Below are 138423 nucleotides of genomic sequence, written 5' to 3'. Positions count from 1 at the left end.
CTAAACAAAAATTGCAACTTTTGGAAAGTTATAAACATAAAGAATGGCATATTTTCCATCATTATTGTTTACCATATGCGTTGATTAGTGATTCATGCATTTTTTTCTGGAGGAAATAGCAAGATTTCATTGAGTTTCATCAGTAGATCGCAAAGCCATAAATTCTTAACGTTTTCTTAGTAATTTGATGTGGAGGCTTCGAAAAGTTAAATTCGGAGTTGAAAGTTAATATCCAAGAAAAATTGATTAAATGACCAGTCTGTGAATGTAATGTACAATTAGTAAAGATTAGACTCTTGCTTTCTGTCAAATTGCACATACCAAAACTTTTGGCCTTTCATTTGGGTTTCAGTCTGAAGCGGAGAAGGTGTGATGGTGGCAAATATAACTTTTTGGAAAGGCTTCTTGGAGTTGTACGTTTACTATCAAAGGTAGTACATTTGTTTGTGATTTGTTGCTCACAGTTGTTTCTTTAAATTGTTATTCTATCTTCAGTTTTCTACGCGCCTCAGTTGAGCGTATGTTGCGAGGCATGCCATAAACTATGATCTTACATTTGTGCTTTTAAAAAATTTCCCATTCTTTTGATGTCCAAATTAGTCCAAGTCATTGTCCATCAAAATCTTTGGACCTTAGAGGATTAAACTTGTGTTGATTTCAGTCTCTTCCATTGTTCTTGTGTTATCTTCATGTAGCAGCAAATAATTAACAGATCACTGCTGCCTTCTTTCTTTACCATCCTCTTTCATCTACTTCTCTGGTATCGTTGTCCACGAGAGAAATATAATTAGCTGGAATCTTCGTTCTTTCCCAAGGAAGTGTATCTGCTCTTCCACTTTACACCACAGCCCGTGGGAGAGCTAGAGTAAAGATGTGGTTATTTTCAATTTCTTATGGGGCTTTTAAGCAATTAGTTTCCTTTTGGTCTATTTACATCCAACAAGTACCAATTTTCGATGTAAGCGGTTGGGAAGATTCTTCCGGATCCACTTCTCGATGTAAGCGGTTGGGAAAACTCCGTCAACCTTGGTAAATTACCAACCTTTTAATTTTTTTTTTCTAGTTGGAGATCGACAGATTCTTTCTTTTCCGTTCTTCCTATCATCGTCTCCTCCTATATAGAATTTCTCATCTATTTTCTTCATCATTTCCTTCTGCTAGAGACACGTCTTTTGCAGTGAAAAAGCAGTCTTTTTTACACATATTAATGATGTTTATTTTTGAGTAAATTTAAGTCATGACCTACGTTTTCTGCATTTTTTGTACTTTTGGTTTCTTGAGGATCTTAGGTTTTCTTGCTTCAATTTCTATGGGTTCTGTGAATAATATATTGGTGTTCTGCTTTAATATTGTGGGTGGGGAGGGAGGGTCTCAGCTTTTGTTATTTATGTGATTTTATTGTAGAATTTTGTTTCTGCCAAGTTTAGGATTGATCTCAAGTTGGCTATGGAGGTTTTCTTCCTTTCTTTCATGGAGTCTAATGTAAATTCGAAATTTCAAAATTTTCCTTTTAACTGGTCTAATTTTCTAATTACTATGGGATTTGACACATAAAATCAAGGCGGTGTTAGATTTGTTCATCTGTGTTTTTCTTTGGTATTAATGTGAGAAATTCGTTTCTGAAAGTGTAAATTTTAATTTCTTGAGTTAATTTATTTTGTGGAGTTTGAGGAGGAAAAAATGTTTTTGAAAAGGCATGCTTATCTTAGTTGAATTTGTTGACTCCCTATTGTGCTGAATTGTGATTGTTTTGATTCAAATTGTAGATGATGGTGGCCAATTGTCATGCTTCTTTAATTACTAAACATGGCTTTGTTCTTATATGGAGCAGCAACTGTAGGCTGATATTGGTGAGACTGAAGCTGATAAGGTTGATGAGGCTGCCCTCATTGGCAATGAAAAGCATGAATCTAAGTGTATAACAAGTTACTTTTAGAATATGTTTCTGTTTTATCTGGTGTTTCTTTATGGTGTCCAAGGCGGCATCATCTCTGCCTTAGAAGTTGCCGAATTAGTATTTTCTCTGAAATGTATTTTTCCCATGCTTTCCTTCAAAACAAAGGTGACCAAAGGAAAAACATAACATCTTTCCATTACATGTTTGTCATATACTTTGGTTTCTCTTTTTTTCCTTTCTTTTTGGATTTACCCTTGTCCTTTGCTTCTCGTGTTTTATCCTTGTGTTTTGATCATATGTGACTTCTTTGCACATTTTTCTACAAGTTTTTTTGCTGCAATGGCGCTTGAATTGACTTGGTTGGTGAAAGTTTTTGTGTTACATGTATTTTATGTCCCTATGATTTTGTTCTATCCATATATGATATTTCTTTGTCTGTTTTCTTGACTTGATTGCTAGTTTTGTTTTTCAGTAATATTCATCTTCATTCCAATGGGAGCTCACTGCTCTAAATTAGGCTTTTGCTGGTAGCCTTCTAACCTCAGATCCAACGTCCCTTATTCCTCTGATCTTGGTAATTCTTAAAACTCTGTTAAATGTATAAAAATGCAATATTTATTCCCTTTTTCTGATTTTTTTCTTCTGGGGTTTTAGATAAATGTGGAGAAAATCAGAGGATGAAACTGCCAGCATTTAAAGAATGCAGTTTAGATGAGCTGAAGGTGGCACCTTCAAGATTCTCAGTTGAAAACATTGTATCAGAACATGGAGATAAAGCTCGCAATGTTGTCTACAAAGGGCAGCTTGAAGATGATGCCTCTTGGATTGCTGTCAAACATTTCAATAAGTTTGCTTGGCCAGATTCTCGGCAATTCCTGGTTGTTATTACTTATTTTAAGCAAGTCCCCAGCTATAGTCTTCACAAATGTGATATTATCTTATTTATGTACGCCATAGTACTTAGTTAACCATGAGTATGGTGGATGTTATTCAGATTTAAGATTTGTTGTATGCAATTTGTAGGTTGATAAGTGAGGAAACTTATTGCAGGCTGATGTGATTTGAGACATTGATTGTACGGTTGTTATGCCATATGAATTGAAACATTGATTATACGGCTGTTGTACCTTTGTTTCCAGTCAAATGGGATGAAGTATTTTGTTTCTACCAATAACATAAAGTCGCTTTCATTTTTTTTCTTACTCACTTTGGGTTTTACTATTTTGCATTTTCCTGCGTACAGCCTTATTAACTCTCCTCCTTCACTTTTCTTTTTTTTTTTTTTCTAATCTTGAAAATGACCTGAGAGCATGAAAAGTAAAATCTAAGCTCTAATGATGCTTATAAGTAGCTACATCATTAGGAAATTATTGGACCTTATAATTAAATCATAATGCAATATAACCTTGAAATAGCAAGTGCAGATGACAACTTAGACGAAGTCTTATAATATTTTGGTTCTTTAATGAGAGTAACACTTACTATTTTTGACATGGTTACATACTTAGCTGAAAGTTTACTTTAATTTTGGTTTAATATTTTATTTTGGTTTATTTGTAACTAAATTCCATCAAACAACAAACAAATTTCATTAATGATCCATTTTGAATTAGTACAAATTATTTTATTAAATTGGGCATCCCCATCCTTTTTCCCACCATCCGTGGCACGGTTTATGCCTCCTAGTTCTCTTAACAATCATGACAGAAGCCAGTCAAGCCACCATTCAACCTGGCATAGTAGGCCTAAACAGCATAAAATCCATTTGCTCATCTAGGCCTGTCAACGGGCCGGGTCCGGGTCTGGGTCATAATTAATAAATTCGGACCTAGACCCGTTATACTATATTAGTTCCGAATTTGACCCAAATACCCGACGAGTCTTCTAGTCTATCACCCGGAATTGCACCCGATGGGTCCCGAATCCAGGTCGGGCCTACCAGGAAAAAAAGGCCCGTCAAAACCTTTTTTGCTACAACAGGCCGAGGCTGATTAAATGCTACTCTACCAGTGCACTCACCTCACCCTATCATTCCCCATACTTCTTAACTTCATCCACACATTTCTCAATTCTATCGCTTTCAGGTAAAATTACACACAAACGCTCTCCTTTAGCTTTTGCAAAACATTTGCTAAGCTTTGAAGGGACCCACAGGACATGTTAGTTTGTCATCCAGCAATCAAGAAATGGTTTTTCTAGGCTTGGAAATTTGACTTTCAAATGCAAGGAACAAATTTTCTCCTGGCTTTCAACACAATTGAGCTGTTTCGGATCCAGGCTCTTATTTACAGTGATGAAGAGAACTGCTGTTTCTTTGCTCACTTGCATCTTTGCTTTAGGCAAGTTTCTTTGACTCCCCAAGATTTCAATTCTTCCCTTCTTGAATTAATCAATTAATTTTTCATCAAACTTTTGCTTTCCGGGCAAAAGTTTGATCTTATGAATCTAACATGGAGCCCTGCTTTCCTTTGAATAAATGGCTTACTTCGTCGAGAAAGAGAGAGATTGAGGGATTTTGTCTTGGAAGCTTACCTATTTGACGGCGGACTGGCGGAGGCAGAGCAAAAGAGAAAAGAGAGTGATAGGGAATAAGGGATGTGCGGCGGCGGGGTATTAGGGTTGGAAAAATTTGAGAATGAAAGTAGTAGTAATGTAGTATTGATACGGTAGGTTGGTATATATATTTTTAATTATTAATTAATTAAAACGGGTACGGATCGAATACGGGTCGAAATGGTATATCCCGTATCCGACCCGCTTTTTTGTTAGATAAAATGGGTCCGGATCCGGGTCCGAGTCGCGGATCTATATACCTACCCGTACTCGAAAAATATTGACGGGTCCAGTCTGGGTCCGGGTCCAAACCCGGACCGTTGACAACCCTATGCTCATCCACCCTTTTCATCTCCATATCACTACGATTCTTTTTTTTTTTTTTGGTTCTGTGTGTGTGTATGTGGGCATGCAATGCAGGTACAGGTGTGTGATTGCCTTTTCTTGTACGGTTAATAATTCCAATTGTAGAGATGATCGTCGTTGTGATTGCCCAAGTTCTTGCAAGTATCTAGTTCCTTGATGTGATTTTGGTCCTTTAGACAACATGAAAAGAATAGCAGAAAACTATTCCAAATGATTCGGTTCCTACAACTCGTTTAGTCATGTAACTGATTGTCTGTTAAAGAAACATCAAAAGAAAACAACTATAGCTTTCCTTGAATAGCGGAAAGTATCGGTTACAATTGGTTAAAAATTCAAAATCCACCATGATCCAAGAAAAGTATCCAATGAACTAAAAACAAGAAAAAATTCAACAGAAAGTTTAAGGCTGCGTTTGAATTCCCTATTTTTGAAGGTGTTTTTCAAATATTTCACTGTAGCAGTTTTTGAAATACTATTATTGTTGTTTGGATTGTTGTTTTTGAAAAACTCTTTGTTTTTTAAAAACACATGCGTTTGGATTGAACAGTATTTGAAAAACACATACACAATAAATCTGTGTACGGTCCAATTATGCAATTGGCCAATAACTTTAGGTCATTGCAAATATGGATAGCTTAAATAAGTGAATTTTCAAAAGTAACCCTTCGAAATAGCACACTAATGACCGTAACCCCTGTTAACAATGTGCAGAACTTAAGTTGAAAACGGCTTTTTGGTACAATATCATTCATAAACACATAAACTGATTTGATGAACTGAATATACGAGGGTAACGAAAAGTACGAGTCAGCAAATGCAAGATAAAGGTTCAAATCCGTGGTCGACATAATATAATAACTGTTCCCAAATTCAAAATGATATGAAAATTACAACGTTTGATCGAAGAAAAATAATAAACTTGTGCCTTGTTCGACCTATCGGTCCAAGGCCTTACAATGTTAGCTAGTTATGCGTATTTCAATACATGTGAGCTGCTATTACCCGCCGATCTTCGTTCTAGTTATCTATGCCCTGCTGCGAAATATCGATGGGTTGGACCAGCTGCACTTGACCCCTGCTATTTGTGCATCTGCAAAGGCTCCGAGGGCAGTTTCTTCGATGAAGTACTCATCATTTGGCACATAATCGGGCATAAAATTGTGCAAAGTACAACATGCAAGTACAATATTATTTTGAGTTGCTATTAGGTAGTTTTGCATTGGACCTTTGAGTATTGAAAAACCCTTCTTAAGAGCTCCAAATGTTCACTCAATAATATTTCTAACCGATGCATGCCGCCTGTTGAACAGAGTTTTAACTGCCCGCTCATTATGCGTGCCCTGTGCACCCCTAAACGGTGCCATAAACTCTAACATATTAGTGTAAGTAGCATCTATTACATAATATTTCCCTATCGATGATGTCATAGAATAGATGTCAAGGTATTGATTATAGATAGGGAAACACCTATACAGTTTTTCAAGTAAATTTGAAAATATTTGCTAATGCCATAACTACTAAGCAATTTCTTATCGAGCATCTTGAAAAATAACAAGTTGAGTACATACTTTGAGGTGGCATTGAAAAACCCGAATTCGGATCTAGCAAGGTGTTTTGGAGAATTCGGGTATCATGGGCACTGCCCTTCCAATCGACCCGAACATAGACAAATCGCAAATCATGATCGCAGGCAGCAAGCTTATTATGGGATAAGTTGCCATGCCAATTTCTGAACCTCTTTCTTATCTCTGCTCTGCACCAAGCGGAGACGTGGGTCCTATTTAAGGCTCCTACACAATTCTATAGGAGTTCGATGTTTTTAAAATCATTCTAAAGCGCATAAAAAACCAGAAAAGTAGGAGTCTATTTCATTGTTACATACTCGAAACCACGGCATGAACAATGTATTGTTCAAAATCTTGAGGTGAGTGTTATCCAAGTTTCTTGGCCTAATGAGATCACAATCGAGTCGAACCAAGGCTCGTAAGACATGATGAACATGTCGATCAATCGTCTCCGTTGAATGATGGAACCACTCGGCTAGAACCCAGTGCCGCTCATCATGGCTCAAACACATTAGTGTTAAAGCAATGGATTTATAAACCCCCACCCTATGAGAAGGATATGCATGCCAGTAACCACGCTGAACCAATAAATTGTACAACAACAGGAACTAGGGAACATCCAAGCGCATGTTTTCAATAATTCTGTCTCGATGTCCGTTTATCAACTCAACTATATAATCCCTTCCCGAGAGTGCACTATCTCAGACTCTTCTTTTTTCTTGGAACCCGATTAATATACGAGTCAAAGAACATGAGACCTAGTAGTACGACCGTCATAAGGATGTTGTCGAGATCAATATCATCCGTCTCGTCATCCAGGTGTCCGCCCTGAATGTGTCCATGGTTATTCATCCCGCAACTACCACTTTGAAGTTTGCAAATGCCCAAGCGATACCCTGCACATTGAGGATCCAATAGGTTAAAAATAGCTATCAAAACCACTCCGCATAAAATGAAAATTACCAGGGATAGTTAACAAACTTGCCCCTAAATAACAAGTTGAGCTGAAGAACAAGTTGAAATTATAACCAATAGCGAAGGTCCTAACTGGTATACATAACAAGTTCATGGGTTTCAAAACGCATATATATACGTATTTTGCTACTTAAATCCGTCTATCTATGATAGGTATGCAACAAATGGCTATTAAGTTGTAGATACACGATAATTTACATAGTAAACTGAAGAAATAAGAATCGGTGAACTTAGGTGCACAGCAAAAGTACTAAAAAAGCCAAGATATTGCCGCCTGTTTGTCAATACTACTACGTTTACGCAACTCCTGAAAAAATAAGCATGGGAGTAATAAATTAAAAGCCCAAGGACCAAGTTCAAGCAGCCTTTTTACACACAATGAAATTATTAAATATCAGAAAAAAAGAAGAGCTTCCGCGGTACAGTGGAACAATCACTGGCAAAATTTCCAAACTCATACTACATGTCTTGAGAAGGCAACAGTAAAATTTTAACCCGTGAGACACAAACACTCTCAAGCAGGCTGCCTCAACCGCAACTTGTGATACTATGAGCATCTATACGGGGGGCAGGAACCCTTGATGTCTCACAAATGCAAGATGGTCAGCATCAGCCAAGCAAGTGAACCAAATGAGACACTCTGCAGGGTTCCGGAGGAGATCGGCCATCTTCAGGTGCACATTTATATCCAGGTGAAGAGCACAGAGGTCGGTCAAGGCAGCTTTTAGCTCCTCATCATCATCTAATGGAGGCTTTTTACTCTTCAAAGGTGAAGAGACTGAACCACTCATGCTACTGCTCTTTTTACAACTCAAATGTGTCTCAATGTTGTCTAGAACTCGGACGTACTGCTGGAATTGGGGAAAGGATGGCTAGAAGAATGAATTAGTCGACATGTCACTCGATTTGGGCTTTCCTTTGCCCTTCTTCACTTTCTCTTTCCCTTTCCGAGTCACCGGCACGGCAACTTCTTTGTCTGATGAATCGACGTCCACAATCCCTTTTTTCCTAGAACGTATAGAAGCATTTTCCATTTCCAACTCGTCGGTCGAATTGGGGGTGATACTTCAAATCCAGCGCTAAAATCCCCAGTAGCCCCCTGATTCACGAAAGCTTTTTCAAATAAATGGAAGACAAGGCATGAGCAGTCGTAAAATTTACCGTACCCCTTTTTCACCTACACAAGACCAAAACAGTTTTTACAATTAATGGAAGGTTGTAACATAAACTAATGAACAAAAGGCATAGTATCAACACAACCAAATATGTAGGCGATTTACAACCATTTCAAAGGGACAAATGAAAATGTGCAACGGCAGGAGGCAATGAATTGATTTTGAAAATAAAAAAAGTAAAAAAAAAAAGACAAGCAGACCTGAAGTAGATGCCTCCATTGGTCATCGTCCATCATGAAGGTGTAATTGGTTGAATCCCAACCCATACCAGTGTCACGCTTCTTGAACGAAATGTAAAGGCTAGTTAGGTTCCAAAGGGCATAGTATTTCAATCGAACAGTGCTATGGGGAAATGAACTATCGAACGTCTCATTGAACATCCTAGTAATTTCGGGGATGACACGATTCCCGATGTTATGAGATGATATTTTTCCATTCCTATGCATATTGACAAGATGCTGTGCAAAAGCAATTTCCTGTTCCGGCGTGAAAGTGTTACGTTTCAAGTACTTCGCTGGTGGTCGAGTCATCTTTGTTTTCTTTAGGATGAAGAAACCAAAAAAAATGCTTAGGCTGATTTCACATTCATCTATATTATAAACTAAGGCAATCATGGGACACATTTTCAAGTTGAAAACAGCCTAGTCACTTATAATTCATCTTGAAGTAGTTAGTGATACAAAGACGCAAATCGTTTTCTCCCTGAGCCAACTTCGAAGAACAATTGGTAAATCCTTTATTCCTTTGCAAAGCTGTGAAATAACAGTTCAAAATATGACTCCTAAAGTTCTTCCAATCAAAATTTGAAAGAATTAATCCAAACTCAAATTACTTCTTACCCTTCCAAGCACGTTGCGTCACATGGGGTATGTAACTCCTAAAAATATGTACAAATGACCACACAATAGCTGCTATTAGCAGGCCAAACTGATAAAATGGTAATAGATAAGCGCTATTTTTCTGTCCCAAACTCAAAAAACTGCTCAGCCAAGACACATTGCCAAACTTTGTGATACATGGGGAAACCAGTTCCTCTCAAATTAATGTAAAAAATAAGCACTAAAAGACACCCAAAATGCTAACAGTATCATGGTTCAAAATTGTGTTGGTGCGCTGTAGAAAAATGAGGAAAGGGGCACCAAAAAATTGGACCAAATATGAACATGAAGCTAAAGGCAGTTCAAACAAGTACGATTGTTTGTCCTATCAAATTGTTAAAGGCAGGAATTATAAACATGAGGGAAAGATTCACTAATAGAGGGCAAACCATGCCACTATTTTAAAACAAGTATCGAAGCATCTCGGACTCATGCCATTTATTTAAGCACATTTCCACTCATGTTCAATTCGGACAGCAGACCTGCAGTGCATTTGCACCTTCAGCCATGCTGTTCGAATTGCAAAGCCCCAAATGCAATCAGGACTAGTTAAAAATCGTAGAAACACAGCAACAACCGAGACACAGAATGAATTTACACTCTAAATTGCAGGGAGTCACTCTCACAAACAATTAGCAGTAACATAGCTTGGCTAAATAGTTTTCAACTACATGTTTTCTTTCATTGAAAACGATAATCCAAGGATAATGCATGAGTAAATTTCCAGGAAGCAAGCTACAGAAAATAAAAGTTCACAAGAACACCTCAATAAAATTGAGAGCCGATAAGGATGTTTGGCTCTCATAACAACAAGTCACCAAATTCCTAGACAAAATCAGTGAATTTCCGCCATCCAATAAACACAACATTTCATTCTGTGATGGGAAAAAAACAATCATGTGCATGCAGATCAAGCAAATGCAAGCACATTACAGTGGCAGCAATTATCGATACTTGTAGTTAGGCAGGAATCTACAATTCGGGCAAACACTTTTTTCTTCGTTCAGGTGCACAATAGTAACTAAAGTCTGAAAGCCAGACTCTCTTGCAACCACCAAGTGCATATTCAGAAGCAGAAGAAAAATGTGCAAATGCTGCTGTTCATAGCCAATTTGGGCACATAAATTCTAGCTGTGTGCAAATGAAATACAATTCCTTATTTACCAACTTCGTCCCAATTTCACTGTGTATAGTTCTAGTACCAGGGCCAACTGCATTCAAATATTTGATTGTAAACTATTTTATCCATGGGAAACTGTAGCCCTAATTTGTAATGTGAGCCCCCAAATAATTGAAAAGACTAACCTCGTCTAGATCGACTGAAAAAAATGCGGCGATTTGGTGGCTCAGCTCAGCAAGTAACCGCGACTAGTGAATGGAACTTGGAAACTGATGGAGCAGGGGAGAGCCTGTGGACTGTGCCTCCTCTTCTCCTGGAAGACTGATGCAGCTGATAATTATCTCCTTAGGTATGTTTTCCTTTGCTGCAGCCGCATCAAATTTTTGGGGAAGATACTTCAGACAATTTACCCCGTGATGTCAATTTCTGTGGCGGAACCAAGATGAACTGAAGTTGGTGGTCGGCGACAGAGGAATTTTCGAGGGGTTTTTTGCTGCTTAACTGCGAGATGCGTTCTTAGCTCGACTGTTAGAAGAGAAAAGACAGCAGTTGTATGATCAGGACAACTGTTGTACAAAAAACTTGTTTTACTCAAAGTTGAGTAAAACGTTGCTGTTTATCTATAGTGAAGACTGTAGCATTTCAAAAGCATGACGTTGACTATCATTTGTATTTTGACTACAAAAACAACATTTAGCAAAAACAGTGGATCCAAACATAGCATATAAATTTAACAGTGGATCCAAACACAGTATATAAAGTTATGTGAAGACCTCTTAAGAGAACTCTTATATATTTTTTCAATCTAAATTTGTATTAGGTGCAACAACACCTAAAATACATAAGGCTGAAAATCAAGGGCAAATTACACTTTACCCCCTGTCATTTAGTGTTTTTGTATATAACCCCCTAATAATTTCAAAAACTATGCATAACTTCCTTATGATTTGAATGAAAGTGTTAAAATGACAGAATTTGCAATCCATGGCGGAGTAATCTAAAAAATAAAAAATACCCCTATGTAAAATTGAAAATTATTTATTAGGGATAATTTCAAAAACCTCCCCTGAGGTTTCTAACTATTGCAGGAAGCTCCCTTCTAGTTTAAAAAATTACACTTACCTCCTCTATGATTAGTATTTCAGTAACAATATAGACCCAATATGCTAACTTTCCTTTCAAAAATCATAAAAATACCCCTTTATTACTTAGAAGGGGGAAAAACAAACTAATAAATTTATTTCATATTGCAACTATTATAAATGACATAATCATCACTTTAAAGAACTCAGTAAACTCTCTCTTTTTAATTCTCATATTCTTACAATTTTGGCAGCCTACTATTGCTATCCCAAAACTTCCCATGCAAATTCACTGTGACAATTAAAGTCTGTATTCAACCTAATATTTAGCCTCATTTTTTTTTTTGCCTAAATTCAATAATCGCATTGACCAATGTCACTATTCAACCTTGTTGTTACTAAAATAATGTAACCTACCAAGAAAATCAATATGAAGCAACCAAAAGCAATACTAGAGACTACATCCCATATCTCTAGGCAAATTTGATTATAGTTTTTATATCTCAAAATTTTTTTTACACAATTGGTATAATATCGTAACTTTTTTTAATCTACATTCCATTTTTAGCTATCATTTTTATTTTCTTGTATGTACTCTATATCACCGCCATCTTTTTCACCTTCATTTAATTTGACAACAAATATGATCCAACAACTTGTCATTTTGTAATTTTAATTCAATAATGCTTATAAAAAAAAGAGAATGTGTGTCTATTTACAAAAAAAGAAATGTAGGAAAAAGAAGGTAAGAGAAAGAGTTGAAAAGATAGAACAAGAGTTTAGTTTGTATGTCATCAATTGTTTTAGAATAAAAGACTAGTTGTAATTGTAGAGTATTTTTGTTTGTAGGAATTATTTATAAGTGAAGGATATTATAGTCATTTTACTACATAAAGGGAGGTTAGTGTAATTATTCAAACGTGAAGGGAGGTGAGTGAAATTGTCAGAAATCTCAGGGGAGGATTCTAAAATTATCCCTATTTATTAATCACATGGAGTTATGTATATATTTTGAAAATCATAAGGAGGTTATATGATAAAATATTAAATCATAAGGAAGTTATATAGCAAAATATAAAATCATACGGGGTTAGTGTATCATGTATATTATATTTATATATTTTGATCACTTTATTCATTTTTATTTCAAACAAGGGTAATTTCAACATTTTCATAAATTCCGTTATGAATAATCATTTCCGTCATTTCAACATTTTAATCCAAATTATAAGGGGGTTATATATAGTTTTGGGCAAAAAATCACGGTGGTACTCAAACTTTCAACTTTACGCACTTTTAGTTCTCTAACTAATAAGTGCGTAAATATAGTCCTCCAATTAAAAAAATTGTGTATCCCTAATTCATCCATCCAATGTGGTTATTAAGATGGACGAGAAAGATATCACGGATTACTTACATGATATTTGTTGGGGATAATCTCGTCAGTATGGTACAAAAAACAAGAAAGCCCCTCGAAAGCTTCAAACGTCGGACTCATTTTCAACTTCTTCTTCAAATACTTCTTGAAGTCACGAGATTTGCAGCAGGGAAAAAGATCAGTCAGGTTTGAAGTCTACCCAGAGAAATGATGGAATGAAAAATTAGGAGAAGGGGCATCTATTTTGACCCCCAATTAGTATACGGTATGTGCGCTTAAAGTGTACAAAATTCTGCAAAAATTGTCAACAATTTATGAATATATGTGTTACAATGATTGCTAATGACATAAAAAGTTTCATTTTGGTTGTGGGGTTCAATGTGAGGGTGTTTTGTCTGAAATGTGGGAGGAAAGTGATCCCATATATGGGTTTTTTTTTATAGCACTCACTGTCTAAAAATAAGCACCAGTGGTCCTAAAGCATATTAATAACATTACTGGGCCATCGTTATTTTGTCTTGTTGACCTAGCCTTATTATTTAATTTCTATTGTTGATTATTTTAGTATATTTTATTTTAATTATGTCTGTTGACCTAGGTTTGGGATTAAGATTTTTATACGAAATTAATGAGTTAATTAATTAGTTACCAAATTAATGATTACTCGCAATTGTTAATATAGATGCAGGATCTGAATGGTTTACTATAAGAATACATCATGGGGGAAAGATTCTTTGGGAAAGTTACATAAGTTATGTTGATGGTGATGTGAACCATGTAGACTTATGTGATTGTGAACAGATGTGAATTTATGAACTGAATGAAATGATAGAGGAACTAGGTCATGTTGAGAAAAACCATAATGTATTACTGTCTTGAACTAACCAAAGATCTTAACATTGGGTTAAGAGAATTGTATACAGATGTTGATGTAAATAAATTTTGTACCTGGGCTTATGAATATAAAGTGATGGAGGTTTACTGTAACCACTTAACAATTGAAAAAATTGATCAAGTTTTAATGGAGTCTGGTGGGGGTAATTCAGTAAAGCAGAAGAAATGTGGTATGGTAATTGAAGAACTAGATGATAAAGGAGGGTAGTTGCAGAACCTTGTCTTGAAGTGGTATGTAGTGGAGTAGGGCCATTACAGTCAACTTGGCAAACTGTTGAAAATGGCACAAGTACTTCAGTACAACTATTAAGGGAGAATGAGGCAATACTTAAAAATGCAAGGAATGAACAAGGCACTACACATAAGGGGCCTGCAAAGACAAGGAAAGATATTGATGGTGAAGTTTCATCTAAATCAGATGCTGAAATAGAGAGGTTTCCTTGGGATGTTGATTATTGTGGAGATGAACAGTTTCTTTATAACCTTATTAGAAAAGGAGACCAGAAGCAAGTGACTACAAGAGGCGAACAGCAGCATGATACACCTGAGTCCTCTTGGCAGGCTAGAAACAAGAATTAGCAGTCTAAAAAATGAACAAGGCACTACACATGAGGGGCCTGCAAAGACAAGGAAAGATATTGATGGTGAAGTTTCATCCAAATCAGATGCTGAAATAGAGAGGTTTCCTTGGGATGTTGATTATTGTGGAGATGAACAGTTTCTTTATAACCTTATTAGAAAAGGAGACCAGAAGCAAGTGAATACAAGAGGCGAACAGCAGCATGATACACCTGAGTCCTCTTGGCAGGCTAGAAACAAGAATTAGCAGTCTAAAAATCAATTAGGAGCTGACCAATGTTTAGTAGATAATGAAAACAACAACCAACAACCACAACAGCCCTCACTTCAGTAGAAAACCAACAACCACAACAGCCAAAATTAAGGAAGAAACAAGTGAGGAGAAGAAGAGAGAAACCTGTAGATGAAGTTTCACATCCTGAGGGGCAGACAAATGCATTGAATGAAAACTATGTAGCTGATCACTTAAGCAGTGATTACGGATCATCAGATGAAGATGGGGGCCAGTTTGAAGGGAAATACAAGAGATTTGTATAGGATAAATTCATGATAGACCCCAAATTTGAATTGGAGATGAAATTTGAGTCAAGGCAACAATTCAAGACAGCAGTGACCGAATATGGTATCAAAAAAGGTAAACCAGTCTGGACATGCAAAAATGATACCAAAAGGGTGAGAGCTGTTTGTAGAATCCCATGTCCTTGGTTTGTCTTTGTATCAATTGAGAAGGCACTTGGTACATCAGATTTGGTGGTAAAGACAATGCATGATGTGCATGAAAATTGCAATCATGGTTGGAAAAATAAAAATATTACTTCCACGTGGCTATCCAATAGGTATATGGAGAGAATCAGGGCTAACACAAAGATGTCTGTTAGGAAGTTTAGGCAAACTGTTCATGAGAACTATGACACTAAGATTTCTAAATGGATGGCTAGAAAAGCAAGAGCCAAAGACTATACAGCTTATTAAGGGGTCTGCAGAGGCACAATACAAGAAAATTTGGGAATATTGCAGTGAAATAAAGAAGACACGTTGAGGGAAGTACTATAGAGGTCATGTTTACTCCATTCAAACAACCTATAGGTAATCCAAGATTCATGCGACTATACTGTTGTCTTGGACCACTTAAGCAAGGCTTTAAAGATGGTTATAGGCCTATTATAAACTTGGATGCCATCTGAAAGGGACTTATCCAGTACAATTATTTACTGCCCTTGGAGTGGACCCTAACAATAGCTATTGGCCAATTGCATGGACAGTTGTGGAGAAAGAAGCCACAGAACAATGAACATGATTTCTAAAGTTGTTGAGTGTGGATTTGAAAATAGAAAACCAATACCACTAAACTTTTATCTTTGATCAACAAAAGGTTATGCACTATAATTTATTGTAGATGTCATTGTAATCTAGTTTTTGTCATCAAGACAAATGTTTATTTTTCTTTTTATATTATAGGGATTGGATAGAGCATTACCTGAGGTGCTCTCAAACTATGAGCACCAATATTGTGTGCAGTATTTATATAGAAATTTTAAGAAAAAACATCCAAGAGAGGCGTTGAAAGAGAGATTTTGGAATATTGCATGCTGTACTACACTTGAGCACTTCAATGAGACAATGGCAGATCTAGAAACGTATGACAAGGAAGCACACAGCTGGTGAAAAAGGCACCTCATCCTCAACATTAGTGCAAGGCATTTTTTTCAATTCACATCAAATGTGATATGCTGGTCAATAACCTTTGTCAATATTTCAATGCTCATATCCTTGAAGCCAGGGATCAGCCTATAATTTCACTGTTGGAGGCTATCAGAGAATATATTATGAATAGGATTCAACAAAGAAAGGCAGTCATAGAGAAATGTCAAAGTCCTATTAGACCACTACCCATCAAAATTGTTGATGAAAGGGTCAAGCATTCAACCCATTGGAATCCTATTTGGAATTCTGCTGTTGGTTATCAAGTAAAAGGTCCAAGAGATCACCAATACACTGTAGACCTAAAAAAAAGGCAGTGCACGTGCAAATTGTAGATCGTAAGTGGAATTCCTTACTGTCATGCAATAACAGTAATTCATAGGAATAATGGAAACCCTTATAACGAACGTGAAGGTTACTACAGTAAATATTTATTTCTGAAGATATATTGTAATGTATTTCAACCAAAGTAATGAAATTCTATGGCCCACATCCACCATGCCTCTATTGGATCCACGACTCACAGTTACTCAATCTGGGAGGCCAAGAAAGGCTCGGAGAAGAGACATCATAGAAGCAAAAAATCATGACAGAAAATTGAGAAGAAAAATTGTTATACATTATAGAAAGTGTGAGAAAGCAGGTCACAATACAGCTACATGCAAAGAAGGGTCTAACCAATATAATCAAGTAGAACATGGTACTGATGATGGTGTACATATTCCACAGGGTACATTGCCTCTTAAAAGTCCAAAGTCCTTTGTGAGGCAGGCTGTAAGTGTTAAGAAATTGTGGTACACATGCAAACGAAGATTAAAATCCTACTTTTTTAAATTTGCTGCCTTTGACAGGTTAGAAAGGACCAGCAAAGGAAGAAAAGGAAGACTGTGCAGCAGCAATCTCCTCAAGTCCACGAGACCAATGAGCATCAACAGTCTCCATTTGAATCTGTACATCAATATGAGCATCAGAATGAGAACCAGCAACACCAAGTGGATCAATAAGACCACCAATCTTCATTCCAGCATGTTGATCTTCAAGAACAGTAGGCCTCTACTAGCACTTCCTCAACACAGCAACTAGCTTCTAAGAGGCAGAAGTGAAAAAGTTCTTCAAACAACCTTTAACAGATGCTGATAAAAAGATTTATCAATTTGAATTATGAATATTTGGGCAAGCAACCTCCCTTCGCTGTTGAGAATTGGAGGAGAAAATGGAATGGCAGGGGCAGAGGAAGAGCTGGTAGAGGAAGGAGAACTGGAGGTAAAAGAGGATAAAATGCAGCTTAAAAATCCAACAATGCCCACTAAATTAGTCTTTTTTTGCTATACTCAACAATACTTTATTGAATGATGGGTAGATCTCTTTTGACTGGGAAACATCGTTTGTAATTGTAAATAGACAGCTTTTGACCAAGTAATTGCTTTTTTGTCCAACAGCTTAGCATTTTGTGTAAGTGGATTAGTTTTTTGTCTGCTAAACGTTAAATGATCAAACTTGACTGTTGGATCCCTTTTGACTGTTATGTTGGCTTTTATCCACTTGTAAATGAATGAATATAACAGGGCATTTTATTAGTTATATATGTTTCTGTTAGTTTTAGTATTCATTAAATTGTTCCTATTCTAGTGTCTTCTTCATGTGACTGCCAGCCTGCCATAACAATTTCAAAACTATACTAGTTCAGATCAAACTTCATTCCACTACTTCCATTCTTCCAAAAGTATAGAGTACAATTCAACTTTATATTCGTTAGCCTAGCTAACACTAAAAAAGACCAACACAATATGGCAGGATTGCAACACAATTTTTACATGAACACAATAAATCAGATTACTCCATCATCATCTTGATGGATACAATTTTCACATGAACATATTTTTCATAGAGCTCCTTCAATTTGCAGCATTTCAGAAGTCCATCTTTCATCTTGATGCCAAACCACCATTAATAAGATTAAAACCCAAGAGAGTACCAGTAGCCTTACAAGCCACTTCCTAATATGCTTTTGCCTCGCCAATTCGTGTTCCATGTCCTTCACTTTCACCATCAACTTTGCAGCTTTTGACTCCAATTTGCTCAACAAATTTTGCAATTCATTCCTTTGTTGCTCAGTTGCATTCACCCTTCTTAGAAGACCGGGTATCACCTCAATTGAACGACGACACATTTCCCCGTCGATCCAATCCCAAAACTCGCAACCCCCATCTGTGCATACTGCATACCTCCTGCCAGGATTCCGAGATGTCCACGAAGTCACCATCTTTGTTGATTTACCGCAAAGGCACACATGGAGAGTCGGAGTGTTCAATCTCCTCATTTTCGGCTCAATTGAGAGCCTCTCAATCTACTGCTACCAATCCTACAAGCTTCAGATGTCGATTGGAGTGAAGAAGAAGAAGAAAGAGATTTAAGGTAAGTCCATCTGTTGTTCTGATGAGATTGCCCTCAATAAATATTATGTAAGTAGTCCGTGATATGTTTTCCATCCATTTTAACAGCCAGATTAGACGGATGGACTAGGAATACACAATTTTTTTAATTGGGGGACTACATTTACGCACTTATTAGTTGGAAGACTAAAAGTGAGCAAAGTTGAAAGTTTGAGGACCACCATGGATTTTTGCCATATAATTTTTGAAATCATAGAGAGTTTATATATAAAAACGTTAAATCATAAAGGGATAAAGTGTAATTCGCCCGAAAATCAATTACCCACCCTTTTTGGCTCCCCATTTTAGCCTCCAATTGTAGTTGACATAATGTGACCAGTGACTGCACCGTTTCCTTCAACAACAGCTGCAGGCATTTCCTACAATGTAATACAAGCAAAGCAATCAATCAGCGAAAATAAAAAGGCATGCAGACCATCTTGCATCAACATCAGTAATCTAACTTGTTGCCATGGCCAAAGCAGGACAACTTAAAGAACAGAGGAATGCTTAGGCAATGTTAATCCAGTAAATCCAAAAGGCAGAGAAAACAAGAAAGCTATCTCTGATATAACATAAAAAAAGCTTTGAAGAAAGCATCACACGCCAAGAAAGCTTGTAGCTGAAACAATAGACCGCTCATCATTGAAGGAGAATCAACCCTTGCTAACTACATGAAGCAAAGCCACTTTGAGTAGATTGAGCCACAGTTTACCTCGAGACCAAGGAAGGCAGATACTGCTAGTCATAAAGATCTAGAAAGGTATCTAACTTGGAACTACCTAAGCACGGAAACCTCAAAAAATGCCTAATCTTACACACCAAAAAAAAAAAAGAAAAGTGCAAAAACCTGTTTTGGGGGGGGGGGGGGGGGGGTGGTTGATCCCACAAAATTTAAAAGATTCAACAGTATATTTTTCTGAGATCCCTTCAACAGACATTCTTTTCATTATCTCATTTCTGGAGTTGCAATGGGCTTCAGAAATAATCTGTGAGGGAAGACATTCAATTCAAATTTGATGATTGAGCTGAAATATGCGAACTTTGTGCACATTATTTTTTTTTCAGGTTAGTTTTGAAATTACATGTACTCCTGTTTTTCTCCATGGCGAACTTCAAAGAATTTACTACTCTAATAATTTAGTCGCCTATTTACGTTCTTGAATTTTATGAAGGGACGAGTGAATAACTGAGTGTTTAAAGTCTTGCTCGTAGAGTATGGTAATTATTTATATAGATCACGAGTTCCATATAGGACCCAGGATTTTTTTTTTTTTGGTCAAATTGGAATTTCATTCACTTTTTTTTTTTGGGTTTTTCCTTTTGAATTTTCCGTAGGCTTGCTATAAATAGATTTAGCTTACATTTCAAAGTAGGTCTGAAAGACAAATTGAGCTATCCAATACTCAAATCGAGTTCAGATTCATAAGAGTTTGTTACGACTTGGATTATTAACTAAATTGGAACAGCATTTTAAGTTCAATAACTTTCAAATTCGATAAAAAAAATTATTCTAGTTTGATTCGACAAATAAACAAGTCAAATCTAAACAAAATTTCAAATTTATTGAAATGATCAAATAAATTTTAATATTAGAGTGTTTAGTTTGATTAGACTCGTTTATATTCATTTAGATTAGTGGTGTTCCAAGTTCCAGCGTGTGAAGTGTCACCGGACAGTGCCCATCGACTATTGTATGAACTATGAAGTAGGGAGTCGAAAATTGGTTGGCCACAAACTTTAGGTGGACTTGCCAAGTTACGCCTTGGCTGGAGTTTCAACAATGGCTAAAATTCTATTTATACATCATATATTTGAATTTTTTTTTTTTTTAAAAAAAAAAGAGAGAAAGAGAGAACAATCGATGCATTATGTTTAAGTTAGAAGCCAACTCCTAAAGCAAAAGAATTTTTTGATCTTTCCTAATTTTGTTCAACTCGTGTCAAACATCTACTCTTCCCAGAGCCAAATCTAATGTTTTTCCCTTTTACAATTCCTGCGACTATATTTTAATTCATAATCATTAATTCTTTGGACACTTGTACTTATTTTAAGTTTTGTCATTTAGAATTTTTTGGTGATTACTAATTTGTCAATTATTCTCATTCTAATTTGTATCTTAGAATTTCAATGTTAATTTGCAGAGCCCCAATGTTAACTGATGAAATCAAATTGTGAAATATTTTAAGTTATAAGACAACAAAATAAGAATGCCTCCAAAAACAATTCTTTTTTCAAGCAAAAATGGTCCTCTGGTGGAGAAGATGACATGCTTCTTTTGTTATTAAAAACATTTATTTGTTAACTATCGTCTATTGAACTTTCATTTTAAGTAAGTGTGCTTTATTTGTTTAAGTTTTTTTTTTTTTTTTGATTATCTATTTGCCCCCAAGTCAATATCCTGCGTCTTCATCAGCTCATTTCCAATTTCCAATTTCCAAACAGCATTTCCTCTAATATTTTGAGCTGCTTGCGGGAATTGAACTTAGAGCTATTGTGGGTGTCCTTCGAAAAAGAGCTACTATGGGTTTACTTGATGTGAAGTTAGACTTAGAAGTAGAGGAACTGTCGTGGGAGGAAAGCAACAGAAGGATAGAAAAACTTAAAAAAAGATCAACTTCTGATATTGAGCCTGTTTCCGGTTTAAAGACTAGTCCTTCAACTTCAAATTCAGGACAAAGAATTCATCCTGGAATTGATATTGAAGATCATGAAACAAATATCCAAATGGACCTTGCTCTGTATAAGGCTGCAAAGCAACCACTTGATCGGCACTTTCTTGATGTCCTTGAACGAGTTGCAAATGAGAAAGGGCTATTGCTCTCTGCTGTCTTTGATCAGGTAAGCCCCATAGGAAGTACGTATCTTCATGTTGCTGCCGGCTTTAACAACGCGGCAACAGCAAGGTTAATAGCCTATCACTGTCCACCATTAATCACCAAAAAGAATTTTAATGGTGACACTCCACTACATCTTGCTGCAAGAGCTGGATATATATCGACATTGGCAGCACTATTAGATCTTTGGAAAGATACTGTGGATTTACCCTCTGCTGAAGGAGGGGATGAGCGACAAACAGAGCAGGAAAATTTACTGAGACTCGGGAATGAGAAGGGTAATACAGCTTTACACGAGGCCTTACTGAATTCTCATGATCAGATTGCTCGTAATTTCATTAAAGCAGATCCAGAAGTAGCATTTTATCTAAACAATGATCAGGAGTCTCCCGTGTACCTAGCAGCCAAGGCTGGTTCTGAGGAATGTGTCTCCTTCATATTGTCTTTCCCAGAGGCGCTTGGCAAAATGATTGAGCTGGTGAAAGTGGGCAAATCACCAGTTCATGCAGCAATCAGTAGCTGGAATGAGGGTACTCTTCATCTTCTCTGTCTCTTTGGGTAGAACTATAATCATCTTGCTAGAGTATAATGTCTTAGTTAATGATCTTCTTTTTTCTTTCTTTTGCTTATATTTCTTTTCTTCTGCCTCTTGTTGAGTCTTTTAATTAGCTGCTCGTTATCTTCTGCTTTCTGCTTCAGCTCCTTTTGATTTGCCTGCGCTTGTCAAAAAGAACCAGGACAATGACGTTGAATTAGGCTATGATTTTATAATTTCACTTTCTGTACTAACTTTGTTAAAAATGCCAGATGTTCTGGAGCTTATGTTACAAAAAGCACCAGAATTTATTCATCTCATGGACGAAGAAGGGAGATCTCCAGTCCACTATGCTGCGTCAAGGGGTTATCTCGAAGCGGTTCATCTCATTCTGGATAAATTTCCTCATAGCGCTAATGGAAGGGATAGAAATGGCTTGTTACCAATTCACTGGGCATCAATCAAGGGCCATGTCGGTATTATAAAAGAGATGCTTCTGCATTCCCCCGATCCTGGAGAGTTGCTTGATCAAAATGGTTGTAGTATCCTTCATTTTGCAGCCAAGGGCGGAAAACATAAAGTAGTTAGCTACATGCTAAAGCATCCAGCATATGAGGGGCTTATCAATATGAAGGATAAACAGGGAAACACACCATTGCATTTGGCAGCCATGGATTGGCACCCCAAGGCAGTCATTGCCCTAACATGGGACTCCAGGGTGAATGTAACAGTAGTGAATAATCGGGGCATGACAGCTCTTGACGCTGCTGAGTATTGCATGGACAATGTACCCTCATCTCAACAGGTATGGACTTGATAGATTAAACCATACAAAGATGTTGATGTCTTTTAAGTTATCAAAACATGACTTTTTTCCTTCTGCATTGACCGAGGTAATCTGGTCCTATATAAATTAAACTTCCAGGAAACATTAACTTAGAGGTTTTCCCTTCTTCAGTCAAAAAAGTTTCTACTTGAAGCAATATTCGTTCAGTCCACAAGAATTATCCGAAGTTAGATATCTCAAAATGTATCAGGTTGATTGTTTCCACACACACACACAGGCCCCCTTCCCCCAAAAAAAAAAAAAAAAGCGAAAGAAAGATTTAAGAACACTTGCGTGCAAGTAGTTATTAAACAAAATTTCCTGATATTTCATTTTCGTCTTTCAGCGATTAACTTGGGTAGCACTAATAGCTGGAGGGGTACCCCGAACTCGGCCTAAGAAGCTCCTGAACGTTGACGGGCAAACTGCGGTGCCAATGAAGCATACAAAACCACAAAATTACAAAGACGCAGTTAACACCCTATTACTGGTGTCGATCCTTGTTGCCACCGTAACTTTTGCTGCAGGTTTCACCGTGCCTGGTGGCTATAAAAATTCTGATCCGTATCAGGGCATGGCGACAATGCTAGGAGAAAAGAAGTTTCACGTGTTCATTTTCTGCGACACGATAGCCATGTTCGGCTCTATCATTGTTGCTGTTTCCCTCATTTGGGCACAATTAGGTGATCTCAATCTCGCGCTTGTTGCCCTCCATTTGGCCTTTCCTTTACTAGGCGTAGCTCTTGCTATGATGTCCTTGGCATTCATGGCCGGAATATCTGTTGTCGTGAGCAAACTCAGGTGGCTTGACAATGCCATTTTGATCATGGGATCGATTTTTCTTGTGATTCTGGTAGTTCTCTTCTCTCTACTTTGCTTTCCTATCGGATCAAAGTACCGCCTCTTACGCATCATATTTTACTGCCCATTGCTCCTGCTCATATGGGTTACTAATGCTGATCCTGGAACTTAGGAAAGCTAAGATGCAAGGAATTGAATCCTCTGATTATGACATTCATGAGCTACTTGTTTCTTTCTCTTGATAATGTTTGTTAACTCCTGGAGTTAGGATTTGGAGACACTATTATTATGCTGTCATAACATAGCAGTCTTATGCCTTATTGGCCTGAATGTGCAAGTCTTCGCATTGATAGTTAATTATGCTTTTGTTGTTGATCTTTTGAGTGATACAACATATTTGATTGACTGGTGAGGTAAGGTACCATGCTTTTCTACTGTTTCTAATTTTCTGTAAAGATAATTGGAAGCGCAATGCCATGTTTATTTGGCCTGAAAATGGTCAAACAAAAGATAAATTGCGAATTTGAAGATTGAGAAACGGAGGAAAATAATTACTGTGTTTACATAGAAGATTATTTCAGAAAATTTTCTAGCACTTTTTAAGATGTGATGTATATGAGATAAATGAGTGGTTAAAAAAATAAATAGGTGATTGGTAAAGAATGTTTATGATGCAACAAAAGAAAAATGTCTTTTTACAATTAATGGACTATTCAGACAAATCCAATATTTCAGCACTCTGTGATAGAAGCGAATAGAGGATGCAAGACGTTTAGGGGAGTAGAAAGTGTCACTTTCCTTACAATTGGTAGAAGTTGGTAGGAGAGAAATAAATAGTAGAAAATTTTTAGGTACTTGTACTTTAAATGCTCTTTTTATTTTTTGGGAAGGTCTGTGTAGTTTATTAATGGGTTGATTTTACTTTGCACCCTATAACTATATCTAAATTTTTATTTTGATCTCTAAACTTTAAAATGAAACATTTAGTTTCTTAAGTATAAATTTTCTCCTACTCAAGTAAAATCTATTCCACTTTAATCTTTAAAGTATAAATCTTTTATATTTTAATCCTTAAATTGAGTAAAGTTGGATATATTTTTTTGAGTGAAACAAATTTTATATTTTAAGAGTTAAAGTGTCTCATTTTAAAAATTTAGACATTCAAGTGACAATTTGATATTAGTTGAAGGGTACAAAGTGAAATTAAACCTTCATTAATCAATTTTTTTTTTTTTGAATTTGCTTTTATTTCACTTCTAATAGAATGAAGAAGTAGTAAAAAAGTGTAAAAACAAGAAAATCAGAATGTTTTCTCTTTAACTTAACGAAGCAAACAGAGGAGCTTAATAAACGTCATACTTGATGCAACACAAATTTCTTTCTTCTCACTTTCTATGCAACGAAGATAAAATGATCTAGCAATTCTTGTTAAGGTATATTATTCGATCCCAGTAACTAGACGTTTCAAAATGGGTGACTTGAACGGATTTGAGTTGGGTAAAATGGGTAATGGGTATAAGTGAGTCAACCAATTCATATCTATTTAATTAGATGGGTATAAATGGGTAAGTCAAAAAATAAATTGGGTAACCCAATTACTCATTTATAACCCATTTATTTTAACTTTTTGTAAACTCACTTAAATTCATTTTTGCAAACTAAATTATCAATTTATACCACCCTTTGCACCCATTATTAGTTTTAAATATTTATTTATAGTACTCAATGAGTCTAATTACAAATTTTTTTTCATCTGTACTCTATGTTGCAAAATTACATACTATTTAATAATTAAACAATAAAAATATAAAAATTTGAACTAAGTACTATAAAAGTTAACATAAAAATTTAATTCATAAATTTTGAACCTCTAACATTTTGTCATGTGTAAATTTAAAATTTCATTTTGAAAATGTAGGAAAATAGTCTAAAACTTGTCATAAATTGGTAATAGTGAAAATGAGCAAATTAATAAACTAAGAGAAGTTAAAATGATAAGATAAAACTAACAAATAATAATAATAATGAAACAAAAGTAGTTAACATCATAACAAAATGAAAAATCTGTAAAAGAAAATGGATGGGGGAAGAGATGAGATTTGGGGGAAGACAATTCTAAATGGGCTAATTGGGTTTGATGGGTTACCCAACAATATCCATTTATTAAATAGGTATTATTAGGTAATCCATTTATACCTATATACAAAAATTTAAGATACACATACCTATCTATTCATGGGCGGGTATGGGTAAATTTAATTAAATGGATTTGTTTGACACCTATACCAACCAGGCAGAAAAGCTATGATTATGTACCAGAAATCTTTAGGCCTTGCCAAAAAAAATTAAAAAAAGATCTAAAATGCAAGCCCTGTATGTTGTGCAACTTATTGAGTACAGTCATGCAATTAAGGATGTTGTTTCCTCTCACCATTTTAACGGTAATCTTTCTTCTCCCCAAAATCTAGGATTGCAGTAATTCCAGAACTACGCGTATTATTCTTCTTTATTGGAAGAGAAAAAAAGGTACTCCCGTAATGAATTTCTTACCTAATAATTGGCATTTCATGGAACTTACTCTACATAAAGTCAACTGAAAGCAAAAATGGAAGGGCTCGAGAATTGTTTGGACATTGGAAGATAAGTTATGTTTTGAAATTGGGACCGGATAACGACTCAGCAGATGTTAGGGGTGAGATGTCAATGAGTCCAATTGGTTAGTTGGGATAGAATCGATGACGTCATAATTAACATATAAATATCTCTTAATTATACATAAAATAAAACAAATAGAACAAACATGTACTTATTTTAATTTTTCTCCATATGTCCTATATGCTAAGGTGTCAAATTTGCAGTAACTAATTTGTAATAATCAACTCATATGTTCGGCTAACTTAACGTCTGTATATCTAAAATGCATATTAATGAGTCTCTAATTCTATAAGATGATGAATCTAGAATGAAAATTAATAATCATTGTAAACATACAAAAATTAAGGCTACAAATGAAAGTAATAAAAGAAGTTTAGGTGCGTAGTTATGATTGTCCCAAACATTGAGGGATCAAAGTACAATATGAGAGAAGTTTTAAGCTTAAAAGGGGATTCCTTATCAATTCTTCTTCTCCGCCGTGACGCTTTCCAGCTTCTTGTATCTGCGTCACAAAGTTTCCACGCTCCAGTTCGTCTGCTTGTGTTCTGGTCTTTCTTTTTTTTCAAAAAGAAAAGAAAGAAATTGTCTTCCAATTCAGGTGTCCATTGTTGCTTTCTTAGCAAACAAAATTCATGGAAACTTCTCATTCTTTGCTTTCCCTTTGTTTCTTTGCTTCGTTGATGTTTCCTTATTTCAGATGATGTTCTAGATCTTTAGATCTGCAAATTTTTCTTCCTCCTCCAAGTTTTCATTTAGGTGGAGATGAAGCAACTTCCCTATCATTGATTTGTCTACAAGAAAAAAATTTCTTTTTTTTTTTTTTTGGCTTGGACAAAAATTGCAGAAGCTTGAGAAGTCAAGATTCAGGTTTCCAGAACCCATTTTCTCAGTTTAACCCCGAATGAACTCGATTTTTTATTGGGTTTCTGCCAATCGATTTTTTATAGCAATTCGGACCGGACACTTGTCTTGTTCTCAGTTCAAGTGGTCGAATAGGCCAGTGCGGTCCGAGTTTAAAAACATAGAAGATAAAGATAAGTAAAACAAAATGGTTCGGTTAAAAATAGGATTTTAAAACTAAAGTTTGTCTAACAGTTTTTTATGGAACTCGATTACATAGATTAATGCAGGTGTTAGTTTTTCTATAAATCGAAATCAAATACGGAAAATATTTAGGTCCCGTTTGGATTGCATTTCCCGTCATTTTTCATGAAAAAATTACTGTAGCGATTTGATGTATGTGAGGAAAAAAGGTAATGGAGAAATGTGTTCACCGAAAATGACGAAATTTTTATCCGGAAAACAGCAATCCAAGCAAGGCCTTAAATTTTAAGAGGGACAAGAAATTGGGACTTGAGAATAACTTTGATGGATCTTTTAGTCTCTTTCAAAACTTGAACTTCTTGTCCACTTCGAAGTCAAGTCATTGATTATTAACTAAAACTTGATTAATGCATGCTAACACTGTCTTGACATCAGATTAATCAAATGAATGGCGGCTGATTCTTTCTTTTGTTCTTGCCACCACAAAATTTTGCTACCTTTCTATCTTGGTTGAGGATCAAAAACTACTTAACAAGTTTCATTTTTTCCTCCTCCTATTTTCTTGTCTATATAAATTTGATTTGAGCGCCACCAAGTGATACGGCCACAAGAAGGCGTTTGACTGCATGGTTTTCTTTTCTATTCACATTTAAGAAGCCGTGTCAAGAACAATTACATGGGTTGTCTCTTTCCTTGATAACTTAATGATTTTATCAGTGATCAGTAGGTGCTTTTTGTCTTAGTTAAATGACAAATATTTGTTTGAATCAAAGGCCTCCACTTCCAAATTTTGGTCTAATACTTGCTAAGAAATTGAGGAGACTTCAACACGGTTTTTTTAATGATACAAATGACTACAAGATGACAATATATAGGAAAGCAACAGCTCACCTGACATTGGTAATCTAGAAAGCGTTCTTAGAACGTTAATTAACACTGGTTTATTTAAAGAATTAAGTCTGGAAATAAAAAGGACTAAAAAGAATGATCAACTAGGGGTGTCAATTAGGTTTTATAAGGTGAGTTTTGGCAAGTTCAATTCGACTCATAAATTATATGGGTTTTCGGATTTTGGGTTTTTGAGTTTCAGGCTCAAATTAAAAAACTCAAACTCAACTCACACTATTATATGAATTTCGAGATCAAAACGAGTTCGATCTCTGTCTAATCCAATTAAAATTTAGGTTCAACGAATTTTTTTCCGATTGAACAAGTCGAGTTCAAGTTAGCCCGGTCCTATTGATAGTCTCATGATCAACCACACAAATATAGAAGGAAAAAACAAAATTAAGACATGTTAGTCATGTTGTCAAGGGATGAGTGCACTCCTAATCCCTTTTTTTTTGTTTTAATTAAAGGGTTCAATTCTCCTACCAGGAAACAGTAACGTTGTACCACCTTTTGTGATGTGATATATGTAAAATAAAAAGATAGTTGAAAATATAAAAAAAAAACGTTTGAAAAACGAATTCATAATGCAAGGGAGAATTTTTTTGCAAATAAGATGATATCCAAACAAAAGTACAATTAAAAGGAATTTGATTTTCTAAAGTGATTTAGGTGAATAGTAGTACACTTCAACTCAGGGAGTTTCGCGTATCCTGACCGTGGCATGCTTAGTTAAAATGCTAAGAATGTTGCCAACATTTATGACACTTTGTATATTCAAATGGGCTTATTGTCTTGTGGTTAATCGTCAATTTCGTCTGCATATTGGTGCTTAAAGAAATGATTATGGTTAAAATAAGATTTCAGAGCTCTTTTTTGTTTCCTGATGATTGTCCATTGGAAAGGATTCAAAGAACCGCGAGATTCTTACGTTAATAGTCCCCCCCCCCTGCCCCCAATACCACCCGCAAAAAAGTAAGAGGAATGAGACAGAAATATGTGTCAGCTGTTATGAATTGACCAAACGGTCTATTTTTGCCGAGTTAGATGCTGCATGAGAGTGAATAGAGTATTATGAAGTGAGAATTTGTGAACTGGCACGTAACCTGGAAACTACTCCCCAATTGTGTGGAAGAATTCCTGTAATGGCGTATTCATATCCTCTGGATTATAAATTAACGACCAAGGACTGTTTTGGCACTAGCTACAAGTGGAAATTTTCCAAAAAAATCATTTTCACATGTCTGATCTAATGTTTTCAAATTTGTTGGAGGATGATCAAGAGGAGTATGGAGCTGTAGAGACAATGGATCCTCAGCTTTACAAAGCTACTATAGGAGGGGATCTTCTTGAATTTGTAAGAGAAATGGAAAGGTTGTCTAATGATAGGCATCAGTGCTATCTTCCAGCTTCTTGTGTCCAACTAGGCCCTCAGAAGAACACGATTCTTCACCTAGCGACAAGCTATGGACATCATGAGATTGTCAAACTTGTCTGCAAGGACTTACCTCACTTGCTGGCAGAAAAAGATGCAAGAGGTGATACTGCCCTTCATCTTGCTGCCAGAGCTGGTGATACAAATCTGATCCTGTTGTTGACGGATTCAGATTATGCCGTTTTGGCCCTTTTGGGTGCAACGAATGAGGAAGACAACACTCCCCTGCATGAGGCATTGATTCATCGTCATGAAAATGTAGCCAGAACTTTGATTGATAAAAATCGAAATATGAATTATTCTGTCAACCATGAAGGGAAATCTTTAATGTATCTGGCCGCAGAAGCAGGATATGTTGCCATCATTAGTCTCCTAATGGATAACCCTGTTGGAAATTACGCACTTGACGGAAAGCATAAAAACAAATCACCTGTTCATGCTGCAATTCTTGGAAGGAACATTGGTAATTCATAGTTTATCCTTCCCAGTATTAACTGTCTACATCTTTGCTGTATGTTTGCTCTGTCGTGTTCTTTTGATGATATATCTCCGTCATAATATTATTGAGTTGCTATATATGTTATGCTCTTCAATCAATCATACCAGCAATTCTCTGATGATAAAACACATTAAGAGGGACTTGTTTGTGCACAGTGAATGTATATTAGAAGATATCTGTAGCCAAAGAAAGTAGTTCGGCAGAATTGAGAATGATGACACTGATGAAGCGCAAAACAGCATAGACCAGTTGCAGCCAATATATACAACAAATCTGAGTTCGTCAATCCTTCTTTGTACTTAGTCTCTGTATATATGGCTTCATTTCTTAAATTTTGCCAAATTAGGAGCTCTGTCATGCAAGATGAAGGAAAGCTTGGATGTTGATGGTTCATGAATGATATCTATTTGATTTAGTCTTAAGTAAGCAGTTAAGTGATTTTTATACACTAAAATCGTTTGTTTTCAGTACATGTTCTTGCGGTTCAACCAAAGATAGCATCCTGATGCATTTAATTTTTGTCTTGCCAAAATTCCACAGGGACAACCTTTTTTTTTCAAATGAGTAGTGGTTTTGAAAGCAGGGCGTGTTTTATGATCTTCAAGCATCATAACTGCTTAAAAAGGAAATTTTAAAGATGAGCTTTCGGTTCACTTGAATGTGATCCTTATAACATTGACACTTTTTTTGACTTCTTAGATGTCCTGAAACTGTTCTGGAGAAAAGATCGGTCATCCTTTTACAAAAGGTGTGAAAAGGGAGGAAATCCTCTTCACTGTGCTGCATACATTGGTTTTACTGATGGGATCAGCTTCTTACTGAAAAAATCATATATTCTTGCTTATTTGAGGGATAGACAAGGTCTTCTCCCCATTCATATGGCAGCGAGTCAAGGTCATGTTGATATTATTCAATTAATGGTCCAAGACCGGCCAGATTCAAGGGAACAGCTCACTTTACAGGGCCAAAATATCCTCCACATTGCTGCAAAAAGTGGAAAATGCAGAGCACTTGAGCGTATGCTCAAAATGCCAGAAGTAGAGAAACTTATAAATGAAAAAGATGCAGATGGAAACACCCCTTTACATGTGGCTACAATATATGGTCATCCCAAGGTAGTGAGCAGTCTGACATGGGACGAGCGTGTTATCCTTCAGCTGGAAAACAAAGATGGCCTAACTGCACTTGACATTGCTGAGGAACAAATGAAACCATACATGGCCTCATTTCAGAAGGTATGTGCATCACTAGCCAAACTAAAAAGAGTCAACCAATTGCTCAACTTGAATATGATCTTGAATCTGACTACGCATATCAAATTTCAATTACTGATTGTGATGCAGCGTTTGACATGGATGGCCTTGAGAGTTGTGGGCGCTCCAAAAGCTCCCCATTCTAAGTCTGTAACAGATGTCAATCTTATGCTCGAAGAACAGCCAACAACAGAGAATTACAGAGATAAGGTTAATGTGATTCTGTTGGTAGCTACACTTGTGGCAACTGTGACCTTCTCTGCCGGTTTTGCAATGCCAGGCGGTTACAAAAATTCTGATCCAAACCAAGGCATTGCCAACATGCTAGAAAAAGTCAAGTTTCAGGAGTTTGTTATATGTGATTCTTTAGCAATGTACAGCTCCATTGCTGTGGCTGTTATGCTCCTCTGGGCACAGTTGGGAGATCAGAAGTCCATGCACGTGGCCTTAAAGTTAGCATTGCCACTGCTGGGGATAGCACTTGCTATGATGTCAATAGCATTCATGGCAGGAGTTTACCTGGTGGTCAGCAAACTCAATTGGCTTGCCCATTTTGTGTTGTTCATGGGCTCGAACTTTGTCATAGTGCTGGTACTGCTCTTCCTTCCACTCTGCTTTTTAGGTTCTTCGAACTATCATAGGTTTCGATTCCTCTCCTATTGTCCATTCTGCTTGATGCTGTATGCACTGGGAAGCTATGCAGAGAATGAAGCTGCAGAATAGATGCAGTTCTTGTGGTTCTGTAATCTGTTCACAGCCTCCGTTGAGGTCCTGTGAATTCTCAGTTAGTGGACAGGTGTTGAGGCCAATTATGTGTTGGTCGACTAGTGTATTTGGTTCAGTGGTTTGGCTCTAAGAGGATTCCACTGAGAAAAGTCGCCAAATCTGTAAGATAAATAATGGGATGTCTGCCATGTATTGGTTACAAGAAATAGTTACAAGCAGAACATCAATTATCTGTCATTCTGTAAGAAGTGTATAATTGTGGTAATTTTGTCTTCTATATGCATTTTGGTTTAGCTATTTGGATGCCTTAGACTATATTAAAACTTCTCAAAGGTTCAAACAGTCAATCTTGATCATTATTCCTCCGTTTGGATTAGCTGTTTTTTAGGTTGTTTTTCAAAAACAGCACTGTAGCATTTCGTTTTTGAAATACAAGTCTGTTTGAATTAGTTGTTTTTGGGGTTGTTTTTTAAAAACTATATGAAAAACTTTTACTGTAGATGTTATTGGATTATTTTTAGAGGTATTTTTAAAACATATTTTTGGGTATTTTTATAATTAATAATTTTTATATCTTTATATTTATATACATTTATGCATTTATAATACATTTATAAATATTTATAAATAAATATATTTATATATTTATATAAAAATATATAAATGCATTATAAATGTATTATATTATATATAATACATAACATTAATATATTTATAAATGTATAAGTGTATATTATTATAAATTATAAATGAATATTATATACACATATAAATTAATATATTGTAAATATATATTAATATTATGTATAAATATATTAATATAATTAATATAAATGTATAAATGTATTAATATTATGTATAAATGTAAAATTAATATTATGTATATTAATATAAATATATAAATGTATAATATATATAATATATAATATATATAATATTATATATATTTTATATAATATATAATATTTATAAAAATATATAAAAATATTTTTAAATAAAATAAAATATTTATAATATGTATAAATAAATATATAAATATTTAATATATATAATATATATAAATATAAATTATAAATATTATAATATTATAAATATGGTGTTTATATAATATTTCAATTTGTAATATTTATTGTATATTTCATTATATAAATATTTATATAATTTATAATTTATAAATATATAATATATAATATATAATTTTCAATTTGTATAATATACATAATATTGTATATATATAATATAATATATTATACATAATATACATTTATACATTATTACATATTATATATATTATATATTATACATAACATTATTATACACAATAATGTACATAATAATATTATACATTAATAATGTATATATTATAATATTCTGTACATAATATATTATGTATAAATATTTATACATTTATGTATACAATATTACATATTATGTATATTATATTATATTATATTATGTATAATATTAATGTATATAAATATTTATATAATATATAATATATAAATATATAATTTTCAATTTGTGTATTTCAATTTGTATTAATATAATATATATAACATACATAATTGAAATATACAAATTGAAATATACATATGGAGTTGTTTTTGATATAATGTTTGGATATGGTGTTTTTGGAGTTGTTTTGGAAATACACATTTACTGTAGCATTTGGAATATGAAAAACAGTTTTTCAAAAACAGAGGTAAAAACAAGGGATCCAAACGGATTATATCACTATACTAATTCCTTAAACAGGATGCTACCGACAGCAAGTTTAACCCTGGTACCATACAAGGCGTCGCTTCTGCGCTAAATTGGACTTGTTTATGGGACCTGGTGATTGCTCCTCGCTTATGGCTAGTTTGGGAGTTCTCAGTGCAGGATACGGAAGAAAAGAAGAAAAAGTTCAAGGGAAGAGAAAGGATGGGAACACTCTTCTAATTGCCTTGCTTGGGAGTAGTGAGCAGCGGAAAAGAAAGGGTGAAAAAATGATGAATTAATCTCCTGTAAACTATCAGTGTATACACTTTCACCATTAGATGCATGACATATAATTCGAATTATCGTGCATCCAACGTGATAGTGTATACACTATTAGTGTATGTGTATGTAAGATTTACTCAAAAAAGATTAGTAATGTATATTTTAGGGTGCGTTTGATAAAATTGAAATCTGAAATCTAAAGTCTGAATCCATTAAGTTATTGAATTGTTCAATATGAAATTTAATACATTTGAGTGTATATCACATTCAGTGATAAATGAATAGTTTATCATTTATTTCTGGGAGCAAGTTCTACCTAGAAAATTTAGTGCCGCTTAATTAATTCAAATGTTCAATTTTTTATTATCAAATGCGTCTGAACATATTAAGATCTGAATTTATTAAGTTTAAGTGCTAATTTTGGGTTATCAAACAAAGTCTTAGTTACAGATTTACCTTTAGACTTAAATTGTTTATGTTTGTTTTGATGGGCAAATATGATAATTCATAATATCTCTACTATAATAAAGCACGAGTAGGGTTTTGGTTTGGTATAAACTTTTGCTGTTATATTTTGTTTATGATGTGATCAAATAATTTTTCACAATCACCACTAAGATGATAATAACCGCTACATCTTTTGTAAATCCACAGTTAATTTGGATGATAACTGCTAACAATTGCTTAAACCATTTTCTACTCATCATAACACTCATAATAAACTACTCATCAAAGCTACCCTCTAATGAACTCAAAATGATTTCAATAAATATAATAAAAAAATTTGACAAATATTTTTCTTATTAATTGCACACGTATTAGTGCGTGCCGTGCACTCTAGTCTAAATTTCTTATGAAGTAATTTATCCTTCCATATCTCACCATTTCTTTTCTTGATTCTCCACTTTAGACTACCCCAAAAAAAAAAGAAAAAAAAAAGTAAGCAAATTCCCATCATTTTCTCTTCTTTCCTCCCACTTTCCTCCCATCCAAACTCACTTGGCAATTTAACACAGTTCATCCGAAACGTTGGATTGGCCAAATGGGTAATAACTGACCATGGAACATTCTCTTTATTGCTATAATTGGCAAATGGGGCAACAAAACATATTTTTAAATCCCAAGCTTATACTCCACCAATTAAAATGAAAAAAGATTTGGTTATTACTCTTGTAAAATTTTGTTCAAGTTGATATATTTTGAGGAACGAGTACTTACTCAATCTCGTCAGTAAAAATTGGTCAAAAATATTTTTAAATTGAGGAGAAATTTATGATTTTTCCATTTCTTTAGATGGAAAGAAATAATGGCTACATTGGCTCACGGAATTACTATGAACTTTCAATATTCAATTAGCTATATAGGGAAATAAATTAAATACGAAACTAGCACTCTAGGAACCAAGCTATATCCGAAAACCATAAGAGTGTAATCCAGATCTCAACAACTTTTATGTTACCAAACTATATCGAATTTATAGTTTTACACCGAATTACTATGAACTTTCAATATTCAATTGCAGTAAGCAATTTGCACTTTGTCCCCTAAAATTGCCCCTTAAATTAATAGTTAAAGGTAACGATTCAGTGAAAAGATATAAGTATCCTTAAATTAGCAATTATAGTCTATCCTATCAAACATGATTTTAGTTGCACTTTGCCCCTTGAAGATTTTTTAAAACTTATTTTACCTCCTAATATTATTACCCTCAATATTTTACTATTCTCATTTTTCTTTTTTCCTTTTATTTCTTTTCTCTCTATTCTTTTTTTAAGTGTTTTCCCTTATTTTCCCTATTTTCTCTAGCTACTACTTAGCAATATATTATTATTAATAAAATAATCAATGAATCACGTCCTTTACTTTTTATACGTGTGTCTAAAATAATTAATTTCTAAATTGAATTTGCTTGGTAACACAAGCAATGTATATTTGATTAAATAATATTTAGTTATTTTTGTTAATTTCACCATTATTAATATGACTAACTTTGGTATCAATTCAAAATACTTAGATGTAGATCGAAAACTTAGGGCTTTTAGTTAATTAATTATGAATAGCGATATAATAGCTCAGAAATGACACGAGGACATGACAATACATAAGGAAAAATAAGAGAGAGAAAAGAAATAAAAGAGAGAAAAAACACAAACAAAAATAATTAAAATAGCAGTTGTGAATTGCATATGAATTCTTTAGCAATCTAGCTCTGTTTGATAACCCAATTCAGCACTTAAACTTAATGGATTCAGATCTTAACATATTCAGACCGTTTAATAACCAAAAATTGAACATCTGAATTAATTAAGTGGCACTAAATTTCCCAAGTAAAAATTTGCTGCCAAAATTAGGTGATAGCTATTCACTTATTACTGAATATGCTATGCATTCAAATATATTAGATTTAATATTTAACGATTCAATAACTTAATGGATTCATATTTCATATTTCAGACTTCAATTTTCAAACTTCAATTTTATCAAACGCACCTTAAGTGCTACTAGAGTCGTTGTTATGGCAATAAACTTCAAATCACCCTTCTCTTTTTGTGGTTAAGAATAAGGACAATTTCTGAAACTTAGGTGATATTTAACTATTAAACATGATTTTGATGATGTGAACACGTGCCTAAAATTAGGGGCAAAGTCCAAATCACTCCAAACGTTAATGAAGTTTAAAGTTATTAACCCATGGAAAAATTGATGATGTTAACAACCAATCGGAATTGACCGAAAAAATGTGTTCGCAAATGGTGGCTGACTTCTATGGTGTGCTCAATAATTTCCATGGACAAATTTTCTGCCAGATCATCTCCGGGCCAAGCTGTTGAAAAGTATTTGCACAAATAGTCGTCTGCTGAAAGCTCAAGTATTAGGTTGTGGTCATGGATGAATCTCATCCACATTGACTCAACACCAAAAAAAAGAAAAAGAAAAAAAAAGAGATAGATTAACAGTAAAATTTCATTTACCCTTGACGACTCGAATCTACAATCGGTGAGTCACAGATCAAACGCTTTAACAAATAAGTCGCATTTCACTATTCTTACTTGAAAAAGAAAAAAATGATTGACTTGTCACATATTGATCTCAACTTATATGCATGTAGTAGTAGATAAATTATTCATTGAAAATTTCTATCTTCATCTGTTATAAATTATAATGAAATGGTATTTCACACTAGTTCATCACAGGTTGATTAGATTTGTTTCATTAGTTGATTAGGATTAGATATTTAGATTTAATGTAATCAATCCAGGGTTTGTATCCATCTCAATGTGGTAAAGGAGTACGTAAAGTATGCCCATACACCTCTCATGCAATTGGGACTTTGTGAAAAACGCTCCATTATTTACGCTTAATGCTGAACGCGTCATATTTGACTGATACCCACTTAGTTAATCATTATGTCTGATTATAATCTCTGAAAAGGAAGAACAAGAAGGGATCCAGGGCTGGAACGGTTGCTCTGGCAACCGTTCCGGAAGGTGTAATACCATTTGCACACGGTGTAACATCATCTGTATAAGGTGTAACAATAGAACAACAGCGAGTAACACTAAAACAACATTTTTGTGGGTCCCACACGGCGTGAAAATCGAGTTTACAAGGAGTGATCTGAGCCGCACAAATTATTTTGATCTAATCATGGCCGTAAACCTTCCGGAACGGTTGTATCTGACAACCGTTCCAACCCCTTCTCCAACAAGAAGACGGTGAAAGGAAGAACAAGAAAAGTGTGATACAATAATTATTAATGTATATATATATATATATATATATATTAACTAAGATAGAATTTAGATATGTCAACGAGTACTTGTTCGACACTCGTTACGAAAACCTTTAAATAAAGAATACTCCAAATAGAGTTGAGGGTGTAGTAGCTACCAGGGACTTCTCGATGAATTTGCCTTGAATGTAACCAGAGATATTTCATGATGACCATGATGCAGCACATGTTAATTTAATGCATCACAACCTTGAAATTTCTCGAGTTATTATTTATTTTAACTTGACCTTCAAGTTTATATGCCACGTGGATTTCCTTCCCAGAGAAAGATATTAGTGCAAAAATAATTAGTTGTTGAATTGTTTGAATATATCTTTGGAAAAAAAAGGAAAAGATGCCCTCTAACAACATAAAATGCCAATCTTAGTTACATGTAGAGTTGCAAAACTTTAGTGATGTCATATCATATTATTCTTGTCGTTCCCATTAATAGTTAATGCAATACTAAAAAGAAGAATTCTTGATCAAGAGAATAAGCCAAAGCAAATTAGGAAAGATTTTTTAAAAGAATACACAAGAGTAGAACTATTGATCCCTCTTAACCTCTTATTATTCACTAATTTTCCAAATTCGATATTGAAACATTCTATTTTCTTGCTCCACTTTTCACTCGTGTTCTTCATCATATTCTAAATTATGAAACTAACCTCTTTGTTATTTTGTACTAATTTGATTAACCGATATAGTAACAAGGATTAAAAGGTATTAAAACACTTTAGCACACATATAAGATTGAACACTTAGATAAAGGATATCATCAGTGGAGTTGAATCTACTTAGTAATTAAAAAACCTGAGGGGCCAACTTGGCATGAAACAAAATCCTAAGGGGGGGCAAAGTAAAAATGACCAATAAACGAGGGGAGGCCCGTGAACTTAATTAAAACAAAGATGAAGTATTTAAGGCATTTCCGTTTGCTTTTTGGCTGAATAAGAACGTTCATCATTTTTGAAAGGTGGGTAACTATTTTTCAGAAACATATCCATCACTTTAAAAGTTACCACCTAGAAGGATTGTTCCTTCTTAACTAATGAATTGACACATATACATGTATATAAAATCTCCATAGGCCCACATTGGTTTCTTGTTACAGCAATAAGAAATCACTTATTCAAGGAAATATTATTGACATCTATACAATATATAAAGGGAAATTTCACAGTATGATATAAAAACACATTATTACTTTATAAAATTCCAATGATGTAAACACATAGTATCACTTTATAAAATTCCAATGAGTGGATAATTATTTGAATCAAAAGATAGTTATCTATTCAGTTATTTGCATATATATTGTGTATCCAACCGTGATAGTGTATACACTGTCAGTGTATATAAGATTTACTCAAATATGATTAATATTTTATACCCTGATAGTGTATACATTTTCACCATTGAATGCATGACACATAATTCAATTTTCAATTTGAAACCAAAATTTTGCATATATATCGTGCATCCAACCGTGATAGTATATACACTGTCAGTGTATATAAGATTTACTCTTAAAAATAACTAATAATATTCAAGAAGCCACGTATGCAAAGAAGCAAAATAACTAATTTTCACATATTTGATATCATGTGTAATTAATTGAATTTTGAATCTCCCAAAATTCAACTGTGTTATATATAGCTGAAAATTGAACCAATGGTTGCCAGCTGGTCCAGATTTTTTGGTGGATTGGCTTTGGTCAATTCCATGAACTGGCAACTTGGCTAAAATAGATTGGCCAATGCTTTACGTATGCATACTTATTAATTAAATTATTTAAATGTGGACAAATAAAGATTAGTAAAAATAATTTTTTTTTTTAAAAAAGAACAAGTAATTATTAGCAAATAACAATTAATTCTCCTTTTCCGTATTTTCTCCTATTTTTTTCCTCATTCGTCCCAGCAAATTCTGCGTCAGGTTTGAGTGTTTTTTTTAATTTCCAAATTCTAACACTGGCCCAATTGTTCTAACGTCAATCGCTCCAGCCTCCAAGCTTCCGAGATTCCATTCTTGAAAATTGATGACTGAGAAAGGTCAAGGTCATAAGATGGAGTAAATTTTACCATTTCAACGGTACTAAACTAGACGTGTCTTCTATTTTTTCTTTCCTCCTCCTTAGCTTATATGACAGAAAGGAGACAGAGAATGGTCCACTGGCCCGAGTCATCTCTTTTCTAACAAGCACTAGATTCAGATCTGGATCCAATTTTACCGAGATCATCTGTCCTTGCACCCTTGCTCATGTGGGTTTTGCTCCTTTTGCACTGAGGAGTTGTGTACAATTCCTACAAGGAGCAAGAAACCCGCCCCTGTAAAAATCTCGGATTGGTATTAGATTTTCTCGTGTTGTTCGGTTTCCATTGGATCTAAAAAATGGGATCCCATGAAGGTAACATTATCAATGGGAATGGAGTTTTTGGAAGGGATATGGAAATATCGGTGCTGCCTTTGGGCACTAAGAATAAGTACAAAAGAATGGATTCTCAATTGACTGATGGTGGTGATGATGATTTACATCATCAGGCGGAATTGGAGAATAGGAGAAAGACTACAAGGAAGTTTGTTTTTGCTTGTGCCGTTTTTGCATCTCTCAACAATGTCCTCCTTGGATATGGCAAGATTTCTGTTTTTTCCCGTTCATGTGTTTACTTTGTTCAATGATATGCCTTAGTGGTTTGTCAATCTTGTTTGTTTATCATTTTTTGATTGATAACCATTGAATCTGTACTTTGCATTCTGAACACTGTTTTGTGGGCCCTTTTGAGATGATATCGGAAAACAGATGGCTACCTTGGAGGCAGTGGAGGATAACTGAATCTAAACTGGGAAATGTAGATAGTTTATTGATGTCATTAGGAATTTGAACTTCTTGGTCTGGTGGACTTGTCGAGGTCTCTGCTGTTTGCTGTTAATAAAATTATTGTTTAGTTAAAGAAATCACAGAACTAGAATGACAACTTGAATTATTAAAAATGTATACGCGGACTGAGCAGAACGCATAAAAGAAACGCCAATTGTTAGCTTGAGGTGATTTCTACGTTTAAAAGATGAGCTAATCTAAGTATATGATACATAGAAGAATTTAATATACCAGATGAACCTACATCAAGTTGAAATTTATATATACACTGAAGCTCTGAAGCAGCAAAAGTAACTTGCTAGTTTAAGACGTAGTTTTGAGCAAGTATTACAATAAAAAAATGCTGTTACCAAAGGCATTGAAGAAAAATTAGAGGAAATTTCTTTAAATTGTCAAATCCTGTGGATCGTGTACTCCTTTTTCTGTATAAAGTATAAAGTAAAGCCTTTCACTCCTCTTGTTGTCTCATAGTTTTATGAACACTAAATTCACGTGCATGGTAATCTCATATTGATGTAGTCTTGCGTCAATTGAAAAATTTAATGTGGCAAAGTTAGACTTTTACATGTGATGTTCTTATAGATGGAATGCACTGCACCACTCTTTCATAGGCTTGAGTTTTGGCTTGTACGTAGACAGATGGATATGATGCCCCCGGGAATGCAGTTCTCTAGTGAGTTTGGACTTATGTCCCTTTTCCCTGCATATATGATTATATTTAAGCTGGATAATGTTAATACATGTAACCTGAACATTAGCTCCTGGAATTTATAACAATGCTCTTAGATGATGGCTTGCTGAGTATCATTTAAGTTGGAGCTGGAACTCGTTCTGTAACGCAGCTAAATGTCTCTTTTTCCTAATTCAGTAAAAAAGCATATTGCTTTTGGAAAGAAAACGTGGGGTAGTTTTCCACTTGTTATTTGCTTTTGGAAAGAAAACTTGGGGGGAGTTTTCCATATTTTGGGGTCACGTTACCAACAAATTGAAAAGGGTGAGTAGCTTAGGTCTCCCTTGTAATGATTAGTTGACATTGACATACTGAGTAGAGAAAAGAAAGGAAAAGGAAAATTAGAAGAGTAAAACGGAAACAGGAAAAGAAAAGCATGAACTTCTGAAACTGGTTCATCCTTTGTTCAACATATGTTTCATGTGATGTTAATGGGCGTCGCTCTTTAGTCCTATTGAACATGTGCCTCAGGTGTTGGTTAATAAACCCCCTCCCCAGGAAAAAAAAAATTTCTATGAAATTGGTTGGTGCAGTGAATTGAAATTTGCTTTTCCGTTATGCAGATGTAGGTGTAATGAGTGGGGCAATCTTGTTCATTCACCAAGATTTGAATATATCAGAGGTCCAGGAAGAAATTCTGGTTGGTATTCTGAGCATTATTTCAATCTTTGGTAGTTTAGCTGGTGGAAGAATATCAGATGCCATTGGCAGAAAGTGGTCTATGGGTTTGGCTGCTTTCATCTTCCAAGCAGGAGCAGGAATAATGGCTGTAGCCCCCTCATTTGAGATACTAATGATAGGAAGAATATTGGCTGGAATTGGAATTGGCTTTGGAGTCATGATTGCACCTGTCTATATTGCAGAGATATCACCTACTGTTGCTAGAGGCTCACTCACCTCCTTTCCAGAAATTTTCATTAATATCGGAATCCTTTTTGGTTATGTCTCTAATTATGCATTTTCCGGGCTTTCAGCACACATAAATTGGAGGATAATGCTGGCTGTGGGAATTTTTCCCTCAGTTTTGATAGCATTTGCTCTTTTCGTAATCCCCGAGTCGCCAAGGTGGTTAGTTGTGCAGAACCGAGTCGAAGAAGCTAAGTCGGTTCTGGCCAAAACAAATGATAATGATGCAGAGGTGGAGCTGAGGCTAGCAGAAATTCAATTAGCTGCTGGAAATGATGCACAAAAGTACGAAGACAAGCCTGTCTGGCGTGAATTTTTAAGTCCTTCTCCTGCACTGCGCAAGATGTTGATCACTGCATTTGGAATCCAGTGTTACCAACAGATTACTGGTATTGATGCAACTGTTTATTATAGTCCTGAGATCTTTAAAGCTGCTGGTATTGAGGGTGAGTCGAAGCTTCTTGTTGCTACTGTAGCTGTGGGTGTTACAAAGACGGTATTTATACTTGTAGCGATTTTTTTAATTGACAAAGCCGGAAGGAGGCCTCTCTTGTTGGCAAGCACAGTGGGGATGACTACATGTTTATTCACAGTGGCATTCAGCCTTTCTTTACTAGGACATGGATCTGTGGGGATCGCTTTGGCAGTACTGTCAGTTTGTGGAAATGTAGCGTTCTTTTCTGTGGGGATGGGTCCAATTTGCTGGGTGTTGACATCTGAAATATTCCCTTTAAGGTTTCGTGCTCAAGCATCGGCCCTTGGATCGGTGGGTAATAGGGTGTGCAGTGGTCTGGTAGCCATGTCCTTCCTCTCTGTTTCTCGTGCAATTACCGTTGCTGGCACCTTTTTTCTCTTTGGTGCAATTTCAGCAACTGCTATTGTCTTTGTTTACATGATTGTTCCAGAAACGAAAGGCAAATCTCTTGAGGAAATCGAGCAAATGTTTGAGACTGGATGTCAGTCTCAAGACAGTGAAGTGCAACTTGGAGATGTTGAACGTCTAGTGCAGAAACAGTGACTTTGGATGCATTCTTGCTTGAGCCTGTCCAGAAAGATTGTATGGCTAATTTATAGCTCCAAGTCTGTGAATCTTGGGATTTGTCATTTGTTCCTTGCAATCAGGATTCATGGAGAAAAGTCTTTGTGGGGCATCAACGCTTCTGCAGTCCACTGCGAGGTCCCTCTTGAGTAGTAATAGATAAAGATTAGTCACACGAGATTATACTATGTTGTTGTAGCTATAGGCTTGTACACGATGAGAGTAGGTACAAACAAGATGGAAAATCTACCATTCTTTGGTGCTTCCACCAATTTATGCTTCACATGAATGCTATCACTTGTACATGTTACTGATGTTCTGATTTGTCACATCACAAGATAAATAGACCATTTTCTGGTCATATCCTATAACGGCAATTGGTGACTTGGGATATTCGTCTCAAGATGTCAATTAACACCTTGAAGGACAGAGCTTGAGAGGGATATCTTGAAACCTCAGTTATGTCTAGAATCAAGTGATGTCTGGCTTCCTTTGTGAGCTTATGCAAATAGAAATCGTGCATTATTTAACTCCAGTCAATTTGTGACAATAAAAAGAATTTCTAGTCTTTCCCGGGGATAACATGATCTCTCCCCTCGCCCCTCCAAGCCACGAGCAAAAGAAAACAAAAAGTAAATACAATCTGGTCAATTAGGCATGAAACACGAGCCAATAAATTATTGACAGATTTGATATTAACACTCAAGACGAGAGTAAACTTTCAACCTCAAACCAAAATGGAAATGATCCGGCATAACCATGTGAATGTTAGGGGTCTGAAACTTCATGTTGCAGAGACTGGAACAGGTCTAACTCGAAGCTTCATTTATTTCAACTCTATGTTCTGATCATCAAGAATTTTTCTTTTTCCCTAATATTTTGTGTTCTCAAACAGGTCCTGCTGTGGTTTTCTTACATGGGTTTCCAGAAATTTGGTATTCATGGAGGCATCAGATGATAGCAGTGGCTAACGCTGGATTTCGAGCAATAGCACCTGATTTCAGAGGTTATGGACTTTCTGAAGTGCCTGCAGAGCCAGAAAAGGCAACATTCAGGGACCTTGTGGACGACACTCTCGCAATTCTTGATTCTTTTGAGCTCCAGAAGGTACAAAGTATTAAAATTCAACTCTAATTTGGCAATAATAAAGATCAATGCTACCTGATCTATCATTTGTCAGCTCAAATAATGCCGTGAACTAAAAAATTTTCTGTTTTAAAAGGTTTTTCTTGTGGGAAAGGATTTTGGAGCCCGAGTAGTTCACCATTTTGCACTCCTTCACCAAGACAGGGTTGCAGCACTTGTGACAGTGGGTGTGCCATTCATGACTACCGGTCCAGAATCTTCTCTGGATTTCCTGCCGAAGGGATTCTATATGTTGAGATGGAGGGCACGTTCATTCCTGTTCATCTTTCGATTAATTTATGATTTTTTTAATAAAGCCTTTTCTTTTTTTGTTCACCATCATTGCTGCACTCTGTTCTTATGGCTACAGTCCCTTCTCAGGAACCAGGGAGGGCTGAACAAGATTTTGGCAGGTTTGATATCAAGACAGTGGTGAAGAACATATATATTCTCTTCTCAGGAAGTGAGTTACAAGTAGCTAGAGAAGACCAGGAGATAATGGACTTGGTTGATCCTTCTACACCACTACCCCCTTGGTTTAGTGAAGAAGATCTTACTAACTATGCAAACCTATACGAGAAATCTGGTTTCCAAACTGCATTGCAGGTCCCATACAGGTAAAAGGAAATTCCTAAACTGCTGAGATATATTCAAATTTTGATGACTTTATTGACGATTTGTGCAGAACTTGGTTAGAAGGGGATGGAGTTGAAAATCCCAGGATCAGTGTCCCCGCCCTGCTGATAATGGGAGAAAAGGACTATGCCTTGAAGTTTGCAAGTCTAGGAGAATACATAAGTAGTGGAAAGGTCAAAGAATATGTTCCTGAGCTGGAGATAACTTTCTTGCCAGAGGGAACCCACTTTGTTCAAGAGCAATTTCCTGACAAGGTGAACCAGCTTCTGCTGACCTTCCTGAATAAGCATAAATGAACAAGGATAACACTGTTGTACTGATGTAGCGCTTGAACAATCTTTGGAGTACATCTTGCATTCTTCTCTGCAGAATTTCTAATTGTAATGCAACATAAGATGATGTTTCAAGCGATTATCTTTGTTCCTTTGTTGGAAAATGATTGAACTGAAAAGATATGTGGAGAATAATGGTTGAGATTTATGTTCCAGAATTTACAGTTTAGTAAATGTAATTTACCATTCTAGAGCTCTAGTGAATTTCTTTTCCTTGAATTTTTCTTTCCTTGTGCATAGCAGCAAGCCTTTATGTTCATTAAACAAAGCAAGTTTAATTTTGGTCTACCATCTCTGCCACCAGCCAATTAAGAGGAAAAAGTTTCTAGGCCAATAACTAGAATTGCCCTTCCACCAAAGGAAACTAGACTTACCTCCTCCTACAAGTTTAGTGTCCCTCACCTACCAAGATGACTCGTGATATCAAGTTCCTTATCTATGGAAACCCGCTTAAAGATGAATCTGCTACATTCTAAATCATAAATGAATAACATGAGAGAGTCATTTTTGGCTGTAGATACATGTCTCCCATATGCCAACTGAGATTGTTCTAACATATCAAACTTATTCAAGGCGCGAAAACTAGGCATTAAAAGTCTATCATCCTTAGAAATTTACTTAAAGTCTATCATCCTTAGAAATTTACTTGGCTTACATGTCAATGTCCCATCGTGCATTTTAATCAAGTAGAATAACAGAAAATCTAGAAATCAGTAGCACCAGCACAATACAATATGCAATAATGCAAAATTTTCAGTGCACACTCAATTAAATTGTCAAAAGAAATATTCTAGACTGTATATACCATGTGAAACATACCAGATGAAGACTTCTGCAAGTGAACAAAATCCAGTAATATCATCAACCACGCCAAAACACAGCCCCGCAGAACCCCCTCCAAGCTGGGAGCAGAATATATAGAAACATAAGAGGGCATCGTCATAGAGTGATTTAGGCAGGACAGAATTTTTCATATTGCCAGAGATAGTATCATAAACTCCTCAAATCCAAAGAGTGAATTCTTGTACTTTCTGGAATCAAAATCAAGATGGAAAAATCCAGCATGGCTACGTGGAAGTTAGAGGACTAAAGATGCATGTTGCAGAGATTGGATCAGGTCCAACTACAAGTTTTGTTTGATTTACTATACATTGAAGGAGTGAAGAAGAAAACTTTCTAATATCTTCTTTGTCATACCAAATAGGTCCTGCAGTGGTTTTCCTACACAGGTTTCTGGAAATATGGCATTCATGGTGGCATCAGATGCTTGCAGTAGCCAACGGCGGATTTCGGGCAGCAGCACTAGATTTCAGAGGCTATGGACTTTCTCAAGTGCCTGCAGAACCAGAAGAGAAAACTTTCAAGGACCTTGTGGATGATCTTCTGGAAATTCTTGATTCTTTTGAGCTTCAGAAGGTAAGAAGTGCTTAGTCCCAATTGTCATAGCAGTAACCATACTAAAAGGCTGAGCTAGCTTTTATGTTTGACCACTCTATGCTTTCTTGCACAATGGAACTTTCTTTGGTTCAAAAATATGCAGGTTTTTCTTGTGGGAAAGGATTTCGTTGCTGTAGTAGTTTATCATTTTGCACTCCTTCACCAAGACGGTATCAGCACTTGTAACACTGGGCCTGCCATTCCTGCCTTTGGGTCCTGATGTTTATCTAGACTACCTCCCCTAGGGCTTCTATGTGATGAGATGGTGGGTAAGTCGATTTCTTTTTACCTAACTTTTTGTCTATGATCCACTCAGGAACCAGAAGGGCAGAAAAAGACTGTCGGTTTGATACTAAGACAGTGGTTAAGAACATATACATTCTCTTCACTGGTAGTGAGTTGCAAGTAGCTAAGGAAGAGCAGGAGATAACGGACTTGGTTGATCCTTCTACACCACTACCCTCTTGGCTTGCTGAAGAAGATCTTATGAACTATGCAAACCTATATGAGAGATCTGGTTTTCATACTGCATTGCAGGTCCCATACAGGTAAAGTTTCTCTACTGCTGAAGAATAGTTTTGATTTCATGCCTTTTAAGTGATAGGATTTGTGCAGGGTCCTGGTTGGGAGATGATGGTGTTGATAATCATAGAATAAATGTTCCTTCCCTGCTGGTAATGGGAGAAAGGATTATGCCTTAAAGCTTGCAAAGATAGAAGACTGCATCACATGTGGAAAGGTGAAAGACTCTGTTCCTGATCTGGAAATAATTTTCTTGCCAGAAGGGAACCACTTTGTTCAGGAGCAGTTTTCTGAGAAGGCGAACAAGCTTCTGGTCACCTTCCTGAATAAGCATGAATGACCACATGCCAGTGCTGCCACACCAAGTTAAATATTGAAAATTTAAACATTGTTGTGCTGATGTACAGTTTGTGAACTGAATTGCATTGTGCAGAGGGTAATTATTTTGTATGGTGCAGTTTGCGAACTGAGTTTCAGTAATTTCTTCAGTAAAAGAAGCTGATAAATTTCCCCATCACCGAGCTTTCTGGAATGTTGCTCCCTTTGGGTATTATTGACTTGGCAGACTTGGTATTACGACTAAAAAAGCACTTGAACCCTCCCACATACCCAGACGCTTTTGGATACGCGTGCAGCCTGCAAAAGGATGCGATGCAGAGTCTATTAAGTTCCAGCTTTATCTGCACTGCGGACTGACAAGTTGTTAACCATCCCAGAGTTGAATCACCTGAGCCTGCAGGACTTAGTATCATGCTCCAGAATTTAGCAGGGAATGTAGCAATTGTAGGTTCGACATGTCCAGAGAAAGATAAGCCAACCCCCAATTCCTTTAAAGAGTGAATAGGGGCTGTCTCATCCGCCCATGCATTTCTCCTTTTGATATAAACCTTGTGGGTTCTATCCAGCAAGATGGAGCTGAAGGCCTTTGCCTTGTTGTGGAAACTCCACGGTCCCGTTTAGTCAATAAGAGCAAGGAAGCCATAACAAATTCCAACTCGCTTGAGGAGGCCACGATTCCACACGACCTCTACTGCATCAATAGCTGCTTTGTAGAAATCCTTCATCCCCAAAAACCTTGGCAATTAAAGTAAAATTGATTGATCAAGGCCAACATTTCTAAACAAGTAAGAAAAAGAACATGAAAATCAAATTCCCTGATTAGAAAAAGTCAAAAAATGCAAACGTCTCTCGCTTAGATGATAGGAGGAATCCAGCTGGATTGCTCAGCAATGTGTAATAGGACGAAAAATGCTTCCATGTTCTAGTATTATGAAGTATTATCAGAAGGAAACGAAAGAAAGAAACAAGTAAAAACCACATTAAAGATTAAAATGAATGCATAGGTAAGCGTTGGTCAGCTTTCAATCATGCGTATTTGAGTGAGATTTGAATCATGTTTTGGTTGATCTCTGTGAAGGACTTGTGGGATAGCAGAGGCTACGACAGGTTCGAGTTTTTACTAACATTGGCCCAACTGTTCGAACGTCAATAGCTCAGAGGTTACAAGGTTCCATTCTTAAACAAAGCCGACTGAAAGGTCAAGATTACTTTTAATTTTTTATGCCATTTCAATTGTACAAAACGTTTCTTATTTTTAATTCCTTCTTCCTCGCTTACAGGACAAAAAGAAGAACAAAAAAAAATGTCCACTTGCCAAAGGCCCGTCTTTTTTAATAAGAACTGTTTCAGATCTGAATTTCAATTCGCCCAGATGATGCGTCCCTTTATCATTCCTCATGCGGGCTTTGCTTCTTTTGCACTGAGGGGTTGTGTATATTCTTTTAAAGGAACAAGAAACTCACCCCATAAAGAATATTGGACTGGTTTTAGATCTTCTAGTGTTGTTTGGTTTTCACCACTGGAACTCTAACATGGGAATCCATGATAATAACAATATTACTGTGAATGGAGTTTTTGGCGGAGATATGGAAATGTCTGCTCTGCCTTTGGGATCTAAGAATAAGTACAAAAGAATGGATTCTGAATTGACTGATGGTGATGATGATTCACATAATCATCATCATCAATTGGAAGATAGGAGTAAGACTACAAGGAAGTTTGTTTTGGCTTGTGCTATTTTTGCATCTCTCAACAATGTCCTCCTTGGATATGGCAAGTTTTCTGTTTCTCCCTTTGATACATTTACTTTGTTCAATGGTATGCTTTGGTGGTTTGTTCAATATCTTATTTCTTATCATTAGACTATCGAATCTGTTCTGTGCATTCTGAACATGGTTTTTGGGACACTTCGGAGATGATACTGGAAAATAGAGCTTTGCATTTGAGGCAGTTGATAACTAAACCTAACTGGAAATTGTAGGTGATCTGAATATTGATGAACTCTTGCATCGAGTCAAAAATTTTGTGGGATAGTTAGACTTTTACCTGTTATGTTCTTATCTGTGAAATGGTCTGCTCCAAAATTTCGGAAGCTTAAGTTTTACTTAGTGTAAGAGAAACTGATTTGATGCCCCCTCCATGCAATTCTCTACCGAGGTTGGGCTTATGTCCCTTTAATGCAGAATGTGAACAATAGCACATGGAATATATGAAAATGCTCTTAGATGATGGCTTGCTGGGTATAATTTTAGTTGGCAGCTGCTACTCTTGCTGTAAAGCTGCTCGTATCTCTTTGTCCTGACTCAATTTAGAAGTAGGGTGCTTCTGGAAAGAAAACTGGGGGGAAGTTAAAAGTTCTATTTTTCTTTTACTTTGCTACTCCATATATTTCTGTCACATTACCAACACATTTTGAGAAGGGTGAGTAGCTTAGTTATGAAGGGTAATGATTAGGTGACATTGGCATATTGAGTGGGGAAATGAAAGGGAAAAAAAAATTAGAATAGTCAAAAAAATTAAGAAAGGAAGAGCATAAACGTCTCAAATTGGTCCCGCCCCTCTTCAAGATATATTTCATGCATGTTAATTGGCATAACTATTTAGTCTTAATATTGTTATGGATTGGTTGGTGGAGTGAATTGAAGTGGCTTTTTCCATTATGCAGATGTAGGTGTCATGAGTGGTGCAATCCTATTCATTCATCAAGACTTGAATATAACAGAGGTGCAGGAAGAAATTCTGATTGGTATCTTGAGCATTGTTTCAATTTTTGGTAGTTTAGCTGGTGGAAGAGTATCAGATGCCATTGGCAGAAAATGGGCCATGGGCTTAGCTGCTGTCATCTTCCAAGCAGGAGCAGCAGTAATGGCTGCAGCCCCTTCATTTGAGATACTAATGATAGGAAGAATATTGGCCGGAATTGGAATTGGATTTGGAGTCATGATTGCACCTGTTTATATTGCGGAGATATCACCTACTGTTGCTAGAGGCTCACTCACCTCCTTTCCAGAAATTTTCATTAATATCGGAATTCTTCTTGGTTATGTCTCTAATTATGCATTTTCCGGGCTTCCAGCACACATAAATTGGAGGATAATGCTGGTTGTGGGAATTGTGCCCTCCGTTTTGATAGCATTTGCTTTATTTGTAATCCCCGAGTCACCAAGGTGGTTGGTTGTGCAGAACCGAGTTGAAGAAGCTAGGTCTGTTCTGTTAAAAACAAATGAAAATGATGCAGAGGTGGAGGAGAGGTTAGCAGAAATTCAATTGGCTGCTGGAAATACTACTGATGCACAAAACCATGAAGACAAGCCTGTCTGGCGTGAACTTTTAAGCCCTTCTCCTGCACTGCGCAGGATGTTACTCACTGGGTTTGGAATCCAGTGTTACCAACAGGTTACTGGTATTGATGCAACTGTTTATTATAGTCCCGAGATCTTTAAAGCTGCTGGTATGCAGGGCGAATCAAAGCTTCTTGCTGCTACGGTAGCTGTGGGTGTTACAAAGACGGTATTTATACTTGTAGCGACTTTTTTAATTGACAAAGTTGGAAGGAAGCCTCTGCTGTATGCAAGCACAATTGGGATGACTGCATGTTTGTTCACAGTGGCAATCAGCCTCTCTTTACTAGGACATGGATCTCTGGGGATTGCTTTGGCAATACTGTCAATTTGTGGAAATGTAGCATTCTTTTCCGTGGGGATGGGTCCAGTTTGCTGGGTGTTGACATCTGAAATATTTCCTATAAGGTTTCGTGCTCAAGCATCAGCGCTTGGAGCTGTGGGTAATAGGGTGTGCAGTGGTCTGGTTGCCATGTCCTTCCTCTCTGTTTCTCGTGCAATTACCGTGGCTGGAACCTTTTTTCTCTTTAGTGCAATTTCAGCTACCTCTGTTGCCTTTGTTTACATGATTGTTCCAGAAACGAAAGGCAAATCTCTCGAGCAGATCGAGAAGATGTTTGAGAAAGGATACGAGTCGCAAGGAGGTGAAGTGCAGCTTGGAGATGCTGAACGTTTAATGCAGAAACAATAACATTGGATGCATTCTTTGCTTGAGCCAGACCAGAATGACTGTTGTGGATAATTTGTATGCTGCAAGCCTGTCAAACTACAACCTGGGATTTGTCATCAGTTCCTTGCAAAGAGGATTGATGGAGAACAATCCCTTTTGGGCATCAAAGCATCTGTTCCACAGCATTGGTCCCTCCTATTTAGTAACCGATGTGAAACCATAGTCACAGGAATACACTGTTGTTGTAGCAGCTGTAGGTTGTGCACAGTGATAGCAGATTACTCAGAAAGATCATCTATTATTTGGTACTTCCATGAATTTATGCTTCACATGAATGCAATCGCATGTTTTTGTTAGACTGATTTGTAACATCACAAGAATATTTCTGTTCGTACCTAGTAACTTCAATTGGTGATTCAGGCTATTCTTAGTTTTAGAAGATTAATGATTCTGTTCCTTTTCACTCTAGAGAATTTCTCACAATACAAAGCATTGAACTTTGTAAAGAAGTAGCTTCACGAGTGATGATGTTGGCTAAACGAAAAATCCCCTGCTCCCGCCCTCCAAACGTGCACCTGCACCCGTTGCTCTAAGCAAGTACTAGAATAGAAACAAAAGAGCGGCATCTTCATTGACTGAATTAGGCAGGACGGAATTTTTTTTTTTTTTTTTCATTCTAAACTCATCAAATTAAGAGGGTAAGTTCTTCGACTTTCACGAGTCAAATCAAGATGGAAAACATCCAGCATAACTATGTGGAAGTTAGAGGACTGAAGCTGCATGTTGCAGAGATTGGGTCAGGTAAGCTCTAAGTTTTATTTGATTTACCATAGATTTAAGTGATCAAGATGAAAACTTTCTGATGTCTTCTTTTGATACGAAATAGGCCCTGCTGTGGTTTTCCTACATGGGTTTCCTGAAATATGGTACTCATGGCGGCATCAGATGCTCGCAGTTGCCAATGCTGGATTTCGAGCCATAGCACCTGATTTTAGAGGCTATGGCCTTTCTCAAGTGCCTGCAGAACCAGAAAAGACAACTTTCAAGGACCTTGTGGACGACATTCTCTGAATTCTTGATTCTTTTGGGGTCCAGAAGGTATGAAGTTTCTTGATTCCTATTGTCGACTAGAAAGCTGGGCTAAATTTCATGGTTGACAACTATATGCTATATTGTACAATGGAACTTCATCTGGTTCACAAATATGCAGGTTTTTCTTGTGGGAAAGGATTTTGGTGCTCGAGTGGTTTGTCATTTTGCACTCCTTCACCAAGACAGGGTTTCAGCACTTGTGACACTGGGTCTGGCGTTCACGCCTACCGGTCTAGGAGTTTCTGTAGACTCCCTCCCCAAGGGCTTCTATGTGATGAGATGGCGGGCAAGTTGATTTCTTTTTATTTTCAGGCAATTTATGGTTCGAATATGGTGTTTCTTATTTTTTTTTAAATCAATTTTACACCAAAAAATCTTTGTCTATAATCCATTCAGGAACCGGGAAGGGCTGAAAAAGACTTTGGCCGCTTTGATATTAAGACAGTGGTAAAGAACATATACATTCTCTTCACAAATAATGAGATGCCAATAGCTAGAGAAGACCAGGAAATAATGGACTTGGTTGATCCTTCTACACCACTACCTTCTTGGTTTACTGAAGAAGATCTTACAAACTATACGAACCTATATGAGAGATCTGTTTTCATACTGCATTGCAGGTCCCATACAGGTAAGGTCCATTCCATCAGTGCTGAGAAATAGTTTTGAATTTCATGCCTTTTTACTTGGAGAACTTCTCCAGGGCTTGGTTGGAAGACGATGGAGTTGATAATCCTAGCATGGATGTTCCTTCCATGCTGGTAATGGGAGAAAAAGATTACGTCTTTGTGCACCAAGGAGAATACCTCACAAGTGGAGCTGTCAAACAGTATGTTCCTGATCTGGAAATAATATTCTTGCCAGAAGGAAACCACTTTGTTCAGGAGCAATTTCCTGAGAAGGTGAACCAGCTTCTGGTCACCTTCCTGAACAAGCATAAAAGACCACTTGCCACACCAAATTAGATAAACCCAATACATACGCTGTTGTGCTGATGTACACCTCGGAACAATCTGTAGTTTTCATTTTGCATTCTGCAGAGGGGACTTATTTCGTAAAAGCAGTTTATGATACTGCCCAAAGCTATTCTATATCCCCTTCAACTGACCATGGCCAAACTGAATTCTTACTGAACAGGGTTATTAGTCTTCTTGTTTGTGCAAAAATTGTTAAACTTCAGGTTTATTTGCACCACTGACTGAAAAGTTGTTAATTATTCCAGAGTCATCCTGAATCACCTGAGTATGCAAGACTCAGTATCATGTTGCAAAATTCTTATAGTCCATAATCCAATGTTAATTTGTTAACATAGGATACTTCTAGACTATACGGTTCCAGAGGTCATATATAACTCAAATCTTCAGAAAAACATGGCTTCCCTAAGTTCTGGAAAAACAAAAGACATGGTAGCAAACAAATGCATCCATTTACATCTCAACAACCTTACATTGATGCAACTTTCCGTATGTTCTTGCCATTTACACTTTTTAGCCAGATATTTAGTAAAACAGCCACTGCATCTGTAGACAAACTTAACAATTGTTTTATTCTTTTTAAATTTGTTATAGAACAGGTGCTGCTGCCGCTAGAATAAAACATGCGGTGCATTATTGAGAATATTGAAGTACAGTGACAGATGCAGAAATGTAATACAGGGAGAAACTAGTTTTTTTATACACGACAACCATCATTTTCCATAGATCTATCTTTTCTGCCTGCGATGCAAATGCTTAAAGTTCATAAGCAGGGAATCTAGCATTAGTAGGTTCAACCATGTCCAGAAAAAGATAAGCCATACCCCCAATTCCTTCAAAGAGTGAGTATGGGCTATCCCCTCCATGCATCTCTCCTTTGGATATAAGTTTGTAGGCTCTATCGAGCAAAAAGCAACTGAAGGCCTTTGCTCGATATAGAAACTCCACATTTCCAGTCAGTCGATAAAGAGCCAGGAAGACATAAGTATTGCCACTGACCCCATGACATATTCCGACTCGCTTTAGAAGTCCACGATTCCAAACAACCTCTGCTGCATCAATAGCTGCTTGGAGAAATCTTTTATCTCCAAAAACCTAAGCAATTAAAGTTCCATCAACTGATGAAGAAGAACATTTTTAAACTAGCAGACAAAGATCATGAAAGACGAGATTCCAAATCTATCCCTTGGTACAGTACTGTGGATGATAGGAGCAATCCGGCTATATGCAATAAGAGGAAAAGTGCTTCCATTGTCTAGTATTAACAGAAGAAGTACACCTCCACGAAAAGAAAGAAACCAGAAAATAGAGCTCCTCATCAAATTTAGAGTGACTACATTGGCAATATTTGTTGGCAAGGTTAGATAATCCTCATTACTAAGGCTGGATTTTTGATTAACAGAAATAGAACATAGTTTTCTATATTCACAAAAATCAGATGATCAAATACAACAAAGAAACTGAAGGACCAATATCAGTAAACTGGACATATACATTTTTGATGGACATAATATCAAAAGTCTCATTCTCATTGAATCTGCATTTACTATTCGCAGGTTAGCTTGATACCTCAGCAGCCTTTACAAGTGTTAGTGCAATTCCAGGAGCCCCATGACACCAGTGCACCAGAACATCCCTCCTTTTATCTTCTTCACTTGCAGGATAGTTCCCACTAGGGAACCGGTTCTTTATCATGTAATTAAGAGTTTCCTTGACCTCTTCACGCTCATCTGCCTTCAGTTCAAAGTGCAATAAAATATGCATGATTCCAGCCAAACCATGGGCAGCACCCCAGTACTTTTCACCATACCACTCAAACATCAATGGACTCCTGCCTCTTCCACCCAATTTTCTCCCACTCCTAAAGATTTCTTTGACAGCAGCACCCTGACATAACATCAAAGTAACAAATGCATTAAGGAGGAAAGTAAGCACACATGCAAAGGTAAAGATTGATCTTACCATCTCAGTGGGCAAAATCGTTCCTCTGCCTATATGTTCATTTATGAACAGACATGCCCATAAATAACCAGCTCTACCATACAACAATTCATCAGGCAGATCTCTTGTCAGCCTAATCTGTTATGAAAATGAAATGAATTATATTGAAAAATCGGAATTAGCAGCTAAAGTAACAGTCAAAATTGACACTCTAGAATTTAGCAGTTTACCTCTTTGAAGTGGTTCAAATAGTAATGTAGTAGCTGATCATATCCCAAGTATTTTGCTACCACTGCACCTAGAGCACAAACACCAGCTCTCCCACATATAAACGTCACATCCCTACAATCAATACATGGATATAAGCACTAAATCTAACTGAAGTTATAACAATTTCCTATTCTTAAGTCAATTCAAGCCCTTATCCTCCATCAACAATTTCAAGCAGGCATGTGTCACCATAGAAGAAGCACTTGACAAGTGCTATGTACCTGCCATATGTTGCATTCTCTCTTTCTGGGTTTGGGATTTTGTTGAAAACAACTCAAGAACAACATGAAACACAATCAAAGTTCTAATTTTCCATTTTTAGAGCGACAGAAAGCCACAACAAAATCCATTTTCCTTCGCATTTTGCTAGTAAAACTCCCCAAATCCAAACGGACCCCACAAATCATACCACAACCACTCGACAAAACAAATTCACAAAAGAAAAAAAAACAAATAAAAAATAATCCCAATTACCTCGAATGAAGAGAAGCAGAGTCGCAGGCATTGACAATCTGAGAACAAAGAATAAGGTCATTTCCATTCCTGGTAACCAGAAATGACTTAAAGAGCAAAAGGGCAGTCCCAAGAGCGCCCGAATAGAGGGTAAAGTCATCAACTTTTTGGCCAGTAAGTCCCCATGTATCCACAACCACAACTATTGTTTCCTTGAGGTCCAAAGCAGCTCTCTTGAGCTTCTCAGAAAGTGTAGTATAAGGTGTTGCAAGAAGCCTAACAAGTGATTCTTCTGTGCCTTGTTCTGGGATTCTGTGTCCTGATTGTTGAATTTCTTGTTCCAAAGTGGGATCTTCCTGAACAAAATCCGGCATCAGATTAGGGAAATATCTGTCCGCCATTTTTCTTCTTCAACAGTCAATACGACCTGTGTTTTAGCTCCATTTTTGGCATTCCAGTACAAACTTTTTGGGGGAATTTGGGGTAATCTTTTGAAAGTTTTGTGGGCCTGCCACGTAGAGGTGAAGCCGAAGAACTAAGCAGAAAGATGCCAACAAGGTGCCCGTCTCTATCGGAGGTTAAAGATACTTTTTTGATTCTGTTTCATCAGATCACAATCTTAAGGATTGAAAATAATTAGCATGTTTAGATAGGAGAGTATTTGAAAAAATATATTTGAAATAATACTGTAATATTTTTTATAATATGATATATATAAAATAAAAAAAATAATTAAAAATTATGTTTATAATATAAGTTGAATAATATTTAAAAATTTTTATTTTCAAATTGTAATAAGTATGTGATTATGTTCTTTAAACAATTTGAAAAATAAAAGATAACAACCAAGGAGGAGGTAACAAACAATAGGGGTGGTAAAAATAGGCAAAGTGGAGTACCATAAATGTTTTGTATTGGTATGGCAAATAATTGGAATCTTTTGAACCAAATAAAGGAGACTAGATATGGTATAATTTTTCTATTTGTTTGAAAATTTGGATTTGATCTAACTAGCTGCATATGTTGTAAGCTTTACGCTATTTGTTATTACCTATTATATTGTGCTATTCTCTTAGATTTAAGTTTCTTTATCAGTTATCATTATGTATATGATATTGTCTAATGAGAATTCAACAATATCATTGGTTATAGATAGATAGATATATATATATATATATATATATATATATATAAAGAAAACATTCATTTTGTGAAGGTTTTGCTTTGAAATGTGATATAAGTTGTAGAATGTATAAACTCTAGTATGTATGTATATATATATATATCGCATCACCCTTGTATGATCCAATTTAAACATGAATTAAATTAATAGAATATTTGTTCTTAAGATCTAGTTTTAAGTATTAAGGACATTAGTGATATAATTGCGAAATTCAACTTCTGTCTCTCTTTTTCTCTCATCTTTTTAAGACTTGAAAGCTGTTCTAATCTAAAAAAAAAAAGATATCGGATAAAAGATTAAAATCTTCTTCCTCTGAAGATTTTGCTTTAAAACTTTTGAAAACCTCGAATATTACTTTCATACTAGGGTGCAATTCCAATTAAACTCAAGGAAAGAATTCCAAAAAAGTAGTATACTTGGTAATTATTTATACTACTTTTCTACCACTATTACTTATTTGTAAAACAAAAGGCCAAGGGGAAGAAAAAAAAAAAAAAAAAAAAGACCAACTCATTCAACACGTGTAAATCGAATGCATTTGACATTTACCTTCCATTTTTACGAGAGACCTTCGAGACAAACCGAAACTCTCTGACTTTTCCATTTTTAAAATCCACCTCTTTCTTCTTCTTCCATTGATAATTTTCCGATCACACACACAAAAACACGCAAAGAAACACACACAGTTATACATACTCCGACAAAGAAAAAATCATAAAGAAAACATACACCAAAATATAGCCACGACAATGGCGTTTGATCAGGGGTACATGGCCACGGATGGCGGAGCTGATGAAATCAGTCAACCACCGTCTCACCTCTTTGATGAAGGTGGCTACGGTGGCTATGATTTTGATGCACCACCTCCTACCACCCCGGAAAACTATGACTACGACGGTGGTGCTGCACGGCCACCATCACCTCCACCTGTGGCTATGGATTATAACATGCATGCTGGGAATTTCGGGTTTAGCCATTCACCAAAGCGTGACGATTACTCTGCTTCGCCTTTTCAGGAGAATGGTGGCGGTGGTGACGGAAAAGGGTATGATATGGCAGCTGATACAGATGGGATTTTCAGCTCGGCTCCTTCTGATGGACCTTTGCTCCCTGATCCAACTGAGATGAGGGAGGAAGGTGCCGCATTTCGCGAATGGCGCCGGTGGGTATTTATGTCTATACAATTTGGAGTTTTTCCATGTATATATGCTGCTATGCATAGCAATACATTTGTAATTGCGTGAGATTTGAATCATGCTTTGGTTGATTTCTGTGATGGATCTCTGGGATAGCATGGACCATGATGGGTACATTTGGAAGTTTATTACTCTTCTTTTGCCCTTTTTTCTTTCTGAATTACATATTGAAAATTTGTTTACTAGGATCTTTCTTTGGTGAATAATGTTCGTTTATGATTTATTTATATTCATATCATCGCATGCGATAATGGAGATATTGAACAGGCAATCTGTATGCCATGATTAGATATTCATCAGAGATTCAGTTAATTTATGTTAATATCAACTTGGAGATCGAGATTGTTAGTCCTTTATTGCTTTTACCTACCTTTACTTTTATGTAGTTGTCCACACATACATGTTTAGTTTCTGAAGAGTTACATGTCTTCTTGGATCTTAACTAGATATGCCGATTTCAATGTAGTTTTTTTGTTTATTGTGTTGATTCAATTAGTACTGATGTAAACCATCATCAATAGTAATAGATTTATTGGTGCATGTGCTTGGTAAATTGATTTATGATAGACATGCTTACAGTTCTGATACTGAATGCTGGATTTATATGGCTATTTGGGAAACAAACATATATAGATTGCAGAGCTTTACAGTTTAATATGTGGATTGAGAATGTTGATCGAATTCGGTTTCCTGTTCTCATCCTCAGAGTTATTTCTTACATTTCTCGAATAGATTGGTTAATGTGCGTGTCATTGTGCATTCCACTCGGAGAGCGACTGATATTTCAATCTTCAAAGTCTCTGTCTCTGATAATTTCTTTGCTATTCTTAGGGAAGTCTTTAATCTAGTCTATTGGTGATCATATATGATAATTGGTCTCCTATAGTTTCATGCAAATGATGTTTGCTCAAGATTACTTTTTTTTTTTTTGTAAATAGGTTAAAGGATATTTTGTTGGATTTCTGACCAAACAGGGGATTTGTATGGCACAAATGCTATAATCAAAATTAAGCTACATGATGAATAGGCTTTTCTATCTTGGGTTGTAATTACTAATTTGGAGTGTGAGTTGAGTTGGAAATATTTAAATGGAAGCGATTATTTTGCGTCTTCTTCTCAGTGTAGAATTTATTTAGTATGGCAAGCAAGGGAATACAATCCAGAGTTGAATTCAGAGATACCAAAAGAAATCAAGAATCTTGTAACAAAAATGGTATCCTCTATCCTGCTTCTATTAGCCTCTGAAAAGGAGGATTTGGCTAGCATGACGACCAATATGAGATTATTAAATAACCTAATTCCTCCAGAAATATGATATGTCTGTTGACTGTTTTGGTGTTCTCCATTGTGCTCATTAGTTGCTCCATAAGCATTCTCCTTCTGTTACACTAGTTATATAGTTTCTCAGTCTGTTGCTGATATTAATGCTTTTTCTGAATTTTTAAGATCACTAATCGCCTAATAGTATTGTGAAAGTTGGTTAGCTTAGGGTCCAAAATTTTGTCACATCATTTCTTGCTCTGTCTTCACTTCATTTTGGTCTTTCTTTCATCCTGCTCTCCTTTTTTTTTTGTTCTTTTTTTTTTCCCCTTTTCCTCTTTTGCTTTTATCCTTTGGTTGCTAAGGTGCTTGGCCGACGATGTTATAACAAGTATTTGGTAATAATTAGGAACTCCAAATCAGGGTTGTCATTCATGTAAATTTGCTTACTCTGTTGTAGCCAAAATGCAATTTATCTTGAGGAGAAGGAGAAAAGAGAGAAAGAACTGAGAAATCAGCTCATTGAAGAAGCTGAAGAGTACAAGCGAGCTTTTCATGAGAAAACAAAGCAAAACAAAGAGACTACAAAGGCTCAAAACAGAGAAAGAGAGAAAGTAATTTCCAGAACACACATTCCTGTTCCACAATATCTTTATCCCCATTGATTTGTATTATAACGCCTCATTTTTTTTTGTTTTCGGAATAGCTGTACCTGGCTAACCAAGAAAAATTCCACAAAGAAGCTGATAAACAATATTGGAAAGCCATAGCGGAGATTATTCCACGTGAGGTACCTAATATTGAGAAGAGAAGAGGGAAAAGGGAGGAAGAGAAGAAGCCTTCAGTTGTGGTCATTCAGGGCCCCAAACCTGGTAAACCAACAGATATGTCAAGGATGCGTCAAATGCTTCAGAAATTGAAGCAGAATCCTCCGCCTCATATGATTCCCCCTCCGCCGTCCAAAGATGCCAAGGATGCAAAAGAAGAGAAGGATACTAAAGAAGGGAAGGATGCAAAGGACGGCAAAGACGCTAAGGATGCAAAGGAAGGAAAGGATACCAAGGATGCAAAAGAAGGGAAGGATACCAAGGATGAGACGAATGCCACTCCAAAATCAGCCAAGGCAGTGAAAGATGACAAGGCTGCAAAAGTTGGCACTCCGAAATCGGCAAGTGCTTCGCCTTCTGCTGCTGCTGGAACGAATGCTGTTTCACCTGCCAAAGATGCTGCTAATGATAGCACTCCTAAAGCAACAACACCAGATGCTGCTTCCATAGCTGAAGGTGAACAAACAGTAGAAAATCAGCCTACCACTGCATGATAAGCTCCACATCTCCCTTTCTGTCTTTCACATTTAATTTTATCTAAAGTGATCAACTTAGTTCACATTGTTTTATCAATTTACTACCAGTAATAGGAATAATAGCAGTTCTTGTTTTTTGACATTAGGACTTTCAGTAGGGGGCTGCTCTGAGTTCTTTTGATGATTATTGGCTTAGTCTGCTTATTTGAATATTAACCCAATAATTTTCTTGCACTTGCCCAGTCTCAATGTTTAGTTGGAAGACTGATTAGTTTTGCACATCAAGTGTTTTCTCATTGTCTTTGCTCCAAAAAAGGTTTTGTCTCATGAAACTTGGGATAGGGGTATCTGAATGGAAGAGTCTTCATGTCTTGATGCACATGAACTTGTTCACATAATTTCAAAATGCAATTCTTTATATATGTAGCGTTTTGGATCAAGATTCAAGAGAGGCTTTGATTGAGATGGTATGCTTGAGAGTTCGAACATTATGGATTTTAACAAGCCTGCTGGACTACAACTGGCCCAAAAAGAAATGGGTATGTTTTGAGCCTGGGCACATTGTTTAATTGCAGTTTGGGGTAAACGTAGCTTTCCATTAGAGTTTGTTTCCACATTCATTCGGGCCTGACAAAGCTTTTACAGCCTTTGTTCCTTTTGGCTTTTCGACCCACTTACAAAACTTTTTGACCTATTCTTTCACTTTGACTTCTTTTTTTTTTCACTTTCTTTTTGTAAGATATATATATTGTTTCTCCTTTTTCCTTTTTCCTTTTTCGTTACTTATGATTTACTGGCTTGTATTTCTTTTCCACTCTTTACTTTCTTGAAAAGTTAGGAGGACCAATGCCTTGACTAGAAAAACAGGACTGTACTTTCCTTGAAACCATCAAGTGGCAGGCTTCGACAGGTTTATACCAGTTGGAAACTATGGATCTTTGTTTTGACATTTGTAAAATTGATCCTTTCAGCTCAAAATTTAGGCTGGAATGCCCCTAAAATTTGGAACAAGTGGGGATTGATTCTACTTAATTGGACTTGGTACCTGTAATATTTCAAATTTTAACTACAAAATTCAGAGTCATGTACAATTTGGTTCCTAATATCATGTTAGTAAGGTTGAAAGATGAGCTAAACCATTCGATACTTGAAATCGAATATGATTTGGTAAGAGTTTATTCGAACTTGACTCGCCATCAAATCAAGCCAAACTTAAATAATATTTTATGTTTGATAACTTTCAAATTCGATAAAAAAGAAAAATTTGTTCGTTACGTAAATAAGTCAAATTTGACTAAAATTTTATACTCGTTGAAATAATCAAACAAATTTGAATACCAAAGTGTTCGACTTAATTAGATTCATTTGCACCGATCGCTACATGCCAGTGTCCAATTTGTTATAAATCTTAACATACCTTTGAAAATTAACCAAAAATCTTGTGCCATGTTAGGTCATTGTAACACTAGTGCACATTTCAGATTCATCTCAATATTCTCCAACTAGTTGTGCATAGCATCTTCCATCCATTATATCGAGCTCCAGCTGATCGAAGATAATAATAAGGGATTTTACGAAAATTCGAGGACTTCGGTACGATGTTGGTTGGTTCCCGAGCCACTTGTTTGCAAACCATTAGCTGCATATGCTTTGCCCTGTCCATTAAGATTTCCTGGAATTGCTTTGGGTTTCTACCAGAAGTCCAAATAATCATAATAGTAAAGTAAAAGTTTTTTTTTAAAAAAAAATCTACTTATCAAAAAGAAGAAAGACAGCTAAAAAAAACAGATCTTTCAAGTGGGAGATTCACGAGCGGAAATTCTCGGGCTTTTGTCTCGGGGAAGATTTGCACACATGGTGGGGAGATTGGGATAATTGAGAGGTCTTTTTTTATCCAAAGATTCAATGGGACCGTTACCACGTGTGTCCATCATCACAATATCTGTTCGTCAATTCAGTTTTTTGACACCTCTCAACAATTAATATTCTTATTGATCACTTCCCTCAAGTTGCATGTGATTCTCGAACTCATTTGCAGCTTTATGGACTACGCATTCAAGATAGAACTCTTTAAACAATTTTCTATGGAGTTTGGCCCACCTCAAAACATGTCATGCGATATTGTAAAATTTGACATTGTTGAAAGCTAATCAGAACTCGTCGCGTAAGCAATGAGTGTGTGTTTGGACAGGAGATTATTTGCTCAAAAATATCTCAAATAATTTACAATTCAAACACACTTATTAATGTTTTGAAACTCAAATCATTAATTGAATCAGTGAGATGTTCGGATTCAAGTTCAATCGGTCGGATCAATTTAACTCTGGTCAATGAATTTTTTAAAAAATAACTTACATAAATATATATATGCACAAAATAGGACATGCATTGGACTAATTTAGGACTTTATATGATGAAAAGTTTAATATTTTCAAAAAAAAAACTTGGATTTTCACAAATAAATTTATTAAATTATAAGTTAAAACAAATAAATTTCATCTTAATTTCAATTGTATCTATCAAAAAAATAATTTTAAATCCAACCCAAAAAATATCACAATATTTTGAAATTATACAAAATTCGCGTCCATGGAAATTAAACATTATGAGTTTAAATTTTAATTCACGTTTTTTAGATTTAGAGATTGCAACTTAAAAATAAAAAAGAAGTTCGGAATTTGGAGAAAGTAAGGAAAATAGAGATACAAACTTGATAAGAGGCAAAAAATGAGAAGAAAATGAGTGGATCTGGCATTTAATAATTAGTCTTTAGGGTTAAGGGAAACATATTCTTTTTCTTTTCAATTTAATAGAGAAAAACAAAAAATCACTAGTTGTTGGATTTAGATTTTATCCCACCAACTGTTATTTCATTGGGTTCGAGTTTTATCCCACCAACTGTTATTTTATTGAGTCTGGATTATAATCCCCACTTAAAGTGACTTACCACATTTTGTGGCTAATGATGGAAGGTAGGGTTTGATCCCTTAACCTCCTATCCCATTAGCTTTGGCGGTGATCATTGAGCTTAGCTCACTGGTTCTGTTCTTTTGGACAATCATTCCTCACTATTTTAATAGTTTTTGGTGCCATCATCAGGAATAAACTTGAGAATAAAGCAAAAACAAACACATTTTCTGATCAAATGGGAACTCCAAATGAGATGAATGAATCCAACAAGGCCTTTTGTTGCGGGAAGGGTGATTTGCTAATCAATCCAAACTACACATATAGGCAACAGAGTTACAACTACTTAAGGAGGTCCCACGTTATCCAAAGATGCGAATGGTAGTGAAGCAGCTGGCAACATAGCAATTATGACACAAAGTAACTCACTGAACAAAGATTTCATTTCACCCACATTCTTGGAGCTTACACATTGAAAATCACAATTACATAAAAACTAGAGACCGCTCTCTCTCCTTTCATTTTGGAGGGGGGGCTCCAACGCTCAATTAACCAACCGCTCCTTCAAGAACTATCACAGCCAATCAACAGACACAGATGAGGCAAAAAGTGGGAAAAAAGAAAGAAAGTGCCTTGGATGCTTTTATCTTGAGCTCCAACGGCTACTTTTCTTCTTCTTTTAAAAAAAACAACCAGCTTGGGAGCTACTACTAGAAAAAGCTATAGGGGTTATACTATAGGAGAAGAGGTATCCAAATATTCAGTCATTTGGCTGACTAATAAATGGGCAGCTAAAAATGTGATTTCGGCTAAAAGAAGTTGAGACGAGAAGGATAAGTGGCCTTGGGAGTCCAATTTCTTGGAATCACATCTCTTGCTGAGAGGGCTCTTGCGGTCGATAGCGTGGTTAACTTTACTGAGAATGGACCTTGTAAAGGGCCTGCAATAATGCACCAATTTGCGCCCCAGATATGAGTCATCTGTAGCCACTGATTTGAATTTGCCTGCAAGAAATTCAACAAGAAATGATGTAATACTTGAAATCATGCCTTTTGTCTAACAAGTGCTCATACCTAAACTTTGGGTCCAATTAAATGCAGTTATTCACGCGTGAAGACAAAAGCACAATGTTAGTATAATCTTTACATAAATATGGGTATAGTTCTTCTGTTACATCCTTCAAAAAAAAAAAAAAAAAAAAAAAAAAGGGTCTTCTGTTACACATTATTGAATTCTAAAATCCATATTACACGCTTTAATATGTTGACACCCGTCCACTTTAAATTATTGCAATTATACCCTAATTAAATTGAACTCTTAAGACGGACACATGTAAATGCACGGACCAGAGTGTGTAATATAAATGTTACACGTTATTGTGAAACAGAAAATCCATAGTCACATAAATCTAATCTATATAAATAATGCACTAAGAATTTCTATAAACTTATTAATACTTAGTGCCTCACCATGGAGAGATGTCTTCATTTGAAGTTGTATTTAGTTTAGTCATTTTTTTTCTTACTAACTGTGACAAATAATTTTATTAATTATTGCCCATATTGAGATTGAGTGCCTTTTCTTTTTGTGTTGAAGGGTAGTTGAATTAAAAGAAAAGGATAAAATTTTTCTGCGGATTTCATGAAGTTTTTTTAGTGATTAGAAAAAAACAAGAAACAGAAGAACAAGAATTTTGGTGGAGCTTTTCAGCATCAAAAGTAAGCCAAATGAGTCTTTTCAAGTGGAAAAGCTCTCAACTGTCTGGGCACGTGATTCTAAAGCCGTAAATTCACACCCTATTATTCTCCGTAATGTTCGGATTTGTCTATTCCTATTCTCCATTCTTCTTCCCACCTTGATTTCCCCCCAAAAGTCTTCCAAAGCACTAAGGCTCCTTTTGGATAATTGTGAAAGTGTAGGCCCTCCATTTTTCTACTATATGCCCCCACTCCTTAATCACAATTGACTGCCAAAATAAATTCTTCAAAAGAAACAAAAGCAAAAAGAAAAATTGACTACTAAAAATACAAAATCAAAATAATACCCCTTTAAATACGTAATTAGAGGGGGAAAAAGAAAGGTAAAAATTACCTCTCTTATATGCATCGAACCAATATCACCATCTCCATCTTCAAATTCCACCAAGAGAGAAAGCCAATAATCGGTTGACCCTTCATTTACATGGAAGGCAATATTTTTACCCGGATACTTGCACGGAGTCCTACAAATAGAAAGGAAAAAAAAAATTGTTCAGACTCATTGTAACAAGAAGAAATTTTTGGTGGGCTAAGCATAAATTACTCAAAATCTTTGTAATTTATGCTCATAATCACAAAGATTAAGAAAACAGTAGGTGATTAACTAAATTAGTCCAAGAAAAATTAGTCACCACTAGTAGCATTTAATACTACATATCAGTGGGACGACAGTACTGCATGCAAACCAAGGCATACTAATTAATCTTCTGTTGAACACAAAGATTAGAGACAAAGTGCTTGATAAGTTGCCGAGCTGAAACTCCAATGTTAGTAAATACAACTATACTAAAAATCGACCAAGAAATAGGAAAGAATGTCGCCAACAAAATAATAGCACTGCAACTGAACTCGTGCTCTGTCACTATCATTCTCAAGCTGTATGCGGCAGTTAGACAACATCCTCGAAAAAAAAATTCCGTTTTGCTTTGTAAAAATGTCACCAATTGAAGTCTAAAGAATTAAATTATATGGTTGTAAAAGAAGTTTAATTTCAATCAAGGCATGTAAGTACTACCTCCGGTAAATGACCGAGATTTCGCCGCGATTACGGAGCTGGCCGCCGTCACCGGCGACGGCCATGCGGCTGAAGGCAGCACCGCTAAGGTCGAAGTGAGTGCGACCATTGGAACAATATCCACCGGGGCACTCGTCCGTTATGATAACCGTAACAGCCCTTCTTGAACATATAGAGCTGTCTAAACACTTGACTTTGTAGCATGCACCGCAGCCTTCTCCGCCCTTGAACAGCACCGGACTCACCGCTCCCACTCTTGCCCTGAATGGCTTCACATCCACTAGTGAACCATACCCACATGCCCCACCTAGTACAAAATTATAGTACCAGTGAATTATTATGTTGAGCAAAATTATATATGGGCCGTACATAAATTACATTTATATATATATTTTTTGCTGATATGGGATTGTACTAGAATTATTATTATGATTACCGTCGCTGCCGTCGCCGTCGGGGCTGCCGTACCAAGTAGCGGTGGCGGGGTACCAATGTGGGTCGAAATTGAGGTGGAGCGGAGCTGCAGTGGCCAGCATTGCGGAAATGGCGACTAGAATGGCCAGCAAGAAGTTTGTGGTGGTGGTGGTGGTCATGGTGTTTGTTAATGAAGGTTGCAAGCAGAATGTGGGATCAGGGGTTTAATGTAGGTGTTCTTGTTTGTCCTAATATTCCCGGCGGGGGGCTGAGAAAACGAGGTTTTGGTCCGAGGAGAGAGGGAAGGAAGGGGTGAGCGAGGCAGCAGGGCAAGGGCAGGGCCGGAAGAGAAAGGGTGCTGCTCTCTGCCGACAGAATTTCTTAGGCTGTGCACAGTGTTGTTAGCAACTACTGGGCAGGCACTGTACTCCGGCCTTTTCCTGGCGCCTTTTGCTTTTGGTGCTTTTCTGGCCTTGGACTAGTGCTAATATATAAGCAGCAAAAAAGGTTTATGTTGCACTAAAAGCTTTGCTTTTGGCCCTATTTTGGTTTAATGTTCTGTCAAATTTTGCATTTGGCTCTATTTTACAAGTCCTCTGTCTGACTTTCTCAGTAGTAGTACATATAAAGTGGATATGATACCGCGTATATAGTGCACACAGTAGATATTTTACCGTAGATTCTCAATCTCATTTTTTATTGTCTTAGACGTGTGTTTGGATATGGACTATTTGAAATAATGCGCTATAGCACTTTTTGTAATGTAATATATATGAAATAAAAAGATGATTAAAATTTATATTTATGATGTAAAAAAGATAATATTTACAATTGTTTTTAAAATTATACTCGTATTTTCGTATACAGTGGATATATCATATAGTGTATTCACGTGCCAATTGGAGTTGGCTCAACTAAGGGCAACTCCAATGGGGGTGTAATGGGGAGCCATTACACCGCTCCATGACACGGCTCTCCATTGGAGCCGTGTCATGGAGATTACACGCATCACATGCATGATGCGTGTAATCCATTGATTTAACTTGATTTTGTTATTATTTTGTTATTATTAACTTGATTTAACTAGTATCATTTTGTTATTATTTGTATTTTATTTGATTTAACTTATGTAATATTATGTTATGGAGTTCAACTAATTACATTCCGAATTATTAATTAAGTATGGATTATTATGATATCTTCGCATTTGAAGTATCAAATATTTGTTTAATTTCCTACATAATTATTTTTAAAAAAATAACAATATATTATTTTTGAAACATAGAAAAAGATATATTATTCAAACTTAAAAATTAATAATATCATTTTTAGAAAATAAAAAAATTCAAAATGTACAAAATTTAACGAAAGTTAGTACTTTATTTTTTAAAAATAACAAAATTAGTTTTAAAAATTGCTTTATTTATTTATGGGATATGAGTTATGCATTATTAAAATAAATATTTGATTAATTGTGGACCCATGCTATTACACCTTGTGGAGTGTAATCCATTGTGAGTGAAAGTGTAATAAAAGAGGAGAAAGTGGAATGCTGACGTGGCATGTGGATTACACTCCACAAAGTGTAATAGCACTGTGGATGCTCTAAGGAGGCTTGTTTAGCTTGTTTTCGACTGTGACTGGTATAACTGATGAAGGAGAACTACTGCAAGTTGCTAAAAAATGTATGAATCCATACCATGGCCCTGGAGTGGGATAAGTGTGTTTGGTTTACACCTTACTTACACGTGCTAACTTGCTTGTATCGTCAACACAAATTTTAATTATTTTTTTATTTTATATATATCACATCAAAAAAGTGCTATATTATGTTTTTTAAAAAAATATCCCAAACAATCTCCTATCCAAAGTTTTTCAGAATGAAAAAATAAAGAGTAGAGCAGAAATTAATAATAATATAGAGGATTCAAAACCAAATTTTGCCTGCATGAAAAATATCTTAAGTTTGATAATTGAATTGGTGACTTGTGAGAGTTTAGAACTCGGTTTTATTAGGTTGTTCATTTAATATATTAAATTTAATACTTGACAATTTAATAATTTAATATATTCAAAATTCAATTTTGTTACAGGCACCCTAAGTTCGAAATCCAAATATTGCACCAAATGGTTTCATTCTTGTCCTTCAAAAAGGTGCATATTACTTTCAAAGAAACAAAAGGTACACATCACGTATAATTATTTAAGGAAAGAGATGGGACAATATTTTAATTCATCCCAAAATAATTAATCATATAATAAACAAAAAACTTTATGATCTTTACAGGCATGTCTTTTTTTGACAAACGACTTTTAGGCATGTGACCCATTGGAATTTCTCTAATTCACGGTGATGCCACTACTTCCGTAGTGGGCCCATCGACCGTTAAGGCGTTAAATCCGCCAGACCGTACGTGTCAGTTCGTTGTCAATGCCCAAGGGCATTCTGGTCATTAAATTTTGGAACCGGAGAAAGAGATCATTCTAACCGTTAATCTTGTTTGTTTATTGGATTTCGTTCTTGGACTTATGCAATAATGCCCTATTTAACGTTTATAAAAGATATACTCCTAGATCTAAATCCGTTTAAGATCCATAATTAATTATTGACAAAACAAAAGCCTTTACTGTTTATAGAGCTGGCTTGACAAATTCTTGATTTTTAACTGCAAAATGAAATTCTTTACTATATATAGAGTTGGTCAAAGAGAAAGAGAGAGAGAGAGAATTTGTGAAATTGAATAGCCATTGATTTAATCGCTTTGTTGAAAAAGTAAATTTAGTTTATTATTTTTCTAAAATATCCCTACGTCAATAGTAGAATTATCACTAATCACTATATTTTTACACAGCAATAATATTACACCATTCATAAGATATGTTATATTTACTAATAATGACTTATATTAAGTAAGAGTATTTTAAAGAGGTTAAAAATTAACTATATTCTTGAATTGGAAGGTGAACTATAAATTAGAATGAATGAAAAAAATAAAATTATCAAAATGGGACATATGGAGTATATAGCTAATTAGTATTCTCTTGTATATAAAGCACTTAATTATATTATCACGTATACTTTCGAAAAAACCAATGTGGCTTTAACTGAGTGGTCAAGGAGGACTACATGTATACTCTCTCCGTCCCATTTTGATAGTCCTGTTTCCTTTTTTCGTCTGTCCCAAATTGTAGTCCACTTTCTAATTAAAGAATTTAGTTATATTTTAATTTTTCTAAAATACCCTTATTCAATATAAGTTGTTGTTACTATAAACCTACCCCATTTAATGAGAGTTGATTCTTTTTTTACCATCAATTCAAGTTTCCATAAAGTTGTACTCTAATTAATGTGAGGGTATTTTAGAAAAATAGCTACCTAAATTGATTGTTCCAACAAACTGAACTACTTTTTATTAAACTGTGTGAAAAAAGAACCAGAACTATCAAATTGAAACGGAGGAAGTAGTATATTTATAAATCAAAGAGATGCAACTATTATTCACTACTTAACTTTTGTACGCGAATCACCTTACAAGAATCATACATAATTATATTAGTCTAGTTTATGTCACATGAATGACCAAGGGCCCAAGGCACACTTGGTCATGATGGAAATTACACGGACTTACGACAAAAGTACAAGTTTTGCTGATACATCGGATTTTGTTGGTGTACTCTAGAGTTTATGCACCAAACCCCATTACTGTTTTACTCATTAGGAATACAATCACAATGTGAAGGGTTTGGACGTTTTTGTTGACTAGGTTTATTGTTTGTTCTTTTTGGTGTTTATTACTACCATCTGTTTTAGGCCTACAGATTCTTTTTGTGTTAGATACAAGTAATAAATTGCCATTCAATCCACCGTGCACTGTAAATTAATGCATTGCAGATGTGAAAGGTAGCAATCGCATTGAAATTGGCAGTACGAAGGGTGCCTCGGGCAAGTGTGAGTTGATAGTAAGACTGAAGAGTTTCACACCTTGAATTCTTGCTGCACAAAGCCTTGAATTCTTGTTTCACACCTGAATGTTAGTAGTTCTGTGTACCTGCCAGTCCCTAACACAAAGTCTGTTTAGATTCCTCATTCTCTGTAATTTAGTATAGATAGGTTATACAATAATTATCGTTTCTGGAAAAAAGAAAAAGAATTCTTGTTGCATTAATGGTACAAAAATCTCCAAAATTTCGTATAACCAAAAAATAGAAAAGAAAAGAAAAGCTGTGCATGTTATGAGCTCATAATTAATTTGGATGCCAATCTTTAACACATGGGTTGGTGGCTTCTTTAATTTGAACACACTAATGTTTATAAGTTGACTGCTACAAAGATGTCAAGGCAAAGAAGAGGAATTCTAATCTTTTGTTGGTGCTTAATGATCAAAATGATTGCAATGCTTTATGAAAATATTCCGAAAACCTTATCTCATGCCCTACATCAGTTTCCATTTTTGGGAGAAATCACGTTTTTGCCCAACCAAAAAGGTTGGAACAAATACCATATCTTCTCAAAAAACTTGATCCACCAAGGTCATCCATTATTCGTTTCTTAAGGGTGATCTTGAAGTATTTTGGATCTCGTAAATACGTAGAAAAATGGTGGAAAAGATAGGAAATATACACGTTTTCTTTCTTCTTCTTCCGTTTTTTTTTTAATGAGAGATTTTGAACTCAAAACCTGTTATTTACAATTTTTCCTACCTTACCGCCAACCTAACCCTCCTTCCATGTGCATGTTATGCTAGCAAATTACAAAATGTGAAAGCTTCATTAGACCATATTACAAAAATATACTACTATACTAATTTATAGTATGTGCATCATCTCATACACAAGTCTAAAAAATTCCTATTAATATTCAAGAAAGAGAATATTGACTATGCCATTATTACGTCATGAAGTCGATATCTTCACTTTTTCTCAAAGACTTGGAAATATATCTCATCAATTATGCTAAATCAGTGCAGCTCATATGCAATGTCAATCTGATGTTAGAAAGTATAAAGAGAAATCAAGCAACCAAGAACCATGATGTATTGTCGAATAATGGTGGTGATGTATATATATGTATATAAAGTCTTGAATGATTTTGAGTATTCGTGGTCCAGTTGGGCAAGACATGTCTATTTTTGTGCCCTTAATTGTCCAAAAGCGGACCATTCAATAGATAGATCAAAGCGTGAAGCATTATTGATTGGAACGTAAGCTAAACTCCATAAAATCGCACTATACAGATCTTCAAGTAATGAGAATTTTTTAGTAGAATCACCAGCAATTATTTGAGTGGAATTGGAGTGGTGAACTTGTCTTATATTAATGGGAAAGATAATCAGCTGCCTTAAAGCACTGTATTTTCACTTTGAGTGCTCCAAGCATTCATTATGCTTTTTGGGATTATACATTTTTACCTTTGGAAGAAACTAATTGCAATGAAAATATTTGTTTGGATACTCCATAATTGCAAATTAGTACTAAAATAGATCTTCTCAACCAAGACAAGAAGGCATAATTTACCAAGCTATCGTGATCAATTAAACACACCATCAGTACTTGTTTCCACATCAAACAAGCTACTAAGTTTGGATAAGAATCAATAGAATTATTTCAACTATCTTATCTTATCTACCAAATCTACCATTGTTTGTTAATTATGTTCAAAATTCTTATCTAATTAAACAACTTGATATTCTCTATTTAACAATTTTCTGTTTCTCTTTTATCCCTTTTTAATGACTTTCATATTTTCTCCATACTCCTCATATAATATATTTCATCTTTTATATTAATTTGATTTATAAAAAAAATATTGTCATTTTCATACCTAAAAATTTTAAGCTAATTAAATCATAGGTTTTATTTCTTTTTTGAATGAAAAGATATAAGGGCAAAATTGTCAAATTAAACTTATTAAGCATTCAGTTATAAATATTTATCAAACAGTATAAATAAGTTTAGCATTAAAATTCAGATATTCATATATTTCTTTTCAGTACTTAAAATTCAGCAAATTAATTGTTTCAGTATTCAGATTTCAGAATTCAGACTTCAGAATTCAGATTCAGTTTTATCAAACGGAACCTAAATCCACATCTCTATCGTCTAAATCTACACTTAATATAACTTTTAATGCTAATAGTATAAGTTATCAATGCCCGTGACACAAATCGTTAATGCATTAGGGGTGTCGATTTAGCCTATAGAAGTGTGGATTTAACCCTTCCCTTTTTTTTAATTTGAAGTTTCTGCTGTAGCGATGCAATTTAAACTACTTGCTTTAAGCTTAAAGTGGTTGATAAAGTAAACAAAACATCCCATAAAATAAGCCTAATGGAACTTTACTAAGCAACTAATCAGGCCTTAATATTTGAAAGAGATCTTCATGCGAAGCTACATCAACCACGAACACTAAAATAATTGCAATCTAAATTATGAAGAATTCACCCATTCTTTTCCTACCAATGAAGGATCGCCACATGAACCATTCAATTGAATTGTTTTTTTTTTTTTCATCAAAAAAAAAGGGCCTGGCCCAACTTCAGGCCCCAACCCTTATTTGGGTTGTTGGGTCTTTCAATTGAATTGTTTGATAGTGCTTTTCTTCACAATCTGTACAGTTAAAAAAAAAAAAAGTACAAAAGAAGATCCCATGGAAGAAGCACACTCGAGCGTTTGCTTTATTGTCTAGTCAAATGGAACACCACTAACTACCAATATGGCCTAAAGATTTTCTAATGATATCATGTTTAATTAGTTAATACTATGTGGTAGTTAAAGTTGTCCTGTTGCCATTGAAGAAGACAGTTGTCTGGTCTTTTGTCGCATGACACAAACTTTTGCTCTTTAATTTAATCCTAATTAAATCAACTATGTTAGTTTTACAAATCCGGGTTAGAAATTAGAATCTTATTTTAGTACATGGAAAAGAAGAAAACACTTTTTATTTGATCAGTAATTTTGTTTAACTCATAATCACCTAATTTATTAAGTTTAGCCCTCCCACCTGCATTTTAAACCCACTTTGAAAGGAACCCAAAAAAAAAAAACCAATAAGCAAAAGGCATGTCAATTTAGTTCAACTACTACACTTTTTTTTTTTTTGAGTAAAATGTGTCTGCAAATGAGCAAATATTAACCAATATTTACTGGAACATTGAGATGATCTAAACAGGGTTCTGTGAGATGAGTAGTAATCATAGGTTCAGTCTCACTTTTACATGCTAATAAAACCAATAATTGCTGGATCATTTCCCAAACTACATATCAACCCCAGAAACAAAGAGAATGGACAGCATAAAATTCAAAGAGAGTTACTTATCAAGAAACGTCTGTATGATACTCCGCAACTACTCAAAATTGCAATAATGTATCTTCAATGAAAAAGTTACAGTGATCTCTACTTTTTAGTTCACCAACTTTTGCAGAAGTGGCTTACAGGTTGAAAACCATAAATAAGGGTTTGTATTTCCTATGAGTTCAACAGGTTTATGTACAGTATCAGGACAATTGTACAGATCCTAATCCTCTTTACCAGTTTCAACCTCATAAAACTCCTTAACCCTGCTCTTACAGCCCAGACAAAACTTCATCACATTTTTGTATCTCTTCATTCAAAAGAGAATTTATCTGTTTCCCTGAAATTATCAAAGCAAGAGAAGAAATCATCACTTGTACAGAACTGTCATGCCATTTATGTCAACTAAATTATTTGTCCTTCACCAGAATCTATTCATCATTTTCTTTCTGAGAACATGCACAAATGATGAATAATGAAAAATTACATGATGACAAACACATTTCTCGAAAACCAGGAGCAAACACAAGAAATTATTCGTCACAATTAAACTGGAAAACGGAAAGTTACAAAAACAAAGGAAATAATGATTTACTGCATACCACAAGTTTATTAGAAAAAGTAAAAGCTACGCCGTGTGGAGGGAGGAAAACGTGCAAGTAATTTGTAAGGACAGAACAAAATCACAGAAGAATGCTCACTACAGGAGTGCAACCATGAGACAGCAGTCACCCTAAAAATTACTGGAATACAAATTTATCAATCTTATTAAGTTTTTTTTTTTAAATGTTTTTTCCAGCGAGGGATGGGACTTAAGATGCGGGGATGGAGAAGGGGGGATTTGAACCCAAGACCTCTAATTCCAGGGTCTCAACCTTAACCACTAGACCAAGGCCTCCTCGGCCAATCTAATTAAATTGAAAGACTTGCTGAAACTTCTAAAGGAACTAAACCAGGACATGAAAGAATGAAAGAGAAAACAAAAAGGATAGAAAGAGAAGCAGGCAGATAAGCTGCAGATGCACTTTGACTCTGAGTATCAAGTTCTTCCCAGAAGCTGTACGGATTCAAAAGAGGGAAAGGGAGGCGGGTGGAAGAAAGGAAAAAAGAGACAACTAGCAATAGAAAAAACATGCTTAAGCAATTTTCTCATAAAGCAAACAAATTGGCTAAAATTATACTCATGCAGACTCAAAGAAATGCGAGAAACAAAATGTGAAAACACAGTCAAATGTCAAATCTCACAGTAATATGTTGCAAACAATTGAGATATCAAACCAGACAGACAAACCATCATGAAACATGCTTGCTAGATGGGTACATCAAAATGCCATCATGCCAATAAAAATTGACACTTCTTCAAAAATAATCAGAAAAGTATTGCAAACCCACCTTACTGTTGATCCTGACATTCCAAGAATCATTCCTTGATGGATGAAGTGTGTCAGCAACAACGTATGAAGGCGGAGGGGCATAATGCTTCAAGAGAGGGACTCTATCTGGACTATAATCATCATCACTCTCATAGTATCTCTCAGGATATGGTCCTAAGGCTTTTAGAATCATTGCCAGTAGCATACTTACACCCTGCACATAAAACACGACCAATAGGCCAACTGAACAACCATGTGGTAGTTCTTTTCATTTCTTTCTTTATCTTGCAAACAAACTTCAACATCCAACTCACATTTGAAATGCTAATGCCAACTAACAAATATTCAAATTGCAAAGTATTTTATTCACCTCGGCAGTCAGATAGAAATGTAAACATATAATGGGCAAATGTAAAAAATGAACACCATTCAATACATACCACAAAGACAGTGGTTTAAAAAATTAAGAAGCACAAACTCATTCCTTTTGGCAAGTAGTAAACAAGCACACACAGGAAATAGGAAATAAATAAAAAAATCAGCATATGAAAAATGTAAATGCTCGAACTAATTAATGAGGATATGTGTGTTGCTTAAGAAGTGATGCATTATTCCATCAGTGATTGTAAAAAATTGACTAAATTTTAAAAAAAAAAACATAAAATGAATGCTTCTAAATGCATGCCTCTTATGTGTAAGAATGTGAGTTGGGGGATGGGAGAATGTGCCTGCTTTTGTGTGTATGAGAGAGAGAGAGAGAGAGAGAGAGAAGAACCTGCACAGCAACTACAACCACGCCAACCCATTTGCAAGTTTCAAAATTTCCTCTCACAAAATCTTTGAACTCGTTAAAATTCCCTGTTGGGTCATCTGGAAAGTCCTGGCATGCAGTCAGTGCAAATGAATATGACTTAGCCCTGTTCCAATTCAACTATCAGTGTTTTTTTTTCTTTTTCAGGAAAGTGAATTTTTTCCCATATAATTAAGTGTAAAATGCTGAACAGGGTAGTTTTACCTCCTCCCAGTTGCGATTTAGAATCACATCCACAGTTACTGCAGCTTCAACCATGATAAGCAGAAAGACAAATATCATGTACTTCATAGAGTTAAGGTTAGCCAAACACTTAATAACAAAACAGTTGCAGTAAAAATTACAGCTCCACTGAGGTTAACTGCATTTAAAAATAAACAAATAAATGAATAAGAATTAAAAAAAAGTCGCAAAAATAAGTATGACAGGACAAACATTTCAAAGTCCTGATAGGTTTACTAAATCGAAGATGAGCTTTATGATGTAGAGTCCAAAATGAGCTAGACAACTCCTATTACTGAGTTGTGCTTCAGTCTAGCCTGATCCATTACAATCATAACAGCAAAAAAAAAAAGAAAAAGGCCTTGCATCAACTTATAAACCAAAATTTCTTGCAAGACTGGAAAAGAAAGAAATTGAAAAGCATTAAAGGTGAACCTTGCTACTCGTTAAGCTCAACTAATGTCTGCGTGGTTAAAATTTCTGCTTTTGCTTGCCCTAACATTACTCATTGCCTGCTAATCTTCTTATTAAGGAAAGAGCATTACAAACAGAAAGCCCAGCCAACTTAAATAAATGGTTCAATAGGTTTTGAAAAGAACAAGTTTACAACCAACCACAGGTTCAATGAGTTCACCAAGAATTATAATTAAAGGAAAACAAGACTGTCCTTGCCATGTTGAAGGATAGCAGACCATGTTGCAAACTTGCACCAGAAAAGCAACGAAAGCATAACACATAGCCAAAACAACAACTCTAGTTTATACTGAAAGAAATGGGCTAGCCAAATCCAACAATAAGAGGCGAGAATGATTACGCGATTGCTTTCATCAGTGGAGACAGAATAAAATGCCCATAATAAAGACGTTTACTGTCTGTTCTTCATTCAACACACTTCCACTCTAGTAAGGCAATAAGACAAGCTCAAGACTCCTAATGCACTCTAAAGGCTCGTTCCTAAGGCCTCCCAGGCCTAACCACAAAACCAGAGGTCCATAAGCAGAAGACACAGAATACCATACAAAGACGATAACTTTATGTCTCCTACATGGCAAAGCAATCTATATGTTTTTGCAACAAGGCTACTAATAAAATCAAACACCAGCCACAGAAAATCCCTGCATAATTTCTTCAGTAATACGATTACTCTATTCACAAAAATCCATTCACTTAAAGGATACAAAACAAAGACAGCAACCATTAGCAGTCTCAGCAGCAATGTGCCCTGAGCATGTCACAACACACAAAGTCACCCCAATGACAAGAAAGGAGTAGATGAACCTGCAGCACAACAGAGCATTACAATTCTCATTGTCTAAACAGATGGTTGCTAAAAAATGTATCCAAGAAACAGCAGCCAAACATGGAAAGAACTTAGTTTTCCAACGTTCTCTCACAAACAAAGCCAAATTGCCTAAATCAGATAAAAAGGCATCGGCTTTGAGTAAAAAACATGCACTCACATAGGTTCTAAACTTTTTCATCAGAATATATAGGTTCTCAAAAATTTTCATCAGTATCATCTGAACATTTCTCAGATTCCAATTAATGATTATGTGTGAGCTCATTCACCACAAAAATCCAAGCCATCACTATAGAGGTGCATTTGCACATCGTATTTATTCAACCCTCATTAACGAGATATATCTAATCCAAACCATTTCAATTTTCTCCCTTGATTTGCTCATTTCGCTCTCAACTGCCAATCCATAACAAACACCAGCCCAAAAAAAAAAGAAGTAAAATATTTTTCCCCAAAAAAAAAAAACCCAATTAGAATAACACAAAAAACAAAAAAACTTTTGTTTTAAAAAAAAAGTTTAAAGAGTTCACAAACCGGCCAGTCATGAAAACGAAAGATAACCTCCGGTCCACCAAACCAACCAACCAACCAATAAATCAATAAAGCAATCACCTTTCTTGTTAATCAATAAATAAAAAGGAAAGCCCATCATTTTTCAGGCATATATAAGCAGAGAAAAGCAGAAAATTCAATAGAAAAAAATACCAAGGGGCAGGTACATCAGGAGGATTAGGACCCAAGTGCCTTCGCCAAGTCATAAACATCCAAAGGGAATACAAAATCGTAGCTATCCCCACCATTCCAATTCCCGAATTCACTATTTTCAGGACGGATTGCAGGCAACTCCGCGCCATTCTCGACATTTTCTCAACCAAATTTGCAAAACCCTGACCCCAGATCAATATCAGAGATGTCAGGGTTAAGCTCAGTATCCCCTTTTCTTTTTTTCTTTTGCTTTAATTGGAAGAATAAATTTAAACCAGGGCTGATCAGACAAGAAAGAATTTTGCTCCGAACTTCCGAAGTCCGAAATCCAAGCCAAAATGGGAGGAAACCAAAACAAACCCGGCGCCTAAATTTCCCCGTGTATTTTTAGTAAATAAAAATTACTAAGATATCGAATGTTGCTGTGGTGTAGTGGTTATCACGTCAGTCTTACACACTGAAGGTCCCCAGTTCGATCCTGGGCAGCAACATTTTTTCACATATAATTTGTCAAACATTTTTCGAAATTCTCTAGGCTTGGTGTCTTACTTGCTCTAATTTTTCCTTTTTTTTTTTTTTGCTTAGTTTGGACAGAATTTCTTTTTCTATTATGCTTGTTTTTCTTCTTCCAAAATGGAGCCCTTGAGATCATGCTAATACTTTTCATACATATTTGTGAATCACTATTGAAGGTATGACCAAGGTTAGAACTTTAGAGGGACAGCTAAGTAACTTGGTGTACAACAAATACAATTAAGGTAAAAATTATAGTTCAAAATCAGTGAGATAGTTTTGTGAATTTCGTTAAAAAATATATAGAGTATTAAAACAGATAACAACATTGAAATTATCGGATAATAATTACTTTTTATGCAATAGATAACAAAGTTTTATGTTCATTTTTATGTATCAAAAGTTTTTAAATTCATTCTTGTTTTATACTTTTTAACTAGTACTTGGTTCGTTTTGAACATGTTTAAAGAAATGCAGGAAACTTAAAAATAAAAAAAAGTTTTCGGGGTGCAATTATAGGGTAGGATTGCCACAAATTCTATAAAAAGTTAAAAACCATCAAATAATGTGGAATTTCACTATAAAATAAAATTAAAAAACAAACGGTGATATATGAATTTCATGAACACTTGATTAAGTTAATCTGTTTGAAAATCAAGGTACATTCTGTAAGCATTTCGATCTGGGGAATAATAACCCTCAACAAGAGTATCCACTTTGAATCCTAGTTTCTTGTAGAGGTTCATAGCTGCAGTTCTTTCAGGATCAACATGAAGGGATACCCTTTGGATCTTTCTTGTTCTGCATTTGTGGATCGCTTCCTCCAGCAATGCTTCTCCAAGCCCTCGTCCTCGATGATTTTCCTTCACTATTTTTTTTTTCCAGCCAGAAAAATCACAACAATCAATCAAAATTAAACCCTGAAAAAAATTCAATATATAGTGAAATAAAAGTTAAATCCTTGCTTCTTTTAGTAGCACAAAAGTTAATAATGGATGAAATCACAGACACTTCATGCAAGGACAAAACACTCCTATACAAGATAGGAACATGCTAATGAGGAAACTGTAATCGCATACAACAGGCTTATCAACAGGCTTCAGTCTCTCCAAATCAATCGCATACAGTTGATTTTGGTTAGAGTGAAGCAGGATTTCAGAAGGCATCATAGGAGAAAGATGAGCGTTGTTGTTGTCCTGTATTTCTCCTTCAAAAGAAGCCGATAGTTAGGTTTCTCAAAAGTGCATCTTGATCATTTTTTTCATTTACTAGTCATGGTCCTCAGGAGGAAATTTTTTCCCTCCCTCCCCTTCCCTTTCAAAATAAAAACCAAAAAAGAAAGATGAAAGAAAGAATTGATATCTCCAAGTCAACGAATGATGAGCGCAGTACCACCATTTTGGTGGGAGGCCCCAAGTTTGAGGCTAAATTCATCAACTTTATGTCTCAGTGTGTCTGGAAAACCATAACTGAGAGCACCAAGAATTGAACAGAGGTATAAGTCAGAGCAGTCCAAGGACGGGCAATCATTGCTCAACTGCTGATGAAAAATTTTAGGATTATATTGCTCTGAAGAATGTGTAGTGCAAACCAGCCTGAATCCTGTAATTCTTGTTTAAACACTCCCTTTTATAAGATGAGGAGGTTATAAAGAAAAGGAAGATCTCAAATCCACAGAAGGGGTTTCGTTATAAATTTTTTGTAATCGTTTCAAGAAGCTATATTCTCCATGGGATCACATTTTGCAAATAGACATAACCTAGAACAGCATAAAAGGGAAGCTGGTATGACTTAGGAGGATGGATGTGCTATTTTGTACATTTTGTGGTCTTGCATGAGATGCTGAAACACTGAAATTTTACTGTGTGTCCTTTCTACACTAAATTATGACTTATATAGGTCAAAGAAACCTAAATACCACATCAAGTTGACTTGTTCCAGAGTTTCATGTCAAAGGGCACATATATTCATGATTTTCTACCCTGATGACCGCTTTAGGAGGTTAAGTCATTGATGTCGAAGGTATAAGCCTAAGAAGTAGACAAAGTAACTTCAGAAAGCAGAGAGACAGGACGTTACCCTTGCACAACTAGAATTGCTCAATAGAAGAGTTTCCACATGTTTGTGGAACAATTCATGATTTCACATTCTACTTCTTGACTTTATGAGGATTTTTGTTTAATTTTTCTTGTAATCTGCTAACAAAAGGAAAATCTAATCTCTTGCAAGGCTAGCCAAAGAAGCAGTCCAGCACCAGCTATCACAGAGTTCAATGGATGCACCACCAACAGGCCTCAGGGAGCTCCTAGGAGCAGATGTGATTGGGGTAACTACCACACGTCTAATTTCGTGTCAAGGGGCCTTAAGCCTCTTAACACATGCCCATTTTGCTGGAAAATGACATGAATTAAGAAATTTGGGGAGGTAGAAAAGGAAGATGAATTGTAGTGTTGCAAAACAAAAGGAATAAGATCAATCAGTGCAAAAGACAAAACCAAGCAGAATTCAACAAAGAAACATTCTGTTACATAGACCCACCATTTATAAGATGCACAACTAGCAATCTGCATTTTTTGCCTTTATATTGCTAAGTTGGTACACTAGTTGTACCAAGCCTAACTTCGATCTGTGCACAAATCAGCACAATTATGATAGAAGTCTAATTTAATCTGTAGTCTGTGCATAAAAAACCTATAACGATTCTCAATGCTGAGTCAATTTTCTATCAACCAACCTGCATTTGCTAATAGAAGAACTCAAACTCTGAATAATCAGTTCAAATTCCATGCTACCTAACCATTTACGCTTCTTTTCATTTTTGATAAATTATAACTGTGCCTACTAAAACAGTAGCTCTTAAGAAAAAATGAAAAAAAAAAAAAAAGACTTGCGCTGAAAACTGAGAACAGAATTGAAGATGACAGACTTGTTCCAGCTACCCAGTAATTTTACAACTGGGCTCTTTTTTATAGCTCCCTATAATCCGTATTATTGAACAAATAAGAGCAATTAAGCTCCTGAATTCTCAAATTCGAACATGACGAATCCCACGAAAGGGATTAGCGCAACAAATAAATTTCAACAAGAAAACCGAACCAGTATTAATAATGGCTGCAAGAAGATGAGTATAGAAATAGAACCTGCAAGTTTTGTAATGGAAGCAGAAATCGAAGAAGGCCAAGAGTACATGACATAGCCAGCAACATCACCATCTTCAACCTGGGAGTAAAGCAGCCCACTGTTCCTTTTCTTGAGTTCTTCATCAAACGATCGAGCAAGTGATTCGTGTTTTGGGAAAATCTTTTTCTCCATCTTCACTATATCTTTAACTACGTTGTCCCAGTTGCCTGAGTTTCTGTGGAGTTCTGCAATTCCCCAGTTCACCATTTCTTGATCCTCTACAGTTACTGTTTGCGTATTCGCCTTAAATTTTCAACCTTTTTATATTTTTCTTCCAATGCTGATTTTCAACAAAGGTTAATTGCAGTGAAGGACCTCGAACTTTTGCCCAGGTAGAAAAATAAAAAATAAAAAAGACCAATAGCCGAATATGATACTCGAATCTGATCCGCATAACTTCCTAATCACATACGATCCAATCCGGTGAATCAGTCTTGGAGACAGCATCACTACATCAAGTTCAATGATCTTCCTAATTACTAATCTATGGCTATTAATAATGTGTTTTCTTTAAATCATTAGCATTAAATGTTACTCATAGAAATCAGTTCAACGAAAAAATAATCTCAATTGAAAAAAATATATAAATCAAAATTTATTGGGCTTAAAGATTTAGACCTTATAAAAATGACCATAAATGTTAAAAAATTAACCACTGGATTAGTTCAGTGGTCAAAATATGCTTCTTAAAGTTCTTCTTACTATCAGAAAATGTTAAATTCTTAAATTTTAAAATGAGACACTTTAGTCCCTAAAGTATAAAAACTAATCTACTTTAATCCATAAAATATAAAATTTATCACACTTAAGTATAAACTTGATCCCGCTCTCATCAATGATTTTATTTAAACGGGAGAAATTTTATATTTTAGAGACTAAAATATTCCATTCTAAAGTTTAAAGACCATAGTCGAAATCTAGATATAGTCGAAGGGTGCAAAGTGGAATTAACCTTGACAAACTATAAACCACTGTCTGACAAGTTATATCCAACCCCAAAAAAAAAAAATACACGAGCTGGTCCTTTTGCCGTTCAGAGTCCAGATCTTGCTGTGGTATAAAACATTTTTAACGAAATTAAAAGTAGGCTTTTGATATTGAAGAGTAAGCTGTCAGAAGCTAGACCATTATGTACAAAAAAAAAAAAAAAAAAAAAAAAAGGTACATGTGGCTCTATACGTAGGACTAACCAAAAGTTGAGGCTACAAATTCCTGCCCAAACTATCCAACGGGTATCATCTCAAGCTGTGCGTGCTGACACTTTGTGTTTGTCTCCAAGAAACTTTAAGGAGATGAAATTTTTGTTACCAAAACCTCCGCAGATATTATTTTGGAACAGCAGCTCAATCTGCTCCAGAGATTTACCTTTAGTTTCTGGAACCATTGTATAGACAAAGGCAACAGAAATTGCTGAAAGTAAACTAAACACAAGAAAGGTCCCAGCTGTAGTAATTGCATGCGAAACAGAGAGGAAGGACATAGCAATCAGGCCACTGCATACTCTGCTGCAAACTCCTCCAAGTGCTGATGCTTGAGCTCTTAGCCTCAAAGGAAAGATTTCAGAAGTCAAAACCCAACAAACTGGACCAATACCCACGGAAAAGAAAGCTACATTTGCACAGACTGATAGTATTGCCAATGCTATTCCAACAGATCCCTCTCCCAGAATGGAAAGGCTGGTTCCCAATGTAAACAGACATAAAGTCATACCAATTGTGCTCACATAGAGCAGTGGCTTTCTCCCAACTTTGTCGATAAGAACAATAGCTACAAGTATAAATGCCGTCTTTGTAACCCCCACAGCCACTGTTGCTGCAAGAAGGTTTGAGTTGCCATCAATACCAGCAGCTTTAAAGATCTTGGGACTATAATAAATAGTTGCATCAATGCCAGTAATCTGTTGGAAACACTGGATTCCGAAACCAGTGATCATCATCCTGCGAAGTGCTGGAGTAGGACTTAGCAATTCACGCCACACAGCCTTGCTTTGATGCTTCTCGGCATCAGTAATTCCAGCAGCTAATTGAATTTCTGATAGCCTCTCATCTACCTCTGTGTCATTATCATTTGTTTTCAACAGAATAGCCCTTGCCTCTTGAATTCGGTTCTGCATAACTAACCACCGTGGTGACTCAGGAATTATGCATAGTGCAAATGCAATGAAGACTGCAGGCAGAATTCCCACTGCAAGCATTATCCTCCAGTTTAAGTGTGCTGGAAGACCAGAAAATGCATAGTTGGAGACAAAACCTAAAAGGATTCCCAGATTTATGAAAATCTCAGGAAAGGAGGTGAGGGAACCTCTAGCAAATGCAGGTGATATCTCTGCAATGTAAACAGGTGCAATCATGACTCCAAAACCAATTCCAATTCCAGCCAAGATTCTTCCTATCATTAGTACCTCAAATGTGGGGGATACAGTCATTATGACTGCTCCTGCTTGGAAGACAAAAGCAGATAAACCCATTGCTGGTTTTCTCCCAATGGCATCAGATATTCTTCCACCAGCTAAAATACCCAAAATTGATATTATGCTCAAGATACCAAGAAAAATTTCTTCTTGCACCTCTGTTGTCTTCAAATCTTCTTTAATAAATAGTATTGCCCCACTCATGACACCTACATCTGTGTACCGAAAAAACTGACCTCAATTCACATGGTGCCATATGCACATGCTAGAGCTGAAATTTCTCTTTACCCTTATTATCAGCGTCAACTAACAAAAGTCACAGCAAGAAATATAAAAGAACATCATGTAACCTCAGGAGGAACCACTAAAGAATATCTGATTGGCCTAACTAGCTCATCTTAAAAAGTTTAATTGCCCAAACAACACATTAATATGTAGATTTCGAGAGACACTACTACATACCATTTGACAGCAGATATGCCAGTAAAATGAATTCACGGCAGTTGACAGTTTATACTTGCACGATGCTTGCCTGCTGCTTCATTGCAATCATGATACATGCATGAAAGCCTGATATTCTTGCCATATAATCATACCCCTGTTTTATCTATCGACCCAATGTACTCACTGTCCTTGATGGCCCATTAAAGGCACATTAAGGATTACAGAGCTAAGGAATGACACAACTGAGGTTATGCTACTATCAGAGTGATTCTTTATTTGTTAACAATAGCTTAACAAACACCAAAAAGTGAAAACAGAGACCGGAGAACCTGTACAAGTCTAGTAGATCAAAGAGCTCAATATGGGAAGAACATTACTAAATCTAAAAAAAAAAATACACTCTTTTTCCATATTTTCTCTCCAAAGCGGCTAAAAGTATCACCATGATATCGAAAAACCAGAATTTATCAGTGTTTGATCTTCGTCTAATCTCAAATTATTTATTTGTTTTTTTTTTGTGGTCAAAGATGAACAAACACTCTAAACACTGAACAGAGCAAAGTTTATCAGCTAAAAGTGCAAAGTCTGATATATAAGAAAAGGGCTAATCATTTACCAATCGAAGTGGACATGAAAATCAAAGTCAAATAACATACCATAGCCAATAAGGACATTGTTAATAGATGCAAAAGCAGCACAAGCAAGTACGAATTTCCTTGTACTCTTCCTTCTCTTTTCCACCAGCTTATGATGATCTGAGGCATCACCAGCATTATCAGTTAGCTCAAGATCCATTTTTTTGTACTTGCTCTTAGTTCTTCAAAGCAAAAGAAGACAACGCTGTGGAATACCCATTCCTAAGCTCCAAGAAGAGTAGAGGAAAAACTGGGATTGACTCAAGAGCCAAGACTGTTTATGAGTTTCTTCCTTCTTTAGAGGTAGTAAATACTGGCTGCAAATTGCAAAAATTGCAACAGACAATATTATTGGATACTCTTTTTTTTTTTTTTTTAGTAAGGAAGGGGGTGGAATTTAAGAATCAAGACGGAGATGGAGGCAATAATATCAGCAAAAGTCTGCGATTTAACCAAAATCTTTTATGGGTTTCTTGGCCTCTTTAAGTTAGCCAAAACTGTCAGAGTAAAACCCATGAATCATCTGCCAAAATGCAGAGAAGATTGGGCAAAGTTTTTACCTTCTTTTTTTTTTTAACATTTGTTTATTGGGTCTTCTGGGCTAAAACCTCTGTGAAATGATCAGAGGGCTTTGAGTTTGACTTTCAGTTGTTGCCTGGAACTATACTAAATGATTTTCTGATGATGTATCCCGGGAATTTTTTCTGTAGCGGAAAAATTGGAAATGCCTTTTGGAGATGGGGACAAAAATGGAACAGACGGCACTGGCACTTGAAGGCGTGATTCAGTTGCAGTTGTAGCTTCACGCCTTTAATATGAGTCTAGAGGCCTGACTCGATACAGGAAAGAAGTTAACGCCTGTGCATGTGTGAAGGCAAAATTGTAATGGTGCTCAAATTCAGTTGCCTTGTGTTTACTTGCACCGTTTCAAGTGGAAGGCAAAATGAGAAAGAAGGCGTGACTTTTGCCATTGAACACAGTCTACACCTTCAAGGTGATGCCAAAGGAAGTGTAGTTTTCAGTTGTCTGTAATTTGCGCCCAGGCAATTGAAGCACAAGATCAGGCGGCAGTGTACAAAACCCTTAAGCAAACCTCTATCTTGGTCATGGAATGCGTGCTGATCAGTGCCGAAGCATCAAGCTTATGGTGAGGTTAGTCTGGAACTCCGAAGAAACTCTGTTGGGAGAAGGTAAGCTCGCAGTTGAAAATCTCCACAACTTTGAGTTTCTTGCTCTAGGAATGAATATAGTTCTCAATGAAAGTATTCTTGTATAAATCGCATTAACCAAAAACATATCAATAAAACAATTGACAACATTCTCTGTCAAGGGGAAAACGAAAATTTTCAGAGCATATGAAAGAGACACACTATAATTGAAATGTCACATAAGCAAATGACAAAGCTATTTTTACAAAGGCCTCATCTGTACAAAGGATGGCTCACCTTTCTAATCTTTCTAGGCGCAAGTTATTTTGTTTTAGGAATCGCTCATTGTAATTTTCTTTCCAGGTCAATCTTAACTACACAAACCTTGCTTATGATGACAGAGACTTGAGTTGTGCCCTCCAAGTTTTCTTTAAGCTAATCCAACAAGCTTTTCACTGATCTCCCACAGTTTACGTGCCTTTTCTGAATCACTGGCTTCTTTTGATAGCCGGTTTTCAAATGAAGATGAGTTCTTGTTCCAGCTCCAATAAACACCTGATTTTGATAGGCTAGGATCACTTATTACCTGTGGTTCAGAAAGAAACTGTAAGTCTGTTTGCAAAATTGGATGCATATCTATCTTGCTGTGTGATTTTCACTGACCTGTGCAAGTCTTTTTCCAGCTTCTTCTTCAGACACATAGCCTTTTGTAATGTACTTCTGGAATGGGGGGAAGAGAAGCCTGAACAGTGGGATGTGTTCCCTGAAAAGACCAGTTTCAGCAATGCATCCTGGGTAGAGAGAGGCGAAGCTGATGCCTGTCTCCTCATGAAACCTTCTATGGAATTCTTGCATAGTGAGCATGTTGCAAACTTTGCTGTCTTTGTAGGCTTTTGCTCCATCAAACTGTCCACCATCTATCATTGGTGAGGAATCTCGTCCAGTCAAGCCACTTGACAGTCCCCTTAGATCCCCAAGGTTAGCCTTTGGTGGCACATTGCCTGCCAAGGTATTCGTGTTTCCTGATGGGACAAAAGCACAAAAGGTCTATAAATACAGCAGCTCAATTTCTTTAGACCTGTTAAGAACAGAAATATACTCTCTATGAAACTGAACTGAAACAAAGACACTGTCCTTAAGGACCTAATTGCATTATCAGAACAAAGTTCTTCTCAGGAATAAATGCCTAGTTTAGTAGCTGACTCCCTCATCATCTGATCCTATGATTTGAATCCTAGCAAGATAATGACTCATTTTCGCTAAATGTACCAGGGATTTCTTCTTTTTGCCAGCTTCATTGAGTTGCTCCTATATTAGATTCAGAAATTGACTAGAGTTTTCAAAGATCACTTGGTGCAGTCTGCACATGTGGTGAGTAGAGATTACCAGTTATGGACCCAACAATAATAAGGCGTTTCTGGGGGTAGTCTGACTGCTTCAGGTCATCTAGCAGCAACCTTGAAAGGAGGAAATGACCAAGATGGTTCGTGCCAACACTTAACTCAAAACCTTCAGCTGTATATGTTGGCTCTTTTGCAGTGGGGAAGTATACTGCAGCATTGCAAACTAGCACATCAAGTGGCCTCCCAGATTGTCGAAATGCATCTGCAAATTGACGTACACTTTCAAGTGAAGCAAGGTCAAGATGCATGACCGTATAGTTTTCCTTTGAAATGCCAGCTGATTTAGCAGCTTTCTCAGCCTTGAGGAAATTCCTGCAAGCCATGATGACGTGCCATTTTCCCGTTTCACTGATTGCCTTTGCTGCAGCCAGACCTAATCCTGAGGAGGCTCCTGTAATTATGACATTACCTTTTCTCAAAGTCTTCTTCTCTTCTGATGCAGCCTGGCTGATTTCTGGAGCTGATACTGTTTGTGCTCTAATAGTTCCAAGTGACAATCTCCTCCTAAAATCCTACAAACATGGAACCAAATGCTTTATCCAGTAGTTTTGGTCCAAGCACGCATAAGTTTGTGAAACAGTACTAATCCAAGGCTTTTAGCATACGTTTCATGAACTTTTAGCATACGTTTCATGTTGAACTTTGATGAATTTGACACATTTGAGGTTCACTGCCCATCTTGTGTAATTTCTATCTGGGAAGGAAGAAAGAGGGATGTTTATTGTTGTTCTTCTCTTTTTAATTGGACTAGCAGCTATGGTATACGGGCGTAAATTGACTTGAGAATCTGTTTGGTGATAAACACGTACATTATGCACTCTATTGAACAAAGAGGTTCTAGGAATGCAACAATGAATTCTATTTAGCACCTTCATCCAAGATTAACAAGCTCTTCTGACTGACTGGATTATTATATGTTCAATGCATGATTAAAGAAGAAAACAGATAAGCCGACAACTTTGGTAGATAAAGGACATAAGCTGCAAGGTTTTGTGTTTTGTGATTAAAACAAACCCCCCCCCCGCCACCAACAAAAAAAAAGGAAACTAGGGATCTTGGCCTCCTCTGCACCAACAAGATTCTGCAGTACTCGTATCATAGGCTATCAAAAATCAATTAAATAGGACATCAGAACATTCAATTGGTAGTTAAGGATAATTGATCATTCGCACTCAAAAGAATACTTAATTAACAGGCTTAATCCCTCAATTCAAGAAAATGAGCACGTCTTCATCCACCCACAGAATATCAATTAGCACCCCTATTTAATCTTTCTCCATCTCAAAAACCATTTTCTCAAGTACAATCCAAAACATGCCAAAACTGAGAGAACCCGAGTACACATTACCTTGCTCAATTTGGAAGAAGAAATAAAATCAGCTTTAAGATGATTTGACACTGAAACGCCAAATAGCGTTGTCTCCTTCAGAGCTGCATTCGACTTGCCCTGTTAACAGAAGTAACAGTAATTTCTTCATTAACTCAAACAGTAGCATCAAGAAATCAGAAAATTACTGGTACAGACACTTGTGACATGGACATACCTCTTTGTGGAGGGATAGAGCAGATGGAAGTAAAGTAGCCGCTTGCAAAGCCATGCAATCAAGTTGTAGCAGATGACTAGGAAATTGAGCTATGTTTCCCAAGAACCAGAATCTTATGTGTGATCAAGTTCAGTGTACTTAAAAACAAGTCTCTAAAACAGGTCTACAGATATGAAATCGTCTGTCTATAACAAAGCAGACATTGTCATAGTAGGATATGATGATGATGGGGAGGGAAATGAGACGGATAATAAAACTGCCAACTAAGCTTCCATTCCTCCAATCAAAATTTGGTCACTGGATTTCCATTTGATAGGTAGGAATGCATTTGGTGCTATTCTGGCCTTTGTCAGGGGTGGGCAAATTCGGTATATCATAATCGAATTCAAATTCAATTTGATAATTTGAAATTGGGTATTTGGTAATTTAGTATAAATTCGTTACGTACCGAATTCACCGAATTTTAATATGGTATAAAATAGGTAATGAGATTATGAATTTGATAATAATCGATTTCGCATTCAAATTTGGTAAAATGAAATAGGGTACCGCATTACCGCATTCGAATACCAAATTAGTTTATAAAATTATATAATATATAGATAAATGCTATTTAGTATTAGTATATACTACTAATATATTATTATATTATATAGGTAAATGCTATTAATAATAGTTAGTATATGGTATTATCATGTACTTATAATAATAATAATATATAATAATGTACTATATATTAGTTTACTATTTGTTAATTGTTATATGACTATAATAATACAAATATATAGTAATACATAACAATATAACATAACTATAATACTTATTATTTTATACATGAGTAACATGACTAGAATTAGATAATAATTAATACATATATGTATAATACTAAATATTAAACAATAAACATAATTTGTAATTAGAATTTAGATATTGGTAATTTGATACATCATTCATGTTTGAATTATTAAATATTTGAATGCGTAAGCTGTAACTTGCAAGTATTAATGTGCTCTAAATTTACATTACATATTTAATATAAAAATTCATATTCTCTATTCACTAATCTTAGGGTTTTAAATATAGACAAGACAACTAAGCAGTGTGAGTGAATGCATATGAATTGCAAATCAATGTATTAGTGTATTGACTTTCACAATAACATATGTAAGTAAATAAGTTTTATTTTGATTTGAAATAAATTATAAGTTTGTGACTAATATAACTTATCACTAATCATTGTAATTTGTAAGTTTGTAACTAATATTACTTATTATTAATCATTGTAAATTATAAATTCATAAATTATCACTAATCATTGTATAGTTTAAGGTTTATTCTAGTTTAAATTAATCACTTTTTATGTGTTCCTTAAATTATAGACTAAGGATTCTAGGTATAAGTGATCAAATAAATGCCAATTAAATTAAACCACAAAATGATTAGAACATAAGTAATGTGTTAAATTATGAATAAATTTGAGGATCAAATCAGTAATAATTTTTAAAAAATCATTTTTTTTTATAAATGAATTCGGTTAACCGAATTCACTACCATTTCCGAATTCGAAATCAGTTACGAAATAAATTCGGTTATAGCCAATTTGAAATTGAAAGCGGTTTAGATTTCTATAAGCCAAATAACCGAATTCACCGAATTTAGCTAACCAAATTATCGAATTTGTACCGTTTGCTCACCCCTAGTCAGTAGGGTGCATGTCAATCGAGCCGATCGCAACTAGTTCAAATCAAAGTTCGACTCGAACTCAGTATTAATCGAGCTCAAGTTCGAAGTCAAGTTTAAAGATATTCAGTTCGTTAACTCGTTAATTAACTCAAATTTACATATTCATAATATTTTATTATTTGTTTAAAAAAATATTATTTATTTATTTTTTAAAATATAAAATAATTATTTTTATTTTTTTTAAACTCGAGTTCAAGCTCAATTTGCCTTGAATTTGAGGTCGAGTTCGATCTTGCATTTTTTATTGAGAGCTCGTCTAGTTCGAGTTTGAGTTCAAGTTTGACCTTGATAAAATTAAATCGAGATTCAGATAGATTGAATCAAAACTTAATTTGACTTGACTCGTTTCAAACCCTACTTGTCTTGTCAGTAACTTTTTTATTAGAGATACTTCAATTTATTTGGGTATAGAAGCCTACTTAGTTGGAAATACATCAAAAAAAAAAAAAACCAAGTGGGCTTGATAAGAGCCCAATGAGGCTCTTAAAAGGCCGCTGTTTCAAAAAAGATTTTTGGCAGTTATCAGGGCCTTTGCACTCTATATTCCAGCTAGGCCCAACTCAAAATTTTTGGTAGTCACGCCTGAATTTTTGTATAATTCCACATTAGTCCTTGATGTTATGCATGTAAACAATGGGGGTTAGTTGTAAATTCAATGAGAAATCAATAGTGATAATTTGATTTCTAATTTGTCCATTATGGTGTGTCATGGGTCCAACTCTTTTGCACAATAAATTTTCATCAAATTATGACTTGATTATCCTACACGAACTCTTTTAGTGAGTTGATACAACACGCCAAGTTAACCCTCAATCATCTCTGACTAATCCGATGAAAAAATGAATAACTTACATGAGATGATTGCTAGAAATACAAGTCACTTTAAACTACTACAAAAGATCTAGAGCATATTAAAATGCAAATATATATATATATAAACATAAATGAAGTACCAAAACAAAATAAATAAGAAAAGAGTTGTCAACTTGTATTATTTGTTTGTGACCTATGATTGTAGAAATGTGATGTCAAAGACTTTCATAAGGTACGAAAGAGAGAATTCCCATTAAGGAGATGGAGACATTAGTGAAGGAATTTATTTTGGGGTTGAATAGAATTCCCCGCAGAGGCAGTAAGTCACCTAAATCCTTTGACACTTTCGGTAACCAGTACAAAGCTATAGAGTTTGTGGCTAGAATGCTATCAAGTCTCATATCAGCAATTTAGGTTGGTGCCAACCTTTGCAAGCCAATTTTGATAAATTATGCTTACTACATACATTATAAGATTTTTAAACTGTCCACAAATTCCCGTCATGGTCAGAATTCTCATGATTTGGTCAGAAGTCTTAGTCTTCCTATTAAAAAAAAATTACTAACTTTTGTGTTCAAGGCACTATTTTAGTCTTCGTCAATCATAAACTAGTTGAGCTTCATCTGGAGCAGCTTGAATGTTGATTATGTATATTTCGACTTTTTCTACGGGTCTGGATGATTCTTTATGAGTAAATCTAAAGAATTATTCAGGTGAAGCTTAACAAAATCTTCTCAGTAGTTGCTTTCGCTGATTTCATTCATAATCATATATTTCCTTGAAGAAACAAAAAATAGTTGTTCTCCTCTTATACTTTAGACTAAAAAGCAGTTTGTAAAATAGATATCTATGTAATGTTCTTGCCCTTTGAAGCTTTAGTGCTGAACCCATTATTTGTTTGAAAATTTTATGTAAGTTTATGGATTAATCTTTCGTACGCCGTATTTAGGGGGAAAAGAAAGTTCACAAGTCATAACCTATTTTTCTGCATAAAAGTCATTAGTTATGATGTTGATTTAGGTAGAAAACATTATTGTTGTACAAAATCTAGAGAGTATTATGCATTAGAAGAATTTGATAAACATGAAGACTTTCCAAGTTATTTGTCTTAATTTTGAGGATAAATAAAAGTATGACTGATTACTTATGATATTACGAAATAGATCATGCTTATAGTTACATTATGCCATAGGAGAGGAAAAATAAAAATTACATATCAAGCTGTGGAATTGAAGGGAGGCATCAAGTGATAAACCCATATTTCCTTCAGGCAATAAGCCAAGATTATTATTGTTTTTTTCAATAGAAAATATCATTTGGGTCAATAAATCTGCAGTAACGGCAGAAATACATCAAATCAAACATGATACAGAAACATACAGACGTGAAATCAATAGATACAACAGATTCAAAAAATCAATACAAATAATGATGAGTTCCAACAAATCTTGGCAATAAGATAAGATTTGACCCTCATAATTATCATTGCAACTCACCATTTTCCCATTTCCAAAAATGATGTAATTAAAAAAAGAAAGAAAGAAATGGAAGGATTACCATATTTACTACAATCCAGCCATTCATGAATTTTTTAACTAGCAGCCTTACCATGACATCAAAATGTTGGGCGTGGTTTAAGGATTAGGTAAATGGTGGTGGGGACCAAGCTAATAAGATGGATTATGGCTGTCTTAGGCTCTTAGCACAAAGATTAGATATTTTACTTTTTTAATTAATTATACTAATTATTAACCATATCATTTTCTCGTCACCTAGTGCACTGCCGTCACAACCAAGAAAGCCAGAGATGATATCATGGGCCGGCAAACTGGGCCCACTAAATTCAAATTATATATTTTGTCAATCACCCCATCTTAGAGGATTAATTAAGAGATTTGTTTAAGTGCTATACTTAATTAAGAAACGCATGCTTATTAACTACTATGTCGTTTGTGCATGGCCACCCATTGTTATTCCAAGACTCAATATAATTTTGGGTCTGATAAGTTATGCTCAAGGGATAGGAAGATTCCCCAAAGAAGAAGCATCTTTATAACAAGATAAAAGGAGCATTTTGAGATTCTATTCTTGTGCTTTTCAGCATTGATGTGTCAAGTGTGTGTGTGTGTGTAAAATATCATTTCAAACTTCTAAATTTATGGCTAATTTGGGAATGTAGGGTGATAGTATTAAGTGTAAATTTTCTTGGATGGTATATGCAGATATTAATTTTGCACTTGCAAAGATAGAATTTATTTTGAACCTAGATAATTTGAAAGTATGAATAAATGAAGCTGTAATCATAGTTTTTTTTTTTTTGAAAAAGTAAAAGAGGTTGTATTAATTAGATTGCTGGATATCGTCCAGCACCAACTGTTTGGCAAAAGCCGGGGGAAGTTCCAGAGAGATTCAGAGAGACTGGAAGATCTAGCAAACTGTGCTAAACTATGCGCAACCCTATTTGCTTCTCTAGGAGTCCAGACCACGTTCAAAATGGGTAGATTGAGCAAGGAAAGACGGATGTCCTCTATAACAGTGCCGAGGTCAGAGAGAATCTCATCTGAGCTACAAATTTGCTTAACCACTGAGGACGCGTCCCCCTCAAGTATGAAGCTTGGAATCATCAAAGTTCTAGCCAGCGATACCGCCTCCCTTGCAGCAAGAGCCTCTGCCAGGTCTGCACTAGTTTGGATTGGGATTCTCCTGGATAAGCCGGCAATAAACTGGCCCTCACAGTCACGAATAACCACACCAATCCCAACAACACGGTGAATAGTGGATACAGAGGCATCAAAGTTGACTTTGAAGTGGGGGGCGCGCGGCGGAGTCCAAAGGGAAGCTGTAATCATAGTTAGTGTCTCATATCCTTGATGGATCAAGACAATCAACTAATCAAGTACCAATTTTTTGTTACCTTCATAAAGACTAATACCCAATCTTGAAAGGTCAAATATGGTTAAAGAAGATGAATGTCAAAATGTTGAATTTAAGTGTCATGTATTGCCAAGGCCATCTTGTATCTAACAACTAGAAATAGAAATGTGTGCCAAAGTAAAAATTGGTATGCACATTTCTTCCTCGCTATTGGCTAAATTGCACTATAACAAGATAAAGTTACATTTTTATTGTTTTATGGATTAATCTTTTCCTACATGAACAGTGTGTACACTATCAGCGTTGGATGAATGATAACTATGTAAATTTTTAATTTGAAATTCAACTTTTGCACACATGTCATGAATCAAACGATGATAGTGTATACACTGACAGTATATAAGATTTACTCTTGTTTTATTTGTAGTTGAATGCAAAGGTTGCTAATTTTGGTAAAGCTCCCATGAGAGAGTTTTTGGCCTTTTTAAGGCCCTAAAAAGACGACTGTGTCATGGAATAGTAGTTTTTCTTTTCTTTAAAAAAAAAAAATTTACATGCAGGTGTAGAATTCATGATAAACCATGGCAAACTTAACCTCTAGTGCTCATACAATGGAATAAAATACTAAAACAGGTAGTCAAAAGTATGACAAGGAAAACAAGAGATGAGAAAGAAACTGCAAGCTGCTCTAATAATGTCAGCATAATAGGAAATGCAGAATTACAACCATAATATCATAACACACAGCTAGAGAAAATGTACACTAACTTCTCTAATTTCCCATCCTCACAGATCAAAAGTTCGTGAGGAATGGATGTAAGGAGGGAAAAAAAACTGTCCCCCTTTTGCTGGTTTCTAGGCTGCTGAATGAAACATCCATCACCAGAAAATTACCAATAGATAGAACATTAATATGTTCTACATAGAATCGTAGCATGACATGTTCTAAGGAATAGCATTGACATGAACAAAACAGCATTACTCTTTGCACAACGAAGTAATTAAGGCACTGATCAATTTGCCACTGCAGAAGGAGGGCCTATAATATGCAGCCCTTTCTTTGCTGACTGGTGAGGAGGAGACAGGATGGCTGGGTTTGTACGAGAAAGTGAAAAAGAGGTTAAAGGCCAATATGGAAAAAGAAAGAAAGCAAGCAGAATGAATTCCAGAGGTTGTTCTGCAAAAATTCAGCAACCTGAGGATGGAGTGGTGGAAAAGAGACGAGGAAGAATTTGTAGTCAAAGGACATGATTAGGAATTCGAAAAAAGAAAAAAAAAGGAAAGAAAGGGAAAAAAAAAGTGAAGGATCTAAGGAGTCATAGCATGTATCACGTGTGTGACCAGAAAAAGGAAAAGAAGAATTGAGGAGATTGTCTAAAACTGCACTCCTACTAGAAAGAATTTTGAGGAGAAGAGGGAAAGGAATGCAAATTTTGTGCCTGTGTCCATGCATGTCTGAGTGCAAGTGGGATGACTAGTTTGAGCCTAATGCTGCAGATTCTGAGTTAAAAGTTTCACTCTCGATCCTTCCAAAAGAAGGGTCTCACTGGATATGAAGTCGAAGAAGATGAAGCAGCATTATCAAGCTGCCTCTGAGAATCAGAATCATGAGAACTTTGTTGATGAAGGTTGACAAAGGGAAGATCAGGAGGTAACATGAGATTATTGGACGAATCCAAATCATCCCAAACTGGACTACCTGGACCCCAACCTGCTGGTATTGAATTGAACCAAGCGTCAGCCATTTCACCCCAAACTAACTCAGATGACTGTGGATGTAATGCACCTTCAGCTGCAGCAGAACTGCTCTCTGCAAAGGCTGGAACTTCATCGCTAGCCGTAACTTCGCTCGATCCCAGCCCAGAGTCATCATCAGGATTATCTCCCATTAATGCAGCTGCTGGCAGCTCTGGGATGTACACATCCATATTAAGCCCTTCAGGAGCTTGATCAGGCTGCTGTGGCTGATCCCCGCTTCTTGATGCCGAATTGTCATGGGGAGTTGGAGGGTCCGAGGCTGATGAATCCGGTCCTGCTACAGATGATGATTCTGCCTTCTCTTTACCAAGGAAGAGTTCAGGAAAATTGAGCCTAGCATTCTCCCCTCTCAACTTAAACGCCTCGCGATCGTAGGCCAAGGCTGCATCCTCAGCTGTGTCAAATGTGCCTAGCCAAAGACGAGTCCTGTTTCGAGGGAGACGAATTTCGGCTACCCATTTGCCCCAATGCCTCTGCCTAACACCTCTGTACAGCTTTGTGGTGTTAATTGGCTGGATTGGGGGCCTGAACAATGTCCTGGGGTCCTGCCCCTGCCCCAACCTATTCATCATCATCATCCTTCCTCTAGGACTTAATGCATCACTCCAATACTGCAAAAGCTGCTGCTGTTGATGTTGTGAACCTGCTGCCACATCCCCTGCAAAATAAGGTGGGAATGCAAAACCCTGCTGCTGCTGCTGCTGATGGTGGAGGTAATGAGGAGCAAACGAGATCATTTGCTGCTCATTTTGCTGCAATGGACGAAACAGAGGAACTGTATTCTGTTGATTTCTATCAAATGTATGTGCTCTTAAATGCTGTAGACTTTCCAAAGATTGTTGAGTTCCATCAAAGGCAAATGGAAAAACATGCCTTGAAGAGGAAGAAGAAGGAGAAGGAAAAGCTAATGGATTTGATCCCCTGCTGTCATAAGGAGGTGTAAGGGAAAGAGGAGGTTGCGAAGTTTGTTGAGGTAAAGAAGAGGAGGATTGATGGAAAGGGTCTTGGCGTTCAGGACTTTTGATCTTCTTGAAAGGCCTATTTTCCATGGAAGCTTCATCAAAAACTGGCCTCCACTGTTGCTGCCTTTCCAAGCTTAAATCAAATTCCCTGATGCCTTGACCTCTTCTATCTCTATCCCACTCCTTTCCAGCCAAGTGTTGTGATTCTTCCACATACTTCTTTGATTTCCCACTGTTTTTAGGTGAAGCCATTGACACAAAAATGTTCATCCAACGGCCCAAAAAAAAAGGGATAAGAAGATTATAACCAGCCGCTCGCTCTCTTAGTATACTATATTCCCCTGCTAATATTAAAGAAAAACAGGGGAAGCAGAGTATTTGAGATGGATCACCCAATCAAAGAAACCAAAATTAGAACGAAAAAAAGAAGGCTGAAAGATTGGATTTTGTTAGCAACCCGAGTGATATATCTGATCAATCTTCAAAACCCAGATTTTAACTTTGGGAAAAAAATCGAAAATATAGAAAAACTAGAACCACACATTTCAAGAAAACCCAGAGGAAAACGGCCTAAACAATTCATTTCTTGAGCAATCCATCCCAAATCTCTTACAGAAAGAAAAGAACACACTTGTATGAGAGAGCGAGCGGCCTCAAGGAGACCCAAATAAAAATCTAAATGCGTTTTTGTGGGTTTGTGAATGGGAAAAATTTTGAATATGAGGAGAGAATCAGAGGGTGGCTGGAAAAAGCAGGGGATATTTTTTCTGAGAGTCTTGTGTGCAGAGTAAAAGCTAGGGAGTTTGGGAGGTGGGTTTATAAGAGGCCAGAAAAAGATTTGGTCCTGTAGAAGCATCCTGGTTGATCACTCCTTCTAAATTTTTGGTCCCACACGGACTTTCTTCTTTCTACTGCCGTTGCCTTTACTCTTAACCTTGTCTGTCTTTGGTGAAATAAATTATTTAAAGGATTACATTTTGATAGATTCTAGCATATTTACCTTTCTGTCCAAGATAGAATTCGTTAGATTTTGATTCATTACAGAAATCAACAGAGAGCCTAGACCAAAAATATATATATTCTCTTACTAAATAATAAGAAGATATGAAGTCCCTGTCTATCCGTTTATTTTTTTTTTTTGAGAGCGATTTGATGTATATGAAGTAAAAGATAATTTTAGAGGGTAATTTTGAAAGTGACGTAGAGATTTGATGTATATAAAATAAAAGGTGATTGAAAAATGCACTTGTTTGTATTTTTCTGGAGCGATTTGATGTATATGAAGTAAAAGGTAATTCTGGACGGTAATTTTGAAAGTGATGTAGCGATTTAATGTATATGAGATAAAAGGTGATTGAAAAATGCACTCATGAAAAATGTAAAAATTGTAATCCAAGCAAGATTTTCATCTAAAGAATTTAATTGACTAGTTTGAAGTAACCAAAATGTAGAGCAACATAGTTGGTTTGCAACACAAATGCTTTTTATCAAGCTTAGCTAATAAATGTTGAGAGACGTATATGTATCTTCCTGCTGACCTTCTTTGTATGTGAATGCTACTGGAATATATAATCAGATACGCTAGTCAGTTCAAAACTCTGGACAACTTCCTCCTAGGCCTTAATTTATTTACATGAGAAAAGCTACATATGAATGACTAACCTTTCTGTTCCTTAGATAAGATTAACAAAGTTACACACTCAAATATTATATTCCAGACAAATAGTATATACTTTTGTTCTCGACTATATCTTTCTTGTATTATTTTAGGACTTTGAGGATGGAGTGGCTCTAATATGCACCACTAATCACAGGTTATGTAATAAACATCACCAGAGGGTATGGATTACCGAAGAAGGAGCCCATTGGGTTAGCATTGGCCGCCAACAATAAACCAGTTCTACGTGTCCGTCCTGAATATTGTAATATTTTTTAAATGGGATGTAATTCTACATAAAGTATTTATAAAATTTTATAATAAAGACGTAATTATGATGCATAAGACTTATATAAACAATAACATTATATCACACTTCTGTTGTAAAAATGTACAAACAGTTCACTTAGAATTACAAAATGTTCAAAACCTGCTCGCACACCTTCATATAGCTCGTCCGTACACTCATGTGGCAGGTTGTAATTGGTCTTGTATAAAATAAGGGTTGTATTTTGACTATTTTCTCTATACTAGGCAGGGATTACTCTAACTAGTTTCCATTGGAAATCTACGATTCTAATCCCCCAATGAGAATGGTCAAAATCAGGCACGCAAACACACTAAAAGAAGCATGCACATGCTATCTCATTGTCATTGACACCGTCTTATTCCAATGACGGTCCAAATTTGTTTTCGTTCACGCTATGACTCAGCCTCGCCACCCCAATTATGCAATTCTCCAATTGCATTTTAACAACTGTTTTTGACCAATTTTGGAGTTCCACCCTGTCCAGTTTGAGAACAAGTTCTTCTTATATTCGAACTCCCGAGATCTAATTAATGGACGATCGCCTATGTCATGAAATAGTCATCTAGTGTGTCTTGTCTTATCATTTTGTAGACTAATTGCCAAGAAAATGCGTCCCATCATGCCAAAGAGTGGTTGTTTGGTGCATGATAATTCATGGTTGGTGGTAACATATTGGTTCATCTCTCTCCCCTTTCATTTTTTTTTGCCTATTTTCATAGTGCATTCTTCAATGTCTTAGAGTTCTCATACCAGCATTATTAACTCTAATTAATCAGATTCTTCAATCTGACCAAGAACCAGTTTATGGCATATCCGTTCATGCTTAAAACTAGCTGATCAACAGATTCATCAAAATTGGTTATGGGTTCTTCTTTCTTTCTTGTAAATGGTCAAGAATACTTAAAAAGGGATTAATATTCTAAACTCTTAAACGAGAGATTGATCCCCAAGCTATAATATCCCATTATGTAAGTAGCTAGGGTATACCCACCATCCGGCTCAAAAAACAGTGCCAAGAATCTCATGAGCAACTAGAAAACAAAATATAATTAGTACTCGAACCCTTTTGATAACATCCGACCTCAGTCATCCTTTTCGCTTTTAGCTGTTCATTTGTCTTCGATCCAGGTTGAATACGTGCAGCCGAACATTTTCATTTTGTCCTATAGTTTTATTATTACCATTTTGACGCTTTAGATTTCGTACTTTCGATGTGAATTTTCTTGCTTTTCACGCTGTCCAGCCTTCGTCCAAGTGTTTTGTGAAGGCCATTTGTGTTCATAGTTCCTACACTAAGCTAAAACGTAGTACAAAAGAGCAGAACACGTGTTAATAAATTATCAATTTGCCTTTGCAAATGGACATACAAAAGACTACACTTGAGAACCAGCTGAGAATTATCTCGACTAAGTGTGAATAAAATATGTACCACCTGGATGAGATTCCTTTATAATGGATTGGAGAATGGAGTACGAGGTTCATCACCTCTAAGATTAGATTAATGACCTTTATTTGTTAGAGACCTTAGATAGTAGTACATGTAAATGGCTTTCTACCCTAATTTTCTTTTTTTTTTTAAAAAGAAAAAATATGCAGAAACTGGCTCTAGCTTTACATGCTTATTTATAGTCAAGGGGGCATATATTTTTGGCTCTAGTCATTTGGATGTTTGATGACTTTTATGATCAAGTTCCTGTACTATATATACTAGGAGAGTCGTGTAGCATAACCTTATTTTCCACGTTTTGATAGCTCATATGTATGAAGGTAGTATTATTTTGACTTCTTCAATGCAAATTCACATGGACAAGGATTTGCTGTTTTTCTCATTTTTTTTTTGGTAAATGTAGTTTTCTAATTGATACTCATTCTAGCTAAACAATTACAACTGGGCTATTAATCCCTGTGAAAATGGATGCTTAATTTGTCATCCACTTAATTAAGAATAGATTCATGGAAACCTAGGACATCAACTTCATGAATAGTTTAATTTCTAAAATCTACCTTTGCCCTTCTTCCCTACTCAGCCCCCAATACAAAAAGTATAAACAATCAAAGCGAGTGAACCCCAATTGGGTTTTCTTTTTCCTTTTTTCTTTTGTAAAGTCTGTAGTACTGCAGTTGGATTTCTAGTGTTGTTTATGAAGATTTTTATTTGGGAGTGTAAAGAGCACTAGAGCAGAACTTGCTTTGGAAGTCGTCCATTTGGATAAAAACCCTTTTTAAGTATGCATTTGTTTAGTAGCTTAAAAAGCAGTATTGACATCCCATTGTCCCAAATTTCTTTAATGTGTAAACAATTGGGAAATCAAGAAAAAAAAAATCAATGTATGAGAAGGTATAAGGTGCGTCTACATCGAATGCCCTTCTTTATTCTAAGATTTTTCTATATGATTTTCTTTCTTCTAAGATAAGCATTTTATTTGATAAGTCGACTCCTTAGTTCTTTTTAATGTCAATGATTTCTATGAGACTGATTTTCTTCTTTGGTTCATGAAGCTCATTGTGATTGGTACCTTTCCATAATGATCTAAACTCCAAACTATTCTAATGCATTTTGAGGAAATATCTTGCACAGTGCATAAACGAGATGTCAATATAATACATTCCCTGAATCATAGGTCCAATATTCTGCTTCTAAAGTGGATGACTGTATGAACAATTTCGGACTTGAACCAATTAATCTAACACGGTATTCTTCTTTTTTCTTTTTCCTTATCGCTTGTTTTACTTCTTTTTAAAAGATTTTAAAGAAGAATTAATGATTGAACTACTTAGAAACATGTTAAGCTTCACAATACCTCTTTAAACGTATATAAAAAAAACACACACACAAAAAGGAGCTCTTACAATAAAATCTTAATTAGAACCCGAAAAAATGCATTTTTCGTTGCCCAAAAAATGGCTAGTTAAAAAACTCTTGATCATTTTTTCTCTGCATATAGATGCCTTCAAGTGATTGAACAACAGAGAGCCAACTTCACAAGTTGATTCAATTACTAAGAACGAACCACTTTCTCATAACAAAAGTCATGTGTTCGAATCATACCCCTAATATGAGAATTACATAAGCAGGTAATTTGTAAGAAATTCTATAAACGACTTATAGTCCCACTTAACAATTTGTAAGAACCCTCGATCTATAGTCCTAAGAGCATGTCCAGACCTATAATAGTGATTGAAATCGAATCCATCCAAATCTTTTTCTACCAAAAAAACAAACAGTGAAATCATCTAGAGGCCTTCTTTTGTTTTTCCTTTTTGTTCTTTTGGTAAACAGTATAGAGGCTTAAATATGTATACAGTAGCAACAATAATCATAGAGGTTATACACGTTAGAGTTCAACTTTCGGTGGCAAAATCAAAATGGTCAGTTCTGTTGTCTTTTAAATACGTACCAACAAAGTCAACCACCATAACGGTGTCTGTGGGGGTCGGTGGGAATCGGCACATTTCCGGGGTCCACCGGTCATTCAACTCATCATTTTTCACTTGTTTATTCTTCGGTTCCATCAAGAATCCAAGACCCCACGATACACATATTCAAATGCATTCCCATACACATACAAAAAGCCATTCTGCTTTGCTCCTCTTTACAAAATATCAACACCAAACTCGTGCACAAAAATTTTGATCTATACCTAATTCTAGTACTATATGTATATGTTGGGGCCAGATTTTGCGTAAGATTTGTCAATGGTTAAACATTTTTCTACAAACTAATTATTAAAGCATCATGTTTGACAAAAAATTAAAAATAGACCCATTCTCGTCATAAACGTCAAGCAGATTGTATTTTTGAATTTCTAAATATTGAATTCTCTCTTAGAATCTAAAATACTTATTAAACTACATATCAAATTTATACGTTGGTTTTTTTCTTACATTATCAGACGATTATATTCGCATTTGGGCATAGAATTAATATGCTTAACATTTTAGTTCTTTCATTACATTTTTCTCTAAAATAGTGAAATCATGTACTAAAAATGATTGCGTACACTAAAAATAATTAGTGTTGTTTTGAATCTCAAATGTGAGAGCCAAAACCCCATTTTTCACTTTGTTAGCCTTGTTTGGATTGCCAGTTTTCGTCGAAAAATTACGTCGTTTTTCGTGATCACATTTCCCTATTATCTTTTTTTCTCACATACATCAAATCGATACAGTAATTTTTCCATGAAAAATCATGAAAAATGGAATCCCTCAATCCCAATAAACATATAAACATGAAAGTTTTTCCTAGTGGAGCAAATTATAGAGTTTCCCTTTTGGTTGGTGACTTGAGGGAAGGACAAGTTTTTGCCCTTCCCATATTGCTGCGGTAGCTCTGAAGAATGTCTATCAACATTGGGATGAAGAAACTACTGATTTCCAACCAATCAATTTCCTTGTTGAGAAAAAAGTAAGAAAACATCTTTGCTTTTGACCCTTTAAAATATTCAGCAACAAAAATCTACTTTGTCCTACATAATCATTATTCCCAGCATGCAATGAAAAAATCCCGCAGATAAGCAGCCTCTTAATATCTTTCTAGTAGTATGATCTGAAGCCCACAACACAATAATTCGTTTTTGGACGGCTTGCCGCATCATTAATGGATGGACTTTTCCTAGGTTATAAAAGCCCTTAAAAAATTTTCAAGTCATTTTCGAGTAGAACATCTTCTGATCGAGTTTTACAAGCGCAGACAATTCGAAAAATTTTACTTATTATAATTTGTGCAAACGACATAGTAACCATCAAGCAAGAAAAAGGAAATAAAAAATTAATTTCGATTACGTATTATAATTTGTCTTACCAAAAGAAAAGGAAGTAAAAAATTAATTTCGATTACGTATTATAATTTGTCTTTAGACGGCCCCTATATGTGGGATTTTGTCATAGAAGTCTCCAGAGGAAAACTTTGTTCGTATTAATTTAAGAGTAAATATACGCTGACAACGTATACATTATCACAGTGAAATTCATGATATATGTGTAAAAGTTGAGTTTTATATTTAAATTTTGTATAGTTATCGTTCATCCATCCATCACTGATAGAATATATACTATCAGTGTAGAAAAGATTAATCCTTAGTTTAAACTTTTTTGTCTTTATTTTTTTCATTTTATATGTTTTCTAGATTTTTTTTTAAAAAGTTTTACATTGCTTGAATGGCAAATTTGATTCCATCAAGGATGACACAGGTAGGACAGATGGAATTAATTATGACTTGTACATGCATTGGTAATTAATAAGAAGGCTCGTAGATAGAGATTGTGGAAATCTTTGTCAAATTTATGTCACTAGATTTATTCTTATCTTAGCAGAGAGCATCATATGCACTATTAATTTTGGATAAGAAACAAAAAGTAATGACTCATTAACCGGCAAATTAATACCGATTGGAATCCAGATAGTTGATCTTAGATTCCTAATCTTTATTCATGCCTATCCATCATACAATCAATTATTGAAACTTAAAAGTTAAGCTATTGCTAGTTTATCCAATGACTACACTTTCCAAAAAAATCTAGAAATAAATAAGAGTAAATTTTTTCTATACTGACAGTGTATACACTATCATCGTTGGATTCATGACACGTGTGCAAAAGTTAAATTTCAAATTCAAATTTGTCATAGTTGTCGTTCATCCAACGCTGATAGTATATACATCGTCAGTGTAAAAAAGATTAATTCAATAAATAAATGAATAAATAACCAATGAGTACCTTTCTAAAGATTTGTCTAATTTGCATGGCCTCAAAAGTTTACTACTACAACAGCAAGGGTAAGATTTAAATTACCTTGAAACATTTCTCTTTTTCCTAGTAATTTGATGTGTCACTTGCTTGGCATTCATAAGTATATGGAAAATTCTCTTATGTTTCTTTGACAAGTGATCCAATGGGGGGGTTTTTTTTTTTTTTTCTTTTCTTGTGCTTTTGGCAAATAATGCTCTATCAATTATGTGACAACTTTCTTAAATGGGCTTGAGAGGACAAACATTGATAGCGGTAATAGAGAAAATAGAACCAAAAAGTATACCCATTTATCAGCTGTTTTTGTGCCACAAATCATTAAAGACCCCATCGACGTCAGAACACGCATAGATGTGTTGAGAATAGACTAAAAATATCACTCATATTCTTGGATTAGATCCGAGTTTTTTCAAAGCCCAAAAGTTAAATTTATTCCCTAATATTAGATTGGACGGAATTGTATTGTTGATAATCATTAGACATATGAAAAGTACCACATCTTCCATTGGAACAAGGCCAATCAAGTAATAAACAAATTGATGTTCTTAATAAGTTTCAATTTCCAAATTAGGTCTGTTTTGTAAATCCAATCAAACAAAGGCAACCCTGGCTTGTTTTTGATAGTTTGACCCTTCGCCTCACACTTTAAACCTTACAATTCCAAACATTTTAGGGTTAGCTAATCTTACTTAAACTCCACACGCGAAAATGTGCAACTCATTTGGGATGGAGCCTTGAACATTTAGGCAGGGAGTGAAAAAACAAATTATGCCTTTAATTTTTGGGAAAATAATTCAAAACGTTCCTTACATTTTGTCAAATAATTTTTTTTTTTTTGTTTTTCACTTTTAAAATGTTAACTTTACTTTCTAACAAATCCAAGTTAGCAAAATTTGATCCTATCTTGAGTCTCCAGCCACTTTTTGGCCTGAAATAACTACATGATCTATATGTAGTCATTTTTTTATGTACAAAAAGGTTAGATTTCATTTTTGTAGTGACAAAAATAAATATGAATTGGGTCAAATTGCTCTTTTTTAGGGACAAATCATATAGTTCAGATTAAATTCTACTTTTTTACGAGCAAAAATGAATATGAATCAAGTAATTTATTCAACTATAAATGAGACCTAACCTTTTTGCCCCTAAAAAATGACCATATGTAGTTCATGTGATAGATCCAAAATAAAAAGTAGTTGAAAATCTAGATTCGAACCAAATTTTACTGACTTATTTTTTAAGAGACGTAAAGTTACTATTTTAAAAGTGAAGAACAAAAAAAATTGATTTAATAAAATGTGAGGGACGTTTTGAACCATTTTCCTTTAATTTTTTTTTTTTTAAGAAAACTGAAGTTTAGATTGGTAACATCGGATCCTTTCATCCATTATTTTTTGGGGCAAGGGTTTGACCGGAGAACAGGAGAGGGGGGAGAGGTTGGTGCCGATAGGGTAGACGAATTTGAACTCTGTACCTTCAAGTTTTGCACAGCCAAAAATTGCCCCACTAGTTTTCACACACTTTTTCATGGGTTTGGTTCAAGTATAATTGAGGTTTTCATATGGTTGTCCGGTTGCTGTATACTTTTATTCATGTTCAACTTAAGAGATTAATACAATTATGTGAATGTACACCAAATTCTGAAAGAAGAACAAAACAAATTGTACCAAACCTCAACTGGACTTGTTCCGATCTCATTTTTTATGAGGATGGAACTCAACATCAATACTCCGCTTCTTGAGCCTAATACATGTGGGCCAAGAGAGAGCGGTTCAAATTGACAGCTTTAAGTGGGCTTTCGATGGCCCATCAATGCATGAAGCAGCTTACAGTCTAAAAAAACAAGACAAAATTTTGCACAGACAGCTCTTTGTTACAATCCGTTCGAGAAAAATGTCTCAATGGCTTGCTCTAATAGAACATTTAACATCAACCAACGTAAAGAATTGATGAAATTTGAATGCAAAATCTTGTCCAATCTTGACATATTATATACATCTGTTATTATGGCTCTCTCCAATATGTACCGTACTTCTCACTTCTGCAAATAGGCTTTCTTGAGTGCCATAAATTTAGCTGCTAATTCGTCATAATCCGGAAGCTTTGGATGAACATGCCGGTTTGAAGAGGACTCAGGGTGTTCAAATGGGAATGAATTTGATCGGAGCATGCTGTCAATGCCTGCATCTTTAGGCCTTTCAGGGGGCATAGTCATTGCTCTCGAGTAAGAGGGCTTCCCTTCTTTGCTTGTAAAAGGACTATTTGCTCCTGAGCTGGTGGAAATGACAAAAGGAGGACTTGTTGCATCTTCAGATTTGATTGTTGGCTGATTTAGAAGCATCCCTTTTTCGGCCTCTTTGATTTTCGGATTTTTACTGCAAGAGCAGTGACAATGGCAGAGCACGTACTGAATCTTTGGCTTCTGTGGTGAACAATTCCAGTCATCTTCGTCGTCACATGTGCGGAAATAACATGGATGTTGCAAGCTGCAGTTGTTGAGCATTTTGTTGTCGGAGCTGCATCTGCTGTCTGATTTGGTATGATCATCGTTGGACTCTATGAAATTGAAGCCACTTTTGACTTTGATGAAGGGTGAATGCATTGGGATTTCTTGTGCCTGGTATACTTTTTGCTGCCGCTTAATTGGAACCTTCTTCTGATCCTTTTTCTTATCACGGGATTTCTGGTAATAATTTGGCGAACGGCCGTATGATTCACCGTAGTAGATTGCACATTCAATGTCATTCATGCTGGTAGCATCTCCTGAAACTGACCTCCTCCTCTGTCTTTTACCAGAACCCATGTTCCTGCTCTGTCTGAAGCTTCTTGATGCTGCTCTCTCATTGTCAGAATCATATTGCTCTTGATCCGGAGCTTCATCATCTGGATTCTGTGTAATTCCTGTAACGGGGAGAGCAGATTGTTTGAACTTGAACAGTCTTTGATCCTGTAAGTTGCCCTCTTTGCTCAAAGGTGACTGGATTTCCTGAATGTCATCAAGATATATCATCTCCTTGGGCAATTGTCCTACAGAAGAAGATTCTACTACTGCACTCCGCTCCTCTTGTCCCACAGCAGAATCATGGACCACTATTGCCCCTTCCAACTGTTGAAAACTAGACATTTCAAATGCACACGGGCAAATTTTCCTTGCTGAACTGACTAGTCTCAGGTCTTTCTTATGGACAGTGGAATCCACTGTTTTTAGCAGAGTCTGCTGCAATACTACAGAATAGGTGGAAGGGAACGTAGTCATAGAGCTCACCAAAGAGGGAGATAGGTCCTTTATAGATTTTTTTACTGATGAGAAATCGACATATACAATCTTCCCTTCCTCTGTTGCATTAGACATCTGTAAATTGTGTCCTTCATTTTGCTCACGGATGGTTTCAGCACTGGGAAATGGATCACCACTGCTTTCATTCGCCTTCAATTAATGAGATAACACAAGTTACATACTGAAAATTGGTAATACACCCAAGAGAACATCAGTGCTATAGCACTGTGAAAACAACATACCAATTTCTGTTGCTTTTCAGAACTGTACTCGAGCAACAAAGGACCTGACTGAAGGGAACTTCCTAATATGTCTTTCACCAGGCTGCTCTTCACATCATCTGGTACTGATTTTATGCTTAATTTCTCTGCGATCTGCATTCAGAGACATGAATGTTATGTCCCGCACATTAAATCCATAAACAACATGGTAGCAGAAATAAATGAACCATACGGATTTATATCTGAAGTAATTCAAGGGCAAACCTGACGATTCACAAGATTTCCAGGAAGTAATTCAAGGGCAGAAGTTGCCAATCTCTGACCATACCATTCTCCAAAAAGCTTCCTGATCGATAGAAGCTCTGGTAGATCGCCAGATCTTACTCTTGCTGATGCAAATATAAGACTTGACACTGCTTCATTGATATCATTAGGACAGTCCCTGAACCCATGGAAAGTAAGCATCACGCATTTGCTGTTTCCTACTTCAGCTTGAATGCCAGGTCCAAAATACAAGAAGACATGAATTTACAGAACAAATCTTGCAATTGCTTATGAACATACCTGTTTCTCCGGATGTAAGATAAGTTAAGGATAATAAATTCACAGAATTGGTCCAGCAGATCATACGCTGCCACCTTACATTCATCTTTGAACAGCTGCTCTACCTGAAAATTTGTTAATAAAGAAAATGAAAATGGGAAGATCCGTTCTTAGGTTTATTCATGCATCTATTCCAAATTTGCCTGGAATTTAATGAAAAAGCACCTAATAACTCATGAAGCTGATCCTTAAACTCAGCGAACAGAGACACAAGGTTGAAGCCTAGGCTTGAACTGTTGAATACAATGCTTTTCTCTATTACTTGATATAAATTTTGTTCAAATTTGACTTCATAATTATGTGGTGAAACAAAAACTGAACTAATTTGCTTTATGTATCCTGCAGAAAAGATCCTTGCTTGCAACTATAACAGCATTATGACCACCAAGTAAGTTCATTAAATCTCTCCCAACAGAGCCGAGCAGGCTAACCGCGGAGGGAAAATATTGTTCATCTGTTTTAACTCAATCAGATTAACTCTTCACATAATTAATCATACCATGATCACTAGAACAGGGGCGATCACATAAGGCAGAGAAATCAAGATCAACAAGCCATAACGATGATTTTTTTTTTCAGAGATTGATTTTGGTGGATAGGCAAAGGTGATCATACCCTATCAAAGGCAGTTTGGGCATGGCCATGTTTGAGAAGCTCAGCCAAATCCTCCCTCGACTGCCTCACAATAGTACTTTGCTTGTTCTTGAGAATTTTGAGACGGCACTGAACCCTTCTGATCAATTTCTTGCTGCAAAAGAACCATCAAGAACTCCGTCTTAGTCATGATCATACATAACAAACACCAGTAACGAATACTACACTAAAAAAAAAGAAACTCATCCTGAATTAGCAAAAACTATTGATTAATACTAGTGTAGTAGTACCACTTAGAGGCTTTTCTCCATCCGAAAAGAATATCAAACATGTTTGATTAGACGTCCAAATAAGCCTGTTTTGGTTGATGCCGGTTAGAAAAGATGAAGAAGCAGCTGAGACCGATTACAACTAATTAATAGTGGGTGAATTTGAAGTACAAAAGGGCTGAGGGTGGATACGAAGAAGATGGCTTATTAATCTGCCAGCTGCCGAAAGCCGAATAAAGAACGGACAAGAGTTTAGACAGGAGCTAATATATGATCATGATTAGGATGAACTGAACTACTGCTACTCCTGAAGACAGTTGAATTCGATCTTCATGAGGCAGTTATTTCAGAAGTGGAAAAGGAGAAGTAGTGGGGTTGAAACTTGATATAAGCTAGGACTTTTGAGACTTGAGGTGGTAGGATAGTCGTCTCAACTCCTCCTAGGAAACTGCTCCACTACGACGCTGTAAGTGTTTGGAACAGTTATCAGAACTTGAGATACGCTAGGACTTTCCTTGTTCTGTTTTTCTTTTTGTTTTACGTTACCATATTATTGTTGAATTCGTTTTTTCCCTTGAGAAGAAAGTGGGCAATTCATGAACTTATAAACTTGATTTTGAGTATGATTGTACTACTTTTCAGTTGATAATTCTATGCTTTTTGAGCCCTTGAATGCGAAGACAGGCCCACAATGTATACTTTTTTTGTTTTTCTTTAAAAGTTGAGTAGTGCTAATTACTTTTGTGAGAATAAATGCTGCAGAATTTCTCACTTCTAGTGTTTCAATTAGTTTTGTGGAATATCTTACTCTTCAAGGAAGTCATATACACAGTTCAACTTTTCTTGGCCCTTTATTCCGACCAATAATAACAAGTATTATTTGTTGAAGCAAAGGGAAAAGTACCCTTTGCCCTATCCCACTGGAGCAATATAATTGAGGCTGCTTTCAAATTAACAATTTGAGCAAGCCCATCCCTGTCAATCACCATTAAGTATCAGTCATGCCTCTTAACTTCAACATCTTACTTTCTTTTTCACACATGTCCATCCACAAATATTTCTCTCAAAGGAATTAGATTTTGGTAGTTTTCTAAATTAGAATCATGGAGTTGCAAGAAATTTTTTCTTTCTTTTTTTTTTTAAGCAAAAGAGGGGTGGAATTTAAGAAGCGGAGAGAGGACAAATTAGAACGCAGAACCTCTACATTCTACATTCCGAAGCGTCAACACTAGCCGCGCCATTCTAGAACTTGTATATTCTTACCACCCTATTTAAGCAACAAAGAACATAAACTGCGACAAAGTATTTCAAGAACTTGTCTTGAGGTTTGTCGAGTTATAGTTAATTAGTTGTCTCCTTTCCCCTTTCAATAATTTCCCTCGCTAAATTTGACTCCATAAAGTCATCCCTCATTGAAAATAAAAATTTGTGGTAAGATTAATTCGAGAAAAATGGATCATACTTCATAAATCAGGAAAAAAAAGAAGTGTGTGATTATAGCAATTAGACATCTAAAGGAGGTTATAATTAGCTAAACTACCAAATGAAATCAGAAGAAAAATTAGTCAGAACTTGTGGCCGCATGATAATCAGGCTATCATGGGTTCCTCTGTGCAGACCATTTTTGCGCAGCAACCTTAAAATGCACGCACTGACAATTCCTCTTCATATTTCTTGTCCGAAATATGTTGTACCTCTTTTTTTTTTTTTTTTTGAGTCAAACAACATGTTGAAGTTGTAGCTGCAAATTGGATTGTTAGAGAACAGAGAGTCAATGAAACAGGTTATCAAATTCACTTAGCCGGAATCACTAATGGGCAGTAGAGGGGGGGTTGGTGGCCAACTGAATCCATGGCATGGAAACGTGGAAACGTGCAGTACTGGGGATTGGGGTTTCTTGGCAGCGCATGATGCTGAAAGCTAGGCACCATAAACTACTCTTCATAATTATGCCCCATGTACTGAATGTCAGGGAAACTTTACTACTGGCACATAAGTATGGGAGAATATAATCTGTATACCAGGCAAAACATTACATAAATAGCTCTATTAATGTAGGGCTGTAATCAATGTTTTTAAACTCGGACCGGTCAGTGAACCGGAGAGGTGGTCGGTTCGCGGTTCGACCGGTCCGACCGGTCCAACCGGCCGGTTCAATGGTTCACTGTTTTTTTTTTTTTTTAAATTTTTAGTGTTAAGTACTAAGCAGGTTTCATTCTACACTTGAACTTTACCAACATAACTTAATTTAAGTTATGATAATAATAAATTTTCTAAAAGTTATACACAAAACATGGAATGATAAATATAATTAAAATATCATAATTCACTACAAGTTTTCATAAATTCATTGTAAACATAAATAGATACAATCCAAATGTGCACCAATTATCACAAATAAAAACACAAAAAATAAATAAATTAAATATTGAAATTCTTTTACAATCCTTAAAAAAATCCATAAAAGAGTTCAAGTTAAGATAAACTATTTGAATAGCAAACTTTTATCAGTGGCATGATAAGCAACCACACCACCTTCACAATTTCATCAACTTAAGCTGAAAAAGTTAAAATTTATTATAAAAATATAAATCTAATTGCTCAAACTAAAAAAAACTAAAAATTTTTGAAAAACAAATATACAGTTAAACACATAAAAAATTAATTGCTACTAAACATTACTAATTAACATGTTATATTAAATTCAATGATCCTATACCATTAATTATTTTAAATTCAATTATCAATAGCTTCGATTATGTGCCAACTACCATATTTTTTACCAACCCAATGTTATTATTTGTAATTCCTACCCAATTCCTACACGGATGTGCACTACTTTTGCAAAAATTTCATCCTTAATTAATCGAATAAAAATAAAACAAAAATGAGGGAAACATATGAAAATTGAGGGGAAAAAGAAGAAAATGCAAAAAATCAACTAAAGATAATAATATAGAAAAAAACCTTGAAAAGAAAAAAATTAAACTTACTAAAATGTTGGAAAACAAGAAAAGTTGAAATTTTCAACTTGTTTACAATCTGCTAAAGATAATAACTTGATAATAATGGTGAAGACTTGAGAAAATCTTGTTGTGGATATTTGGGTTAAAAATGGTTAAGAAGAAAAAATTGAAAAAAAAAATAAGAGAAGAACTTGATGTTTTAATATATTTTTTAGTCAAGTAGAATTCTCAACAAACTTAAGTACAGTCTAGCGGTAAGATTGTCATATTTAAACTTGGAGACCCAGGTTCGAATCTTAGCTACACCATTCTTGATATTTTGTTGAAGAATCTAAAAAACCGCCGGTTCACGGTTCTTAACGGTTCGCACGGTTCGTCCGGGTTTCAACGGTTCTCCATGAACTTCCGGCTTTAGCATTAGACCGGACCGGTGACATGGCCGGTTCGCGGTCCAACCGGTCGAACCGGCCGGTCCGGTCCGGTCCTGAAAACATTGGCTGTAATCGAACCCAACTAGTCACGAGTAGATTGGTCAAAAACTCGATTCGGATTCGAGTTTGAATAGCTCGATAGGCCTAGAAAGTCGAGATCGAGTATTTAGTAGCAAGACTCGAAGGTTTCGAGCCTGATCGAGTTTTTTAATTTTAATTCTTTAATATATTATTATTATTATGAAATTACTCTTGTGCCCATAAGAGTGGTTGAATTTACAAAGTATTTCAGGTCATGTGAATTTTTTTGAAGGACGATAATGTCTTTTCGCTTAAAAATTGTCCAAAAAAAAAAATGAAATTCCCAAATCTTCATAACTCGAATTCGATAAAACTCGCATTGACTCAAGCCCCACGTGAATCGAACTCGAGTTCTGTAAGCGCGATGTATCGAGCTCGAGTTCAAACTCCAATAATGCCACTTGTTCGAGCTAGAGTATCCTTTTTGATGGTTGAGTCGAGCTCAAGTATGACGATATTCGAATTTGACTCAACTCAATTACATCCCTATATTAATACCAAAAAATATATATATACACACACACCACCACCACCACCACCAACAACAATCATCACTCACTATGTAAGTAATTACATAAGGAAACTAATATTATTAGAGATGGGTACCGATTTTACACTTCTAATGTTCATGTCTTGGCTTTTAGTACTAGTTGGAATATGCTGAGTGGTTCTCTCATCGACACTTGAGAATTTGCCTTATAATTTACTTATGCATTATCATGTATTTATGTATTAGTATCAAGTGTTACATTCGACCGATTACTTTTTCTATATTGTGACAGATAGCCTTTATTATTTACCTATAAAAAAGGATAACTATAATAATCAATTCTAGATAATTTATATACCTATATGTCACTTGTTTCATGTATTGTGCAAGTAGTAGCTAGTTTATACATTACTTACCTTTCCAGGTCAAACCCAATAAGGAAGGAACAGAAGAAAAGGTCAAAAGCAGCAGAGATTTGTTGGGAAAAGAAAAATCGAATCTTTTTTTTTTCTCCCCAGTTGGGCTTCTTTGGTAAAATCATAAGGATGTGTAATTAGCAAGTCTGAATTGTGCACTTGCAATGATTTACCTCTTATAGAGAAGAATAAATATACTCAACCTGTTTCTTAATTTGCTTGTCATGGTTTTGTTATGCACTATATCCCTGAGGGACGTCCTATTCTCCATTGGAAGTTCTGGACTTTCACTTTCAATTGCTTCAGCATGAAATTGGAACCTGGTCTATTTCTAGTATATTAGTAATTGGATGACATTTAAAGTTTTGTTTCAGAGCCCTGAATCTCATTAACCTTTGTTAGACCTTAATCAATTTGTATCTACAAGAATCTTCTTGAAATGTTGCATTGACAACAAGGGAGGAGGGACATTGGAGATGATGCCGAGCTACATTTCTTGAATGCCAACATTGAGGAGGATATTTAGAGCCAAAAGTGTAGACAATATTTTCTACGTTTGATAGATAAGCACTAACTAAGACGTTGGAAAGAAGCAGATGATAACTGCTCTCTATTAAAACGCTTAATAGTCTTTGCTTGCTTTTGCTAGTAACCAAAACTTTCTTGTATGCACACTAATTCTCAATGAGTTAGTACAATTTTTTTGGATTCCAGATACATCATGTCATTGCACCTGAATCCAGCGCTTCAGTTCAAAAACTACAGGAGATGTTACAACAATGGTTCTAGGCTGTCGTTTGCCAATAGGAGATATGCAGAGATTACTGCACTTGTTTGAGGATTCTATGACTTCACTACTATCACGCATCACTATGTAGTACTCGACCTAGTTCCTTGGTCAAACTGTCAGCTCGCTCATCTTGTCCCCCAGCGAAGGTATAGACTCGAAACGCTAGCTGAAAAGCCCTCCATAGCAGTTTCGTGAGTGCTTTTCGTTTTCCTTCAGTTGCTTCTCTTCGTTCCTGGTGAGAAGTTCATAGTAATTGTAGGGTGCTAGAAAGGGTGAAAAAAATGCAAAAGAGGTAGGTAGCAAATACTTGAATAGTTACCTTGAGTGCCAACTCCATGCAGGCTGAGGAAACATCCACCATAAGTTCCTTGATTCTTATCAATATGTTGAAGTCAAAAACAATATCATGACTTCGAAGATGCTTAGAATCTTCATCTTTGCTCCGGTCCAATAATTCTATATCTACTTTAATCTGGTTGAAGAGTTCATAATTCTCAGTATCTCATTCTTTGATATTGGTTAATTTAGGCGTAAGATCATGAGATTTACCTTGTTGAAATAGCGTTCCACCTTGTCGAGCATCATCTCAACTGGAGGCTCAGTTTTCCAATGCTCCAGGGTAAAAGCTATTCCTTCCAATTTTGAGTGCAATGCAGCGGCTATCCGCAATGATTCCAGCTTCTTTGTAGGAAAATCTTCAAACCTTGCCAAAACCTGTGAAAGCAAAAGCATGTTTTATGTCCTTCTAAACTTTGAATTTGCTGAACCTGCTCAAAATCTGAGATAACTCACCTGAGTCTCATCACTCAATTCCTCTAGATGTTTCTCTACATCTCTACGGAACTTTTGAAGCTCAGCCATGTCTTTTGTCTTAAAGGAACATATGTCATCTCTCAGCTTCATGATCATTTCAGAGTGCTTGTGAACATCTTCTTCAATCTGATGAAAATATGCTGATCTGAAATCCAAACAAAGAGATCATGCACCATGAAGCATCATCATTTGCCATATCTACTTGTCTATTGTAACACAGTCCGTGGTGAATAGTTATTTCCACTGTAAAGTACCTTTTTGTCATTTCAGCAAGGGCTGCAGCCATTCCTTGTTTTATGCTGGTAAGACCACCAACCCGACGATTTATCTTATTAGATATTGCATCAGTAACATTTGATCCTTCCAGTTTTCTTTTGAGATTTCGATACAAGTTTCCCATATGATTTGATCTCCTCAGTTTTGAATTTGATCTCTTCAGGCTTGGGAATTTTCGAACCCCCAATCCTGGAGGAGGAGGTGGAGGCGGAGCAGTACCATTTAGCCGTGAAACCCCAACTGTTGGAGGATGAGGTGGAGGTGGAGCCGCAAGGGGTACTGGAGATGTGGGAATGGATGGGAGTGATAAAGACCGGCTTGCTTCTTTTGGCCTTCTTGCGTTAAGCATGTCACTCAAATTGCTCTTAGGTTTGATTCCAGACTTGGGACTACTTGTGACTTCATTCGTTGCTATTCTTGGTGATCCTTCAGTGGTGCTTTTCGCTTTGCTAAAGTTCTCTGTTTGTTCATCCGCCTTCTTCCTCCCCTCTTTAACAGGAACAGTGCCTTGTAATGACACCGCAGGACATATGTCCGTGGAGATGCATTTTTCCACTGTCTGAAGTAAAGTGGGGAGAGGGTTAGAAGCATCAGCAACTGCACTGGGTTTCATCAGACCAGTAGGGACTGAATTGGGTGATGCTAGAGAAGAACAGGTGTTTTTGATATCTGGAGACATTTCTCTTAAAACGTCTTTATTGCTTTTCTCATCTTCATGCATGACATCAAAATTCTGCCTTGCAGTTTTAATCATATTGTCAAGCTCTTCAATCACTCGTCCACCTTGCATGCACAGAAACTGTAAATTTCCTTTAAAAAAGTCATTTATCAACTCTGAAACATGGAAACAGTTCAATAATAAAGAAAAAGAACTTACCAAGTTGCTTCGAGTTTGTAGCATTTGAGCTACCATCTGCACAGTGCACAGAGTCAGCAACTAACATACGATTGTTGTCCCAGACGTCTCCTATAGATTTTAGAGCCTCGTAAAGATTGGACATCTCCTGGACAAACATCCTTCATCGTGTGAATTCATGTATTTTCAAGAAGTATTATATCTATACTGAGGTACTTAATATTGAATAAACCTGCTGTAATGAAACTTCTTTGCTTTCTTCGATATTCGGCAGGATACTGGGATACAACTTCTTAAGATCCTCCAAAGTTCGCACGACCAACTGAAAGGGAAGTAAAAGTGAGAAATTTATGTCAAAGTCCAAATTGTAAACCTTACTGATTTAGCTGCATTTAGACATAGTACCTCAGCAATTGCAGTAGCATTAGCACAAGGTGGGAGGTGAAGAATGTCTCTAAAGGTTATTATCTTCTTCCTGAGTTCAAACATCAACATCAAGTCTCCTATCCCTCCGCGAGAATTGGCTACTTCCAGGCCTGTTGCTTCCTTGTTAACTTTGGACACGTTCATGCTTACTTTTGCCTATTAGGAACATGGCAAAATACAAGTTACTCAAACATCCAAGTTCAGGGTTAATTGATGTAGGGAAATTTTATCTGTTAAGTTTGCCAATAAACAAGATCGACCGTGTGTTTGTTCTTCTAGTATCATCCTTTTCTTTAGGCAGTTCTTTTAGTGAAATATACTAAAACATTCTTTTCCGTTCTGCTACTAGTTGCTAAACCGGAATGTTTCAAACATGAGCCAATTGCAGACAAGAGATCACAAAACCACGCATAAACTTGTTCCTTGACAGATGCAATGTCAATTGAAACTTTACCCTGCAAATATACCCTGAGATGATCATCGTTGTGCTTTACCTGTCGTTTACAAGAACTTTGTCTCAAAAGAGAAGAAGGGGCAGGATATAATCCACGAGCCATGGCTGATAATTGATTTCAGCCCGATGTTGAATTCAATGATGATGCGGTGATCTTTAAGCAATTATCTTGCTATTCTCAAGAACCTCCAAATCTCGAAAACACGGTAAATCTCCTTAAACAAAACACCAACAGTTCCTTTTGAAATATTAACCTGTAGAAAAAAATTGAGTTCTTATATCACTAATGCCTGCTTTGGTCTTGAATTGGTTAAATGCTGATGGATATATGAGGGAGATTGGAGGGAAGAGAAAATTGAAGAAATTTTGTTCATGATGCATCAGAACTCAGAAATCCCTCTCCCTCCATTGGAGGGCCTTCAGCGAAGGCAAAAAGATGGAATGTTTTGCAGCTTCTTGCAAGATTTATAACTGCTAACTCCATCGTCCTTCGATTCAGGAGTTGAAGGGTAAAAAGCTATGCCACTTGTTTTTAACGCATAAAATTCTGTGATCAGCCGTCAAGAGAGAAATCAAGGCAGCATTCATTAGTCTAACAAATGTCGACACCTACGTGATTGGCTCCATACTACAATCTTCTAGTCTATAAGCCCTTGGACGTGACAAAAGTACTACTAGAAAAGAGGCTTTGAGCAAAAAAAAAAAAAAACTTCCCTGATAAAATCTCTCCCTTGTATGTTCAATTCTACGTCAGTAATTCTTGTTTCGATGTATGTAGAGTTTCATCTCACTCAGGAAAATTGTGACACTCTTTGAAATTTTCATGTTTTAATTCACGTGGATTTCCTGTAAAACAAAATAGATTATCACGCCTCCAATCTGCCATTTCTCTCAGACAAAGCTGCCATTTCTCTGGGTGGTTGGGGAGTTAACGAGCAATTCATAAAGGGTTTCAATCAGGATCTCATTTCTCTCGGACCCTTTGGTTTGCTTTTGTCTTTAGAATATAGATTTTGTAATAGGTAAAAAAAAATTAAAATTTAAAATCCATCAAAGAGTAGCTTTTGCTTCTCTTAATTATACCATATAGACGCTTTGAATAATCAGCTTTTGTAAAATCCAAAGCAAATGAGAACAAATACACTGGCTCAAGTTCCCTATTGGTCGCTTTTGAATTGCAAGATAGATAAGATAACACAATGCATTATATAATCAGCATCATATCATTATTGTGTTTTTGAAGAAACCCGCATTTGTTCATGAAAATCACCACTGGACTTCTTTTAAAAATTTGGTTAATTTTGCCATTCGATGAACGAGTATCAATAACATTTCTTTATTTTTGCATGCATAAATTACAAAGAAGAATATCAAACAATTTTTTTTCTGTTATCAACCTGAGCCGGAAGTCAAAAATGAACTACAGTTTTGACGGAGATCAAAGCATACTTTTTCTCTATAAATAAATAAATAAATATATATATTTATATATAACACTCTTGAGAGATGACATGTTACAAGTAGCAATCAAAGAAGTTGTTTTTGTTCTCTCGTGTAAATACTTAATTTACAAAATCAAGAATAGTGGCCCTGGAGGATCCTTAATCACTAACTCTTAATCAACCACCAACATTCCTTGAGAAGAAAGATTAGCTGCCCCAGCATAGATGCATGCATACATATTTGTTCTCATGAATTTCTAAGAAGGTAAGGGTTACAGGGGCAGGATACAGGAAACAAGAAAAGGGTGGAGCAGTTAGAATTGAAACCTCTTCCTAAAACAAGAAAACAAGGTGCTTGACCTCTAGAACTACATAGGATCATCCATATGATACCAAGCATTTTACTTAGATCTCATAATGTGAGGTCAAAATCGTATTTGCTTGATAAGATCCCAATTTTCTTGCCCGGAGCTAGATTATCCACCACCAAAGTACAATTAACGAAAACGTGAAATTGCCTGGAGGAAATTTCCCCCACAACAACACTCACAGGAACTTGAATCCGCACCAGCAATGGAATCCTTCCTTTTTCTTTGCTATCTTGAAGAGCCTGTTGAAGACCTGTTCCAAATTCACTCCTTCCTTTCAACTCAATTTGGATCAAAGTTGTATTATGAGGGCCCTGATGAAAATTTGGCAGTGATCCCGAGCAAAGTCTAGAATCTGTGTATTCCACAAGGACTGAGCTTCCCTGACCATATGTGAAACCAATGGCTTTGTTCATGTTGTCGGCTTCCACAGTTACCAAAAACACAGTGTTGAGGCTGAAATCAGGCAGGAGATCAAAGGATTTGACATCCAGGCTTTGAACTTTGTAGGAAGGCACCTTAGGTTCGTAAACAGTGTAGAAATAGAAAGCCAGGACGGAGACGATGAAGATCAGGAGGAAGAGAATGCAATAGCAACAGCAAATGCACCTCAGGCAACTACTTCCACCTGATTTTTTTGGGTAGTAGTCGGAGTTATACCGGGGTACATTTCGGCGACCAGAAGGAGGCGGGCCGTAGTTGCCATTTTTCTTTCCCTGACCGTCCAACATGACATAGGCAGGCGGTGGTGGAGGTGCATTCATTGTGGAGGATGATATGGCATCAACCAGGCAGCGTGTAGGCTTCTTGGAGCCAAATCCATCAAATTCGGAGAACCACCAAAAGCACTGAGAGAAAGAAAGGCTCTTGTTTTTCCTCTCATGCTTTTGTCTAGACCCCTTAATGTCCAAAAGAAGACATGAAGACGGATAACCCGAGATCAATGCACTATGCTACATTAGTTTGGCTATTTTTAGAGAGATTGATCAACAACATTTGGCATTTCTTGCGCCGCCTCTTATCAGTTAAACTTTACTCATTCATAAATTCCTCAGATGATCTTGACCAAATCTACAAGAAACGATGATTTTGCTTATCCAGCCTTTTTTTTTTTTTTGGAGCATTTTCATCACAAGGTCTTCTCTAAATCCATGCAACAGGAAATGGGAATACTGATCAATTACAGGGTTTCTTTTGAATTTATTCTTCCTGATATATATTCTTGTCAAAGACAAACATTCGGTCTACAGCCCATAACATTTTTTTTTTAAAACCTTTTCTTCTGACTACTACTCCTATCTTAACCTACCAAATTGGAGATTCAAAAGCAATTTCCCAAATATGATTCAACATGCCATCCAACAGGAAATAGAACTACATTACTAGACCAAAGCATATTGAGGCCTTATGTCCTAAAAACCCTAAAAATACAAAGAAAAGCAACCAAAAAAAAAAAAGGAAAAGGACTTCTAAACTGACTTGCAAATTTTGAAAATGAACAGGAAAAGAGAATTGGACATCTCTGTCTTTTCACCCAAATAAATAGTTGATTAATGAAACTTCAACAAAACCTTGCAATTCTTGAAGGAGAGGATGCACAAATGGCCGATCCAGAATTGCAAGATTTCAAAGTATCAGCTCGCATGAACGACAATACCGAAACTACAACCGTTTTCACCTTGACTACAAACTTCTTCAGCTTCCGCACCCCAGATTTGCGTGAAGAATCCATGGATCCCAACTTGTATGTTCGGAGAAAAATCTGCCTTTGCCTAGCCCTTTTACGTCTATAACTAAAAGAATAGTTCATCATCACAGGACTCTGCCTGTGCTGCTGCTTTTGACTCCTTGGCCTAGGAAATGCTCTCTGGCCAAAAGAATCCGCCATGCTATAAGGGCTATACTGCTCCTTGTCACTCCTCCTTGGCCTAGAAAATGTTCTCTGGCTACCATTATCACCATCCTTTCTTCTCCAAGCATGATCACTAGCTTGATTCAAGGGCTCGTAGCCGTGGGCGCGACGGTGGCTCAACCGCAAAGTGGTGCTCCTCACCAGTGCTGTATCCATGGCAGGCTGGCCTTGCTTGGCTTGGCTTGGCTTGCTAGCTATGTACAGAATTATAACATCTAGTCATGTACAAATGAAACTCTACTAGCTTACATATGAAGAATAGACATGCAGCTTTGCGTATTAATCAATGAAATCAGGCTAAAATTTAAAATTTAAATGTGTATAAAATGCAAAATTTTGACCATGGTAGTATTTGTTTCCATTCATGGCGGCCGAATTAAATTTTAGCCATGGAATTATGTGAGAATTTGTGAATAGGAAGGGTCAATTATTCAACCATATGCGGTTTGCATAATGGGAAGGCAGTTTTTGGTAAGTTAATCATGTACAATATACCAACCTCGCTAAGAAATGGACAAATACGTAAATGCCAGCATAAGAGGCAAACGTGACTAAATGAATATGAAGATATTCAAAGATGGCCAAAATTTGACCTTTGACTAGCAATATTAAACCTGTTTCTTTTGTCTAGAAGCTGTAGTCAATGTCAGTTGAAGCAATCTCTTGACATATGTGATGTTTGGCTGATTCATTTCCTTGGAAGGAACAATTTCCTGGAAATGCTTATCCTCTTTGCTTAGATAAGGTCTTGATGTGAACTTTGTGGAGAAAAAGGATTTAGCCCACTAGGTTTCCTATGATAGTTGTAGGATTTTTCTATCTTGTCCAATCATAATTATTGTACTTAATAATGTATTTAAATAAGCTCTTTTCCAAACTAGCATAACACTTTTTCAAAAACATTAACACTTGAAACCCTCTTAACCAGCGTCGTCCTCCATTTAGGCATCCGCTGGCCAAACCGATTGTTACCTCATCAAACAGATTTTCTTGTCTTCAATAATCCCTTCCAATTATAATAATCTAAAAGGACATCAAACATGAAAAACAAATTAAAGCGATTAGAAAAGAAGATTAAAACAAATAAAAGATGTTATCGAAATTAAGTTAATCTAGACTACCCTGAAAGAAAATTAATCTGGACGAACCACAATAGGCCCACCGAAGTCAGCTGGAGGGCTTCAGTTTAAATTAACGGCCATTGGATTCTTTTTGTTAAGAACTAGGGCCTGTTTTTTGTCCAGAAGGCAAAACTCAAAAGCCCATATCTTATAATCTTGATGTCAATGAGCAACAGAATTTGGGCCCCGACAAATACGTCAAAGCGATGAATTAATACACTTTCAAGCCCTTTCCTAAAATTAAAGTGCAAGAAGTCTAAAGCCACAAACAGAATTGCTCATGGAAACATTCAGCCATAACTCAACAATAAAGAAATAAATAAAAGTTTACAACAATTGTCTTTCAATTGTACTTGTATCAATAAGCATTCAAGATTTCTTTTTTTTTTTTTTTGTCAGAAAAAAGTTTAGGTAGGTTCAGGTCCGGCCACCGCTACGGGTCAGAGCATGTTCTCGAGACCATAAGTCGCTTATAAGGATTTTTATAGATAGTCTACCGACATAGTTTTCATATCGATAGTAAGATTCAAACATATGACCTTTTGTAAGGAAGTAACATGTCCTTATAAACTGAGCCGATTTGTGTTGGCAATGAGCATTGAAGATAAGCCTTGAAGCTTGGCCTTTGATGTTTTCTTCTTATTTCTTTGCTTTCATTTCATACTCCTTTGCCTTTCTGTGGAGAAGCGAAGGATATGGAGATTGGGGCATGGTGACAAAGAAACAAAGGGTATGACGTAATTGCTCAAAAATATTGTCCCAGATCCATAGTGCAACATTACTGCTACCACTCAGTTTTCCACTGAGTTTTCACTTTCTTGTCCAGAACATAAAGGCACAACAAAATTTAAAACCAGAAGAAAGCCCGCCAGACAAAAGGACATAAATACACCAACAAGAAGAAGATCTTGCATTCCTGCTTCAAGTTCAAATTCCCCTAGATGAATTAATGAGTCTATTAATTGCAAAATTTCCATAATAAATATTTCACATGCCATGAAAGAGCTTTCTGAGCTTCTTTTCTTTTTTGGGAACGAAACACTACTAAATATAATGAAAAGGTCCCACGTTCATGAGACGTAACACAGTAGACAGTGTAACAGTAATGGCAGTCACATAATTAGACCCTATACAGGTAAAAATTTAACTTTTCAACATTTACTTGAGACTCTCAGATTTTGAGTTCGTGAAAATTCACTAGACACATATGCATTAAAAATTCTCACGTAATAGCATGAGTAGAAATTCTTGTTCATTATTAGCATCACTGTCCAAAAGTGTGAATTAGCAAAATGCAAATTTAGTTCACAGGCTTCAAGCCCTCTGTATATAGTGCAATCCCTCTCCCTTTCTTGTGCACCGTTCTCTTCATGTGAGTTTTTGCATTTCTCTCCTTAAGCCCACACTTTTGCCTGTGACTTGCTTCAATACCACCTTTCTTCTTCTACCCCCTTTAAATCTTCCGGCACTTCTCCTCTTTTCTTCCAACCAAGTTCCATAACTTTCCTCATCAAGTACCAAGAAAACCAAGCACAATCAATTTAATAAGAGTCTAAAAACAAAAAAGAAAGAAAAAAAATGAAGGGTTCTTCAGCCAGCTGCATGGCTGCAATGCTTCTTATCTTCCTCTTGTTTCCTTTTTCCCTCCATGCTAGGCATATTGGAAAGCTACGTTCACGTAAGTTTTGTCGATTATTTATTCTTATAAATTTATACAAATCTGTATGTGTGTAAGCGCGAGCGCAGGAGCATGCTAGAGCCAATTTAGTTTAGGGACAAATTTTGTCAGCTAATTTTCAATACCTTAGTTCTTCATACAATTAATGATTGGTAGTAGCAGTTTTATGGTGGTATTCTGCTAATGGTGTTGAGTTTTGTGTCTCAATTACAGGTCATGGGCACCACCATGCAACAGTGGCTAGCAGAAAAGCGGTAGGATTTGTGACACCACAAAAGTACTGGGATAGAAGGCCAATGATGCACAAGAGAGCTGACACCCTGCAAATTGCTGGATCAAGTTTACCTGATTGTTCACATGCTTGTGGATCCTGTAACCCCTGTAGATTGGTTATGGTTAGCTTTGTTTGTGCTTCACTTGAGGAGGCTGAGACGTGTCCCATGGCTTATAAGTGCATGTGCCACAACAAGTCATATCCTGTTCCATGATCACTAATATTTTTTGTGTAGCACTTTACTCTGTAGGTAGTTAGTTAATCAGTAGGTTTTTTTGGTGGATATTTTGTAAGTTGGTTTAACACTAGGGTCTCTGGCTCTCTTCAATCATGGATCTGTAAAATATAGTGGTAGCATTTTTTGCTTGGTTTATATTTCTCTTACTTCCCTTTTTCTAAGGTTCTCTATGTGAACTTTTGACATGGGATAGGCTATTTATGTAATCAAAGAGCATCTAGTTGTAATTTTAGGTTAATTTCTCCTTTCATATTGTTTATTATTATTATTACTATTATTATTCATCATCTATACAATATATAAGGGTTAATTTCACATACCTCCGCTGAGGGTTTTAACAATTGCAAAAAGCTCCCCTCAAGTTCTAAAAATTACACCTACCTCCCTCATAATTCCAAAACTATTTAAGTAACATTCTAGGCCCAAAAGGCTATACTTTTTCTCAAAAATTCTATAATACCCTTGAGTTATAATTCACAACAAAAAATGGCAAGGAAAAAAAATGATTCACAGTCTCTATTTCGTTTTATTTTTACCTGCTATCACTATTACGGTATTACCTACCCCATCAACATCTAAATCACCATTAAATAAACACTTATTTTTGTCTAATGTTCTTCTTTTACCTAAAAGTTTCTGATGTAGACCATTGTATCAACTATAAACGCTACATTAGATACTCAAAAACTTACCTACAATCTCGTATCAATATCAAATTTTACTTAATACACAACACTATTCATCAATATCCCTAAATTTCAATTCCATGGTTGCCACCTTTTTAATACAAAATAATCTTAGTCATCACTACTAATATCAATATCTAATATACTCCATTGGCACAGAGTTCAAAATCAATCAAATTCTCTCTACGGGAATAATATCAATAATTGTAACTAAAAAATAGAAACATAATGTAGTTTTAAATATACACTAGGAACCCTTTTTTTCATGACAACCATAATAGTACAACCTATATTTAGTCCCCATTCCACTTCCTATCCTTAATTTTTATTTTCTATCACTACCACTATCTTCATCTCTATCTAGGTTGGTATGAAATTAGCACTCAATTTATCATTTGACAATTTCAATTTGGTAATGTCTATCAAAAATTGGAAACAAAAATGGGCGCAAGGAAACTATTTAATAATAATGGAAAAGTAATAATTTGGAATAGATATCAACATAGGTAAGTATTGATGGTTTGGTGTGTATGGTGATTTTATTAATGGCGACAGTACACATTTGATTGATAGTAATAAATAAATGAGTTTGAAAGAAAAATAGATGTAAGAGGAAGAACATAGATAGTTAAATGAGAAAAACTATATTTTGAATTATTGGTTGATAATAGATGAGAGAACTTTAATATTTGATCATAGAGTTTTTCAATGAGTTGACAATTAATAAAGGGCATTATTGTTATCTTTTGATCACACCAAGAGTGGTCTCCGTAATTATATATACCTCAAGGGAGTCGAGTGAAATTGTAGGAAACCTCAGGAGAGGTTTCTGAAATTATCCCAATATATAATGCTTGAGCATTAGCGGTTGATGATGTAAATATTTTTTGTCATCTTTTGAATTTTGAATTTTACCCTTATAAAAATTAATTTTTACCCTAATCACTTAATCATATTTTGCCAATATGACTATTCATAATCACCCTACATATTGTAACTACCAAATTACTATAATCACATAAACCAAAGTTTTTGTCATTAAAATTTTATACAAATTTTTTTGTATGTGACAGACAAAATTTTATACAAAATTGATTCATTTTAATTGCTCCCTAATTGCACGCATATCGGGTGTACCCTTCAAACTAGTTATTATAATTAAAGCGTTTTCAACCCTTGATAGCCTTCAATTAGAATAAAATTTAAATTTTTATCAGTTAACTAGTTAAGCCCTCCACGTTCTAGAGTTGTTGGCAAAGTGGGAATTGAAGTCAAAATGATCGTATGGGCCCGTAGGTGTCAGCTAAAGTATGGGCATTTCTGTCCCAAAAATATCTTTTGTTTGAAATTTTAAGCCCTCTGTAGAATTGGTCATACAGCATTACCCAAATGAAAATGATGGAAAATGAGAATTTCTCAAAGGAACGGAAGGCACCAGAGCCCATGTTGCCTTCACACTGTAAAAGGATACATTATCAAATAGTTAAAATAAATAAATATATAAATGAGAAATCATAGATAATGCTACATCTACTATGGAAAAGAAAATCCCTTAATTTGTGTCAATTTATTTACAAGATTCGTGAGCCAAAAGTGGATTCCAAATCTAAAGTCATGCTTGAATCTGGAATTCAAGTGCAAAATGTAATTGCAAAATAAGAATTTATTACCTGATGTGAGTAATTTAATTTTCTCAAGAGTTTAAAATAAATGTGGCACCTCAAAGCTACAGTTAGTGCATCAAACTTACTTAAATGTCCATGCTTTGCAGTTTTTTTTTTTTATTATTTTGTCCATGGTTTATTTGACCCAATAATCAATAAGATTATAATAGAAGATAATAACAAGAAATAGAAATGTTCTTGTATAGAAAATGCAACAAGATTTTTTTTGGGCAAATGATATTAGTACTCAAAAAAATTCCTATAAAATATCTTGGGAGATAAAATTGCGCTACTTTATCTTTTGAATTCACTTAATTTTCCCTACTCTTAAATTAAACTTATACTGTTTTACAACAAATGATGGAGAATTCCTAATACCGATGATCAATTGTTTAGTAGTTCTTGAGTAAAGTACTAGACTTTGTGTTTTGGAATTATTTGTTATTTTGGTCTGTTCATTATTTTTTTGGTGGAGTTTTATAACATCATGTTGGAGGTTTATTTTTTGGAAAAAAATAAAGACTTTGTAGTCAATAGTATAGAGATCTCTATAAAAATAACGTGAAATAGTTATTAAGCTAGCCTTGAGGATAATTTTGACATTTAAATTAAAAATTAGAGATTCTAGAGTATGGGTGTTTATATCATTTTCAACAATAATGAGAAAGGGAGGAGTGTCTGGAGTTTTTTTTTTTTTGGAGTGTCAATATCATTTCCTTTTTCTTGACATGCTAAACAAATACTAACAAAAAAATATTTTTCCATAAAATTAATCTAGAGAATATGGTATCAAGTTATTCCTAAAAAGGAAATTCATTTTTATTTGTGAAAAAAAAACTTTAGAAATTTAAGAAAAATATATTGATTTATTCAAAATCTAAAGGGAGGGTGAGGAATAAGATCTGTATTCATCTTGAAAAAAAAAACCTTCTACAATTGTATGGATGGATTAAATTAGATGTAAGTTTGTTCTAATTAATGTTGTTGAGTTACAATTGTATGGATGGATCCACCAATATTGGTAAATTAATTGTATCCACACCAATTTTTTTTTTTTTTAAAATTAGGTTGTATGGATAGACCGCATTAGCCTTCTACAATCTACTGCATGTATTCTACAATATATTTGCGTTTCCATTTTTGTTATCTCACTCCTAGTATTATTTTAGGGATAATTTCAGAAACCTCCCTTGAAATTTCTGACTATTTCACTAGCCTTCTTTAAAGTTTACAAAATTATACAAACCTCCCCCAAGGTTAAGGTTTTGATAACAAAATTAGTTCAGTTAGAAAAGGTAATATTAAAAAATTACTTTAAAAAGAGAAATGAAACTTTTATTTTATAAATACCTCTTGTGCATGTATATAAGTGTATTAGTAAAAGAATAATAATAATTAAAAGTTATAAATAATTAATACACACATTTCACCACTCAAAAAATTTACATTTAATAAATTAGACCACAAATAAATAACAAAACTACACTAACGATCACAAGATTTAACAATACAAACTAGACATTTCTTTTAATATAATGTTTGCTATGATTCTTATGATTTTGAACAAAGAAATTTTTGAATTTTGTATTTCTTTTTCCTCCTTTCTTTAATTATATATTTTTTATTTATTAGGTCATATAATGAAATAAATATTTTTTATTTATTAGGTCATATAATGAAATAAATAATAGTAGTGCAAATAACAAAAAATGGGGCGCGAATAACATTTCTTAATTCCGTACTTCATTTCCAACATTGGGATTGGGGTCAACTTCGGTTGACCTTTGGAATTTAACGTTAGCACATCGGCAAGAACTGCAACCGGATTTCGCGGACTTTCAGCGACATGACTGGTTTTAGAATGCCATTAATGGCAAATCAGAAAATCAGATCACTACTCCTCCTGCTCTTCTTCCCATAGCACCCCACCACCAACCCGCCCCCCCCAACACCCCTGCCCTTTTCTGCTGCGGTGCTTACCTCCGCCTCCTTCATCCCTATCCTCCTCCATCATCTCCACCATTTCTAGCCCCACCACTTCCTCCCAACTGGGTCCCAACTATCAACACCTCCTCAAACTGTCACCGAACAAATCATCAACAAACAAGAATTTCATTCACCTCTCATCTATTATGCTATGACTAAAAGGTAACTTTTTCTCTCCACCCCTTTAAATCTTATAGCATAATTGATCCATGCATCTGTTTGCATGTGCTTTCTTTGGCTTTTTGTTTCATGGAAATGTGTATAATGGGTGCATTACATAATACTCATGCATGCTTTGCCTTTTCTCTTTTGAAAAACTTTTCTTGTTTGTCTCCAATAAAGTTAATGCAACAAAAAGGGTACCCTTTAATTGCGCTGTTAATCTTCCCTTAACATGTGAAATCCTAACATTTCACCTTTTTCCCTTTTCGGCTCCAAACAAGAATTGGTTCTGGAGAATCTGAACGCGTCTAGGGATATTTTAATAGAATTTTTTACTGCAGTAAGCCAATCAATTGGAAAAAGAAGTCAAAGCAGAAATTTCAAAGTTTCTTATTGATGAGTTTATTGCACAATCTGTTGTGGTGAGTGGCTAACATGAATACTTAGCATAGGGGAGCTAAGGAGCAAGAGAGAGATTTTAGTAATGATGTGAGGTTGAATTATAGGAGCAAGCGTGGGTCGGTACAATAATTATGATGATCTTTTCATCATTATTTTAGATAACCTTTTCTTGTTGGTTATAAAGGGTGGTAGAATTTGATTCACCAACTTTTGTCTCTGATGAGATTAAGGCGTAGGCATTACATACCTTCTTGTGCATCTCACCGTAGAGTAAGCTTCGGCTTCTACTCAGTCATTGATTTATATTTTTCTTGGAGAATGAGATCACAAATTACTTTGTTAGTGAATTGAAGCTGTGTTAATGATTAGAAGCTTGTTCATTTAGTTGCACATGAGTCATTCTGCTTCAATTTATTGTTCTTCTTGCCTGATATCTCTATCTTGTTTTTGTCAGTTCAGCTGATCGTTATTTGTGGACTAGTTTTGATGCTCTAGTGTAAACTTTTCTTTTATTGCTTATATAAGCAAGCCTCTCTGTATTTAAACGGATCCCTTTTCCATGCGTTTATTATAATTCTCATATTTAATTCATAATTTTGCTAAAGATGTTAGCTCTTAAAGTACCAATCTCATTTGATGGAAGCTTATTTTGGCATGAAAATCCGTGCAGATAATGCTTTTTATGTGTTTTGCTTGGCATAATTGACTATTTATTGCTGATCATGCCAATGCATACGCTTAGAAAAGTCAGAACTAATACATTTTGGGTGCGCAAATCTTCATTAACTTCATTAGTTTGAGGCCAATTAGCTTTTTTAGGTTCAAATTTCCCTCATTTTTGTACTTTTGAATGGGGGTAGGTAGGGATTTATAAGCTATTACAGTCATGAGAGTATTTATAAGCTATTACAATCATGAGAGTATTCATCCTGTTTATTGTATTGAAATAAGCATTTATTCATGGTCATACCATCCACTTTGTACTTAAACAGGCTTATGAATCCAGGTTGACGAAGATGAAATTTATTGGGATGCAAAGAAGCAGGATGAAGAATCAGCATTGTCACCTAATTCTCCTCGTGCAATATCACAATTAGCTCAGTGCTTCAGTGAGTATAAGTTTTTCACTCAATTAAGTATTGCCCCTGAATAGTTTCTATAAAGGATCCCTATCTTTGCTTTGTTTCTATGTCTCTTCATATCAAAGTTCTGCTCCACATCCTCCTCTTTGTCTCCGTCCTTTCATGAGCCTTTGCCTTCCTTATATCTTTTTTTTCTCCCTCTACTGTCTTCACTGCTTCAAAATCACTGGAGGATACCCTTTTATGGCTTTCCCTCTAGATTTTGCTTATATAGTTTGTACTGTAATTGCAGTCTTTGAGTAGCTGATAAAAATAGGAAGCTTTCATTTAAGACATTTAAAACGTCAGATCCAGAAATTTGGCCTGCACCTTTTCCTCAGAGATACCAACTCATCTAGGAAAAAGAATTTATAAGAAACAAATCTTTGATTCATATACCAGGTCCTGGAGATCAGAAGCTTCCCGCATTCTGATGAAGAAATGTTTTGGCTAGAAGCCTAGAAATATTAGCTTGAAGAGGGTGAATAATGTATCATCTTTGGAGGACAACATTTACTTTCTTGAGTCAAGGAAAGCCAGAAGGTTGAGATACCCCTCTTACAATCCATATCAGCTAGCAAAGGTCATATGAGATCATAATCAATAACATAGACAACCATTCACTTTTGAAAAATAGGAAGTTACAGCTTCAGAAATCTATGTATATTTGCTTCCTGGTTCTTGCAAGTTCTAACAGTATTTGTCGGTCTTGTTGGTTACCTCAAGCTGATTTTGGAACTTTGTGCATTGTACTAGTCAAATCTGAGTCCAAAAATTAGATACTGCTACCTTAAAGGGCGTTGGGTCAAGACAATGCAAAATTCTTCATTGAGCGTGAGATTAGATGGTTGATGTTCAAAATTGGTTCCAGATGTGAATTTAGCTCCCAGGCAGTGTTTAGGATAGAGTGTCTGCTTCAAAAACATCTACGACTTGAGAGAGCCCACTGCATTTGTGAGGCAACCTTATGACAGTTCTATTTGTAAAAACATGTTTTCCTAAGCACATATAGAAACACTCTAAGAATGCAATCTCCCAATCTCACCAGAATCATAACATAATGAAAATTTCAATACTTGCTCATAACAAGATATTCATCAGATGTTGTGTGGAATTCTTATTTATCATTTTCTGTTCCTAAACAAAGTCCTGCCTGATATAATTGGAAACAATTGCTGTTTGGAATTGTGGATTCTATTCATCTCTGATGTGAAAGGAATGATTGGCGAATACAGTAGTTCATTTTTCATCTGAATTTTGCAACATCCAAATGAACGCTATTGCAGAATTTGTGCTTCCATGTCAATTGGAAATACCCTCTACTAAAAGATGTTGACAAGAGATGGTATGGATTGGTGGCTTTAAGTTTTTGGTTAGATGACTCAGACAGTGCATGTATCTCTTCAAAATAAAGTCCCCATGGGAAAAGCTAAACTGTTTGTCTACCTAGGTTCCTAACCTCCCGGGCAAACTACTGTCAGCACCACCATATCAAAACTCAGTTCTGATTTCTGAAATTGGTTCAAGGCATGTTCCAAGTTTTGTGCAAAAGAGGAATTCTCATGCAGTTCACATGCTGTGTCTTCTTGCAGCCGGAGCTTACAGAAAACAGTACAATATAATTTCAACATTGTGTAGTAATGACATGCGTCAATTGATACGTGAATGTCCTTCAATTAGTTTTGGACGTGAACTTCTACATATAGCCCTTATATCTTCTTGTGCACAAATTTCCTGAATTTTAGATTAGATTAATTTTAGTCATATATTGACTCCAGGTCTCGATCTTTACAGCTAATGCTATGGTTGGTCCACGAGCATGGATAGGAGGAATTTTTAGTCGATCAACCAATAGAAGGTTTGGAAGTGGCAGATTTTTTTATTATAATTTTAGTCCTCATCAGGTGAGTTCCTAATTGAAAAACCAAAACTTTTACCAGTCTTTTAGGGCAAATCTGATTCATCAGCCTCTTTTTCCTGTTCACATGTATCCCTCTTTTGGTATCTTTATTTGTTTTATTTGTTTATAAACATTTTTACGTGTAAATATGTTTCGTAAAACCTTTTCTGGTTACTGTTTTGAGGGATTTAAAAGTCTTACTTGTGAGATTCATGTTGCTTTAAGGGCACAAATTTGTCATATGATTAAGAAATAAACAAGAGAAAGTTGAACATTGACAAAGGAGAAATTTTGTGCCTTAAAAATAACATCTTCATTTCAAACTGTCTACAGGAAGAGAGTCTTCGAAACCTTCAGGAACGGATTGGAGTACCTTTTGATGAGACTTGCTTCAATCATCAGGTATCGCTTCCATTACATTCTTATCAGATGTAGTGTTCCTCCAATTTCTTTTCTGTGTTCATTTCAATTACTTTAGGGTTGTTATAATGCTGGACTTATGTAGTTGATGTTCCAATAAATAGCAGATTGTGTACCAGTATTGTTTACATTTGCGGATATAGTCTATTATTTTGTGTCTGTGCCTCTTACAAAAAATTACAGGTGGACAGATGACCCCCAATTCCTTTCTCTTTCCTTTTACTATCTTTTCCAAAAACTAGTGCTTTATTATATCCTGAATGAATAAGATTATACAGATTCTCAATAGCTCTATCTTACAGTTATCGTGCTTTAATAGTTCACTGGGGATGTCCGTATTGTTAGCTTCTAGAACTCAGAAAATTTAACAAGCTAACATTTTGATACTGATGGTTCTACTACCAGCAAGCTCTCCGTGCTTTGTGGGACTTATCATTTCCCAACGTTAAGCTCAAAGGCTTAATCTCTGATCAGTGGAAGGATATGGGGTGGCAAGGAGTGAACCCAGCTACAGACTTCAGGTAAACTTCTGATTTTTTGATATTGGTTTCTTGCTAGAGTAATTTGAATGATAAGATGACTTACGCTAAGACGAAATACATATACTGTGAGGAAGAAGAAGGATATCCATGAAAGGGACTTGATTTATTTGGTAAATTTTAGCTTCCTTAAATTTGGACAATGATTAATGTGTCATGCTTCTCGGACTAAAGAATACTTGCGTTTGAAGACTTGGCTTCTTCTGTTCAACTGTTCAACATTGTTCTTGGTCTTTATTAGCAAACATCTCGATGACTGTGTTTGGAAAGATTTCTTCAAAGAAATTGTTTATTCATTTTCCCAAATTTTTGCTAGTACGATACGTTTTCTTGTACAATTTGAGCACACTTAGGAGCTTATTTTTCCTACCTCTGCAACAGAATTATGTTTAGTTGATAAATGGAAGTTTCCTCACCTTGAAAGATGTTCATTAGGTAAAATTTATTATGACAAATCATTGGACCAGGTAAGATCTAGAAATAGTTTACTTGTTTGCTTGCTCTATGAATGTAATCTGGTTTTACGTATTTTCTTTAATCCACATCCTTCTCTTCCTTTGCTTTTTAATGTAATAAACTACTTGATTTTGGCACGGAGTTAGATCCTTATATTTTGCTTGTAAAGCTGCATTCTTATTGTCAGAAAGTATGTTCTCATAAAAAAAAAATTTTTCTTGATCCCAGGGGTTGTGGTTTCATTTCGCTCGAGAATTTATTGTTTTTCGGAAGAACTTATCCGGTATGGTTGCTTGGCTGCTGCTACACAAAGCATTGACTGCTGAATAGGGATAGTCCTATTGTAGTTTATTGAAATAATGATGAGTTTTTACTAATAATGTATAATTCAAAATGAAGGCTTCTTTTCATAGGTTGCTATTCAAGCAAACTGGAGAACGTGCTAAGTGGGAATACCCATTTGCTGTTGCTGGAATTAATGTATCATTTATGCTGATCCAAATGTTGGATTTATACTCAGGTATGTAAAAGAATACAAATTTAGGCACAACATATTTATACCAAGAGATGAATTTCCTACCTCATATCTCCATCTTTACTTGTCAAATTGCATTTGTCTGCTTGCTTTCCCAGTTACTTGGAAATGCACCCCATTAAAGATTGTTTCAGCTCTAGAGTTTCATTGCCATTTTCTCCAGCAGAAAAACAGAAAGGAACTGTGCGTTTTGACTCTAATTAACCTTTTGTTCAATGCAGCAAAACCTAAGTGCCTTCCAGGAGTCAATTTCATCAAAATGTTGGGAGGTAATTAGTAGCAATGTAAACTATATGAATTTCAATGCTTCATGAATTGGGTTGCTTGATTGAATTTGCACTGTAACTATCTGAAAAAATTTTTAATTTGCACGATTGCAGAAGATAAAGAGGCATTTGATATACTATATTGTATAGCATTTGCAATGATGGATGCGCAATGGCTTGCAATGCATGCTTCGTATATGGACTTCAATGTATGTATCTCTCCTCTCTCTCTCTCTCTCTCTCTCTCTCTCTCTCTCTCTCTCTCTCAAAATGCCTTGCTCAGCAAAAGCAATTACATTGGAAAACCTGAGACGGCTTTCATATTACATCCTAATATAACTAATTTGGCAACAAGCTAGACTAACTTTTGCACTTAGGCTTTATAATCTCATTTCCTATGCTAACAAAATGGTTAAATGGTTCGATTTCAGTTGTATATAGAAATAGTTAAGAGTTAAACAACAAGATTTTTTTGGCATTATTCCATTATTTTTGTTGCTTCTACCTCCCAATTTTGTTCAGATGTATCTATTCACTGCTTTTAGATGTCATTGCACAAGAAATTGTTAAGATGATTTTTATTTTTATTTTTTACGAATTCAATTCACGATCATACTTCGGTATAAACAACCCTGATGAAGGCTTAGCAGAGTGTGTCATTTTCATTTATTAAGTCTTGAAGAGAATAAAAGAATAGCAAGAATACAAGGCCAAATTGGTTATAGTTGACCTCAATGGCACTAATGGATGCCTTTTTCTCATAACAATTGCCACATTTGAGTGCAATGAGTTTTTTCCTTCTGTCTCAAATAGCAGGTAATTTTCAATCTCATGTCTTTTCAGGAAAAATTCTGTTGAATTTGAAATTCCAACTGAGGTGCAAATTATGCTAAACGATGAATTGGCTTCTTGGTTACATATATTGCTTGATCTAGCATTCGCCATTACAGTCTTGGATATTATAAAGCCATTAAGGTGGCTGATATTTGCATTCCTGTTTAAAGGATGATAAAGGTCTAAGGATCGATGTGCATGGTACTACAGTTAAAACCAAGGCTGATCAATCTGTTTGCTTCTGCAGCCTTCACTTACTAATCTTGATTTGGGGTCCAGATATTCCAGAAATAAAACACATGTTTCTGTGTGGAGTAAGACTATTAAATCTATTTCTTTTCTCTGTTTAATCACTTCAGGAGGTTTTACGAGTAACCAGGATACAATTGGAAAGAGAATTGTCTTTAGAAGATGTGCATAAGATACAAGATCTGCCAGCTTTCAACCTATTGTTCCACTAGTTCTTCTGCTTACCACTTTCCTCTTAAACCAACAAATTACTGCTCTATTAGTGTACCGTTAGCTCAGCAAATGGAGGTCCAAAGCAAATGAACCATTCAGGAGGGTAATTTCCACGATGTAGACCATATGTAGAGAAGGGTATTTGTCTTGGATATCTATGTGTAAATTGTACTTATGCCAATTCAGGTGGTTGTATGGAAAAAGTTTTGCTCAGAAGACCATTGCCTATCTTGCACTTCATCTTATTACTATTTGTGGGGCAGATGCTGCTCAAAGAAATGACTAACCAGAAGCTAATTATGCCTTTCTAATTAGACTCTTCAGTGATTTTCTTTTCATTTGATTCTTATGCTCCTGTTGTCATTTGCTACTGGTTTTCTTGCATGCATTTTGTGGTACAACGTTAAATGTAGGTTCTACTTGTCAAGTGGGATTACCATTAAAGGATAGAAATTGAGTAGATTAATATGATCTGAAAATTTTTCAAACTTTTCTAGCCACAGAAAATTTGCATCTGTATGGCCCTTGATAAAATTTTGATTTCTCTCAAGTCTTAACGGTGTTTCAATGTATCTATGTAT

At 35.6% G+C, this 138423-nt stretch overlaps 21 protein-coding genes, 1 long non-coding RNA gene, 1 other non-coding gene and 1 pseudogene across 29 annotated transcripts in view; 13 read left to right on the top strand and 11 right to left on the bottom strand.

The window, feature by feature from the left end:
- The window catches only part of LOC113770935, a 3368-nt gene extending 334 nt beyond the window's left edge, over window positions 1-3034 (top strand). Inside the window, exons 3-5 of one of the 2 annotated variants that reach the window (XR_003468440.1) lie at window positions 353-431; window positions 2370-2471; window positions 2552-3034. This is a non-coding gene — a long non-coding RNA (uncharacterized LOC113770935). Of the gene's footprint in view, window positions 1-352; window positions 432-2369; window positions 2529-2551 lie in introns of those variants that run through there. The other variant, XR_003468439.1, reaches the window with a different exon arrangement.
- An 18084-nt stretch (window positions 3035-21118) lies between these two features.
- Window positions 21119-23766, top strand: LOC113771760 (protein ACCELERATED CELL DEATH 6-like). The gene is made up of 3 exons (XM_027316322.1): window positions 21119-21962; window positions 22240-22772; window positions 23140-23766. The coding sequence occupies exons 1-3, from the start codon at window positions 21119-21121 to the stop codon at window positions 23764-23766; spliced, it is 2004 nt and encodes a 667-aa protein (XP_027172123.1).
- A 5655-nt stretch (window positions 23767-29421) lies between these two features.
- LOC113771759 (protein ACCELERATED CELL DEATH 6-like) lies at window positions 29422-34035 on the top strand. Its single transcript, XM_027316321.1, has 5 exons — window positions 29422-30079; window positions 30815-31350; window positions 31459-31959; window positions 32072-32164; window positions 33850-34035. The coding sequence occupies exons 1-5, from the start codon at window positions 29422-29424 to the stop codon at window positions 34033-34035; spliced, it is 1974 nt and encodes a 657-aa protein (XP_027172122.1).
- Window positions 34036-39859: 5824 nt separating this feature from the next.
- LOC113772425 (probable polyol transporter 4) lies at window positions 39860-43791 on the top strand. The gene is made up of 2 exons (XM_027317018.1): window positions 39860-40484; window positions 42024-43791. The coding sequence occupies exons 1-2, from the start codon at window positions 40244-40246 to the stop codon at window positions 43382-43384; spliced, it is 1602 nt and encodes a 533-aa protein (XP_027172819.1). The 5' UTR covers window positions 39860-40243; the 3' UTR covers window positions 43385-43791.
- Window positions 43792-44014: 223 nt separating this feature from the next.
- LOC113772426 (epoxide hydrolase B-like) lies at window positions 44015-45697 on the top strand. The gene is made up of 5 exons (XM_027317019.1): window positions 44015-44212; window positions 44301-44512; window positions 44628-44795; window positions 44912-45147; window positions 45216-45697. Exons 1-5 carry the CDS (start codon window positions 44143-44145, stop codon window positions 45460-45462), a joined length of 933 nt encoding a protein of 310 aa, XP_027172820.1. The 5' UTR covers window positions 44015-44142; the 3' UTR covers window positions 45463-45697.
- Window positions 45698-46556: 859 nt separating this feature from the next.
- Window positions 46557-47959, top strand: LOC113770040 (epoxide hydrolase B-like). Its single transcript, XM_027314390.1, has 3 exons — window positions 46557-46615; window positions 46703-46914; window positions 47039-47959. Exons 1-3 carry the CDS (start codon window positions 46591-46593, stop codon window positions 47153-47155), a joined length of 354 nt encoding a protein of 117 aa, XP_027170191.1. The 5' UTR covers window positions 46557-46590; the 3' UTR covers window positions 47156-47959.
- LOC113771758 lies at window positions 47198-47797 on the top strand. The gene is made up of 3 exons (XM_027316320.1): window positions 47198-47204; window positions 47252-47472; window positions 47588-47797. The coding sequence occupies exons 1-3, from the start codon at window positions 47198-47200 to the stop codon at window positions 47795-47797; spliced, it is 438 nt and encodes a 145-aa protein (XP_027172121.1).
- A 1170-nt stretch (window positions 47960-49129) lies between the features above and the next one.
- LOC113770039 (probable polyol transporter 4) lies at window positions 49130-52201 on the top strand. 2 transcript variants are annotated; one of them, XM_027314388.1, is made up of 2 exons: window positions 49130-49569; window positions 50462-52201. In XM_027314388.1, the coding sequence occupies exons 1-2, from the start codon at window positions 49329-49331 to the stop codon at window positions 51826-51828; spliced, it is 1608 nt and encodes a 535-aa protein (XP_027170189.1). In that variant the 5' UTR covers window positions 49130-49328; the 3' UTR covers window positions 51829-52201. The 2 variants fall into 2 exon arrangements, with proteins under 2 accessions (XP_027170189.1, XP_027170188.1); XM_027314387.1 differs by lacking the exon at window positions 49130-49569 and adding an exon at window positions 49600-49614.
- Window positions 52202-52538: 337 nt separating this feature from the next.
- LOC113771757 lies at window positions 52539-53871 on the top strand (annotated as a pseudogene).
- A 549-nt stretch (window positions 53872-54420) lies between these two features.
- Window positions 54421-57051, bottom strand: LOC113772253 (lanC-like protein GCL2). Its single transcript, XM_027316844.1, has 5 exons — window positions 56559-57051; window positions 56045-56156; window positions 55836-55952; window positions 55443-55760; window positions 54421-54968 (listed from the first exon to the last, which is right to left on the bottom strand). Exons 1-5 carry the CDS (start codon window positions 56936-56938, stop codon window positions 54630-54632), a joined length of 1266 nt encoding a protein of 421 aa, XP_027172645.1. The 5' UTR covers window positions 56939-57051; the 3' UTR covers window positions 54421-54629.
- Window positions 57052-58469: 1418 nt separating this feature from the next.
- Window positions 58470-61634, top strand: LOC113771756 (clathrin light chain 1-like). Its single transcript, XM_027316319.1, has 3 exons — window positions 58470-58882; window positions 60637-60790; window positions 60883-61634. Exons 1-3 carry the CDS (start codon window positions 58470-58472, stop codon window positions 61495-61497), a joined length of 1182 nt encoding a protein of 393 aa, XP_027172120.1. The 3' UTR covers window positions 61498-61634.
- Window positions 61635-64811: 3177 nt separating this feature from the next.
- Window positions 64812-68035, bottom strand: LOC113770573 (expansin-B16-like). The gene is made up of 4 exons (XM_027315076.1): window positions 67595-68035; window positions 67159-67465; window positions 66478-66607; window positions 64812-65390 (listed from the first exon to the last, which is right to left on the bottom strand). The coding sequence occupies exons 1-4, from the start codon at window positions 67749-67751 to the stop codon at window positions 65196-65198; spliced, it is 789 nt and encodes a 262-aa protein (XP_027170877.1). The 5' UTR covers window positions 67752-68035; the 3' UTR covers window positions 64812-65195.
- Window positions 68036-74854: 6819 nt separating this feature from the next.
- On the bottom strand, window positions 74855-79591 carry LOC113772591 (tetraspanin-19). Of its 3 annotated transcripts, XM_027317225.1 has the most exons (7): window positions 79275-79591; window positions 78448-78547; window positions 77252-77332; window positions 77012-77116; window positions 76256-76450; window positions 75153-75203; window positions 74855-75094 (listed from the first exon to the last, which is right to left on the bottom strand). In XM_027317225.1, exons 1-6 carry the CDS (start codon window positions 79430-79432, stop codon window positions 75192-75194), a joined length of 651 nt encoding a protein of 216 aa, XP_027173026.1. In that variant the 5' UTR covers window positions 79433-79591; the 3' UTR covers window positions 74855-75094; window positions 75153-75191. The 3 variants fall into 3 exon arrangements, with proteins under 3 accessions (XP_027173026.1, XP_027173025.1, XP_027173027.1); XM_027317224.1 differs by having other exon boundaries at window positions 74855-75203; XM_027317226.1 differs by lacking the exon at window positions 79275-79591 and adding an exon at window positions 78730-78988 and having other exon boundaries at window positions 74855-75203.
- A 101-nt stretch (window positions 79592-79692) lies between these two features.
- TRNAV-UAC lies at window positions 79693-79765 on the top strand. The gene has a single exon. It is a non-coding gene; the product is annotated as a tRNA-Val (tRNA).
- Window positions 79766-80360: 595 nt separating this feature from the next.
- On the bottom strand, window positions 80361-83235 carry LOC113772026 (N-alpha-acetyltransferase 11). The gene is made up of 2 exons (XM_027316563.1): window positions 82928-83235; window positions 80361-80655 (listed from the first exon to the last, which is right to left on the bottom strand). The coding sequence occupies exons 1-2, from the start codon at window positions 83172-83174 to the stop codon at window positions 80426-80428; spliced, it is 477 nt and encodes a 158-aa protein (XP_027172364.1). The 5' UTR covers window positions 83175-83235; the 3' UTR covers window positions 80361-80425.
- An 803-nt stretch (window positions 83236-84038) lies between these two features.
- LOC113772255 (probable polyol transporter 4) lies at window positions 84039-87654 on the bottom strand. Its single transcript, XM_027316845.1, has 2 exons — window positions 86478-87654; window positions 84039-85592 (listed from the first exon to the last, which is right to left on the bottom strand). The coding sequence occupies exons 1-2, from the start codon at window positions 86614-86616 to the stop codon at window positions 84208-84210; spliced, it is 1524 nt and encodes a 507-aa protein (XP_027172646.1). The 5' UTR covers window positions 86617-87654; the 3' UTR covers window positions 84039-84207.
- A 125-nt stretch (window positions 87655-87779) lies between these two features.
- LOC113772256 (protochlorophyllide reductase) lies at window positions 87780-90752 on the bottom strand. Its single transcript, XM_027316846.1, has 5 exons — window positions 90552-90752; window positions 90356-90454; window positions 88991-89519; window positions 88268-88626; window positions 87780-88190 (listed from the first exon to the last, which is right to left on the bottom strand). The coding sequence occupies exons 1-5, from the start codon at window positions 90603-90605 to the stop codon at window positions 88035-88037; spliced, it is 1197 nt and encodes a 398-aa protein (XP_027172647.1). The 5' UTR covers window positions 90606-90752; the 3' UTR covers window positions 87780-88034.
- A 4607-nt stretch (window positions 90753-95359) lies between these two features.
- LOC113771755 lies at window positions 95360-95956 on the bottom strand. The gene is made up of 2 exons (XM_027316318.1): window positions 95482-95956; window positions 95360-95370 (listed from the first exon to the last, which is right to left on the bottom strand). The coding sequence occupies exons 1-2, from the start codon at window positions 95954-95956 to the stop codon at window positions 95360-95362; spliced, it is 486 nt and encodes a 161-aa protein (XP_027172119.1).
- Window positions 95957-96549: 593 nt separating this feature from the next.
- LOC113770005 (ethylene-responsive transcription factor ERF054-like) lies at window positions 96550-99471 on the bottom strand. Its single transcript, XM_027314351.1, has one exon. The coding sequence runs from the start codon at window positions 98969-98971 to the stop codon at window positions 97496-97498; it is 1476 nt and encodes a 491-aa protein (XP_027170152.1). The 5' UTR covers window positions 98972-99471; the 3' UTR covers window positions 96550-97495.
- An 8776-nt stretch (window positions 99472-108247) lies between these two features.
- On the bottom strand, window positions 108248-111792 carry LOC113770926. Its single transcript, XM_027315552.1, has 6 exons — window positions 111399-111792; window positions 111130-111262; window positions 110476-110579; window positions 110176-110353; window positions 109933-110064; window positions 108248-109840 (listed from the first exon to the last, which is right to left on the bottom strand). The coding sequence occupies exons 1-6, from the start codon at window positions 111437-111439 to the stop codon at window positions 108449-108451; spliced, it is 1980 nt and encodes a 659-aa protein (XP_027171353.1). The 5' UTR covers window positions 111440-111792; the 3' UTR covers window positions 108248-108448.
- A 4671-nt stretch (window positions 111793-116463) lies between these two features.
- Window positions 116464-118994, bottom strand: LOC113771754 (uncharacterized protein At4g04980-like). The gene is made up of 8 exons (XM_027316317.1): window positions 118902-118994; window positions 118729-118818; window positions 118518-118644; window positions 117619-118423; window positions 117344-117509; window positions 117101-117265; window positions 116871-117023; window positions 116464-116783 (listed from the first exon to the last, which is right to left on the bottom strand). Exons 1-8 carry the CDS (start codon window positions 118989-118991, stop codon window positions 116622-116624), a joined length of 1758 nt encoding a protein of 585 aa, XP_027172118.1. The 5' UTR covers window positions 118992-118994; the 3' UTR covers window positions 116464-116621.
- A 1939-nt stretch (window positions 118995-120933) lies between these two features.
- On the bottom strand, window positions 120934-122240 carry LOC113770978 (NDR1/HIN1-like protein 6). Its single transcript, XM_027315612.1, has one exon. It carries the CDS (start codon window positions 121948-121950, stop codon window positions 121231-121233), a length of 720 nt encoding a protein of 239 aa, XP_027171413.1. The 5' UTR covers window positions 121951-122240; the 3' UTR covers window positions 120934-121230.
- Window positions 122241-125597: 3357 nt separating this feature from the next.
- LOC113772176 (protein EPIDERMAL PATTERNING FACTOR 1) lies at window positions 125598-126618 on the top strand. Its single transcript, XM_027316747.1, has 2 exons — window positions 125598-125897; window positions 126111-126618. Exons 1-2 carry the CDS (start codon window positions 125798-125800, stop codon window positions 126383-126385), a joined length of 375 nt encoding a protein of 124 aa, XP_027172548.1. The 5' UTR covers window positions 125598-125797; the 3' UTR covers window positions 126386-126618.
- Window positions 126619-131505: 4887 nt separating this feature from the next.
- LOC113770784 (ELMO domain-containing protein A) lies at window positions 131506-138191 on the top strand. 3 transcript variants are annotated; one of them, XM_027315364.1, is made up of 10 exons: window positions 131506-131579; window positions 132316-132418; window positions 134225-134334; window positions 134664-134732; window positions 135156-135271; window positions 135974-136028; window positions 136145-136265; window positions 136502-136549; window positions 136661-136755; window positions 137740-138191. In XM_027315364.1, the coding sequence occupies exons 1-10, from the start codon at window positions 131529-131531 to the stop codon at window positions 137839-137841; spliced, it is 870 nt and encodes a 289-aa protein (XP_027171165.1). In that variant the 5' UTR covers window positions 131506-131528; the 3' UTR covers window positions 137842-138191. The 3 variants fall into 3 exon arrangements, with proteins under 3 accessions (XP_027171165.1, XP_027171166.1, XP_027171167.1); XM_027315365.1 differs by having other exon boundaries at window positions 137390-137827; XM_027315366.1 differs by lacking the exons at window positions 131506-131579; window positions 132316-132418 and adding an exon at window positions 132904-132973.
- The last annotated feature ends 232 nt before the right edge of the window (window positions 138192-138423 follow it).

This window comes from Coffea eugenioides, chromosome 5 (genome assembly GCF_003713205.1).
Source record: "Coffea eugenioides isolate CCC68of chromosome 5, Ceug_1.0, whole genome shotgun sequence".
Taxonomy (NCBI): domain Eukaryota; kingdom Viridiplantae; phylum Streptophyta; class Magnoliopsida; order Gentianales; family Rubiaceae; genus Coffea; species Coffea eugenioides.
This window is presented reverse-complemented; position numbering and strand designations above follow the sequence as displayed.

Bases quoted from the DNA above. Each gene is read 5' to 3' on its own strand.
- LOC113772176 (XM_027316747.1), top strand. From the start codon at position 125,798: ATGAAGGGTTCTTCAGCCAGCTGCATGGCTGCAATGCTTCTTATCTTC. The intron at 125,898-126,110 runs GTAAGTTTTGTC...TCTCAATTACAG, and splicing joins TATTGGAAAGCTACGTTCAC to GTCATGGGCACCACCATGCA.
- LOC113771755 (XM_027316318.1), bottom strand. From the start codon at position 95,956: ATGATTACAGCTTCCCTTTGGACTCCGCCGCGCGCCCCCCACTTCAAA.
- LOC113771754 (XM_027316317.1), bottom strand. From the start codon at position 118,991: ATGTTGATGTTTGAACTCAGGAAGAAGATAATAACCTTTAGAGACATT. The intron at 117,510-117,618 runs GTACTTTACAGT...TTTGGATTTCAG, and splicing joins CTTGCTGAAATGACAAAAAG to ATCAGCATATTTTCATCAGA. The intron at 116,784-116,870 runs GTAACTATTCAA...ACTTCTCACCAG, and splicing joins GCATGGAGTTGGCACTCAAG to GAACGAAGAGAAGCAACTGA.
- LOC113772256 (XM_027316846.1), bottom strand. From the start codon at position 90,605: ATGGCTTTGCAAGCGGCTACTTTACTTCCATCTGCTCTATCCCTCCAC. The intron at 90,455-90,551 runs GTATGTCCATGT...TTCTGTTAACAG, and splicing joins CTCTATCCCTCCACAAAGAG to GGCAAGTCGAATGCAGCTCT. The intron at 89,520-90,355 runs GTAATGTGTACT...CCATGTTTGTAG, and splicing joins CTTCTTCCAAATTGAGCAAG to GATTTTAGGAGGAGATTGTC.
- LOC113771760 (XM_027316322.1), top strand. From the start codon at position 21,119: ATGGGTTTACTTGATGTGAAGTTAGACTTAGAAGTAGAGGAACTGTCG. The intron at 21,963-22,239 runs GTACTCTTCATC...TAAAAATGCCAG, and splicing joins AATCAGTAGCTGGAATGAGG to ATGTTCTGGAGCTTATGTTA. The intron at 22,773-23,139 runs GTATGGACTTGA...TTCGTCTTTCAG, and splicing joins ATGTACCCTCATCTCAACAG to CGATTAACTTGGGTAGCACT.
- LOC113771759 (XM_027316321.1), top strand. From the start codon at position 29,422: ATGTCTGATCTAATGTTTTCAAATTTGTTGGAGGATGATCAAGAGGAG. The intron at 30,080-30,814 runs GTAATTCATAGT...TTGACTTCTTAG, and splicing joins AATTCTTGGAAGGAACATTG to ATGTCCTGAAACTGTTCTGG. The intron at 31,960-32,071 runs GTACTGCTCTTC...GAAGCTATGCAG, and splicing joins CGAACTTTGTCATAGTGCTG to AGAATGAAGCTGCAGAATAG.
- LOC113770040 (XM_027314390.1), top strand. From the start codon at position 46,591: ATGCATGTTGCAGAGATTGGATCAG. The intron at 46,616-46,702 runs GTCCAACTACAA...CATACCAAATAG, and splicing joins TGTTGCAGAGATTGGATCAG to GTCCTGCAGTGGTTTTCCTA. The intron at 46,915-47,038 runs GTAAGAAGTGCT...AAAAATATGCAG, and splicing joins ATTCTTTTGAGCTTCAGAAG to GTTTTTCTTGTGGGAAAGGA.
- LOC113771756 (XM_027316319.1), top strand. From the start codon at position 58,470: ATGGCGTTTGATCAGGGGTACATGGCCACGGATGGCGGAGCTGATGAA. The intron at 58,883-60,636 runs GTGGGTATTTAT...ACTCTGTTGTAG, and splicing joins GCATTTCGCGAATGGCGCCG to CCAAAATGCAATTTATCTTG. The intron at 60,791-60,882 runs GTAATTTCCAGA...TTTTCGGAATAG, and splicing joins AAAACAGAGAAAGAGAGAAA to CTGTACCTGGCTAACCAAGA.
- LOC113770573 (XM_027315076.1), bottom strand. From the start codon at position 67,751: ATGACCACCACCACCACCACAAACTTCTTGCTGGCCATTCTAGTCGCC. The intron at 67,466-67,594 runs GTAATCATAATA...ATTTTGTACTAG, and splicing joins CGACGGCGACGGCAGCGACG to GTGGGGCATGTGGGTATGGT. The intron at 66,608-67,158 runs GTAGTACTTACA...TTCTATTTGTAG, and splicing joins ATCTCGGTCATTTACCGGAG to GACTCCGTGCAAGTATCCGG.
- LOC113772426 (XM_027317019.1), top strand. From the start codon at position 44,143: ATGGAAATGATCCGGCATAACCATGTGAATGTTAGGGGTCTGAAACTT. The intron at 44,213-44,300 runs GTCTAACTCGAA...GTTCTCAAACAG, and splicing joins TGTTGCAGAGACTGGAACAG to GTCCTGCTGTGGTTTTCTTA. The intron at 44,513-44,627 runs GTACAAAGTATT...CTGTTTTAAAAG, and splicing joins ATTCTTTTGAGCTCCAGAAG to GTTTTTCTTGTGGGAAAGGA.
- LOC113770784 (XM_027315364.1), top strand. From the start codon at position 131,529: ATGAGATTAAGGCGTAGGCATTACATACCTTCTTGTGCATCTCACCGT. The intron at 132,419-134,224 runs GTGAGTATAAGT...CGATCTTTACAG, and splicing joins ACAATTAGCTCAGTGCTTCA to CTAATGCTATGGTTGGTCCA. The intron at 134,335-134,663 runs GTGAGTTCCTAA...AACTGTCTACAG, and splicing joins ATAATTTTAGTCCTCATCAG to GAAGAGAGTCTTCGAAACCT.
- LOC113770978 (XM_027315612.1), bottom strand. From the start codon at position 121,950: ATGAATGCACCTCCACCACCGCCTGCCTATGTCATGTTGGACGGTCAG.
- LOC113772591 (XM_027317224.1), bottom strand. From the start codon at position 79,432: ATGTCGAGAATGGCGCGGAGTTGCCTGCAATCCGTCCTGAAAATAGTG. The intron at 77,333-78,447 runs GTATCCTTTAAG...AACTCTATGAAG, and splicing joins ATGGTTGCTGTCTTTGTTTT to TACATGATATTTGTCTTTCT. The intron at 76,451-77,011 runs GTTCTTCTCTCT...TTTTATGTGCAG, and splicing joins TGGTTGTAGTTGCTGTGCAG to GGTGTAAGTATGCTACTGGC.
- LOC113772255 (XM_027316845.1), bottom strand. From the start codon at position 86,616: ATGGATCTTGAGCTAACTGATAATGCTGGTGATGCCTCAGATCATCAT. The intron at 85,593-86,477 runs GTATGTTATTTG...TTCGGTACACAG, and splicing joins CAATGTCCTTATTGGCTATG to ATGTAGGTGTCATGAGTGGG.
- LOC113772026 (XM_027316563.1), bottom strand. From the start codon at position 83,174: ATGGTGAACTGGGGAATTGCAGAACTCCACAGAAACTCAGGCAACTGG. The intron at 80,656-82,927 runs GTTCTATTTCTA...AAAAAAAAATAG, and splicing joins TTCCATTACAAAACTTGCAG to TGAAGGAAAATCATCGAGGA.
- LOC113772253 (XM_027316844.1), bottom strand. From the start codon at position 56,938: ATGGCGGACAGATATTTCCCTAATCTGATGCCGGATTTTGTTCAGGAA. The intron at 55,953-56,044 runs GTAAACTGCTAA...TTTTCATAACAG, and splicing joins ATTTGAACCACTTCAAAGAG to ATTAGGCTGACAAGAGATCT. The intron at 55,761-55,835 runs GTAAGATCAATC...ATGTTATGTCAG, and splicing joins CGATTTTGCCCACTGAGATG to GGTGCTGCTGTCAAAGAAAT.
- LOC113770039 (XM_027314388.1), top strand. From the start codon at position 49,329: ATGGGAATCCATGATAATAACAATATTACTGTGAATGGAGTTTTTGGC. The intron at 49,570-50,461 runs GCAAGTTTTCTG...TCCATTATGCAG, and splicing joins CAATGTCCTCCTTGGATATG to ATGTAGGTGTCATGAGTGGT.
- LOC113770005 (XM_027314351.1), bottom strand. From the start codon at position 98,971: ATGAACATTTTTGTGTCAATGGCTTCACCTAAAAACAGTGGGAAATCA.
- LOC113771758 (XM_027316320.1), top strand. The intron at 47,473-47,587 runs GTCCCATACAGG...TGATAATCATAG, and splicing joins GTTTTCATACTGCATTGCAG to AATAAATGTTCCTTCCCTGC.
- LOC113770926 (XM_027315552.1), bottom strand. From the start codon at position 111,439: ATGTTTGATATTCTTTTCGGATGGAGAAAAGCCTCTAAGTG. The intron at 111,263-111,398 runs GTACTACTACAC...GTTCTTTTGCAG, and splicing joins TGGAGAAAAGCCTCTAAGTG to CAAGAAATTGATCAGAAGGG. The intron at 110,354-110,475 runs GTATGTTCATAA...CCATGGGTTCAG, and splicing joins TCTTACATCCGGAGAAACAG to GGACTGTCCTAATGATATCA.
- LOC113772425 (XM_027317018.1), top strand. From the start codon at position 40,244: ATGGGATCCCATGAAGGTAACATTATCAATGGGAATGGAGTTTTTGGA. The intron at 40,485-42,023 runs GCAAGATTTCTG...TCCGTTATGCAG, and splicing joins CAATGTCCTCCTTGGATATG to ATGTAGGTGTAATGAGTGGG.